Raw genomic sequence first — 144,179 nt, forward strand, 5'->3', positions numbered from 1 at the left:
GATCTATAGAAAACTTGTATGGTTTAGGGAGAGCCCTAACAGGGCCTCTGGTCTGGGGCTTACATGGACTCACCATGGCCAAGAGCTGCCTAAATCTCTGTGAGGGGAGTGGCAGAGACAGATGAAGTGAGTGGTGTTAATTTTTTCCCATGCGCTAGTTCCTGGCACCACCCAGTGGCCTATTTATCAAAGCAACTTGATGCATTTTCTGGAGGCTGGCTGCCCTGCCTGCATGCCCTGGTGGTCATTGCTGTCTTCGTGGCTGAGGCAGACAAACTTGCTTTGGGACAAGAACTCACAGTCCAAGTTCCCCACTCTGTTTTGACTCTCATGGAATATAAAGAAAATTATTGGTTAACCAACTCCTGAACGGTCACATATCAAAGCATGTTATTGGAAACCCATGTGTCCAGCTAGAGGTTGTTAAGATTCTAAAGCCAACCACACTATTACTGGTTGATTCAGGCCCCCTCAGAGCATGACTGTTTAGAGGTCATGGATGAGATGTTCTCCAGCCAGCCAGATTTGACCAGCCCGCCCATTAATCATCCAGTATTTCATGGATGGCACACATTTTGCTGGATATGCAGTAGTGACTCTGGATGCTGTCATTAAAATATGACCACTGCCATCTGGGACGTCTGCACAAAAGGCTGAGCTTATTGTTCTAACATGGGTGCTTCTTCAGCTCACTGCAGGAGTGCAAGTAAATATCTGTACAGACTCTAAATATGCCTTCAATACCCTTCATGTCCATGGAGCCCTATATAAAGAAAGGGGGCTCATTAATGTAGGAGGAAAAAGTGTTAAATATGGAGAAGAAATTCTGGAATTACTAGAAGCTGTATGGACCCCTAAGTGAGTAACAGTCATGCACTATAGAGGGTACCAGAAGGGGGAGAGAAAAACTGTTCAGGGAAACCAAAAAGCTGATAGTAAAGTCAAAAGAACAGCTCTCACAGGAGGATGAGCTTCACCCTCACTAACAGCTGCCTTGTTCCTGTGCTCCTTATCTGAACAGTATACTTCACAGAACAGGCTTGGTTTGAGAATGAAGGAGGAAATTTTCTACCAGATGGATGGTGGAAGTTTACTGATGGCCACATTGCCATACTTGAGTCACTGGCTCCCACACTTGTCAAGCAGTTCCATGAAGGAACTCACTCAGGGTGGACAGCTCTCAAGACCACCTTGGCCCAGCATTTTTATATCCCCAAACTCTGCAACATAAATAAGACAGTATGTGAAAGGTACAGTCTATGTGTCAGAAACAATACCCAACAAGGGCCAAGATGTAAATATATTCTGGTATTTGTCTGCATCTTCTCAGGATTGGTAGAAGCCTTCCCCACTCAGACTGAAAAAGCCTGAAAAGTGGCCAGGTGTCTGTTAAAGGAAATCATCCCTTGATTTGGAATACCTGTGTATTGGGTCAGACAATGGGCCGTCTTTGTGGCTGAGGTAGTGCAGTTGATGGCTAAGGGTTTAGGAATAACTTGGAAGCTACACACAGCCTACCACCCTCACAGTATGGGGAAAGTAGAATGTATAAGCAGGACTCTAAATCTGCAATTGGGAAAACTATGCCAGGAGACCCAGCCATAATGGAATTACTGCCCATAGCCTTGCTCATAGCCTTGCTCAGGATTAGATCAAGCCCCAACAAATGATGGGTCTCTCCCTTTTTGAAATTCCTTTTGAGCATCTACCTCCTTTAGTCAAGAGCTTGCAAGGGGACCTTAAGACAGCAGAAGTTGGCCCTTCGGTTGACTCCCTCAAAAATCAAAGGTAAGAGCGAGACTCCCCATTAGCCTTACAACTCCCAAGCACCATTATAAACCAGGGGATGCTGTTTGGGTAAAGGAATGGAATACTTAACCACTAAAGCCCCAATGGAGGGGACCTTTTGTTATTGTTTTGCTCACCCCCACTGCAGTTAAAGTAGCAGAGATCATTCACTGGATCCACCACAGCTGAGTAAAGCCAGCTTCCCTCAAATGGGAGTTCATCCCTGACTCAGCCTCACTGTATGAGATCACCCTTCAGAACATCTGCCCCCTTCCCCAGCAGGACCATGCTTCCCAGGAGACAAGAGACCATGAACAATGAGACATCAGCCCTGCTCTAATCACTCCAGAAGCTGACTAGTCTATACACAGTGGAAGCTTGAGGAGTTGGCCATCTCACCTTTGAGGATTAGTTCATTCTGTGTATTCCTCTTGCTAATCTTGGTCAGCTCTCTACCTTGGGACTCCCAGGCTTTGGACTGTGACTTATGTATGTGCACTACCCAAGCTAGGAGTGCTGTTACCAAAACTCTGGTTTTCCATACTTATTATTCCGCCATTGTTGGGTCATGCACCCACAACCATACCACCTACTCAGTGTACTTTTCTGGTGGTCAGTATACCTATTTTAACCCCGTCTATCACCCTTGGGAACAATGGCTAGAGGTCTGCAGCTTCACCAGCACTGGTAAACTTGTTAACCACATCTGGATTAATGACCTCAACAAACCTGTGTCCATATACTTTGATGTGTATTCTGCAATAGCTGAAAACACCAGACCTTGGGACAACTGTTGGGGAGCTAGCCTGGAAAAGGACCTATAAGTTAAATGACAAGTATATAAAGATGACAGTGTGTGTAATCTACTGTTCTTATTAGGGTTGTGAAAAGTGGGCAACTTGGCTAAAAGGGGAGGTCCATATCTCACATGGAATTGTTGCGCTTTTACAAAAAAAGGAAAGCAAACCCTGACTGTACTCTTGGTGCCCATAATCCTGTAAATTTCACTATTTGTAGCCTATGAAGCAGGCTGAGAAGTTGGAAACAAGTTTGACATTTTAATCTATGAAAATTGAACAAACCCCAGTACTTCGCTGCATTTTCAACTCATCATGATCTCTCATGAGAGCTCCTCATACAAGGTCTTTCACTCCTTTTATGAGGAGATACAAAGTGAGTTTCCCATTTCAGTTAAAACCAAAAACATGTTCCTTTCACTAGCTGAATCCATAACACAAACTCTAAATGTAACTTCATGTTATGTTTGTGGGGGAATGAGTATGGTAAACCACTGGCCATGGGAGGCAAAAGAGCTAAACCACAAGAGCTCCTTAATAAAAACCATTCTTCCTAGCCACAGGGAGAGCGTTTGACTCCTAAAAACCTCTATTATTGGGAATTACTGTATCTCCTGTCAAAAATGCCAATTCTCCACCCTGATAGGGGATTTGATCTGCTTGAGACAGAAGTTTTACAACGACGCTACTCAGGATACTCAATGGTGGAGTCTCCCAATCACACAGAGCCCCAACATTACCCACTGGCTAACTTCCCTAAGCTTGCAACAGCCTGGACGAATCTAACCACAGACATAAAGTGGCGAGTGCCTAAGGGGCTATATTGGTCTGTGGGCAATGAGTTTACACAATCTTCCCAACAACTGGTTTGTATCCTGTGTTCTGGGCACCATCTGGCCTTCTTTCTTCTTGCTCCCCTTCAGACAAGGCAAAAAATTAGGAGTTTCCATATATGAGAAAACAATAAACAGAAAGAAGTGAGATGCCTTACAAATGAGAACCTGAAAGGATGATGAATGGCCTCCAAAGCAGATCATTCGTGGTCCCACAAATGGGCAAAAGATGGCTCCTGGGGCTATCGCACCCCAATCTATATGCTCAACCGTGTCACTCGGCTTCAGACAGTAGTTAAAATTATAACTAATGAAACAGCTAAAGCCCTCAGCATATTAGCAAAACAACAAACAAATGCTCAATGCCATCACCAAAACCATTTGGCTTTGAACTATTTGCTAGCATTGGAGGGTGGAGTATGTGGGAAGTTCAATCTCAATAACTGCTGTTTGCAGATTGCTGATGAGGGAAAGGTTATTAAAGAGATTACTGACAAGATGTAAAAGCTTGCCTATGTCCCTGTGCAGACCTGGAAGGGATGGAACAGTGACCTGTTCTGGGGCTGGTTCTCAACCCTAGGTGCGTTCAAGACCTTAACAGGGGCAATGTTCCTTGCACAATCCCTCTCGTACCACTGTCCTTCAGGACCATTATGAAAGCCACTATAGAAAGAATGACAGCTCCTTACATAATGACACTGTGGAAACATAATCCCTTGGATCAAGATGATGCTCTTTGACCCAGAAGTGGTCTGAGCATCAAAGGAGGGAATGTGGCAGGAAGGCAGGGAGGGGGAAGGGAGATAGTTAATGCTACAGTGAAACAAAGAAAAACAGAAGTTAGGGGATGTTACCTGGAGACAAGAGAAGGGTCACCTTGCCCCATAGGTTACAGTGGCCAATGATGTATGGGACAAGTTGTACCCCCATTTCTCTAACCTGCTCTAAATGGTATATAAGGAAAGTCCCCTTTGTTCTCAGGGCTTAGCCTTTGGAATTGAGTCCACTGAGTTGCTGCCGGCTTCCTTAATATACTTGCTTCCTGAAAGCTTTGGTGCCCTCTCTGTCTCTGTCTGAGCCCTCCTGCAATAGTCTGACTCCTGCATTCATCCTCCATAGTCCACAGGAAAGCTTACAGGAAATTCCAATCTTTGATACAAACTTTGCAATAGGAAATCAATCTGTACCAATAAAGGAGTGCTTGGACATTGTGTTCAATTTATGTTATTGACAAATAAATCTTATTCACTACATTATTCGTTGATTAAACATCTAATGAGTTGTAAAAATAATGTTTGACTTGAGAACACACACATGAACAAAACAGAATCCTCATCTTCTTAAAGCTAAAATTGACAGTGGGGTTAAAATTATATTAGAAATATGCTATACTGTCTTTTGCTGATATCATATAGTTGTTAAATGTTATAATTTCTTGTTTCCTAAACCAAGTTGTTAATTCTAAATGCAATTCTTTTAAATGGTGTGTATGATGTGACACTTTTCAACCTTGCCAAACTACCTAGAGAATACAGTAAGAGCAGAAAAACCTTCGAGAGATTTTCTTGAAAAGCATCACGCCAATGAAAGTGGATAATATGATTTTCTAAATGCTCCACAAATCAAGACACATTTTCTGAATTTACCTAGTCTAATCGCAACTTTATGTAGCAATATTCACAATTAAGGATCTTTATTCAATTAATAATTGGTGTTCTATAATCAGTGATTTGTAACTGTTATTCTAAAGAGTTTTCCTATTTAAATTAATTTTAACATACCAACAGTATGAAAATATTATACATATTAGTGGGTATCATATGGTGTTTCTGTACATGTGTATATTACATAATTTTAAAATTAGGTTAAACATATCTGTCTCCTCAAACATTTATCAATTCTTTATGTGAAAACAGCTAAAATCCTTCTGGGTTTTTGAAATGTACAGTACTGTAGACTCTTGGTATCTGAGAGTAGTGTAATTCTTCCAGAGACTGCCATTGAGGAAAATCCATGAATGCTCAGGATACATAGAATTTAACCATGTCTCCATATCAACAGAGATATGAAACACGCTTTCGAATATTTTTTTTTGAATGCATGTGGCCAAAACCGTGTGGAATAAATCCATGGATAAGGTGTGTTACTGTACATTACTGTTATCTATAGCACCCCAGACTGGGCAAAAGCACATCAGAATTTCTTACTCCTGTCTAACTGTACCTTAGTACCCTCTGATCACACTTTCCCCATCCCCTGCCTCCCACTGCAACACTTGCTGGCTTCTGGTAACCACCATTCCACTCCCAACTTGTGTTAGACGAACTTTTTAGGTTCCACATATGATGCTTATTTTTTTGCACCTGGCTTATTCCACTTCACACAATGATCTTTATTTCCATCACTGTTGTTACAAATGACAGGATTTCATTCTTTTTATGACTGAGAAATCCATTGGGCATAGGTACCATACCTTTTTATCCTTTCATCAGTTGGTAGACATTTTTATTGTTTCCCTTTCTTGGTTATTGTGGACAACATTGCAATGAACATGGGAGTACACAGATGTTTCTTCAACATGTTGTCTTCAGTTCCCTTGGATATATACCCAAGAGTAGGATTATTGAATTATGTAGTAGTTCTATTTTTAATTTGTTCAAAGAACTTATCTAATGTTTTCTATAATGGCTACATTTGTTTACATTCCCACCACTGTGTTCAAGGGTTCTCTTTTCTCCATGTCCCGGCCAGAACTGGTTATCTTTTGTTTTTTGGGTAATAACCATTTTTACCAGTATTAGGTGATATCTCATTATGATTTAAATGGGAAAAAATCTGTTTTCTTTTGTACCTTATCTAATGACTTCTTGTAGAAACTATATACTTGGATCTTTCATAGACTTGACTATTCTTCTTCAACTTTAATTATTCAGTTGTCATGTTCTAATTATTACGTTCATAAAGTTATACTAGGTTGGTGAAGTATATCAACTAGGGTTTTTTCAGGAAAATTGAAATGGTTCTATGTATACTAGGTATTAAATATTTGAATATAAGAATATTGGTGCTTTCCCAGTCCTTGGAAGAGCAAGGAAAGAAATTAGTCACTACCAATCAGCTTGTAGCAACAAAGTTGGTGCTTCACCAGATCTTCTGAAAAACCTTTGCAAGTATGAAAAGTTTCAAAGAGAGCCAAGTGAGGTGGTTCACACCTGTAATCCTCACAGCAAGGGTGGCAGAGATAAGGAGGATTGTGGTTCAAAGCCAGCCTGGGCATAAATCCATGAGATCCCCATCTCAGTCAATAAAAAGGTAGACATAGTGGCATGTATTTTCATTCCAGCTACATGGGAAACATAAATAGGAGGATCACTGTTCAGGCTGACCTAGGCATAAAAGTGAGACCCTACTTGAATAATAACTAAAGTGACAAGAACTGGAAGCTAGCTCAAAAAAGAAAAGAAAATTCTGTAAGACACTCATGACAGTTGCTTTGGTGACATAAATTGGTTTCAAATCTTTAAGCTTATCCTTAAGCAAGCATAAGTTTGCAGCTGTCACTGGAGAAAACATGGATCTATTTTCAATACCATTCAAATCTCTGAGGATTTCCTTTAATTGAAAAACTCTAATCTCAACTCATATTGAAAAAGAGATTGCAGGAAATGTAGGTTCTTACTCTCTTCTGTAATTTAGTGAAGAACACAATGAGTTGTGACAGACCCTCCAGTATATGATATTCTTTTAGAATAGACTTACCAAAATAGTATTGAGATAAAATAGTTAATGTCAAATATTCCATTCTGTTTCTTTTTCATTACTATTCTCTTATATTTTCTTTGAGATGTCTGTCTCTTCCATTCTTATTGGATACAGTTTTTCCAATATATTATTCACTTCACAATAATATTACACTTCACTTTACTTTAGATATTTTTGCACTTTCCTTCAAAATTAGGATATATTTTTATTCATCCACTTATCACTTATGACCTGTGGATTTGGGGAATAATTTTGAATTTCTTCCAGTAGATGAGGTAAGTATATATGATATGGAAAAGGACATTATTTTGTTGTTTTGAAATATCCTTGGATTTGGTAGGTCACAAAATCTACAAATATTTGAAATTTTACACTGGCAATAAGCTTGCAATACAGAACATAAAGTACAAAGAATCTGCAAGAAGATAAAATTCATATTTCAGAGGAAGTGCATTACAGAACCCTAACAGCAATTCATGATGAAAAACTCAGAAAAAATCTAGAAAGAGGAATGAACTTTTTTGATATAATAAAAATTTTTTCAGCAATCTCCCCTAAAAATTAGTGCAAGCTAGGGATATCCTCTCATCAGTTTTCTGGGTATCTTAGTTACTGTAATCTTAATGCACAAGCCAATAAGTGGTCTACAGACCAGAAAGGAAGAAAAGAAACAGTTTTACTTGCATGTAGCATTTTTGTCTAAATGGAAAATTCCAAAGAATAAACAAAAACAGCAAAACAAAACAAATCACTAAACAAAACCTCCTGGATCCAAAAGTCAATAAAGCATAGACAAAAGTCAATAAATTTGTAGTTACTAGTCATAGCTAATTAGAATTTGAGATTAAAAATATGATACCATTTCTAGTGGCACCAAAAATTGAAAAAGATATAACAAAAAATGTATATTATCTGAAAAATACCTGTAAACTCCAATCAAGTAAAAATGTAAAGATCTAAATAAGTCAAGAACTATTCCACATTCCAAGATTGGAAGACTCAATATTTTTAAGCTGTCGATTTTTTTCAACTTGATTTATAGATTCAATGAAATATTCAAAGTCTCAGCAAGCTATAGATATCAACAAACTGTTCTTTTTTTTGTTTATTCATGTGTGCATACATTGTTTGAGCCATCTCTAACCCCATCCCCTGCCCCCTTTCTCTCCCTCCCACCTCCCTAACTTCCAGGTAGAATCTCTTTAAAAATGATGTTGGACTAACTATATACATGTATGCAAAAAAACTAATGTAAATTTTATATCTTTTGCAAACTTAAATCCATATTGATCAGAGATGTAAATGCAAAACAAAAACTGTAAAGCTTCTAGTATGAAGCACATGAGAAATTTGAGGTAACCATCAGTTTAGTGATGAGTTTTAGGTGCCATAACAAAAGCACAATCCACGAAAAAAAAAAAAAACGTAGCTGAACTTTACTGTAAACAAAAGTGTCTACTCTGTTAAGTCCACTGGTAAATTGAAAGACAAGCCACAGACTGAGAAAAAAAACATTTAAACAACACATATAATAAAGAACTTTTATCCAAACTATACAAAGAATTTTAACCCAATAAGAAACCAAACAATCCAATTTTAAAAATGGGCAAGAGATATGAATAGACATCATATCAAGGTGTTGCAGGAATCTCAAGCTGAGATATGAGACACTGAGGCTGTTTAGCAGGACACACATTTTATTGTGCTGGCACGACTCAGTGGACTCATGTCCAAAGGCCGAGGCCTGAGAACAAAGGGCTCTCACCTTATACACCCTTTCAAGCAGGTTATGGAAGCAAAAAGCAAAGCTCAACCCACATATGGATGCATGTGACTTCACTGGCTATTTCATTTTCCCAGTGTTATGTGACCTTCATTTTTTGATTCTTTAAGTTTTATCTCCTTGCTTTGCCATCCCTTCCCGCTGCTTCATTATCAGAACATAGCCTGTCTGTTTCTTTTCTGCTTCTCCTCTCTGCTACATCATTACCTCCTTTGATGCTTGAACCCACCTAGGGTCAAAAAGCATCATCTTGATCTAGGGGTTTGTATTTTTATAGCATCATGATATGGGCAGCTTTTTCTTTTTTAGTGCCCTCAGTACCAGGGTTACCAGGCAGGGTAATATAAAGCATGCTCTTAGGATAAGATCCATCACCCCACTTTTATGACAAATGTAGTCTGTTTTTTTTTTTTTTCCCCTCTGGAACTTTTAGTATCACTTATTAGTAACCTCATTAACCTGGGAGTATATGAGATGATTTAATGTCTGACCTGTTACTGGATGCATGATACAAAGTATGGCTATGTGGAGGTCCCAAAATGGTTCTCTTATAACATTTAGTACATGGGAAAAACCTCGCAAGGGCAACCCAAAAGGTAAGAGTCCAAGTGTGTAGAGGAGAGCGGGAATATGTCCCATGTTTGAGCTTCCTCCATGTGCAGACTAGTCAGCTTTTGGAGAGGCTAGAGCAGGGCTGTGGTCTCATTGTTTGTGGTTCCCTGTTGTCTCCTGGGAAGTGGACTCCTGCTGAGGAAGTGCACATGTGTTTTGATGAGTGATCTTGGATGGTGAGACTAAGTCAGGGATGCACTCCCACTCAGGAGAGAATGGCTTTATTCAGCTGTGGTGGATCCAGGGAGCAATTTTTGTTACTTTAACTGTAATGGGGATAGACAAGAAAACAACAAAAGGGTCCCTCTAATGGGTTTTTAATCTTTGGATATGTTATTTTTTTACACAGACAGTATCTTTTATTTTTTCAACTGAGTAGAATTACCATGGCAACAATATATTATCAGTATATATGTCCAAGAAAACTTGTTGTTTAAAAAAATTAAAACCACCATCTTTAAGTATCAAAGGACATGTCTGGAGCCAGTAAAAATAGCCATTTTATCTCTATGTAGAAGACCCTGTCTAAAAATATGAGTTTGTATCTGGAAGAGCTTTAATGTCAGATGGCCACACATGTATAAGAACCACTTCCTTAATCCTCTTGGCCTTGGTTATTTTTGAGAGGTCTGACATGAGTGACTCCATTTGAAATTTGATGATATTCCCCCCTTGTCTCCAAATTACTGGACTCTGAGTAGTCTCTTCTGAGTATTTTTCTCTCATCCGAGTACAAATCAGGCCCGATCCCACTTAGCTTCTGAGACCAGGTGAGATTGGACACATTCAGAGTGGTATGGCCATAGACTGAAGATCTTTCTTGATTGGTCATTTTTTTTTCTTCATTGTAAGGATTTGTTCTTTCCTGGATTTTTTTGGTTGGTTGGTTTTGGTCCCATGTTGTGGGAGAAATAATGAGCAGATCAGGTGGGAGTCAGTGCCAACTAGACCCTTTTGACCAAATTTAAGCAACAAAGAGGATTAGAAGGAGTGTCTCTTAAGCAATGGGCTTTTGGACAAGGAGAATACAAAATAAAATCCAACAAAAGCAGATGTCTAAAAAGTTAATCTGATTGACACATAAACAATAATTAGAGTCAATTTTTTATGGACTTGGTTGTAAATGCCCCAGAAGGATCAGAACTGTAATGACAAAAGCTTAAAAGAGCCATGGATAAAATTTTGATGGACAATTTAGCAACTAACAGAACAGTATATCAGTACCACTAACTTTTTGTTGCAGTGTTAAATTTTGTATTTTACAAGTTTTGATATACTTGAAAAGCATAAACATATTTAGTATAAGGAACCAGCAATAGCATCATAGCTCTATAGAGGTTATATATACATATTAGTTTAGCTGTTCTTGAAGTAAAACCTTAGATTTTTATCAGTTGTAGGGGGGGAAGAACAGTTGTAGTAAACCCAAATAGCCCAGTCATAGACATATAGGGTACTGCCTGTATTAGGATCACCCAAGACAACAGCTGTTTAACCATGAGGTCATCTAGACAATTTTACATAAACTGTTAGAAAATAAGAGGCATGGAAGAGTCAGAGAGATGGCTGAAATAGCAGTACAGGATTTATTGTTTAGGCAAGAGCCCTGTGGAGGGGGACCCCAGCAAGAGAGCTGGAGCCCATTGCCAAACACAGGCTTAGGCTAGATATAGGGGGCTAGTGGAAAAGTATCAGGAAGGTCACTAAGGGACATTGTTGGTGGGCAACCAAGAAAGATAAGTTGTAATTAGGTTACTGTTTGCCCAGTGTCCTTAGCATCCATCTGGGGAGATAAAGGTTAACAATTGTCTCTGTCAGTCTTTAGGGTTGAATGGTGAGTTTCTAGTAAGCCATCTGTAAGGGGAGATGGTGTCCAGTCCTACTGTAAGCCCAACATAAACCAACTGTTAAATGAACATGACTCAGTAATCTTGGTAGTTAAAACCCTGACAAAAATCACCAGAGAACACAGGTAAATATTTATGGGGACTAAGTGTAGCGTTAGGAAACTTAATGGCTAAGAACCATGGCTCAGATGTTGATAAGGGATTATATCCCAGATTGTTGACATTAGCAGATGGCTCATGTCATACAGCAGGATCCCATCAACCTGTAGTCAATGGAGCCCCCTTAAAATAACAGGCCCAATCTGGCCATCCCAGGCCAAAAATTCTCTCTGCCTGCCATGTGGAAGGAGTTGGACCTTTTGACCTCCAGTGTAGTGCTCCTTTTGAATTTTTATTTTTTTTATCCTATCTGGAGGGTGTACTTTGGCTTTGCTTTTTTTTTTTTTTTTTTACTTTGCTTTACATAAGTAAATTTGTCTCAACCCTCATATCAGCATAGCAGTACTCCCTGTGCTCAGCTGTCTCCTGCTTCTCTGTGTTTTAACAAACTTGTATTGTTTCAATGAATTTGTGGATTAACCTGTAGCACCAAAAATTTCTGACAGTTATCTTGACAAAACAAAAACCATTTTTAAGACAGACTTTATAAATTTTATTAAGAACAATATTTTTAAGATAGTCTTGTTGTTATGAGCTTAGAGAATTAAGGTTTAGTTTAACATTAGTACATTAAACTTTGACCTTACAAAATCTTTAATTAACTAGATTTTAGTCAACTCAATCACTTACATAAGCATTTATAAGCTTCATTTTTCAACCTTTTATTTTGAAAAACCGTATCCTTAATATGATATAGTAACAAACATATTTGTTACTTGTTGAAAATAACTCACAAACCTTTTAACTTGGAACCTTATATTTGCATGGAAAAAAAACAGAAAGAAAGCAACCTTAAAATTATTTTTTGTGTAAAAACAATTTATAGAAAGCCCATTTGTTAGTAGACCCATGTATTATATGAGAGAATTAAATCCCAGGTTTTATTTATGACAGAATGAAACCTGGTAAGGTCATTTTTAACTACTCAAAATGTAAGATTCCTGAGGCAGGGTGTGGCCCCCCATTTTTTTCTTTTTTTTTTTCCTCCTCTTGTCTAAGTCAGAGTGTTAACACCTCAATGCCTGCATCCTAGTGAGACTTGATTGAAATAAGTTTGAAAGCCTATTTTCTTAAAAGTAGCAGCACAACAGATTAATAATTTTTTACATTTACTTTATAAGAACCATCTTCAAGATGTTTACATATTCATATGTAAAAAGCTTAACCAGTTTATAACAAAGATCTTTAAAACAAACACTCTGTTTTTTTGTTACCTTGAATATCACATTAACCTTATAACAGCAGTTGAAGAACCATTTTGAAGATGCTTAGACATACACACATAAACACACATACATAAAAGTTTTAAAAATTAAGTAAGCCAGAAAAAATGTCAACTTAAGCATGCATAAGATGAACTGGAATTCCAGGAGCAAAGTAAATTTTGCCCAGTTCTTTAAAGAAATTGACATACATACACACACAAAACTAGAGTGCACTCTCAGAAAAAGAAAAACTTTAAAATTATACCCAGAGGGCTATCCAGTGGAATGGTGGGTGATGCAGCTGTTCTCTTGCGAGTCTCCCCCTTTGGAACTGAATTTTTTTGTTATCCATCCCTTAACTTCAGTTGTGACTATTTCCTGGGAAAAGCTCAAACTCCCATTAACTCTGAGAGGTGTCTTGCACACTTTTTCATAGCACAGTACTTTTGCCTCACTTCCTAAACCTAAGAGAAATGGCTTCACTGCTAAGATGGCTACTAGTGGTCTTGGGAAGTGATCAGTCTCCCCTTCTACCTCCTGAGGCAGGCCTGAATTTGCATCTGGGTTCTTACCAGTCTGATGAGCAGTGCTTGTAGGTTGGTTCCTGTGCTTCACCAGGTTCCATTGTGCACCTGACTCACTGGGAGGATGAATCCCCTGCTGGATCAAGCTGTCTGTTGCTGCCCGGTGGATCTTCTCTTGGTGGTTTGGGGGATGCATCCTGGTGATAAGGGAGGTGACAAATCATCATCTCCTCAATCTCAGACAAGTCCCCAATAAATGTGGGAATCTCAAGCTGAGATAAGGGACACTGAGGCAGTTTAGCAGGAAGCAACATTTTATTGTGCTGGCACAGACTCAGTGGACTCATGTCCAAAGTTTGAGCCCACTCAACAGATTACAGAAGCAAAAATCAAAGCTCAACAAACACTATGCCTGCACGTGACTTCATTGGCTATTTCATTTTCCCAGTGCTATGTGATCTTCTTCATGTTTCAGTTCTTTAGGTTTTATCTCTCTGCTTTGCCATCCCTTCCCCCTGACTCATTACCAGAACACAGCTTGCTGTTTCTCTTCTGGTCCTCCTCTCTGCAACAAAGGGAGATATGCCAATGTCAAATAAACATATGAAAAGATACTCAACATCATTATCAATTGGGAATGCAAATTAAAACAATAATTAAACATGACTACAGACATATCACAATGGCTAAAATCCAGAAATATGAATATTCAAATTTCTGGTGGGAATGCAGAATAATAGAAATTCTCATTTATCTTTAGTTGGAATGCAAAATGGTAAGTACACTTTGGAAAACAGATTAACAGTTTATTACCAAACTAATACTAATATTACCATCCAATAAGAAATAGTCCTATGTATTCATCCAACTGATTTGAAAATTATGCTTTCATAGTAACTGCACATAAATGCTCAAAGGAGCTTTGTTTGTAATTGGCAAAAACTGGAAGGAGCCAGGATTTTTTTAATAGGTTAATGGATAAGCAAAATGCACCACATCCACACAATGGATTATATCCAGGAATGAAAGAAATGATTTATGAAGACACAAAGCAGTGTGGATGAATCTTAATGCATATAGCTAAGAGGAAAAAGCAAGTCAATAAAGACTACACACTGTGTAATCCTAACTGTATGCCATTCAGAAAAGGTAAATCTATACAGATAAGGATATGGAGTAAGGAATGAAGGTTTAAATAGGTGAAATGATATGGATCATTTTAGGCTAACAGTAACCATTCTATGTGATATTGTAATGGTGGTTTTATGATAGCATGCTTCTGTTTATAATTATGGAAATTTATTGCATAAATAATTAACATCAATGTGTAAAAATCTAAAATAAAATGTTTTGGAGATTAGAGGATTCTAGAATGGAATGAAGAATATTGTTGGGAGTCGACAGGTGTATTGAATAAGCTGCATGTTTAAGTTTGGCACAGCCCCAAGTCGCAAAAGGGAGCAGGAATAATTATGCCCAGTAATTGCACACCTGATTGGCACAGCCTCAGCTGCAGAAGTGGGCAAGATGCAGTACAGCTGTTTTTTCTAAGATGTTTATGTTCAGAGAGAAACTGTCACAGGTTCCTCCTGTTCCTGAGGATCACAGTGTCATGACCCTCCCTCAAGAAATGCCTCTCTACCTTGTGTTGTCAATGCATATAATAAATGCACTGGAGGTGGGGGGTGCTGGTGAGTCTCCATCTGAGCACACAGCCTACCTGGCCCCAGCTTTATGCATGTTTTGTCTTCTGTCTGTTGTCCTTTCTGCATCTCCCATCACCCTCAGTTAAGTTTCTAGGACAAGCTCATGCAGGTCATGAGAGAATAGAAGAAATCAATCTCACTATTCTAGAAATTCATAGCAACAACTATGAAGTGGCTAAGGGAAGTGAATGCTACTGCAATATACGTGTGGTTAGGACACACACATATATTTCCTTATCACAGCTGAGGTCTGGAAGCAAAGAAGCCTTAGTGGCAACAAGCCCTCCTAGAATTGCAGTATTGCTTTCTATTTCTTTCCTCAACTGAAAAGAGGAAGGCTTCTTGGAGAAACAGCTGGGTCAAAACCTAGGATAGGATGTGTAGAACACAATCCTGGAGCAGCAATTAGGGCCAGAATGTGACAAAGTAACAAAACCAAATAGAAACCCACAATGATGGGACATTGTCAGAGGACTATACAGTGAATAGAAAGGCCACCCAGATGGCCAATAACATAATATTGATTATAGCCCAAAGTATAAAATAAATATCTATGAGTTCATATTGATATAAATAAAAAATAAATAAATGGAAAAGGAGCAAATCTAAAATGAATAATAATTCCACAGAATACATGCTGACTTCTGCTTTCAAGTGATGTGATATCTTGGATGAAATCCTGAAAAACATAAACAACAGCTGAAACTAAGAAAATTTGACTGAAGCCAGGACTTTAGATACCAATAACGCACTATGTCAATATTGGCTTATTGTTTGTAGTGTATTACCATGTGCACAGAAAATGTTAATGATACGGGTAGCTGGTATAGGGTATGTGGAATTCTATTGCTATCTTTGCAACTATTCTAAAAATATAAAACTCCTGAACTAAAATATTATTTACAAAAGACAAATATTAAACTGAAAAATTAAATTGAATTTCTTCAACAGTAGCATTTTCCTACTGCCCTTTTCCTAAGTTATTTAACTCAGAATAGCATGCAACTAAATTAGCATAGTCAGTCATCTATATAACCAATAATTTCAGTATACACAAAAATTTACCAGACAACTTGAGAATTATAAATTAGTGAGATTATCATAAAATTCAAGTGAAAATAAAAATCCAGTAGAGAATAATAAAAATACATTGAGATTAAACCACAAAAGCTTAAGTTTCAAATCCTTGACATCGAGTAACAATAGCTTTTATCATTATAAAATTATCTTAGTGCTTAGCTTACCTGTCATGTATCACACAAAATTTCCCAAAGTATTTCAGATGAAACAAACCTGACGTTAGGTTATGTGCTAAATAATTTATGAAAGTAAAATCAGTACACTCAATATTCTAGTTTTGAAGAATCACTATACACCTTATTAGTGTAAAAATGTTTTGATCAATGTGACAACTGACTATTGATCAACTGTGTCTTTATTTTACTCAGCATTTTTCAGAAATATTTGATCATGTGAATCCTATTTATTTATCTAAAGTCTAGATATTTCTTATTAAAGTGATAATATATCCACAAATACATTTTATTATTAAAATTATAGAAATTCTTGTGATTTTGTGCCTAAGTAAAAGTTATGAATAAACAAAATAAAAATTTATGCATAAAATTCTTTGACTCATATCTCTTGCATTTTCTTTCTTAATTTTTAATTTTTTATTATTATGCTGGATGGAGGTACATTGTGGCATTCACAAAAGTTCTTTTCAAATATATCATACTTCAATTCACCCCTCCACCATTCTGCTTCATCAGCCCGCATTCCTGGAATATTTTCGACAGGTAATATTTTTCCACTTACATGCATGTGTACACAGAATTTGCACTATATTCACCCTCCCACACCCTTTTCCTAACTCTTCCCTGCTCTCCCCATCTCCTAGCCCCCTCCCCCAAGGGAAGACCTGTTTCATTCTCCTGTTCTCCAATTTTGTAAAAGAAAAAAAATGACATTTTTGTTTGTTTAAGATAGCTACACAGGGATGTTCAGCTTAAAAAATATAATGGCACATAGTATTGACCAATATTTAAAAATCTTTAAGTAGTTTCAATTTGAATGAAAACAGCATATTATTCATAAAACTGTCTTTGCTAAACTAATTTCATACTTTGTTTCTATTTTAATGTATTATGAAATTACTTATTGCACAATTGAAAAGTATCTGTGATTGCTGAAATAAATGATACATGAGAAAATTTCAGGTCCCATAGTATTCCTATTGCATTAAAATAATGATGGATTTTCCACTCATAATCAATTAGCCTAAGGCAAAGAGGAAAAATTAAACTGGGCAGCAAATTGATGTGTTTTTATATGACCAAACATTTTACAATTCCTCAAATGAACTGTCTATCGAGTACTGGAAGAGCATAGAGAATAAAACCCCCCAAACTCTCAAACCAATATGTTAATACAAATTTGTGTATAGCAAAAATTGAATTTCCTTCATGCTAGACCTAAAAACTCTGTGAAGAAAAAATATGTGTATAAACTAAAAGACAGATGTATATTTCATAAAATATTTTCTCCATGATTTTTCTCCTGTGAGAGTCTGTTTTCTGGTTTTATATACTACTTTGAAGTTTCAATAAAATGTTTTCCAAAAGTTCTCTGAATTTTATATTTATAAGGCAAAACAATTTCTACTTAAGAAGTAGTTTCCTAAGATTGGCTGTTATTGAATACTTATTGATTTCCCATTGTATTTAAATCAAAAAGGAAACAAATGACATTTTCGTTTAAGATAGCTACACAGGAATTTTCCTGGTGGAACTTCCATGTAGTATGTATTATAATCCAATTTGTTTCATCTGTATTTTTTTCATTCTACATTAGTCCCTGGGGGAGTTGGTACCAGTGCGGGGAAGGTGGGAAAGCATGTAGGAAGGTGAAAATGGTACAAATACTGTGTACATATGAATGTAAATGAAAAAAAATAATACTTGTTGAAGCTATTCCAGGAATGAGGGGAGAAGGAAGAAAAAGGAGAATGGTGGAGGGGATGAATTCAAGTATGATATACTGTAAGAATCTTTGTAAATGCCACAATGTACCCTCATCCAGCACAACAATAAATAAATAAATAGAACAAGCTTGGAAGCCAGAAAGCCCAAGGTACCAAGATCTTTGGAATATCACATTAACTATATGTGAGATCAAATCTTTCTGCCACATACAAGTGCTATGACCTTCAATAAGGTGTTACAATACTATGTTCAGTAATATAGTCCCTCATTCTATCTCTTTGACAAAAGTTTAAGAGAGTAATTAATATTAACTTTTTAATATTAATTAAGAATAATATTAATTGCCAATTAGGTGGCAATTAATATTATTTGTAAAATTTTAGAAATATAATTCACTCCATGCTCCCCACTGGACTCATGTAATAATATGAACTCTCAAAGCCAGCTCAAGAAAGTGAATACTGATACACATTTATCACAAAAGTATTAACCCAATCATGTGTGAAGCTATATATGTATCTTTGGTACCCTTGCTGGTGGATTTAATCCCCCACTCACCAAGAATGAAACTGGTTGAGTTTGAAAAATCTTGTGATTAGTTTGAATGTTGCAAATGAAGAGTATATTAAACAATAATTTTAAACACATTTTATTGCATAAACTTTTGTTGGTAAAATTATGAATTTGGAAAATACCAGCTATTACCAAAATAAAAAGAATTATTACCATCTTCTTAAGATAATGATTGACATAGCCCGTATACCAGTACTTCCAATCATAATATATAACAGGTGAGTTCCTGCACATTTGCAGGAACCTGTCCAATAATTTAGAAGAAAATAATACAAAGGCCATTGCCATAATAATATTTTAAATTAAGCAAATCTCAGATTACACAAAAGTATACATTTTAATAATAATCAAATTTAAACAAATTCTCATCTGCAGGAAAAGAATTTTAAAGTAATATTAAGAGTATGTTATTTAAAAATCAATATTACAATTCATCTATTAAATATGAAGGGCATACTGATGAATGTGAAGAAAAGTGACAGTATAAGAAAAGAAAAAATCCATGAATACAAGATGCTGTCAACATTCTAGTTACTATAGCACAGTGAACAAAGAGGAAACAAAAAGTAAAAATGATGGGATCATTTATTTTATGTTTCAGTCTCTATTACATTCTGGAAAAGTCAAAACTATGGAAACAATAAACAGACCAGTGCTTTCCAACAAGGAAGTGAGACAGAGGACAAACAGGTAGAGCAGAGAGGTTATACAGAACAGAGAAACTATCCTGTATGATGCCATAATGCCAGATATTTGCCACTACACATTTATAAAAACCAGAAGAATGTATAACATCATGAATGAGCAGCACTAATGTAGACTATGGACTTGAGGGTCATTCCATTTCAGGGATGATAATGTACCTTGAATCATAGGTTAAGACAAATTCAATTATGAGTAACTAATTAAAATGTAGAAGTTCACCAGACTAATTTACAAATTAGAAATCAAAAAGAAAAATCAAATAATTATCTCAAAAGCATTTAAACTGATAAAAATTAAATTCTCATTTATGATTAAAGAACTATTTAGGGAGCTGGAGGCATATTTTAGTGATAGAGCACTTACCCAACATGTAAAGGTCTTGGCTTCCATCCCCAGCTACAGAAAAAAATAAACTAAATTAAAAGTAAAACAAAACTTAAATATTAAGAAACTAGGATTAAATGAGAATACTCTTTATATCATAACTAGCATAGTAACATACAGTTTAGTTCATGCTTAATTTTGAAACACTGATGCCATTCTCAAGCTCATAAATGAAATATTGTCATTATTACTATCTCTATTCAATAATTAATGTACAACCTAATAATTTATGTTAAGCAAAATAATTCAATATAAGCATAAGAAAGATATAAAGAGACCTGTCATCATTTGATTTTATTTATATAAGATAATTTATCACCAAAATATAAATATACATAGCAAAATCTTTTCCTTCACAAAACTGGGTTGAATAATTATGGAGACAGTGTATAAATGAAGCAACATCATGAAGGAGTAAAAGAAAAGTACCTACTGCACACTAATGACCATGGATCAATTCCAATTAGATTTAATGACCTGCATGTTAAAAGAAAAATTTTAACAGTTTTGGAAAAAAAATACAATATTATTACAGACAAGAGAAGGTGTTGCAAATAAAGTGAAAACAGGGAAAATCTGGAAATTAAAAAAGAATACATTTAATTGAAATATGAAAACTTTTCTGCATAAAATGTATTTTTTTAAAATATAGAAGTTGAAGACTTAGCAAAAATATTCAAATCAATGCAATAAAGTAAACAAATGTGTATACACACACACTCATATATATATATATATATATATATATATATATATATATATATATATCACTAATTTCAATAAAAGTTAAATGGCCCAAGAGAAAAGAAAAGAGCTAATAATATCAGAAATAATTCACAAAATTAAGAAAAGATTATAAAGTAGCTAAGGAAATGCAAATCTAACAACAGTCAAATACTATTTCACATCTAGCAAACTGACAAGAATAAAATGAAAGCTGACAATTCCTTCTGCTGCCAAGAATGTTGAGTAAGTGAAACTTTTCCACAGATCAAAGGAAAACACCATGGTAGAGAAGAATTCCTCAGGACCCAGTAAGTTTTAACAATGTTCATAAAGAATTTCTTGGAAGATGACAATGTGAAATAGTTTTTAATATCTTTGAATCACATCATTGAATGGGGAAGGCAAAGGAAAAATATATCCAGAGGGGACAAAAGGAAAATATAACTTAAAAACAAAGGTAACATAATGGGTAGAGAAATACATGCTATCATTAGAGGCAAGGAAAAGGTGTTTGCCAGAGCAGAAAAGAAAACAATGTGAAAAATAATTAAAAGTGCCCAACCAGAGAATACAGAAGGGTAAGAGTGTCTGTAGATTGTAGCTGAAGCTGGAAGAGTTTTGCACATTCACAGGTCTGGGAAAACAAACCTCAAGGCGCTTATATTTGTCTACTGCTGCATAAAAAACTACCAAATCTTAGTGACATAAAAAACACGTATTTGTCACCTCCCACTTTCTGTGTGTTGGGCGTCTAGGCCTAACTTACTTGAATTTTCTACTTGGTCTTAGAAGATGGCTATCAAGATTTCAAATCAGTCTACACTTCACTCCGGAGTTTCTTCTGGAGAAATATTGTTTTGGTACTTACTCAAATCTTGAACAGAATTAATTTCTTGAAAAGAAAAAGAAAAAAAAAAAAAAAACCACCAGATTAGGAACCACAAAAAGTTCAGTCTATTGGTAAAAGTTCCAGAGTTATTCCTTAGGTGTCCAATCCTGGTATTGGCATACAAGTGGAAGCTCTGATGTGGTCTCACCAGGTGACTGGCTTGTGAGTGGTATTTGGTCCTTTTGTCCACAAGATTAGTTGGAATTGTGAGGTGAGGTAAGACTGCCAGCTCATGAGGATGGTCTGAGCTGTTGTTTTTCACCAGGCATCAGCTGTGTTGCACTTCAGCTGCAGCCATGTTTGGTCAGTTCCTCTCCCAGCAAGGTGGGGCAATTCAGTTTTGAATGCTGCCCTCTGTTTCAGAGATCAGCTCTGAGATCCACATCCTGCCTACTGGAGGTAGCCTGTTGCCCCACCCTGCAATTAATTTCTTTTCAAGTGTAAAACTGAGTATCCTATCTCCATACTAGTGGCATCATGGAGGCCACCTAAATTCCTTATCACGTGTGCTCCTGGTGATAGCCTCCAACTTCTTCAAAGCCAGACAGGTACAAGGTCTCTAGAGAAAGTCTGCTAGCAAGATGGAGTTCTAAGAAATGCAACATAATTACAGGAATGGCATTTTGGCCTTTCTGCCAGAAGTTTTTGGTCAGAAGCAAATCAGTTACTGCTCATACTCAACAGGACAGGATTACAAAGTACAAGCAGCATGAACTGAGATGACCTATGCATATGAATATTTGCCCAAATCAACAATATTGTAAACAATTTTAAAAGACCCAGAAAAATTAAACTATTTTAATTTTCTCCAGAGTATGCTTTATTAGAAACTCAACTAAAAGGAAAGCTAGAGTATCCATAATTAATGTGAAATTAAAGGATATCTGCATATCATCTATTTCAAAGAACTAAAATAGAAAATTAGACAACTTTAATTGAAGAGAAATTAACTTGTAACATTACAGTTTCTGGAATGCAGGTATAGATATGTCTAGGGAGAATTTTATACCCTTAGTTACAGTGTAAATTAACATACAAAAGAGGTAGCTGCATACCCACATTTACTGCAACTCTCTTCATGATACACAAACTGTTGAAAGTGCTCAACAACAGGTGAATGGATGAAGAAATGATTACATATACACATATATATATATGTAGGCTGTGGATTATTACTCACCTATAAAGAAAAATGAAGTTATGTCATTTGAAGGGAAATGGATGGAACTGGATATCATCAAGCTGAATGAGATAAGCCAAGCTCAAAAAGCCAAATATCACATGTTCTCATTCATTTGTGGAACCTACACCTAAAATGCTAAAGATGATAGCAATAATAATAATGAATGTATATGGGGGAATGTCTATGGGGGAATCAGGAGTGGGGAGGAGAAAGGAAAGGAAAGGATACTGAGAGTGAAGAGGTTGGAAGTTAGCTACATATATACATATAAGACAGCATAATGAACCCACCAAACACTGTTTGAAAATGAGGGGATGAGAAAAAGTGGAATGGAAATGTGACGATGGAAGTGAACTTGCTTAAGGTACACTGTGTGCATGCATGGAATTATTACAATAAAATCTCCTTGTATTATCAATGTATGATAAACAAAATTAAAATTAAAAAAAACATCAAAAAGGCTGTTAGTGATTTAAAGTTTCCATGTTGGGATCAGAAATTTAAAACTACTCAATATACAAAGATAAAACTAGAAATAACAGACTAAAAACTAACAAAATAAGAAAAAGCATATAAATAACAAATCAAAAATTCAAATATCTCTAGCAGCAATTCTCTAAATAAAATAAGAAAATATATATTATGATGACAAAGATGATCTCACACTACAAAGCCTACAAACACCCACAAGTTAATTAGACATTAAAAATGGCTTTATACCAATACATTTCACTATTGAGTGAAATGGACAAGTCCTCCCCAAAATACAACACAGTCATGCTAGAAGATTTTGCTACTTGCATGTCTATTAAAGAAACTGAAACTGCTATTCCAATTCCTCCCACAGAGAAATCTCCAGACTCTATCACTTTCAACAGTGAGTTATTCCAAATATCTACAGAAGAAATGACATCAATATTGCATAAACCCTAGAGTACTTAGAAATGAAAATGTTCTCTTTTTTATTAGGAAAAATTATCTTGATTTTAAAATTTTCAAAGTATCTAATATGAAAATGAAATTAGAAATAATATGTACCATAAATATAGATGTAATCATCTTTAGGGAAACTCCCTGTGTAGCTATCCTAAACAAACAAAAATGTCTTTTTTTTTTGTTTTTACAAAATCAAAGAACAGGAGGGCATAACAGGTCCTGTGTGGGAGTGGTTGGTATCATTGGGAGGGAGGAGGATGTGGGGAAAGGGAGTAGGAGGGTGAACATTGTGCAAATACTGTGTACACATATATGTAAATGTAAAAATGAGAAAAATGAGAAAGGAGATACAGGAGAATGGTGGAGGGGGGTGAAGTCAAGTATAAAATGTTTGTTATATTGTAAGAAGTTTTGTAAATGCCACAATGTATACCAACACAACAAGAAAAAAAAGAAAAAAGGAAATGTATATTCATTAAATCCAGTTTTTGAAAGATAGATAATAAATACATAGAGAATATATCATACTACTTGGCTGAAAGTAGCTGCTATTCATAATATACAAGTGTCTTCCACAAAGAAACAAATGAATAAAAGAAAGTCAACAAAAATATATGTGGCAGGGCAAGGTAGAGTACATTTATAATCCTGTCTACTGTGGAGGTGAGATTGGTAGGTTTTTGATTCACAGTCAGCCCAGGGTAAAGTTACCAAGACCTCGTTTTAACAAACAAGATGGGGATGTTTGTATGTGCTTGAAATCCCACCTATGTGGGAGGAGTAAGTAGGAGGAAAACAGTCTGAGGCCAGCTCAAACAAAAAGCATGAGACCCTATCTGAAAAATAGCTAAAGCTAAAAATGGTTAGAAGTGTGGTTCAAGTGACCCCATGTGCAGCAAGTGTGAAGCCCTGAAATCAAACTCCAGGACTGCCAAAAATTTAATTTATGCAGAAGAGCAGAACAGGATATTTCACCAAAAGGGATACTCACTAAGTCAATAAAAACATGAGATACCAATACACATCAGACAGAATGGTTAAAATGGAAGGAAAAAATACAAAGTGTTAAAGCCTCAGAGATACAGGAATTCTCATCAACTGGATATATAATATTGGCAAAACTATTTTTAAAATTTTGTGCACTATTGACTAAAGCCTGATACAAATATATTGTGTTATCCAGTAATTACATTTCTTAGTGTTTGCGTAACAGAAATATGTGCATGTATTTATGCAAAGACATGGATTTTTAAAACAATACTATTTGTAGCTGGCACAAAATGCCTATTGACCAAGAAACAGATCAAATGCATGAGGAGTAGTCACACGACACAGTTCCATGTAACAGGAAAGAACAGACTACAATGTGCACACAACCACGTGGGTCACCAATGTGATATTGTACATAGGAGGAAAGGAATGAGTTTATGCATTCATAAAATAGTATTCATTTGTCAATACTTCAGTAACCCAAGCCACTACAAGCTAGGAGACTGGTTATCTTTTAGGGAGTTTGTGACTGATAGAAACATGAGAAGGAGGTCTGCATTCCTGGCAATGTTCTCTTCTCTTTTTAGATGCTACGCTGCACTGTCCATTTTGTGAATGCCAGTGTGCTATTCACCCATGTTAATGTCTGTGTTCTAGACTACACTTTAATAAGCAGCTAAATAAATGACCTATGTATGTGGAGTGAATTTAGCTCACTAGCCATCTGGGCAAACAAATAGGAGGAAAATACAAGTTAAAGTGTTTTTAAAATATCTGTTGATTTCAAAATTCTCTCACTAAGCTGATTCATATTATACTTCACCTGAATTAGGCTTGAACATCTTCCCTTTAAGTCTCCAGTATTAAACTCACTGTTCTCATTATTAAGATTGGATACTAATAGATGTGAGGAAAAAATGCATCCCTAATTCAGTGCCTGTAGCACACGAAATATAGTGTATCCCCACAGAATTTATTTCACTGTAACATAAAGAGGGTTGCAATCATTTGGGCAACCTGAAAATTCAAGAAATATAAACAATCTTAATACACAGGCAATTAATTAAACATCCTTGGATGACATTACAGAGCCTCTTTCAGCTCCCTGGATGTTCCCCAGTTACATCAGCTTGCTTGATTCATTTTGCCCTTTAGAAATTAATGAAAATTGGCTCAAAATTTCATCTTATATTTAGCCAGCATTTATGAATTCCTACTTTGGCTGAATTCTCCAGGCCCACTTTGCTCCTCTTTTAATTTTCCTCTGTATCATAACATAACACATATGGTGTTGTTTCCTTTCATCCCAATATACCACAGACTGAAGAACATCCCTGAAGGATGGGAATGACAGACACCAGGTTAGATATTTCTATATGTGGTGGGCAGAATGAATGGGAATGTGTTAAGTGATAATTAGAAAGTGAGTGATAATAACTATTTCTCATATCTGTATGTATATGTAGGTAAATATCAATTATAATACAATTGAAAAATAAAAGAAGTGCACCAGCAGGTTTTACTTTCAGTTTAACATTTTAAATATGTTCATTTTTTAAATCTTTGTTTACAATTTGATTAAACTCCACACCACTATTCTACTAGTGGTGTGCTTACAGAAATGGAAAGAAGCCAGATACACACCAGAGAGAGATATTCTTAGAGAATATTATTGGAAGGAGAGGATGTTTCTAAGAGGAGAAAAGGAAATAAATGTAATTGTAAAAGAGAATTAAGAAATTGTGGACTCAGATAAGACAAAATGACCTTTCAAATTTAGCACTACCATATGAGACTTAGGATTTACAGTACTACCTAGGTCCTTACACATTACATTCATAATACTAATTAGAATGATGTTAAGTACTTACCCAGCCATGGTGGTCATCTACTATAATACTATAATGTGAACCTCAAAGAATAAAAGCAAGGAGTCACAGATGTGATTCCATGTAAGCTGAGTTGAATATATCATAAAATATACCTCAAAGAGAAGATGAAGGCTTTGAGGTATGGGTGGTATATATATGAATGGAATTTTTCCAAAAGTAAAAGTCATGCTCAGTACATACATTTTTATATTTTTATACACAGGTAAGATTTTAAGAGTTTTTTTTAGTGGGCTTTAGTTATTCCCTCCAGTATGAGGAAGTAGGAAAGAATTGGGTGTATGAAGCTAAGTAGGGGGAATACTATGACACACAAAATATTGAACAATGTGGAGTAAGGAATTTTAAGAATAGTTTTAAAGTAATCATGCATTCTCAAACTAAAAAATTTAATTTAATGAAAAATATTCTGTGATCTTTAATATAGCAAGCTATATCTATGGAAAGTTGTCCCTAAGTCTTGAAGAAGTTATTTAAGTTCATATTATATTTTTGTATGAGCATTTTGTATGTGAGGAATGGTACATTAGGAGAAGAAAAGTTCCAAATTACCACCTTACTGCTTACCCCATTGGGCTCTCCACAGAATCTGTTCTTTCTGACTTTAGTAGTTTAATACTTGAAAATGCATTGACTCTGACCTAGAAACAATATTGCCTGGCCTCCCTTCCACCTAGGCCTGGACATGTGGCTAAGTTCTCATTAGTGATAAGTTCTCATTAATGAAATATGAACAAATAATGCAAACCACTTTCCTGATACTTGTGTATAAGGAATTTACTTGTGTTACACCTTTTTTCTATTGTAGTATGCTAAGACTTTAACAAAATGGTTAAGGCTAGCACCCCATTTGATGTGAGATAAGGAGAAAAAAGTGAAGTGCTGGTGAAGACGAAAGCAACTGGAACTCCATAAACTGTCTATGGGAGCTGAATACTGGGGAAATGCCTGGAAAACTGCAGATACTGTGGAACTCTGGCTCCTTGCATTCCAAAATCTTTGTCTTATGAAAAAGCATTCAAATCGCTACATTATTGGATTCTCCTTTCACAGCAAATCAGTCTGTACACTTTGTCATATATCACTTGTAAATTGGTTAAAAATAAAAATAAATACTATTTCATAGGAGAAAAAAGGGCTAATTATAGAGTAGAAACCAAACATGTATATGATATGTTAAACTACACTGTATTCTTTGAACAATTACTTCAGCCCTTATTCTTCTCTGATATTAGTGAAAAACTTGGTTAAAAAAAGTATGAGAAAATACAAAGGTTAAGGTAATAACATTACTGATCTATTAGAGAAGGAATAACTCCTCCAATGTGCTGAATATTGGAACATAAAACAATAATGTGATAACAAAACTTACATGTTTTAGTATTCTCGGTGCCTTTCAAAGATGGTTCTTAGATCCAAAGCTGAAATGTTTTAATTAGTATCATTATTGAAGCTAAAGTTACTACAAAGTGTCACTTTTGTTTTCCCAGTTGTCAGTACATAGTGTTTGAGTGTGTAGCTATCCTAGTTTATTCAGATAATCATAGAAAATATTTTAAAGATATTTGACATTTCTCACATGTCTTCACTTACTCAGTTAGTAGTCATATGGTCTCATGTCTAGAAGTAGCTACATTGCATTAAGTACTCATTAGTGATTCATTTAACATTAGCCATTGATTAAGTACCTAACAAATTTATATTAATAAGAAAAACTGTAGTAATGATGACAACCTCTTCTTCAAGTACTTTAAGCTATATTTCCAATATTTTCTTGTGTGTCATATAGTAGATTTGTAACCATTTCAAAAATAAAGACCGAGGCTGGTTGATTTCTGTGTTTACAGGGGATTATCATACCTGGAAATGTATTAAAACCTAGATTGTTTTTCTCTGCACAAGAAAACTAAGTATAGGTAAATTACTGCCTATTTCAAATGTATTTCCCCCATTTACTCATGTATTCTGAGTTGACTATCTATGGATGCCTTTGCTTGGATGGCATTATTTCAAATGATTTCTTTACGTGTTTCTTTATAGTCGACACATTCAAATGCCTTTGTGAAATCCAGCCATGACTATAAACAACAATTTTTCAAATCCACTATTTCAAAACTAGCCATTTTCTAGCTATTCCACAGCATGTTGCCCAACTAGAGTGTTATTATAATCATCTAATTAAATGATAACCAAAGCAAAGAGGAAAATTATTGTCAACTGGCAATAAAACAAGAGCACAAAAATAAGCTTAAATAAGTGAAAGGGACCAGCTGTGGAATATGTGTAAATACATTTATCTTTGGAAATACTTATGTAATTGTAAATCATAGAGCATCTAAATTTAGAAATAGTTGCTTATTTCTTCTCGAAATGCTGTTATTCTTTGACCTACCAGGACAGCAAATGCTCCCCATATCTCCTCTTTCTTATTGCCACTCTCTCTTTTACAGTCCTGTCTTCTCTTTTTTTTAGCTTCTAAATGTTGGAATGTTTCAGTTCTGATTTCTCAGACCTTTCCTCTTTTCTCTTTTTACTGGCTTTCTGTGTGAGCTCTACCTTGAAATGTGATATGTACACCAATATCTTTTAAGTTAACATATCTATCAGTGTCTTCTCTCTAAACTTCATAATCTAATATACAACAACCTAGTGTGAAAGTAGCTTGTTTGATTAATAAATAACTCAAATTTAATATTTTCCACACTAAATTACTGATTTTTGCCCTTCTTTTAACTTGTTTCTACTTATGTTTTCTCAGTCAGTGTAAGCATTTTCATGAAACCCATTTCCTTAAGCCTAAAGCTTAGTCATTGATTTCTCCATTACGCCCTGCATTGCCATGTTTGGATTTTATTCTGAGTTGGAAGCAAATTATGCAACAAGGTCTGATTTTCATTTTTAAAATATCAAATTGATTGTCTTTCTAACGTAACTGTAGGGTTAAAGAGGTCGAGATAAAACCCAAATAGATTATAGGGTCTCATGTTATATGGAATAGCCTAATACTGCCAACTTTCAAACTACTCTCTGCTTATTTGATGTCATGAAAACCTTACATTTCTCTGTTCATTTCTAAAGTATTAAACTGCTTTTTGCTTCATGCTCTTAGTACTTGGCATTCTTGTTTATAAATGTTCTTTTTCCAAGGTGTTTACACGATAATTCTGAGATTCAATAAAATTCTTGGTTTTAATTTTATTTCTTCTGAACCTGACCAATGTGGGAAAGAGTCTAACAAGAATCTCATACTACCAATCATTATGCTGGCCCCAACCCTCAACTTTAATTTTCCTTAATATTGACTACACACACGCGCATACACAAACATACATATCATCCTCATATACAGAATTTTATTGGATTACTTTTTATCTGTCTGTCTCTCTTTCACTAAAATTTAGGGTCTGTGGAGACAGAAGCATTTGTTTATCCACCACTCTATCCCCAATGCTTAGAACAAATCAATAGTGCAATAAAATATCTTTTATAACAATATAGTTATCTTCACTTTTAAGAGTTATTTTTTAAATCCTTGGGTACATGAAATTAAATTAGTTGAAATATTGCCTCAAAGCATAGCTTCATCATTGACTCATTTATAATTGTATTTTCTTACATTGAATAATGTGATAGGAATATACAAGCACATCAGATGCCAACATAAAATCTGAAATCTAGGCAATAGCATTCATTTATATATATTTTACTTTACCTGATATAAAAATCTATTTTGAATATCCTGCATATAAAACTTAATTTTCTTAAATTTATAGACTATTACAAAGTAATAGTCTATAAATTTTATGACTATTACAAAGTATTCAATCTATCCCCAAACTCCACGTAAAAACAGATAGAGCACAGCTAGATAAGGAGAAAATACAGAAACATCTCCAACAAAGTAGGTGGCACATTATCCAAGTGTGTTAGATAAAGGGTGTTTGAAGCAAAAACAAATTTTTAAACACAGATGAGATTAATAGCTACAAGGGTAGTAGGTAGGAAATAAACGACAGGCCACATGATCCTAAAAGATCAGGCTGATAGAAATCAACAACAAATACACTTAAAAGAATAGAGTTTGGCATTACTGAATAATAAAAGGGAGAGGAGAAGGAGAGAGAGAAGAGAACTCTCTAAGGGATCATGGAACAAAGACAACTTTAAAAGAAAGATTGTGATAAATAAATTTTGTAGGAGAGGTACAATGCAAAAGTTCAATTGTTTACTGGTATTGGGTTCCAGAGATGGCAGATCATAAGATCATAAAACTACAGAAATTATTCAGGCTAGCCATAGATTTTTAAATTGTATGGCACAAGGTTAATTGTTTTAGCTTTTACCTTAAGAACCAGGACTTATCTGACAATATTTATCTTGCTGCTGTGAAGTATGAGTCACAGTAGGTGTTTTTCAAAATAGATATCCAGTGGTCTGAGCAAAGTTTTTTTAGAAAATGTTCATTTACTCCATTGAATTGTGTGTCAACTTTGTCAAAAATTAAAGGATGCTGTGTTAAAATATTTCTGAACAAGCTCTGTCAAGCAGAAATTTTCAGCAATGATGGAGTTGATTTCTATCTAATACTGTAGTTATTAACCACATACGGCAAGCGAGCACTGAAATGTGTACAGTGGAAGTGAGCAAACTTTTAAAAAAATTTTATTGAATTGTAATTAATTTGGATATAAATTCAAATAAGCACAAATGGCTGGTGGTTACATATCAGAGAGCTGCTGCCATCATTTCCTTGGCCAATGGGTCTCCCCAATATGGATGATTACTTGATCAAAATGCACAAGTCAGGAGGGGGGAGATGAAGAAGAATGGTAGAGGGAGTGAATTCAAGTATGACGTATTTGATATATTGTAAAAACTTTTGTAAATCCCACAATGTACCCCTAACCAGCACAAAAAAAGATATTTCAAAAAAAACAAGCACAACAAAAAAGTTTCAAAATGTCCACTAGCAAGATTGAACACATTCTTTATAACTTGATAACAGAAGTGATTTCATTACATTTGTTGTGTTCAATAAGTGAGGTCCAGCCCATTCTAAAGGTAAGAGGCTAACACTAGGTCATATGCACCAAGAAGTGAAATCACCACTTTTTTGTTACCAACTCTCTGTCCCACAACATAGGAGTGGTTATTTGATGTCTGGAAACTATTTCTGCACATCTTTTTCCTAGTGTTATAGTTTTCTTCAGTAGTGGGAACATTTGGTGCTGATTAATTTGTAATCACCAGAGGGAGAATCTTTGCTGGTATTTTTATTAGGATTGCATTGAATCATTAGTTAATATGTCAACTTTCTCTCTCTGTGACAAATATTAGATAAACAATTTAAGAGAAGGACTTTGGTTTTTGGTTTCAGAGGTTTTTAATCTATAGTTGGTTGACTCCATTGAGTTTAGGCTGAAAAGTTTATGGAGGAAGGGTATGGTGGAGGAAAGCTGCTTGCTCACTTCCTGGCAACTAGGAAGCAGAAAAGCAGAGTAAGGAAAGGGCAGAGATAAGATAAAATATTTCAGGACACTCCCTCTGTTACATACTTTCTCTTTCTAGGCACCACCTCCTAAATCTCCACCTCATTCCAATCTACCATGAGATTTTGAATCCACGAATAGGTTAATCCATTGATGATCCAATCATTTCCCCAAAGCCCTAGCTTTGAGATTTGCTGCACTGGGAACCAAGCCTGCAACATATGAGTCTTTTGGGGGGATATTTATATCCAAATCTTAATAGCTCAAGCCAGGGATAACTGGTATCTTAATAATATTGAGTCATACAATTAATAAGCATATTTCTTTCCATTTATTGAGGTATCCTTTTTTCTCTGAAGTTGTCAATTTAAGTAATGTATAATTACCTTAAAATTAGTTCTACTACATACACAGACGTTGTGTTTCTATTCTATAACTTGCCAAATTCACTTATTACTTCTGTAATCTTTTCCAGATTCATTTGGATTTTCAAAGTGCACAGTTTCCCCCAATAAACCATGTATCAATATGGTGTTTTCTTTCTTCTTTTATACCTATTGTAGTGGTTAGGATCTCTAGAATGATAGTAAATAGATATAGAGTAAATATTGTTTCTCCTTCACTATTTTATGAACTCTATATTAATTCTTATGTAGCAGCAGACTTTTCATAGATTGATTCTATATCATTTGGAATTTACCTTCTGTGATTAGTTTGCCAAGGTTTTTATTATGAAATTCTGTTGAACTATATTAAATAAATTGTTTTGCCTCTTTTCAAATGGTCTTCTGATTTTTTTCTTCTTTTATTTATGCCTTAACTCATGTAAAAGAAAAGAGGAATTGTTATGATTAAAAGATTCTTAAATGACATTGCAAACAAATGTAATGTTATAATCAAATACAATTAATTTGATCATAATTAAAAAATGTAAGGGTAAAAATAGATTTTTAGCTAAGTGGGAAAATTTTTGATGATCTAGATAGTAATTCATTTGGAAGAATTACTATTAGTTTTGTAAAATATTATAATAAATTGTGATTGTATATGAAGCTGGAAATAGATGATAAATATGGTATGAATTATGAAGAAAAAATGATACAGTGACTAGAATTTGTTTTAAACTACCAAATGTAACAAATATATATATATATCAACATACATACATGTACAAATATATACATATATGTATATGTACACATATATATACATACACACACATGAATATACATGTGTAAAATCATCTACCTTAAGTCCTGAAATTGAAAAAGATGCTGATCAAAAACCAATGAGGGCTAGTGGAGTGCTCAAGAGGTAAAGTACCTGCCTATTAAGTAGGCCCTGAGTTCAAACCCATACTGCCAAAACCCCAAAATATAAATAAATACAGCTTTCAAGGAACACAGTAGACCCTTGGCATCCAGAGGTATGTGGTTCCAGGGAGACCACCATTGAAGAAAAATGATGGATTTCAGCATGAATAGAGGTCAGTGCTATACTGTGAATGCTGGATTCATTTTCCCAAAATGCTGCCCAGTTCCCACTAAGACATACCACCTTCCAACAAATCTAAAATTTTCACTGTATCACTTTAGTTAAGGCCATTCACTTTTACCCTTTTGGGCACCATGTCCTTTTTGCAAGGCATATTTTCACAAAATGAAGGGCAGGAAAACACACAGCAGATCACACAAAGATTTATCCACACACACAAAGACACACAATGACTGAGGATAATGCAGGACTAACCAAAAGCATCTCCTCATTAAGTGAGCTGTGTAATGTGTGCACAGGAATTTAAAAGTTTTGTTTTTGAAATGTCTTTGGATTTTTAAGAATTATTATTACTTTTTGACCATGCTAGGTCAAAACCATGTCTAATAAATTCATGAATAAGGCAGGCTTAGTATAATAATGAATTAAACTTATAATAATACATGAACACATAACATTATAAAATTATTCATAATGCTGATGAATATAATTTAGCCTAAAAGAGAAAATGAACACATCAGGATGTGTAATAGGACACTGAAGAAAGTCGCTAACTGAAAGTGTGGTAGATCCAGGAAGATCCTAACAATGGTAGTAAGAGGAGAAATTACCAGGAATCAGCTGAGAAGTGCTACCAGATGCTGTATATAATTGCATCGCAACCTAACTGCCTTGAAGAGAGAGGTATCTGCACTAGAGGACCAGGAAATCTTTGCCTAGAGTTAGAGCTATTTCTACCTGAAAAATGTTACAACCAGTTTCACTGGCAAATATTGAGTAAATATTTACATAGAAGTAAATTGATAGAAAGAAACTGTAGTTGCTACATTTAAAATTCTAATGGCAATAATAATGCCTACCTGCACCTGTCTAGCAAGTGCATAGCCGTGAATTCAAAGCCCACTGCATCCAGAGAGATAAAAATTATGGCTTGAGGCTGTGACCGCACATACCATCTGTAATCTCAGCTACATGAGAGGTGAAGATGGGAGATAATGATTGAAGACCTACCCAGTCAAAAAAGTTAGCAATGCCCTAGGCTCAACAAACAAACCAGGTATGATAGAATACTTCTTTAATTCCAGTTTCATGGGAGATTGGAGAATCTCAGACTGAGGCTGGCCCCAGGAAAAAGTAGGAAAACTTCTCTTAAAAATAACTAAAGTAAAAAGGGCTGGGGTCATGGCTGAAGAGGAAAATTACTTGGCTAGAATGTAAAGCCCTGAGTTCAAACCCCAATACTGCCAAGAAATAAAAAAAGATTTATGGCATGAATTTAAATAGTGCTTTAGGGTATACTGGCTGTTCAATTACAGTACTCCAAAGTATTCATTCTGTTTGTGTACTCTGTCTCTCTAATTGCTATTGAACCTGACATTTCACCTGGCTTGTTTTTGCAACCTATCTTCTCTGCTCACCTGCTGCCCTCCATCTGTGTCTTCAGGCTGACCCTGACATATATGTGAGTTTTGATGTGGTGGCTGACCAGAAGCCAAGCCTACTAACTCGAAATTTAGCCTTAAGTTTTAGAATCTCTGCAAAAACCAACCACTGGGTTCTCACTTTAAGGGTGGTGGCCAGAAAGAAATGGATAAAACACATTGATTAAGCTATTGCATTAAATTTTGTTCTTCTTATGGGACAGACTCAGTCTTTGATTTAGTACACAAGTAGGCTTATGATTTCTTAAAACACACAGCACTTAGTAGCTCATGAAAATTCAGACATTTAATCTTGACCATTTTACTCAGCACAGGAGCTATTTGTGCATTTGGTCAACAGTCAAACCTTTACTATTCCTGAATGTGCACATGAATGCTGGATTTCTCAATTGTATCTGAGTTTCACACAACTTTCTTGTCAAGATTGAGATTTTGCAAGCATGTACATGGTCTTTGACAAATACTAAGTACTTTTGTGAGTGTTTTAGATGCATTACTCATTCAAGTAATACTATGAAGAAGTTATACACAGAGTAAATATATTAGGATACAGTTAGAGTTAGAGCTGGGGTAAAAACCTAGATAAATCTGTCTCTATATTTAATGTTGTTGCCCTGGATAAAACAGTACTCCTACTCAACCAACGTTCTCCTACAACTTAAGCAAAGAGTTTAATACAAGTTAACAAAGAAGAATCAAAGTAGAAATGTTTAAAATAACATTTAAATAATTAAATTCTTGATTGTTTATGTATTTCTTGCAAGACTATTAGTCACAAAATGATTTCTTATCATTTGAAACCATTCATCATATTTATACTTAAAATGAATGTAATGTCAGGTGCCGATGGCTCATACCTGTAATCCTGGCTAGTCAAGAGGCACTAATCAGTAGGATCATGGCTTGAACCCAACAGGAGCAAATAGTGTGTGAGAAACTATCTTGAATAAATCTTTCACAAATAAGAAAAAGGGCTAGTGGAGTGGCTCAAGGTGTACTCCCTGAGTTCAAACTCCAGTATCACAACAACAAAAACAAGAAAACCTGCATATAATAACCTTCAAAAAAGCATAATGTATGATATATTTGATATTGCTATTAAGAAAAAGATACTTTTATAGTAGTTCTTTAAAAATATCTAAATCAGCAAGTCATAAATCTCTATCATACCCAGAAAATATATCTTAAAATTGTTTCCCTGTATTAAATGAGCATTTATTAATTTGCAAAGACTAAAAGTGTATTGTTCTATGGATTTAAACAATTAAAGGACTAATCATAGGCTGGCAGAGTGGTTCAAGTGTTAGAACACCTGCCTAGCAAGCATGAGGCCTTGAGTTCAAATACCAGAACCACAAAAAAAGGAAATTAAAGAACTAAGGAAATTAAACTAATCACTTAATATTTCCACAAATATAATTTCTAAAAAATATCTATGTCATTTAAGGAAAATTCATTCTACATCTCAGAAATTTCTAAATTCACTAAAACTATGGTTCATCCTAATGGACAAACACAATGCAAATAAATGTAGTTTTTTAAAAGATATTTTTCAACTTTTTTTTGGTGGAATTAGAGTTTAAACTCAGGTTTGTAATCCTAGCTACTTGGGAAGCTGAGATTGGGAAGATAGTGGTTCAAGGTCAGCCTGAATAAATAGTTCAGAGCAAAATGTATTGGAGGCATGGCTCAGATGGTAGAGTCCCTGCTTTGCAAGCATGAACCCTGAGTTCAAAATCTATTCTTACCAAAAAAAAAGGAAAAAAAAGTTAATAGGTTTCCTAGATCCTCTGCAAAAGGGGTTGTGGTTACCTTTAGTGCTTTTGTTTATATGATACATTAAGACATTAATGAAATATTCATCTGCCTATACCATGGGAATTTAAGATATGTTACCTTTTACTGATGTTCTTGCCTACTTTGTTGCTACTGATTACTGCCACCTTGAGATGCTATTATCTATATTGAACTCTAGAAGCACATTTCACCCTTTATTGTTACGATCTGAAGGGAATATCCATGGTATATTAATTATATGTGCAAGGATATAACAAGTGCAAGTATTTCCCTCCTATTGTATTTCTTAATGTGATAGAGAAAGTAATGTTTTCTGGGCTTTCTCAGGAGACAGATTTCAGGCTGTGTATGATAAATTTACCTAAACAGTCCTATTTTCATAAGTGAAGACATGAGAATTTATCTAGCTCCTTGCAGTGAACTTACCAGTTTAGTAATAATAAGCTTTTCTTCTCTTCTAAATAAGAGCAAATACATAATAAGAAGGAAATAAATATATACTGATAATTTCAGTAAAGGTTAACATTATATTGTTTTGTCTTTGGACAAAAGACAGCCTTAGAATTAGTTTTTAAAAATATATCTATGTTTTTTGCCAAAGTGACTGTAGTGGTAAGCAAAAATTCCCCAAATCTCAAAGTGTTGCAACAAAAACATTCTTCATGTTCCTCATGGACTGTTGGTCAGAAGTGTCTCAATTGCATGTGTGATCACATTCTGGTACAATGCTGAAGGAATCATTATTTGGGACATTCAGCTTATGACAGGAGTACAAAGGGCAAAGCTCAGTTGCACATTTTACATTTTACACTTACATGTATACACATTGTTTAGGTCACCACCCCCCATACCTGCTTCCAGGCAGAACCTGTTCTACCCTCTTGTTCTCCGATGAGATAAAGATAATTATAAAAAGAGATTCTTAGTGTTGCTTCCATGCACATGTATATTACAACCCACATTGGTTCATCTCTAGCAGACCTCTTCACTGCTTCTTAGTTCCCTTCCCATAGTGGCCTCTGGTAGTTTAAGATTGCTATATTTGTTCTCCTACATGGGCACATCAGCCACATTCATATTTTAGGTTTCCTTCCCTTTCCTTATTCCTGCTATATGAGTTCTCCCATTAGTAACCCATGTTCAATAATATTACTGCATTTGTTTTACGTCTATAATCTTCATATGAGGGAGAACATGCAAGGTTTTGGCCTTCTGAGCCTGGCTAACTTTGCTTAAGATGATGTTCTCCAGTTCAATCCATTTACTTGAGAATGACAAAATTCCATTCTTCTTTGTGGCTGAGTAAAATTCCATTGTGTATAAATACATCATTTTCTTAATCCATTCATAGGTAATGGGGCTTCTTGGATGTTTCCATAGTTTAGCTATTGTGAATAGCACTGCAATAAACATATGTGTGCAGGTGCCTTGGAATAACCTGAGTCACATTCCTTTGGGTATATCTCTAGGAGTGGTATTGCTGGATCATGTGGCAGATCTATGTTTAATTTTTCAAGAAACATCCATATTGTTTTCCAAAGTGGTTGTACTAGCTTACATTCACACTAGCAGTGTATGAAGTTTCTTTTTCCCTGCATCCTTGCTAACATTTGTTGTTGGGGGTGTTCTTGATATTCTAAAAGGGGTGAGGTAGAATCTTAGTATGGTTTTGATTTGTATTTCCTTTATGGCCAGGATGGTGAGCATTTGTTCAACACAATTCCCAGCAAAATCCCAATGACATTCATCACAGAGACTGAGAAATCTATGCTAAAGTTCATTTGGAAACACAAAAGACTACAAATAGCCAAGGCAACACTTAGCAAAAAGACCAATGCTGGAGATATCACAATACCTGACCTCAAACTATACAATAGAGCCATAGCAGTAAAAACAGCATGGGACTGGTACAAAAACAGATATGAAGACCAGTGGAGCAGAAAAGAGGATGTGTATATGAATCCAAACAACTATGCCTACCTTATTTTTTACAAAGGTGCCAAAAACATACGATGGAGAAAAGACAGCCTCTTCAACAAATGTTGCTGGGAAAAGTGGTTATCTGCCTGCACAAACTGAAACTAGATCCAAGCCTATCATTCTGAACTAGTATGAACCCAAAGTTAATTAAAGACCTTAATATCAGACACCAAATATTGAGGTTGGTACAGGAAAGAGCACAGAATACACTTGGAAGCAACAGGCATAGACAAGGACTTCCTCAGTAGAACTCAAGCGGCTTAGCAACTAAGAGAAAGAATTGACAAATGGATGTCATGAAATTAAAAATCTTCAACACAAAAAAAAATGTCTGTAAATTGAAGAGACCACCCACAGAATGGGAGAAAAATCTCTGCTAGCTATACATCAAACAAAAGACAGATAATGAGAATACACAGGGAGCTCAAAAACCTAAACTCTCCCCAAGTCAGTGAACCATAAAGAGGTGGGCAATGGAACTAAACTGAACTTTTTCAAAGGAAGAAGTCCAAATGGCCAAACAACATGTCTATAAGTTATTGATATGCTCAAAAACCATAAGGGCAAAGCAGCAAATATTGTCTGTCTTAGAGATCATTTTAATGTTCATTACATTCTTAGTACATTTTAAATTCTTGTGCAAAAAAATGTACATACATTTCTCCTGCAGAAAATTATTATTTCACAATTGAATTAAAAAGGATCCAAAATGGCGACTGGGACACAGATGCAGACTGTGTGAGCTCTGGAAACAGGGACCTTGCTGAGACACTGGAGACACACTTGGCTGAGGTAAAGCACCAGGGAGAGCTGAAGCATTGGCACCCTAAACCCCTAGCTCATGGAAGTCTTCTCCACTTCACGATACACTGAAAGAACAGATGGGCTGCAGCCCACCAGGCCTCCATACCACAGGCCTGCCAGAGCGCCGCCTGCCAGATGGCAAGGCTGCCACTCCCCTGAGCCTCCACCCTGCAGGCCCACCAGGACACCACCCCACAGGCCTATAGGATCACCAGGCCTCCATCCCGCAGCCCCACCATCTGCTGGCCCACTAGGATGCCTCCCACCCACTGGCCAGCCAGCACACCAGCCACCACCTGCCACAGGAGGGCTCCAGTACCACCAGATGCTGGCTCCAAACCTGCCTAGGAGACACAGACAAACAGTATTGGATGCTAAAGGAGTAACACCAGAACTACTAAGACTGAAATTCTACTCTTCCTGAAATGGGGATTTTTATTTATTTATTTATTTATTTATTTATTTTATTTTCTTTAAGTGTTTGTTTGTCTTGTTCACTGTTTGATTGTCCACCATCTCTCCCTGTTGATTTGTTTGGGTCTCCATTTTTTTTATCTTTCTTTTTCTTCTTTTTTCTCCTTCTTTCTTGGTTTTGTTAATTTTACTATTGTAATTTAGCTAATACTAAATTACACATAGACCAGGGACAGAAGCAGTACCAAGTGGAATGATGGGAAGACAAAAAAGGGATGGAAAGCATACGCCACCTAAAAAAAGTTAGTACAGAATTCAGAGGGAAATGAAGGAAGCGGATATCCATATCCAGACTCCAACAAAACAAAGGTAAATTATACCAAGGAACCCAACAAAGCTCACAAGAACAACCTCAAAGAAGAAATCCTGCAAGTAATCGATGAGAATTTCATAAAGCTGTTACTAGACATGGTCAACCAAAATGTACAGGAGGCACTCAAGAAATTCCAAGACAACAAAAAGAAAGAATATGATAAAACACAAAAACAAATAAATGAAATCATGGGAGCCCTAAATTAAAACCAAAGTGAAACAGAAAACATCATAAATAGAGAGATAAGTGAATTAAAGATGAAAATTGACAATATTAAAGAGGAAGTGACCCATAATATGGAAAACCTCAGAAGAAAGAATGAAACAGAAATTCAAAACAAAATGGAAGGCCAATCCAGCAGACTAGAACAAGCAGAAAACAGAATCTCAGAACTTGAAGGTGAAATAGTAACTAAAGGAAAAACTGAAGAACTATTAGTCAGATAACTCAAGACCTGTGAAAGGAATATGCAAGAATTCACCAACTCCATCAAAAGAACAAACTTGAAGATCATGGACATTGAAGAAGGAGAAGAGGTGCAAGCAAAAGGAATGCATAATATATTCAAAAAAATAATAACAGAAAATTTCCCAAATCTAGAGAAAACTATGCCCATCCAGGTACAGGAAGCCTCCAGGACATTACACAAACTTGATCAAAATAGAACTACCCCAAGACATATTATGATTAAAACAACAAGCACAGAGACTAGAGAAAGAACATTGAAGGCTGTAAGAGAGAATAAATAACATACGAAGGTAAACCCATCAAAATCACAGCAGATTTCTCTCAACAGAAACCTTAAAAGCAAGAAGAGCATGGAGTGAGGTATTCTTGACACTGAATGCAAATAACTTCAACCCTAGGATACTCTATCCAGGAAAACTATCATTCAAAATAGATGGAGAAATAAAAGTCTTCCATGATAAGCAGAAACTAAAACAATATATGACCACCGAGCCACCACTACAAAAGATTCTCCAAGGAATTCTGCACACAGAAAATGAAACAAAATAAAACTTGAAAGGGCAGGCAACATCAAACAACAGGAGAAGAAAAGGCAAGAAAGTCTAGAGTAACATTGATTCAGCTGCACACAATCAAACCCTTAAACAACAAAGACAACTAAATGACAGGAATCAATACTAACACTGAATGTTAACAGACTTAATTACCTCATCAAAAGACACTCATTGGCAAACTGGATTAAAAAGGAAGATCCAACAATCTGCTGCTGACAGGAGACCCATATCATTGATAGAAACAAGCACTGGCAGAGAGTGAAAGGATGGAAAAGACTTACCAAGCCAATGGACCCGAAACATGCAGGGGTAGCAATACTTACCTCAGACAAAGGAAACTTCAAACTTACATTGATCAAACAAGATAAAGAAGGAGACTCCATACTAATAAAAGGGGAAATACACCAAAAGAAAGTAACAATTATCATCCAATATGCACCCAACATCAATGCACCCAATTTCATCAATCATGCTCTGAAGGACCTAAAAACATATACACACTCCAGCACAGTGGTAGTGGAAGACCTTAATAACCCCCTATCACCAATAGATAGGTCATCAAAACAAAAAAGTCAATAAAGAAATTCTAGAATTCAAATGGCCAAAACACATGTAAAAATGCTCACCATCTCTAGCAATAAAGGAAATGCAAATTAAAATCACACTAAGATTCTACCTCACCCCTGTTAGAATAGCCATCATCAGAAACACCACTAACAACAGGTGTTGGAGAGGATGCAGGGAAAAAGGAACCCTCTTACACTGCTGGTAGGAATGTAAACTAGTACAACCACTCTGGAAAAAAATTTGGAGGCTACTTAAAAAGTTAAACATTGATCTACCATATGATCCAGCAATATCACTCTTGGGGATATACCCAAAAAACTGTGACACAGGTTACTCCAGAGGCACCTGCACAGCCATGTTTATTGCAGCACTATTCACAATAGCCAAGTTATGGAAACAGCCAAGATGCCCCACCACTGATGAATGGATTAAGAAAATGTGGTATTTACTCAAAGGAATTTTATGCAGCCATGAAGAAGAACAAAATGTTATCATTTGCTGGTAAATGGATGGAATTGGAGAACATCATTCTGAGTGAGGTTAGCCTGGCCCAAAAGACCAAAAATCATATGTTCTCACTCATACCCAGACATTAGATCAAGGGCAAACACAACAAGGTGATTGGACTTTGATCACAAGATAAAAGTGAGAGCACACAAGAGAGATATGAGGATAGGTAAGACATCTAAAAAACTAGATAATATTTGTTGCCCTCAATGCAGAGAAACTAAGGCAGATACCTTAAAAGCAACTGAGGCCAATAGAAGAAGGGGACCAGGAACTAGAGAAAAGTTTAGATCAAGAAGAATTAACCTAGAAGGTAACACACATGCACAGGAAATCAATGTGAGTCAACTCCCTATATAGCTATCCTTATCTTAACTAGCAAAAACTCTTGGTCCTTCCTATTATTGCTTATACTCTCTCTACAACAAAATTAGAGATAAGGGCAAAATAGTTTCTGCTGGGTATCAAGGGGGTGGGGGAGAGAGGGAGGGAGTGGGGTGGGGGGTAAGGGACAGGGTGGGGGAGGGGAGAGAAATGACCCAAACATTGTATGCATATATGAACAAAAAAATGAAATTCTAGAACTAAATCACAGCTTAGATCAGATGGACCTAGCTGATGTCTACAGAATATTTCATTCAACTTCTGCACAATAAATATTCTTCTCAGCAGCTCATGGAACCTTCTCCAAAATCGATCATATCTTAGGGCACAAAGCAAGCCTCAGCAAATGTAAGAAAACAGAAATAATTCCATGTACTCTATCTGATTATAATGCATTAAAACTAGAAATGAACAACAAAAACAACAGTAAAAAACATGCAAACAATTAGAAGCTGAACAACACATTGCTCAATGATCAATGGGTCATTGATGAAATAAAAGAGGAAATTAAAAGTTTCCAGAGAGATAATGAAATTGAAAAAACCACCTACTGGAACCTATGGGACACAGCAAAGGCAGTCCTAGGAGGAAAGTTTGTAGCCAAGAGTGCATATACTAAAGGACAGAAAGATCTCAAGTCAATGACCTAATGTTACATCTCAAACTCCTTGGAAAACAAGAACAAGAAAATCCTGAAACAAGCAGAAGGAGAGAAATAATAAAAATAGGACTGAAATCAATGACATAGAAAATTTAAAAAAATATACAAAGAGCCAATGGAACAAAAAACTAGTTCTTTGAAAAAAATAAATAAGATTGACAGACCACTAGCAAACCTGACTAAAATAAGGAGAGAAAAAACTCAAATCAGTAAAATCAGAACTGTAAAAGGGGAGATAACAACAAACACCAGGGGAATCCAGGAAATCATCAGAGACTACTTTGAGAACCTATATTCTAATAAATTTGAAAATCTTGAAGAAATGGACAAATTTCTAGATACTTATGACCATCCAAAACTGAACCAAGAGGATATTAATCACCTGAATAGATCTGTAACACAAAATGAAATTAAAGCACGAATAGAGTCTCCCAAAAAAGAAGACTCCAGGACCTGATGGATTCTCAGCTGAATTCTATCAGATGTTTAAAAAAGAACTAACACCAACCCTCCTTAAACTGTTCCATGAAATAGAAAAGGCAGGAACACTACCTAACTCATTTTATGAAGCCAATATTACTCCCATCCTAAAACCAGACAAAGACACCTCCAAAAAGGAAAACTGTAGGCCTATTTCTTTATTGAACATCGATCCAAAAGTCCTCAATAAAATAATGGCAAATTGAATCCAATAACACATTAGGAAGATCATTCACCACAACCAAGTCGACTTCATCCCACGGATGCAGGAGTGGTTCAACATTCGCAAATATAAATGAAATACAGCACATTAATTAAAGCAAAGACAAAAACCACCTGATCATTCTAAAAGGTGCCAAAAAAGTCTTTGACAAGATCCAACACCACTTCATAACAAAAACCCTAAGAAAACTAGGAATAGAAGGAATGTACGTCAACATTGTAAAGGCTATATATGACAAATGTACAGTCAACATCATACTTAACAGTGAAAAAGTGAAACTATTTCCCCCCAAATCAGGAATGAGACAAGGGTGCCCACTATCCCCACTCTTATTCCACATAATACTGGAATTCCTAGCCAGAGCAATTAAGCAAGAAGAAGAAATAAAAGGAATACAAGTAGATAAAGACACTCAAAATAACCCTATTTGCAGACAATATGATCCTACACCTTAAAGACCCAAAAAAACTCTACCCAAAAACTGCTAGACACCATAAACAGCTATAGCAAGGTAGCAGGATATTAAATCAACTTACAGAAATCATTAGCTTTTGTATACACCAACAACGAACAAACTGAGAAAGAATACATGGAAACAATTACATTTACAATAGCTTCAAATAAAATCAAATACCTAGGAGTAAACTTAACAAAGGATGTGAATGGCTCTACAAGGAGAACTACAAATCCCTGAAGAAAGAGATTGAGAAAGACTACAAAGCATGCAAAGATCTTCCATGCTCATGGATTGGTAGAATCAACATAATAAAAATGGCTATACTACTGAAAGCAATCTACATGTTTAATGCAATTCCCATCAAAATCCCAATGACTTTCATTACAGAGATTGAAAAATCTACTGTAAAGTTCATTGGGAAGCACAAGAGACTGCGAATAGCAAAGGCAATACTCAGCAAAAAGAGGAATGCTGGAGGTATCACAATAGCTGACTTCAAACTATATTACAAAGCAATAGTAATAAAAGCAGCATGGTACCGGCACAAAAACAGATATGAAGACCAGTGGAACAAAATAGAGGACCTAGATATGAAATCATACAACTATACCCACCTTATTTTTGACAAAGTTTCCAAAAATATATGATGGAGAAAAGATAGCCTCTTCAACCAATGTTGCTGCAGAAAAGTGGTTATCTGTCTGCAAGAAACTGAAACTAGATCTGTGTTTATATCCTGTACTAGTATCAACTCAAAATGGATCAAGGACCTTAATATCAGACCCAAAACTCTGTAGTTATTACAGAAAGGAGCAGAAAACACTCCGGAAGTAACAGGTATCGGCAAGGACTTCCTCAATAGAACCCCAGCAGCCCAGAAACTAAGAGAAAGAATAGACAAATGGGACTTCATAAAATTAAAAAGCTTCTGCACAAAAAAAGAAATGGTCTCTAAACTGAAGAGGCCACCCACAGAATGGGAGAAAATATTTGCCAGCTATACCTCAGACAAAGGACTGATAACTAGAATATACAGGGAACTTAAGAAACTAAACTCTCCTCAAATCAATGAACCAATAGAGAAATGGGCAACTGACCTAAACAGAACTTTCCTAAAAGAAGAAATTCAAATGGCCAAAAAAACACACGAAAAAATGCTCACCATCTCTAGCCATAAAGGAAATGCAAATCAAAATCCCACTAAGATTCCATCTCACCCCTGTTAGAATAGCCATCATCAAAAACTCCACCAACAGGTGTTGGAGAGGATGCGGAGAAAAAGGAACACTTGTACACTGCTGATGGGTATGCAAGCTGTTGCAACCACTCTGGAAAAAAATTTGGAGGCTTCTTAAATATCTAAAGATAGATCTGCCTATGATCCAGCAATCTCACTCCTGGGGATATACCCAAAGGAATGCAACATAGGTTACTTCAAAGGCACATGCACAGCCATATTTATTGCAGTGCTATTCACAACAGCCAAGTTATGGAAACAACCAAGATGCGCCATACTGATGAATGGATCAATAAAATGTGGTATTTATACACAATGGAATTTTACTCAGCCATGAAGAAGAATGAAATCTTACCATTTGCAAGTAAATGAATGGAACTGGAGAGCATCATTCCAAGTGAGGTTAGCCAGGCTTAGAAGACCAAAAATTGTATGTTCTCTCTCACATGCAGACTTTTGATCTAGGGAAAATACAGCAATGCTGTTGGACTTGGGTCACATGACAAGGGGAGAACACATACAGGACATATGGGGACAGGTAGTATGCCCAAAGCATGAAAGTGTTTGATGTTCCCACTCCAGAGGAACTAATATAGAAACCGTAAAGTGACAGAGGTAAACACGAGAAAGGGGATCAGGAACCAGTGTACAGATCAGTTAGAGATGAATTAACTTGGGTTATAACACATTTGTACATGGAAGCAATGTTAGGAATCTCTCTGTATAGCTATCCTTAACTCAACTAGCAAAAACCCTTTGTCTTTCTTATTATGCTTATGCCTTCTCTTCAACAAAATTAGAGATAAGGGCAGAATAGGTTCTGTCTGGAAGTGAGGGGGGAAGCAGGGGAGAGGGTGGGGATGCGAGTCAAGGAAGAGAAATGACCCAAACAATGTATTAAATGAATAAATGAATTAAAAAACTGAATTAAATAACAAAGAGATTATTTACAAAAATAAAACATTGCTAATGAACTCTCTATTAAAAATATCAGAGAATATACAAAGGTAAAAAAACCAATAAAATGAAAGCTGAGAATGAGTCCTTTAGAAAATTGAATTTGTTTTTTAAATCCATGGAGAGTTTGAGCTCTCAATAACTTGAGATGTTACACATTTAGATGAAGAGGTTCTGGAGACTGCTTATTGAACTATGATATTTCGTAGACATAAAATATGTTGTCATTATCTTTGCATAAATATCTTTTATTTGTAAAGGTTTTCTTCTTTAGAAACCTGTTATTTTTCCACATTGCTTTTCTCTTTATGCATTAATATTGCATATTTCCTCCACATTTTTGAATTTATCAATTTGAGATAAACATAATTTCATATTTACTAAGTGCTAATTCTGCTTCACAAAAGAGAAAGCAACCCAAATGCATTTGTTTCCATAATTAAGTGACAGCGTTTTGTCCTGAGCTATGAGCTACAAAATGATATAGAAAAAAGCAGAGACTATAAAATTAAGGCGGCTGCAATTTTTAAGCAGTTACCACAATAACTAGCTTAGATGTTTGCTTTGTTTCCTGACTAACCACCAGTGTCTGCATAGAGATTATGTCTCTTTACTGCTATATTTGCTGGAATTAAATAGGTTTTATTTTTGCAGGAAGTGTTTTTCTTTTGTTTTATTTCTCTTGAGTGGTTTTCAGCACTACTGTGTGGCAGGAGTTAGTTAGCAAATGATACACTAATCCAAATTGTATATTTTGGAGAAAATGACTAATAGAAATTTATGAATGTTTTTATAAAGCATCTATTAAACCCACAGATCTACATAACCCAACCTCTGTAGTGTCATTTTTCAATGGCTCTGTTAAAACAATAATAATTGAACAATATTCAACCGTCCCTGATGGTTCATTTTAAGGAAGAAACAAAAAGGCATAAATAATATAACTCATCATTCTAGTGAAAATAACATCCTAACAAGTGATGTGTTCAGCAAATGTTGTGTAACAAAATTTCCTATTATATACAAGAAAATATTTTTGTAATCAATCTTACTTCCTCTAGTATATCAATTTAACCCTGTTAATACTAACACAAATATTGCTTTAAATGTATTTTTAAAACTAAAGAAGAAATCAAATCTCTTATTTGGAGAGAAGCAAATGATATTTATACTAATCAAAAAAATAGGAAAGACCTCAGCATAGCTGAAATTTAGAGGCGTAAACCAAATTATAGGTGTAAATTACATGGAATTGAATAATTTGTTATGTAATTTAACAATAAATAATCTTTAGCTTTTCCTAAGCTACTATGTTGATACTTTATAAGCACTTACATAATTCTTTTTAGTGGTATACCCCCATTTTACTGATTAATCTTTTTTTTATAGAGATTGAATAGTTTGCCCATGACTACTCATTTTTATGCATCAGAGTAAAATGTTTGAGCATAGAAACATTTCTCGAAGTTCAAAGAATCACTAAGTTGACTGCCTTTTTAAAGAGGAACCCTTGGAAAAGAGGAACCCTAAATCTGCCTTCTCTTTATTACCTAGAATCTTCTTATGTCTTTAGGCAACCCAATATATACATGATTTGCTTTGACTTAACTTCCATAAATGGACCTGTGTAGTTTACATTTTCAGGTTGTTTCTTTGATTCCAAGTGTTCTTTACCTTATGTCTTTCTTCTCTTCTCCCATTTCCCTATCCATAGGCACAAGTGGGTTTTATGTTGCAGTTTCCTACTTCCTGGGACCCCATCTATTAAAACCCATGTTGCTGGGAAAACTTTGGCACCTGAAAGAAAATTCTTGTACATGTACAAAATAATAAAAATGTAAAAATAAAGACGATTTCATCATCGTTAGAGAAAATGAGGACTGAGATATTTGTAATGCCATAATCAGAAATTAACATTGTTCACAAGGTTTCCCTCAGCTTTTAGTAAAGTTACTGAAAATAACACTCATAAACTCATGGAAATCTTCTTTCCTGAGATTCAGAACCACTTATTTTGTGATATTTAAGCTTAAAATACATGTGAGTGTGCTTTTTATTTCTTTTTTCAGTTCCCTAACTCCCCTTCCCAGAAAGTTCCACCCCTCTACTTGCTCTTCTGCTAAAGCAAAGAAAATATGATTGTTACTATGTATATATGTTTCTCTTACTAATTATAATTACATGTTTATAAAGAGGATCACTATAGTAACCTCAAAGGGATTTATGCAGCATATCAGGAAAATACTATGTTCTCAATGAGTGTTAGTTCTCTTAATTTCTAGAAACTAAGAAAAAATCATACAACTGATAACTGATATCATGCTGATTATCTGGTTTTCAACATATTCTCACATTATTTAGTATTTTCCCATCTATTCCATATTGATACATGAGAACCATTTGTTAAAAGTAGATAACTTTCCTCTCCAATGGAGAAAATTTCTTTTTATAGTATGATTACTTAATAATGTCCTTTATTGCAATGATTCTGCTATTTAACTATTTCATTTATTTTAACCTTTTCTAATAATCTGTAATTCTTCCTGATAAGGGTTTTGTAAATGTATTTCTGCTTCAACTCTCATCATGAAATGAAGTATAGATCTTGTCAGCATTTAAAGCTGAAACCCTATTCAATTGTTTCTATTGAAGGTAATTGCTACATTTTATCAAAATTGAGCTTAGGAAAAAATACCAATTCTCTTTAAGTATCTTGAAAGTGAATTTGGATTTAGTAGGAGAATCAAATGAACTCCAAATTACAAAAAGGAAACAAGCATTATCACTGAAAAATCTAAAACTTGCTTTCATTTAATTGACTTTAAATTATTTCTGTTACTCTATTTGCTATTGGAATTTATGTTCCTAATTCTAAATTAAAAAGTAATTAAAACTGTTATCTACCATTAGTACATTATATTCTGTGATAAGGGATGCAAACTATATAAGGTAAAATTTCAAACTAGTAAAAGAAAGACAAGAAGTTAGGTATTAATTCAAAATTTAAAAATTACAAAGAGGCTATGGAAGGGCCAATTCCAAGAGACAAAATACTGAAAGATGCACAGATTTTGGTATCATGGTAAACTCCAATTATTTCCTGTAATAGTTTTTATCATACAATTAATCAAAGATATTCTTTTAGAAGTATAAATAACTGAAGCTATTTCTAGGAATTAAATACTTAGCTAGCTATCAAGACAATAGATGATATAAAGACAAAAAGAAATATAGGCAAATATATATCTATGTATTTATATATTATGTAAATGTATAATTATATTTAAAAATTATGTAACCATATATGTATAACAATGTTCTGATATATTTCTGGTATATATATATGTATATGTATGTATGTATATATATATATGCTTGACAGTCATGCTTGGTAAAGAATAAAATTGCTAATAAAATCTTCTATAAGTTAATTGTTCTTTTACAGTTTTGTAGCTTCAAATTAGTGTTTTATTCCATTGTGGTTACTGCAACACAATACATTAGATTGGGGAACTTACAAACAACAGAAATTTATTTTTTCATTCTGAAAGCTGGAAAGTTCAAGATCAAACTTCCAGTAGTGTAAACGTCATAAATGTTATTTTTATGCCACTGATAGTTGTGTCCTCACATGGTGGAAGGACAAATAAACTCCCTCAGGTCTCTTTTACAAATGCACTAGTCACATTCCTTCCAAGACCTCCACCTCTTAATACTTATCACCTTGCAGGGCAGAATTTGACATAAGAATTTGGGGTCAGACACTTTCAGACCATTGCAGATAAATATTGAACATTAAATATACAAATACACATATAGTTTAATTTCTAAAATACTTTAATCTTTTTGCATTATTTTCTCTCCCCATATCCAAATATTTACTCTTCTTATGGCAATAAAATGTCCTTTTCACCAATGACAACTCTACTGTCAGTCCTATTTGGCTATACTGAAGAAATACAGTAACATCGTCTATAGTCATTAGCTAAAGTACATTAGTTATTTCTCAGTTTATTAATGTAAATGCTTTGATATTCATTTACAAATGCCCAAGGAACAACATGAATTTCCTAAGATGACTAACCAATGAAGAAATTCATGCTTTATATGTAAAATAGAATCAGTGTTAATGTAGAAAATGTAATAATTTTGTTTTAATGACCTATGACCCAAGAGACTAAGATCAGTCTATGCAGTCTGATTGTGAACACCTCAGGACTGTTTAAAACCTTTCTATAAGATGTATTTCTCATAAGAAATCTAATGTGATGTGCCTTAAGATTATCATAGCTGAGGATAATAGATAGTTTTACTTTTCAACCCTTTTCCATCCCGGTCAGAAACCATGCCTAATTATGTTCGCTACAGCATTTAGATCTTGGTAAATGTTAACTGACTACAGCAACAAGAGGCATTTGTGATTCTCAGTTTTATTCTGAGACCATGGCAACACTCCTTCTATGCATGTTGTTAGTACGCCAGCTCTTTTCCACCCAATCAAAAGGGAAAATACTCCAAAAAACAATTCAGCTGCCTTTCGTGTGAGGCATCCATATGCTCAGAGTAGAGCAGGTGATTCTAATGATTATTTTCCTTTAAAAGTCTGATTAGAATTTTGTTTGTTTTTAATATTCAATTTCTTATGAACAGTTCGCTGCAGTTCTAACTAAAAACCATTGGAATGAAAGCTCTCTAATTATCTTTGAACTCTCTTTATTGTAGTGGCAGAAATTATTTTAAGCCCACATTTTATATTGCATGTTATAATGATGTTAAGTACAAAAGTTAATTTCTAATGTGATTTTATACTTAATATAAGAAATATAACTACTTATGAAATTTGAATTTATGTGAAAATGTCATATTTGCTCTCTTTGTAATTAATGAAAGTTCACTGTAAACATATATCTGTACATATATGTATCTACAAAGAAAATGATAAAACTTAGATTTTTTTATATTCAATGAATCTAAAAAATGCTATGTAAATATTTATAGGTGTTTTAATTTGTATCATAAATTCATTCTAGATGCCCATGTATTAAAGACTTTGTTCCCAGGGTGGCACTGCTAGGTAGGTGGTGGTGGAACCTTTAGGATGTGGAGCCTCGTAGGAGGTCCTAGGTCACTGTGGGCATCTAACAGAGGAGACTATAGGACTGTGCCACTTTCCCTCCTTTCTTTTTTTACCTAGCCATGAGACTGTACACAATTGTCAACTAGCAGGCCCACCAGAGACCTAAAAGCAACTGTTATTTGCAGTCATGAACTGGAACCTCTAAAACTATGAGCCAAAATAAATGTTTTTCTTAGAAATTATCTCTTGTATCTTGCTATAGTGATGGAAACCTGATTAATCTGATAGGGCTAAATGAACATGTCGACATTCATAATGGTTTACAGTAAAATATAATCAAGTTGTAAGAGCAATAAGATAGAATCCAGCAAGTAGTTTTCAGTGAAATAGGTATGATAAAAAGCTAGAATTTTAAGGTAAAATGCTGAAAAATCATAACTCACTATGCAAGTAAGTATATTCTTTTGGGCACTGAAAGATTATGCCAGGGTAATGACACCTCTTTAGAATAGCATGCTCTTCATAATTGATGAGGGTAACTGGAGAGCTGCAAACTATAACAATTGGCTTCTATTGTACCTATGCATATAAATTACAATTTGTTGGCTAAATAATAATGATAGTATAAAACAATCCACAAATAAATCAGTCTAAAATTTGGTTTTCTGAAAATATGATCATCCCTGAATGTTATTACTCAGAACTTCGTTTATGTTTAAGTATCTGAGTCAATGGTATTTGTACAATTTTCCTAGAACTCTTAGAAAAAGACAGAGCTAATTCCTAGAAGAAATTAAATGATGCTGTATTTATCCATGCATTCATCTATCAATAAATACTTGATTGACACTGTGTGTAAAATATTATCCAAAGGATTGAAAATGTTGCAGTTTATGAAATGCACCATAATTCCTGTCTCCCTGGAGCATATAATTGCATATATATATTTTTGGATCTAAAGCTTTCAGATATTTATTTACATATCTTCATGATAGCTGTGAGATATATTTGACAAGATTTTCATTTACAAATATGACTACTAAGACCAAGAAATCTAATGAACAGCAAACTTCTAACACAGAGTTCTTAACTGCAGGTCAATGCTCTATTTGTTCCATTATACAAGCTTTTTTTTCATGAGATATAAATTTCCAATTACTCTAGAAATCCTTCCATGGATATACTTCCTTAATTTCACATTTAATTGAAGTGGTATCAATCAAATTGGAATTAGCAGGAGAAAAGGACTTAATTAGAAACTTATTCTGATTAGTAAGAAGATTTGCTAAAAGAATCTGTATTTATTGTCTTTCTTTTTCAGAAAGGATGAGAATCTAGACATAAGTTAGAGAGATCACAGGATAAACACTAGCATTTTCCCCTCTGTAATGTGTATAATCAGGTATATGCCTACTCATAATAAGAGTTTAAAATATAAAAACATGTTCCTGACATACTTGTTCCTGGTAACTATAAAAGGTAAGCCTAGGAATTCTCACTTAACACATGATATTAACTCAGCAGATACATTCCCAGATTTCTTTAGCCTTTCTCTGAGGAAGCCTTAAATTGGGTAAATGTCTGTAGTGTGTGTGTATGTGTGTTTGTGTGCGCATGTGTGTGTATTCCTTAGATGAAAGAAATCAGATTTCAGGAAAAAGTTCAAAAAATCCACATTAGGCCTAAAAATAAAATAAGCATGGGACAAGCAGTTATTTGTTTCTATCGACAAAGATTTTTTGACCAAACTCTAGGCCAGCTACTATGAGTCCATTCTTAACAAAGCCTCAACCTTGGCCTCTGAAGACCTGGACAAAATGCAAGCTAATTTCTAACAGCTCAATGCCCCATTTCTATAATGACTCTAGTATCTCTTAAAATACTTGCTTGAGGAAACTCAAGGCTACCAAAAGAACTTGGGGTTTAATCCAGTAACATGAATTTAGGACCCCTGTCTCCAACCTCTGAAGAGGGTAGGAACTTAATTTTAATAAGCACCAGCCAGAAAACACAAATGGGTTACATTTCCTTGTCTCTCCTAAACCCCATTCATGCCCTTCCTAGTCCCTTATTTTTCCTTTAAAACCCCCAGTCAGCTCTGAACAAGCGGGAATTGAATTCCTTTCTTACTAGACCCTTTTCACTGCTACAGTTGTGCATTATCATTGCAATCTGGAATCTCCACTTTAGGGTCTCACTTTATTTTGAAAAATGTACCTATGCTGCACACAGTAAGCATTTTTGTAGTGCTTTCATATGGGATTGAAAGTAATTGTGTGACTGTATCGCCAGTTGGATATTAAGCTATTTCAGAATAGAAACTATGTCTCATATTTCTAAACCTTAGGGTCTGATATGGTTCCAAAACATGGTAGCTGTTATGGTTTGAATGTGTTCCCCAACAGTTCATGTGTTAGAGACTTACCTTTCAAATCAATGGTAATCAGAGGTGGAACCTTTGGGAAGTAAGGAGGATCAGGTGAGGCAGTGAGAATGGCTTCCCATGATGGCATTCCTAGCTATTTGTGAAGAAGAAAGGAAACCTGGCACAGTTTGTCTTCTTATGTGATTCTGATTATGACACTGAAAATTTTATTTAGGTAGAGTATGTTTGTTAGCCCCTTTTTGACAAATAGTCCTATAGAATGTGGGGGAGTTGTGAGCTAGATTTTAAACAGCTGTTTTACTAAAATCTCTATAAATTATGCCAAAAGAAGCAGCATAGTTTGACTAATCTCTAACACAACACACTTTCCCCATCACAAAGAAGTGCTTTTCCTCACATGACATGTCTGTGGCCCCTGACATTTGCCACATTACAAATATCTATTCTCAATGGTAATGAATAATTGATGAACACAAGATTACCTCAGCTAAATCCCAAGTATGTGAATAATAAACACAAAATTCTAGCCAAATATGATTCCTTGTAAAAACCATTAGTTCCAATGGACTAGTCCCATGGAAACATGAATTACAAACCCTAAAATGAAACATTACACCTTAAACTACTGAAAAAGAAAAAAAAAAGAGGGAAACAAGTTAAAATGTATCATATGTATTTTAGATGGCTTTCAAGGGTTTAAAAAAACAGTCTTATAAAAATCTTTTCAAATTTGTTTTTATTTGAAAAACATTAATATAAGCACATACAAATTCATAAAGAGTTAAAAATAAAGTGTCACAAAATGAACTTATCAACACCAAGCACATGTGTGACTGAGATGCATAGGAGCAGGCAACATAATTTCTTTAAAAAAGGAAGAGCAATATCAGTACAAATTATTCTTCATGTTATCTAAAATGACAGGTTTAAGTTCATGAGACTTATTTGGGGAGGGATGGTGTGCTTTCCCATATTTATTTTGTTCAATTATAAATCTGCAGGAGCTTTAGATTGTGTGAAGCTAACATTGAGAGGAGATATATAAAGAGCTACAGAAGCTCATAATATTCTTTGAAATTATATTCTGAACTTTCAAGAGTAACAAATTCAATGCAAAATCCAGTTGAAAAAGTTTTAAGGGAAGATTTCCTGACGTTTCAGTTATTTATTATCTATAGGAAAAATTGCTTTCATTTCTTCTTGCAAGGACTTGACTCTTGATGTGTGTTGTTGTATATTCCTACCTGGCCCAGAGTTTGGAGTCACAATGTGAAACTAAGTCTTCTAAGAAAAGCATTTCAAAGTTTAATATTTTTGTCTGTGGATTTAAATTACAGTAGTTTCCTAAAAGCTTCATAAATTTATTTCCATATTCTTTTAAGTATATCATGTATTTCAATGCTTGAACGAGGGAAGGTATGATATAAAAAAAAAGACAAGGATCGGCAAATTTAGTTACGATCATCCTCGCACAAAATAGTTCCCCTTTTTCATGGCTTGTCTTCCCTGCAATGTGAATTACCCCAAAAGGTGTAAAATGAAGTCACCAAAATGTAGACAAATGTGACATTTGTCCTGTCACTTGGGGTACTGCTATCTTCCTTCAGCAAAAGTGTTACTTTCTTAAGCAATCCTTTCCTACTCTCTGTGACTATACCTTACCCTTCCATGTTACCATCTTATAGTACCATGTTCCTCTCTTTAGCACTTCTCACAGTGGTCAAAACAAAACACTAAATATATGATCCTTTGATTGCCTCCACCACTAATAACATTTAACTTTAGGAAGACAGACTTGTCTATACATTTACTTAAATTGAATCTATGTTTACTGGTACAATGCAAGGGTATAGTTGAATAAATGAAACAATGATTAATTCAGTGTGTTTCAAATTGTCTATTCAGTACACATATTCATAAACCCTTGGAAAAGAAAAATAGACATCAGGCCATGTACAATTGCATGAAGATAGCTCTCTCTCTCACTTTCTTACTCTCTTTTGTTCTCTCTCACACACACATACACACACACACACCACATTTATCAGTTCATTTATGAAAGACTGACCATGCTTATATTTATATGTCAGCCCTAAGCCAAATATCCTGTTTAACATGTGATCACTTTGCAATTAAGAAGAAAGATAAATTGGGTTTATGCTTTTTAAGGTACTCTTCACATAGCACTTAATCATGAGCCTGATCAATATCTTTATTTTCTTCAGAGAGAAGAAAAGAGCAGCACATTTTTGCATTTAATACTGTGCCTTTAGTGTACAGTTCATTGAAACCCCATTAAAGTGATGTGTCTTTATAATAAATTAGAGAGGGACTCAAGTTCTATCCTTGATATAATTAAACCACAAGCCTCCTGATCCTTTTTGGTGTCTAAGCCAGCTGCATTTGCAGGCATGCTGTTAGGGAAGAGTAATCTTGTGAGTACTCACTGCAGTGAACCAGCCAACCCTAAGCTCTGTGAATTTGGCTGTGACTTCATTGCCTCATTGCAGTATCAAGCAGAAGTTTGTCTGATATAGAGGACAAAATGTTAAACATAAATGGGACCTTTGTGGACTTTTTGGATTGTTCAAAACATAAGAAAATATAGCTATTTACTTCAACCCTGAAGGAAAAAAATAAATATAACTCCATGTATAAGTATTTTTATAAGTATTTAAAAGTATAGATTGTTAAAAAAAGACATTGTAAAACTCTTATGAACTTTATTGAAATGAATAAGGAAATTTTAATACCTAAGCAACCACCCTTAAAGAATAAAATCACATTTATTCTTTCCAAAACCACTAATATTGAAATTTTTGGTGAGGAAGACTAAGAGTTCTCTACAGGAGTTTCTCCCTCTCCTATGGGTTTGCACCAAGTGAAAAAAAGGCCAGTAAATTCTACTTGCTTCAACTATAAAAAAAGAAAGTATTGACTTTTTTTTCTTTAATAACTTCACATTTGGTTGTCATCAGAGTGCTAAGACATCAACATCGGTGAACAATTATGATGGGATTCAATTACAGCATGTTTACTATATGAAAGAAATTTTCATACAATAGTCATATTTCCCAATATAATATTCTCATTATAATGGTGAAAAGGGTTTGGATTTATAGACATTCATTTATGTGTACAATGTTACACAGAGGACTTTTTATTCAAATGAAGATCTGGCTTATTTCAAACTACCCAATCTTTTGATATTTACCAAGCAAATATTCAGACAACTAACTTTACTAAGTGTCAAAAATACTGAAAAACTAGGTGGAGCTTTAACTCTGGAATTCCATCTAAATTATATTATGCAATTCCTTTCATTCTTGAACAGTTGCTATCAAAATCTAGTCTACTTTTTCATTTTTTGGAGGCACTGGGGTTTGAACTCAGAGCTTCACTCTTGCTAGGCAGGTGCTTTTACCCCTGAAGCCACTACACCAGCTCTTCTTTGTGATGTTTTTTTTCAAGATAGAGTCTCATGAACTATTTGCCGAGGGCTGGCTTCAAACCATAATCCTCCTGATCTCTGCCTCCTGAGAAGCTGGGATTACAGGTCTCCACCAGACCTATTCTACTATTAATTTATACTAAATGATCCTTATGAAGAAACAAAGACTCTATGTTGCACATTACCATGTGGTCGTGCACTAATGGGCTATTTGGGACTGGAGATAGCTTTGTTTACATGCTTTAGAGTTCTGATGTCCAATTTGCTAAGTTGTTCTTCATTTTTCTTCCTTGGTATCAAGCTCCTTGCTGTTAGCTTTGGATATTTTGTATATATCATACCGTTTGTCATCCTCTGAACAGTCTCTTCAGAGCTGTTTTAATACATGACAGTAAGTATTAAGTGGAATTCTGTTGGGTGTACCCACAGAAATAAAGAGTGTGGTAAAATAAACTTCATGGAATGTGTTCATATGTGTGTACATGTACATGTGAGAACATGTGTATTTATATGTGTGTGTTTGTGTACACACGTGCATATGTTTGCTCTTTGTGTTCATGTGTGTACGTGTGTGTGCATGTGTGTGCATGTGTGTGTTTGGTTGGCCTTTGCTCTGTAGGCTCACTTTCTCAGCTCTAGTCTCAAGAATTAAATTTTTCAGACCAGTAATCCACAGATAAGAGAGAATTTATTAGAAAGAAATGTGAATTACCAATATTAGGTTATTATTTAAATAAATTATGAAACATTTGTATACTGGACTACTATGTAGTAATTAAAATAACAACCAGAATGTCACTTATTGATATGGAAAACATTAAAACATTTTATACTAAAAATTCAGCTGTACAATATTATGAAGTCAATCACATAAATATCATATGAGAATATGATAAGATACAATCATGTGCCATATGAAACAAATGATTATTTGTTAGTAGGACTTAGAATCAGAAGTCAGCAGTTATTCAAAATGGATAAACCAGTAAATAAGTGCAAAACTATTACAGAAACACAAAGGCAAATGCCATACAAAACACATATAAATACTAAAAAATATTTATTGTCCCTAGGAATGTAACTGAGGAGAAGAGAGGGGAAAGCTTTGTGTTGTTTTTATTGTCCTACATTTTATGTACTCAGCTTTAAAACAATATGAAGTTATAGTATTACACTGATGAAATAAAACCAAATAAACTAAGATAAAATAGACCTCATCTTAATAGATAGCCCCACACTTCAGTTTTATCAAAGGACATCAAACTAACACATCAATCCTTGCTTAGAATGACTTGGGAAGAAAAGGAATAATTCCTATACATAAAACTAAGGCATGGCATCAAAATGAAAATTAACATTTCACAAAGCTCTAAAAACAAATGCACTTTTGGGCTGTATTACAAACCTGAAACCAATCATATATTTAACTAAATGGTGCACTTTATTATACTGGTATAAGTGAATCAGTAATTTCTAAAACTATTACATGATATACAGAAATAGAACTCTTCTTTTTTTCCAAAAGGATGTAAAAGGTTCTCTAATATTAGTGAAATATTTCTTCTATCAACATTTTTCAAAGATTTTCATTAAGGTACAATTTCTATATCAATAGATCATCAACATTTTCCAAGAGATTTTTTTCATCCAGACAGATGTTCTAGTTCAGAAAGAGTCCAACAATGTTTTATTATATAATTTTTGGCAGACCTTTTGTGAGAACTAACAAATGAACATCTATATGCCTATAGTTCAATGACAAATAGATGAGAATGTGAGAAAGGAAAAAATATACTGAAATGTTGAACTTATGAAGAACAATAGTAATTTATAGTCTTAAGTGGGTTTGGGTTGTATAGACAAGATGGCTTATAAAAACCAGAAAATGATTTCTCCAGTTCTAGAGGATGAAATCTGAGGTCAACGTGCCAATGTTTGGGTTCTTGTAGGGGCCTCTTCCAGGTTGCAGAGAGCTGTCTTGTATTGTACCCTCCCATGGCAGAAAGAGGGCTACACAGCTTCCAGTGGTCTCTATTATAAGGACATTAACTGCATGAGGGCTCTTCCTTCATGACCTAAGTTACCACAAGTTACAAGTCTTCAGTCATAACATCTATAAGATATGGCATCTTTATTAAACTTTTACATCAGCACACACAGACATAATCCATTCAATAAATGTAGACTGTTTTATGCCATTGTGTTTCCATTTTTCTGACATAAATCTGTTTTTTTAAAAAAAGTAAGAATGAACATGAGAAATTAGGTGCAGACCTTGGTCAAGATATGAAGTCATTCTTCATTTTAGGTATAGGAGCATGTTCATAAAAACTGTAATGTTCTATTATATTATATAACAACAGTGAAATTGTTTGCCAGCATTTGAAAATTATAAGAGCTTTTTAATGAGCTATTTGGAAATATTGTCAAAATATAAAAAATATAAATGAGCAAGACATGAAAACTTTTGTATTATTTATTAATGAAAGTATGTGATTTTAAATGATGCTTTTAGATTGATAACTTATGCAGGAGTACATGGAATTTTAATAGGTTTAAAGAAATGGAAGATTTATATTACAAAATATAAGTTATCAAAGCTGATGCACACTTAAAAAAAATAACAGACCAGTTACCATGAGGTGGACTAGAAAGGTAAGTAAACAGATCTACAATCACTTTTTAACTGAAGTATAGCCAAACTATAACTGAAATAACTCACATGCAAATTAATTGTTTTAGGAAATGTATAAGTCACTGAGATTCTGGGACTATCACAATAAAAAAAAAACAAGGATCTCCCCTTAATAAAATTTCCATTTGACATTATTCTAAGATGAGTATAGAGGAGCAATCACATTTAATTTAGTGAAACACAGATTATTTTTAATGCAATGAAAATAAAGTCTAAAGTTATATAGTAATGAACCAAAGAAAGAACATTCCCTAAGGAGAAGTTATTTGTGAAAACAAATTTAAAAAGTGTATTACAAAAAATTGTTAAACATCAGAAAGATTATATTTCTAATTAATTCAATAAGATTATGCTAATTGAAACTTAAAAGGTATTCCAAGTTTGGCAGATATATTTAAGGTCAACTATAAATTGAAAGCAATTTAAGTATGTGATATTATCTTCAAATTAATTTGTAAATCAGCAATGATTCCCTTTTTGTGCAATGGACATCAACATTTTTCTGGCAAAAAATAAAATGAATCAAGAAACACTGAAAATCAAGCACTTAAAACATGATTGTAGACCTGGAGAAAAGACTCCAGTGAAAAGTAAACAAACAGAACTATTAGAATTATAAAGAAAATTTGAATAAGTGAATGTATATTGAATAATTATATGAGCCAAAATTTTCTCTCCACATATTATCTATGAACAGTGAGAAATAAAAGTAAAAAAATTCCATTCAAATAGAATCAAATGCATTATATAGTCTGCAATCACTAAAACTTATTGACTTTCATGTCTGATTTTGTGCCAAAACAATGATGTTTTTGTTACTATGTCTCTGTAGTATAATTTGAAGTCACATATTGTGATATTTCCAGCATTGCATTTTTGCTCAGGATTGTTCCTGACATTCAAGGTCTTTTATGTTTACATTTGAATTTTAGGATTGATTTTTTTTATTTCTGTAAAGAATGATGGGTATTGCAGTGAATCTGTAGATTGCTTTGGGTAGTATAGACATTTTCACAATATTACTGCTGTCAATCTGTGAATATTGGAGGTCTTTACATCTTTTGGACTCTTCTTCAATATCTTCTTCCATTACTCTGGTGAAAGAGAGTGGAACAGTGGATCCTCTTGTTTCATGCCTGATTTCAGAGGAAATTATTTTATTTCCAACCATTTATTATGATGTTGGCTGTAGGTTTGTCACATATAGTCTTAATTTTGTTCTTGTATGTGCATTCCTTCTGGTCCTACTTTCTTCAATGTTTTCATCATGAAAAAATACAGAATTTTTCAAAGAATTTTTTTGCAGTGATTGAGATGAACATGTGATTTTTGTCCTTGGTTCGGTTTCTGTGTAGTATTACATTTGTTGAGCCATCCTTGCATTCCTGGAATGAAACCAACTTGATCATGGTATATGATCTTTTTTGGTGTTGGTAAAAACCAATAGAAAACTCAGACATAAAACTACATGACTATAGCTATCTGGTAGTTGAAAAAGTACTCAAAAACATACAATGAAGAAAAGACAGCTGGTTCAACAAAAGATGCTGGGAAAACTGGCTATCTGTATGCAGAAGGCTGAAACTAGATCCTTATCTTGCACTTGTACAATAGTCAACTTTAAATGGATCAAAGATCTTAATATAAGGCCTAAAGTATTGAAACTACTACAGGAAAAAACCCTGAAAAATATAGGCATAAGTAATTATTTTCTGAATAGGATTCCAGCAAATAAGAAATAAGAGCAAGAATGACAGTTGGCACTGCATCAAATTAAAAAGTTTATGCATATCAAAAGAAGCACCAAAATAAAGAGAAAACCCACAGAATTGGAGAAAATCTTCACCAGCCATTTAACAAGTAACAGATTAAGATCCAGAACATAGAAAGACTTCAAAAAGACTAGCCAGAAGGAGAACAAATAATCCAATTAACAAATGGGCAAAAAAAACTGAGTAAACATTTTTTAGAAGAAGAAATAAAACTGGCTACTAACATCCTTAGCCATAAAGGAAATACAAATCAAAACTACACTAAGATTCCATCTCATCCTAGTCAGATTGGCAATCATCAAGAAAATGAACAACAACAAATCCTCGTGACAATGCAGAGAAATGGACCCCTAATACATTGTTGGAGGGAAAGTAAACTAGTACAACCACTTATAGCAATCAGTGTGGAAGTTCCTCAGAAACCTAAGAATAGACATACCTTATGATCATGCCATACTACTCTTGGACATATATCTGAAAGAGTGTAAATCAATATATATATGAGACATATATGCATGCCCATGTTTACTGCAGCTCTCTTAGCAATAGACAAATACACATGCACATACAAGATTTTATCTATATACATATATGTCCAACATACACAAAAACAGACACCTTGGAATGTTACTCATTATGCTGAGTGAGATAAACCAAGGTCAAAGGCCAAATATCACATGCTCTTGCTCATTTATAGAACCTAGACCTGAAATAATAATAACAATAATAATAGTGGGACATGAAAATATATGGGGGACATTTGGGGGGAGTTCAATGGGAGAGAAGAGGGGAAGGAAAGGATACTGAGGTTTGAGGAGGAAGGAAGTGTGCTACATATATACATACAAATGTAGCACAAGGAAACTTACCACACATTTTGAAACAGTGGAAGAGAAGAAGAGGGAGAATGGAAATATAATGGAGGGGTGAACTCATTCAGAGTACAGTGTATGCATGTATGGAATTATCTCAATGAAATCCCCTCATATTTTAATATATGGTAATTCAAAATTAAAATAATTTAAAAAAAAGAGAAGGAGAAAATATGATCAAGTATTATATGCTGGGATACACATTACCCTTAATAAATTATATTATCCACATATTTGCACTATTTATTCTTTTCTGTAAATCTACTTATCAGATTGTGACAAACAAGTATTATAGACGTTAAATAATATGTCCAAGGTCAGACAGTTAATTGCATAGCTAAAATTCCAGATCTCTCCAGTCATAATTACTAGATTTTCTAGTGGTTCACCTTATCATTGGGTCTAAACTGAACAATAAATGCACAAAATATTTACAGTTCTTGTCTCACTGTTGAATGTTAACATTTGTTCAAAATTTAATAATATATTCTTAGTTTCATGTTAGAATTATCACAAACTTCCCATTAAAGGTAAACCATAGCAATTAATAAGTAAAGGTATAATTTTATACCACATATTAGAATTTATGGTGAAACATTATACTCATAAAAATAGTGTTAAAATATTTATAAATTTATAGATCAATTACAAAATTTATATTTGAAAGATTTTTATATTTTCTCCATTTGTAGCAAAAGCAAAGTATCTCTTTTTTTCCCAATTTATTTATTATATTCTGCTTTCCCATCTTTTTATCTCTAGCAAGATTCAAGAATTTTTTTCTATAGATACAATTATAATTTTTATAAAGCCCACATTCCCTTTTTTCCTTCTGAAGAAGGGGTTTCTCATATGAGAAGTTAACAGACATTTCAATGGTTACTGCAATCAGAAAGCAAATTACTTCCATATTTCAGGTGGATTTAAATTGAAACTCTGATTAAGGTATGATTATGTTTATTTTATGAGGAAGAGCGTTGGTAGTGTTGCATAGGTCACACAGCAAGTAACAGTTCTAGAGTTTTACCTGAGGTCTGCCTGGCACAAAAAACATTCTATTCACTATGATGGATGAATACAAAGATTTTATAAGAATCAAATTGCTATGCAATTATCTCAATTATCTCATTTGATTTCTTGTAAAAGTAAGACATTTAAAATTTCAAATTAAACCAAATAATTACTTCAAACAAAGGGCAATGGTGACTTTTAAATATTCCTATAGTGGTAGTGTATTTAACTATTGAAGGCATTGATGATTTATAAAACTGAATAATTTCCTATATAACTTAATTATTCATAGTCCAGACATTAAAAAGCCCTCTTACTGCTTTTTATAATAACAAAATTATAAGATTATGCCATGATGGTATTTACATGAAATTTTGAGAAAACTTCAATCAGGTGCAGTGGCATGTGCCTATAGGCTCTACTCTGTTAAGCTTGGATAGATTGAACCAATGAGTTAAAGCCTAGCCTGGTCAACACAGTGGGACACCCACTCCCAGTCTCAACAGCAAACACAAAACCAACAGTAAGTCTACTATTCAATGGTGACCACACATAAAAGGTTTGTGTACTCTTGAACCTTCCTACTTTTATTCATTGATTTATCATCACACTGCAAGTAAAGTGTGTTTTGATTAAGTTTTATTGAATATGACCATATGAAAATGTGACTTTGAAATAAGATAATTTTATGTATAAAGTTTTTCCTTAATTATTTGTTTTTAATTGAATGACTTATATTTGTTTGAGTCATTTTACATAGCCTTATGAAAGGGCTTTTAAAGTGGCCTTATAATACTAGATACAATCTTTTATTTTTTAAATTTCTATACATTCGGTATTCAATTTTGAATTAGTATAGAAATAAAAGGACCATTTATTTAGATAAGTCTTTTCCATTCTCCATTTTTTAGAGTAGATGTCTTAAAAACACATGAAGCTGGATTAGTGTGTATGGTATTTTTGAAGATTGTTGATACCCACTACCAAACTACCATCCTCAAAATTTGAGGTAACTTATAATGTGAGTAAAATGTATTATAAAAGTATAATTTTCATCATGCAAGATATAACATTTGGAATTACTGTTTAAAATATTAATTAGGCAAGTTGTTTCACTTAGAAATAAGATCACTTGTATTAGAGTTTCCAAGAGAAACAGAAATGATTGAATATACATAAATAAATCTGTATGACAGGAAATTTGATATGAAATTGATTCATATGACTATGGGGGCCAAGAAGTTCCATGGTATGCTGTGTGTAAACCAGAGAACCAGGAAAGTCAGTGTTGCAATTAACTAAGTTCAAGTCCAAATGCATGAAAATTGAAGGAGTAGAGGCACTGGTGTCAGTGTCAGAATACAAGGCTTCAGAATCAGGAGCTCTGATGTTGAAGAGAAGGACAAAATGATACTCTGTCTTAAGTACAGAGAGATAATCACTCCTTCCTCCACCCTTTTGTTTTATTTAGACTTTCAGAAGATTGGCTGATGCCCTCCCACTTGGTGAAGGTGGATTTTCTTTACTCAGTCTACAATACAAATGCTATTCTCTTCACAAACGCCCTCACAGACAAACCAGGAGACAGTGTTTCACCAACTACCTGGTATCCCTTCAGCTTCTCAAGTTTATACTTGAGAAGTATAAAATATAAAATTTTATATAAATAAAATGAACCATCACAAGGTCCTTTAGATTTTTCATACAAACACTGCGTATTTTCATTTCTATATTTTTGAGGTCTTTTTCCCTCTCCTTTTCTAGTAAGATTTTTTAAAATGTGTTTTTATATGATAAGTTGTATTGAATGATTCCTGCTGTATATTTCAAAATGTTCATCAATTCGTCCTTAGGTTTGATGTGTGTGTATAATATATGTTTAAATTCTATTTTATTAATCATTATCCTTATCACTATATATATAAAGCCCTGCAATATCTGAAATCAGCTTCACACTTATTTGTGTCTTCTGTGTCTTGTAGAGCCTGATATAAAGTCAGAACACAACTGGAAATAAAAGAAAGTGTTACTCTTTCACTTCAGTGAGTACTCAGAAGATTCATCCTTACCTCATTTAAGTCATGACATTTTGAATTTTGGGTTTTGAGATACTGTGATTTAGATTAAAAGACTTTGGACTTTGAAGTGATATCATAATGAAATGTAACTCAGGAATTTTAAGAGACCAGATGTATTTTGCATTTGAGAAGAAGGTGAGAAGCTGAACACCCAGGGTCAAAGTCTGGTAAGTAGAATTCTAAAATGTTTCCCAAGATTTCCACACCACTGTTCATGTACTCTGTATTATATCCTTCCCTGAAGAGAGAACAAGACTTGTAAAAATAATGGTAGATCAATCCTGCGATTATGTTATACTATAAAGTAAAGGGATTTTGTAGATTAATTGAAATCCATAATTAATGGAATTTAAGTGAAATTATTAGAGAAATAATATGGATCTTTTTAAGGAAATTTTTAAAAGACAAGAAGCATAAGCAGCAACAGAGAGATGTTTTTACTGTAGAACTTGAAGTTGAACGTAATTCAATTAAAACCTTCTGTTCTGCCGGACACACTGTTAAGAGTATTTTATACAAGCCTCGGGCTGAGAGAAAATATTTCTCAAATGCATATCAGTTAGAGGATTTTATTCTAAATATATAAGAACTTCTAAAAGTGAACAAAGTAAAATAAATCCCCCTCAAAAAGAAAAGAATTGGGCCAAATTTGTAAAAAGACACTATACAAAGATTTGTAAATGGCAAACAGGCATACGAAAAAATGTGATGCCCACCTATTTGACACCAAATTAAAACATAATAAAATGACAATACCATTTTAGTATGGCAATAATGATTCTTATTTATTTCTAAACAGAATATAAAATGATATAGCCATTTTGGAAGACAGTAGCCTCCTACAAATTAAGCATATTTTTACTGTACAAGCCAGCTTAGTTATTACCTAACTAATTTCAAAATGTATTTCCACACAAAATATTACACACACATATTTGTGACAGTGTTATTCATAACCAATATAAATCATGAACAAACACAGTATCTTCAATATGTGAATGAATCAATAAGCTGTGATATAATCATACAATGGGGGATATTACTCAAAAATATAAAAATTTCAGTTATCAAGCCAAAGACATTAATGAATTTCAAATCTAGATTGTTAAGTTAAAGGCTGTATATTATATGACTTTAATTTGCATGACTTTCTGGAAAAGGCAACATTGTGGAGACAGTAAAAAAAAAATCAGTAGTTTCTAGACGTTCCAAGGAACAAGGAAGAATGAGTAGCTAGAGTGTCACAGATGAATGCTACTGTAATGGTAGACACATGCACTTTACATCTATCAAACCCGTATCACTGTACAAATGAACCTGAATGCAAACTACGGTCTATGGTTAATAAACCATGTTACCAACACTGGCTCAAGGTCTGTAACAAATTGACCACACTAATTCAAGGCATTAATAATAGGAAAATCTCTATGGTGAGAATTTTTTTGGAGGAGTGGGAATATAAGTAAACTTTCTGTATTTTCCATCATTTCTTGTGAAAACCTAATATTGCTTTTTAAAGAGTCTAAAATATAGATTTAAAAAAGAGGTTTGCTTCACATAGTATATCAAGTAGCTAACAAAATTTAACTAAACATTGAAAATGTTCCCTTTCATTCCTCCCAGAATTTTAGCTTAATTTGACCTTTAATAATGCCTCATTTCCTTACACAAATCGAAATGGTATGCCTTATTAAATTCTTCTCCAATCATGAAAAAATTTTCAACTAATTAATTACGAATGCAGGTTTCCTTCTAAAGGGTAAAGTTGGAAGATGTTGGCCAGAAGGAAGGCTTTGGTCTATTAACTGTCTGACTTTTACCAACAGTTGGAGAAAGATTATCATGCTTATGCATGAATGAAAAAAAAATCCAAAATTTCTTGGTATTCAAGTACTCTTGCACTCAAACAGGCAATTTTTTTATTGTTTTATTGTTCATATGTGCTTACAATGCTTGGGTCATTTCTGCCCCCTACACCCACCCCCTCCCTCTCCTTCCACCCCCTCCATACCCAGCAGAAACTATTTTGCCCTTATCTCTAATTTTGTTGAAGAGAGAGTATAAGCAATAATAGGAAGGAACGAGTGTTTTTGCTGGTTGAGATAAGGATAGCCATTCAGGGAGTTGACTAACATTAATTTCCTGTGCATGTGTGTTACCTTCTCAGTTAATTCTTTTTTATCTAACCTTTTCTCTAGTTCCTGGTCCTCTTTTCCTATTGGCCTCAGTTGCTTTTAAGGTATCTACTTTAGTTTCTCTGCATTAAGGGCAACAAATGCTAGCTAATTTTTTAGGTGTCTTACCTATCCTCACCCCTCCCTTGTGTACTCTTGCTTTTATCATGTGCTCAAAGTCCAATCCCCTTCTTGTGTTTGCCCTTGATCCAATGTCCGCATATGAGGGAGAACATACGATTTTTGGTCTTTGGGGCCAGGCTAACCTCACTCAGAATGATGTTCTCCAATTCCATCCATTTACCAGCAAATGATAACATTTCATTCTTCTTCAGGGCTGCATAAAATTCCATTGTGTATAGATACCACATTTTCTTGATCCATTCATCAGTAGTGGGGCATCTTGGATGTTTCCATAACTTGGCTATTGTGAATAGTGCTGCAATAAACATGGGTGTGCAGGTGCCTCTGGAGTAACCTGTGTCACAGTCTTTTGGGTATATCCCCAAGAGTGGTATTGCTGGATCAAATGGTAGATCAATGTCAAGCTTTTTAGGTAGCCTCCAAATTTTTTTCCAGAGTGGTTGTACTAGTTTACATTCCCACCAGCAGTGTAAGAGGGTTCCTTTTTCCCCCGCATCCTCGCCAACACCTGTTGTTGGTGGTGTTGTTATGATGGCTATTCTAACAGGGGTGAGGTGGAATCTTAGTGTGGTTTTAATTTGCATTTCCTTTATTGCTAGAGATGGTGAGCATTTTTTCATGTGTTTTTTGGCCATCAGAATTTCTTCTTTTGAGACAGTTCTGTTTAGTTCACTTGCCCCTTTCTTTATTGGTTCATTAGTTTTGGGAGAATTTACTTTTTGAAGTTCCCTATATATTCTGGTTATCAGTCCTTTGTCTGATGTATAGCTGGCAAATATTTTCTCCCACTCTGTGGGTGTTCTCTTCAGTTTAGAGACCATTTCTTTTGATGAACAGAAGCCTTTTAGTTTTATGAGGTCCCATTTATCTATGCTATCTCTTAGTTGTGCTGTGCTGCTGGGGTTCCACTGAGAAAGTTCTTACCTATACCTACTAACTCCAAAGTGTTTCCAACTCTTTCCTGTATCAACTTTAGAGTTTGGGGTCTGATATTAAGATCCTTGATCCATTTTGAGTTAATATTGGTATAGGGTGATATACATGGATCTAGTTTCAGTTTTTTGCAGACTGCTAACCAGTTTTCCCAGCAGTTTTTGTTGAAGAGGCTGCTATTTCTCCATCGTATATTTTTAGCTCCTTTGTCAAAGATAAGTTGCTCATAGTTGTGTGGCTTCATATCTGGATCCTCTATTCTGTTCCACTGGTCTTCACGTCTGTTTTTGTGCCAGTACCATGCTGTTTTTATTGTTATTGCTTTGTAATATAGTTTGAAGTCAGGTATTGTGATACCTCCTGCATTGTTCTTTTGACTGAGTATTGCCTTGGCTATTCGTGGCCTCTTGTGTTTCCATATAAATTTCACAGTAGATTTTTCAATCTCTTTAATGAATGTCATTGGAATTTTGATGGGAATTGCATTAAACATGTAGATTACTTTGGGGAGTATCGACATTTTTACTATGTTGATTCTACCAATCCATGAGCATGGGAGATCTCTCCACTTTCTATAGTCTTCCTCAATCTCTTTCTTCAGAAGTGTATAGTTTTCCTTGTAGCGGTCTTTCACATCTTTTGTTAGGTTTACACCTAGGTATTTGATTTTTTTTGAGGCTATTGTAAATGGAATTGTTTTCATACATTCTTTTTCCGTTTGCTCATTGTTAGTGTATAGAAATGCTAATGATTTTTCTATGTTGATTTTATATCCTGCTACCTTGCTATAGCTATTGATGATGTCTAGAAGCTTCTGAGTAGAGTTTTTTGGGTCTTTAAGGTATAGGATCATGTGGTCTGCAAATAGGGATATTTTGACAGTTTCTTTACCTATTTGTATTCCTTTTATTCTTTCTTCTTGCCTAATTGCTCTGGCTAGGAATTCCAGTACTATGTTGAATAGGAGTGGAGATAGTGGGCATCCTTGTCTGGTTCCTGATTTTAGAAGGAATGGTTTTAATTTTTCTCCGTTAAGTGTAATGCTGGCTGTAGGTTTGTCATATATAGCTTTTATAATGTTGAGGAACTTTCCTTCTATTCCTAGTTTTCTTAGAGCTTTTATCATGAAATGATGTTGGATCTTATCAAAGGCTTTTTCTGCATCTATTGAGATGATCAAGTGGTTTTGCCCAAACTCTTAAGTTGATACAAGAAAGAGTAGGAAATACTCTGGAGTTAGTAGGTATAGGTAAGAACTTTCTCAATGAAACCCCAGCAGCACAGCAACTAAGAGATAGCATAGATAAATGGGACCTCATAAAACTAAAAAGCTTCTGTTCATCAAAAGAAATGGTCTCTAAACTGAAGAGAACACCCACAGAGTGGGAGAAAATATTTGCCAATTATACATCAGACAAAGGACTGATAACCAGAATATACAGGGAACTTAAAAAACTAAATTCTCCCAAAACTAATGAACCAATAAAGAAATGGGCATGTGAACTAAACAGAACTTTCTCAAAAGAAGAAATTCAAATGGCCAGAAAACACATGAAAAAATGCTCACCATCTCTAGCAATAAAGGAAATGCAAATTAAAACCACACTAAGATTCCACCTCACCCCTGTTAGAATAGCCATCATCAGCAACACCACCAACAACAGGTGTTGGCGAGGATGTGGGGAAAAAGGAACCCTCTTACACTGTTGGTGGGAATGTAGACTAGTACAACCACTCTGGAAAAAAATTTGGAGGCTACTTAAAAAGCTGGACATCGATCTACCATTTGATCCAGCAATACCACTCTTGGGGATATACCCAAAAGACTGTTACTCCAGAGGCACCTGCACATCCATGTTTATTGCGGCACTATTCACAATAGCCAAGTTATGGAAACAGCCAAGATGCCCCACCACTGACGAATGGATTAAGAAAATGTGGTATCTATACACAATGGAATTTTATGCAGCCATGAAGAAGAACGAAATGTTATCATTTGCTGGTAAATGGATGGAATTGGAGAACATCATTCTGAGTGAGGTTAGCCTGGCTCAAAAGACCAAAAATCGTATGTTCTCCCTCATATGTGGACATTAGAGCAAGGGCAAACACAACAAGGGGATTGGACTATGAGCACAGGATAAAAGCGAGAGCACACAAGGGAGGGGTGAGGATAGGTAAGACACCTAAAAAACTAGGTAGCATTTGTTGCCCTTAATGCAGAGAAACTAAAGCAGATACCTTAAAGCAACTGAGGCCAATAGGAAAAGGGGACCAGGAACTAGAGAAAAGGTTAGATCAAAAAGAATTAACCTAGAAGGTAACACCCATGCACAGGAAATCAATGTGAGTCAATGCCCTGTATAGCTATCCTTATCTCAACCAGCAAAACCCCTTGTTCCTTCCTATTATAGCTTATACTCTCTCTACAACAAAATTAGAGATAAGGGCAAAATAGTTTCTACGGGGTATTGAGGGGGGAAGCGGGAGGGGGTGTAGTGGGTGGTAAGGGAGGGGGTGGGGGCAGGGGGGAGAAATGAACCAAGCCTTGTATGCACATATGAATAATAAAAGAAAAATGAAAAAAAAAAAAAAACAAAACCATGAAATGACAGGCGATGCCACACCACAGGAGAAGCAAAGACAAGAAAGTAGACAGTAACACTGATTCAGCTGCACACAATCAAACCCTTAAACAACAAAGACAATTAAATGACAGGAATCACCACATACCTATCAATATTAACACTGAATTTTAATGGACTTATCCACCATCTAAAGACACTGTTTGGCAAACTGGATTAAAAAGGAAGATCCAACAATCTGTTCCTTACAGGAAACCCAACTCATCAATAAATATAAGCATAGGCTTAGGGTGAAAGGCTGGAAGAAGGTTTATCAAGCCAATGGCCCCCCCAAAACAGGCAGGGGTAGCAACACTTACCTCAGACAAAGTAGACTTCAAACCTACATTGATCAAATGAGATAAAGAAGGTCATATCATACTAATAAAGAGGGAAATACACCAAAAGGAAATAACAATTATCAATCTATATCCACCCAACGTTGGTGCACCCAATTTCATCAGATGTACTCTGAAGGACCTAAAAGCATATATAGACTCCAACACAGTGGTAGCGGGAGACTTTAATACACCTCTATCACCCATAGATAGGTCATCCAAACAAAAATCAATAAAGAAATCCTAGATCTAAATCACACCATAGATCAAATGGACCTACCTGATGTCTACAGAACATTTCATCCAACTTCTTCACAATATACATTCTTCTCAGCAGCCATAAACCTTCTACAAAACTGATCATATCTTAGGGCACAAAGCAGCCCTCAGCAAATATAAGAAAATAGAAATAATCCCATGCATTCTATCTGATAACAATGCATTAAAACTAGAACTCAACAACAAAAACAACAGTAAAAAACAAGCAAACAGTTGGAAGCTGGACAACACATTGCTCAATGATCAATGGATCGTTGATGAAATAAAAGAAGAAATTAAAAGGTTGCTGTAAGTTAATGAAAATGAAAACATGACCTACCAGAACCTATGGGACATAGCAAAGGCAGTCCTGAGAGGAAAGTTTATAGCCATGAGTGCATATATTAAAAGGACAGAAAGATCTCAAATCAATGACCTAAGCTTCATCTCAAACTCCTAGAAAAACAAGAACAAACAAATCCCAAAACAAGCAGAAGGAGAGATATAAATAAATGCCTAAATCAATAAAATAGAAACAAACAAAAAAAACCATACAAAGAATCAATGAAACAAAAAGTTGGTTCTTTGAAAAAAATAAATAAGATTGACAGACCCCTGGCAAACCTGACTAAAATGAGGAGAGAAAAAACCCAAATCAGTAAAATCAGAAATGTAAAAGGGGAGATAACAACAAACACCACGGAAATCCAGGATATCATTAGAGATTACTTTGAGAACCTGTATTCTATTAAATTTGAAAATCTTGAAGAAATGGACAGATTTCTAGATACTTATGACCATCCAAAATTGAATCAAGAGGCTATTAATCACCTGAATAGATCTATAACACAAAATGAAATTAAAGCAGCAATAAAGAGTCTCCTAAAAAAGAAAAGTCCAGGACCTGATGGATTCTCTACTGAATTCTATCAGACCTTTAAAGAAGAACTAATACCAACTCTCCTTAAACTGTTCCAGGAAACAGAAAGGGAAGGAACACTGCCTAACTCATTTTATGAAGCCAATATTACTCTCATCCAAAAACCAGACAAAGACACCTCCAAAAATGAGAACTATAGGCCAATCTCCTTAACAAACATCGATGCAAAAATCCTCAATAAAACAATGGCAAACCGAATTCAACAACACATCAGAAAGATCATTCAACATGACCAAGTCGGCTTCATCCCAGGAATGAAGGGGTGGTTCAACATATAAAAAACAAAAAAACTGTCTGTATGAACTACATTTCTAGCCAGCTCCATCTGCTTTCATTTTCCAAACAGCCTGGTGAAGCAAACTGAGATAACCAGGTAATAAAATAGTTGAGTGAACCACTACCTTCAGAATACCACCAAAATATAAGGTTTTATAGTAATATGTAACACCAGAGATTAAAATCTAAAATTTTTTTTTCATAGGTTCAAGTTTCACGATTCTTTATCAAAATAAAGAGACTTAACTAACATGCCTTGCTAAGAGTTGTGTGTCTAGCATCACAATGTAGGTTACAGAAATCTTTATTTGAAACTGTAAACTGCAAGGCATAGTACAGGTATGGATAGTTCTGATGAATCAAATAAAAGAATGGACAAATATGACTAAGGCACTATAAAAATGCTTACATATGTTACAAAAATTAATATTCATCAAATTAAAGGAATCATGGAAGATAGGTTACCGGTAACTTTTTTTTTTTTTGAGGTACTGAAGTTTGAACTCAGGGTCCCAATGCTCCTTAGGCAGGAACTCTGTCACTTAAGCCACTCTACCAGACCCAATGACAACTGTTTTAAATAGGAAAACATCATGATCTCATATTTATTTCAGATACAGAGAATTCCTAATAAGCACTATCTTTCCTACAGTGAATTAAGCTTAACATATGAAATTCATAGTATGATAAGTCAGTTGCAAAAAAAAATGTCAATTTTTCTACTCTATGTATTGATGATTTTGCATTAGGACTCTGTAGCTTCTCCCTACAAGATGAAATCTAATAAACCTCAAGTTACATCTGGCATGGCTTTGTATCTTCTTTTAGTCAGAAGAATGTGGCTTCAAGACTTTCTTGCTCTTGCTCTCTTTCTGGGAATAGTGCCAAGCCTCCACATGAATATTCCTAGTTCAGCTTGTTGGATGATGACGGACACTTGGCCCAGTTACTAATCTTGAATCAGCCAAAAGCCAAACACCAAGTGTGAGAGTGAAGCCATAATAGACGTCTTAGTCAACCTGCTAGTTGACCTCAGACCGTAAGAGAGCCTACCTAAGATCTTCAGAATCACGAACCTGGCCTATAGACTCATGAATTATTTCTATTGTTGTTGTAAACTATGGAAAACTGGGTCCCATAGTTTGACTCCTTGTTTTTGTAAATGAAGTTTCAGAAACAGATGTCTACTAGTTATAATGGAGACCTTATGACTTGCAAAGACCAAAGTATTTCTATCTGGTCATTTGCAAAAGTAATTGCTTTCCCCCAGGCTAAGCCACTACATTTTGAGTATATTATTAACCGAGAATAGGAAAACACATCTAGTAAAATATATATTTCCAGTAATGTTTGTTGTCATTAAATATCACACTACAATTTTCCCCCTAATTTATAATAATCTCTAGACCCTCCAAGTTTTACAGTGATTTCTGAAAAAATATTTCATTGTTCATTATTTATAAGCCATCACAGCATTGTGTGCAAAAAATCTAGCATTGCACAATCTGATGAAAATCCTTATCTTTATGCAGCTTACATTGTAGGATACAGAGGCAGAGAGGACATACACATAGACACACATCCACAAACCCAGGTAAGTGCACCTAGTCTGAACCACGTGAAATCACCAGTTTTGTAGGAAAAATATTTAAATGTTAATAAATTCATATAGTGAAAAGTAGAATTATTCCAAATGGCAATGGGTGTAGTTGAGGTGCTTTGAAAGAAATAGGAATGTAACAGAATAAAATTGTAGAAGGATATAAAGTAGTAAAACTCCACATTTAGGAGAAGATAATCTCAAAGAGAAAGAGTGATAAGAGCAGTAGTCTGGAAATAGGAGGGGATCTGGTCAAATGATGGGAAAAAGACAAAGAAGGTCATAATAAGTAAGAAGGGTAGTATATTGGAGATCAGAGAGATAATGTGTGGGTGACAAACTCAGTAAGTTGTGCTGACCAAAGTGTTAGCCACTACTGGGCACTTAAAATGTAGTTATCTTAATAGATGTTATGTAAATGTTACTACACACCAGATTTTGAATATTTGGTATAAAAAGTGTTAAATTTCTTAATGATTTTTCTCATGGCCAAAGTGAGCTGGTCCCTTGACCTGACTGGAAGCTACTGGGATTGAGAAAAAAGACACAGACAGACATATAGAAAATCTTGGGGTTGGGTGGGTCCAGCACTCCTGATGAGAGATGCTGGTGACCCACTCCGCCTTCAAGCGCATTTATTTATACAGCAAGTGTGGGAAAGCCAAGTGAAGTGCAGGTTGAGTTCTCATGGGTTTAGTTGCATAGGTGACAGAAACCAGCTCTGGTGTGTTATTTACTACAGACTATCCTGACTACGTCAGTATGTTGTGTTTTTCTTACAAGGCAGCCTTGCTGAACCTTGCCTCCTCTTGGATGGGTCCCTGCCTATCAGCCAAGAGGTCCTTTGACAGAGCTGTGCTCATGGCAAGGTCTATCTCCACTGCCTCAGTCTCCCTACTTGCAAAGCAGCCTTGCTGAACCTTACTTACCTCCTTTGTGCCAGAACTTGCCTTCTCAACACAAAGGTCTTTGACACAGCTTTGCACATGTCAAAGTCTTCTCAGTCTATTTAGTTACTGGTCTCCCACAGATTTTTATAATGATTAAAAGTCAAATTAGTAATGTCTTGTATGAGTTAAATAAGATGTCAAAATTAATTATTGATCTTTTATTTTTACTATGTTAAATGTGTGGCTTCAAGAATATGTGAGTTTTAACATGCAGACTACTTATTTCTTTTGGGCTGTTCCTGTGTAGAGAGTTAGAGTCCAATGATATGGCTGTAACTTTTACTTTTGGTGATAAAAGTCATCACTGAGTTTAGTGTGTTATGAGGCAGTTGCAGAAAAAGAGGTAGACCAGTTTGGATGGCGTCTGATTAATCTGAGCAGGAAAAGATGATAGGGAGTAGGAACAGATGGAAGCAACAAATAGCAATGCTGAGGAGTGTTCAGATTTTGATATATTTTGAGGGTGGAATCAGTGATATTTGCTGATATATTTAATATAGTTTGTGGAAAAGGGGTGAGGGATGTCAAATATAGGTCTATGATTTAGATCTGAGTAACTGAAAGAATATAGATAAGGGAGACAAAGAAGATATAAGGAACACATTTAGAGTAAGAAAGATTCATTTTGAGATATGGTAAGGATGAAAATGTGTTCTAAAAATCTGGGTATTTATCTATTTATCTGTGTTACAGGAGTGAGATCAAGACTGGCAATTTTGAATTGTGATTCATCAGCCTTTAGAAAGAATCTAAAGTCATGGAATGAGTACCTGTGAGGAAACACCAACAGATGGGTATGAGACCAGCAAACTAGTGAGAAGAGAAGAAAAACAGTGGTTAGTGGGAGGCAAGTAAGGAGAATTTTTCAAGGAATTGGGAATGATTATCTGTGTCTGACTAGGTCTGAAGATTAATTATGAATTTTTGCAAAATATAGGGCATTTACATTCTTTTTTGTAAAAACAGCTTTGGTTGAGTGTTATGAATGGAATGGACTAAAGAGAGAAAAAATAGAGATAGCAAATATTGAAAACTTTACCCAATAATTTTGCTAATCAGAAAAGCAGGAACTTTTAACGATATATGAAATAGAATATGGAGAGCCAACAAAAAATTTGCCAATCCCTAAATAAATTACCAAAATCTAAAATAAAGTATCTAAGTTTCTTTTAGGTTTTTAAATTTTAGGCTTTACGAGACATTTTGTTTGTAGAAAAATGAGCAGAAAATACGAAGTTTTTATATACCTTCCCTTACTCCAATTATCCCCCCTCACAATTTTCCTGTTATGTTACATTAGTGTGGAATGTTTATTACCATTGATGAAGTAATATTTGTATATTGCTGTTAGCTAAAGTCCACAGTTTAGAGTTCAACTTTTGTGTTGAATATTCTGTGGATTTTGAAAAATTATATATATACATAATATGTATATATATACACATATATATGTGTATATACATATATATATATAACAATTACAATACAGGACAATTTCAGTTAAGTGCCTTATAATTCCCCAGTGCTTTATTTACCTTTCCATCCCTTCTGATGGGTCCTGGAAAACAGTGATCTGTTTATACTGTCCACAGTTTTGGTTTTTCCATAAATTACCCTTTAAAGTTCATCCACATCTTCTTATGGCTTTCTAGCTTATTTCTTTTTAATCACTGAATATTATTCCATTGAACAGATACAATACAGTTTATTCATTCATTTATTAAATGACATCTTGTTTGCTTCCAGGTTTTGGCAGTGATGAACAAAGATGCCAAAAGCATTTATGGTCAGGTTTTTGTGCAGACATAAGTTTTCATATCATTTGAGTTAGCAGCAAAGCATGCAATTTGTGGATCATATGAAAAGAATATGTTTCATTTTGCAGCAAATGACCAAATTTTCTTCCAACTTGCCTATGCCGTTTGGTGTGCCCATCAGCAATGAATGAAAGTTCCTGCTGCTTTATATTGTTACCAACATTTGCTATTGTCATATCTTGGTTTTATCTATTCTGTGTTCACTCATATTTCACTGATATTTTAATTTTCCATCACTTGATGCTGTGCATCATTTTATATGCACATTTTTCATCTATGCACTTGTAAATCTTTTGTTCATGCTATAATTTTGTTGATCGAATTCTTATTGTTGAGTTTTGAGGGTACTTGGAATACTTTTGCTTATAGCCCATTATCAGATGTCTTTTGGAATTATTTTCTCTTATTCTGTGACCTTCTTCTTTTCTCTTGATGTTTTTAACAGGGTAACTTTTACATTTTAATGAAATCTACCTGTTTTCTTTACATGTCATGATTTTGGTGTTGTATCTACACAGTCTTTACTTAACCCCAGATCCAGACCTATTTTCATGTCCTGGGATTAGATTTTCTCTTATATTATCTCTTACAGTTTTACATTGACATAATGGTTTATGATCCACTTTGAATCAATGTTCACAAAAACTGTGACATCCGTCTTTATTCATGTCACTGTATGTGGATACCCAGGTGATCCAGTATCATTTGTTTAAAAGACTATCCTTTCCATTACTAGAAGCATGTCTTTACAGGGTATATCTTACCCTAGACATTTTATCTCATCATTTTCTGTCTGCTTGTGTGAGGTTAGCCACTTTTCTCTAATATGTGCCATGCCGTGATGCTGTGTCTTACCTGCATGGGAGTAGAAGCAGTAGAGCCAAGTGATCACTTACTGAAACTGAAATGAAAATAAATTTTCCCTCTCTTAAATTGTTTCTCTCAGGTATTTGTCACAGCAATGAAAACCCAACACATATATTGACATTTTGCTCTTTACTTTCAACTTTGGTTAGAACCATCGTTATGTTACCTACAAACTGTACATTCTCACAATTCTTTCCTCTAGTTTTCCCATCTATCTTGGAAAAAATGAAGACTTTCTCCCTAAACAAACAACATACCTAATACGGCATAAATACTGAGATAAATATTGTTAGCATTTGAATGTCCCTTCCAAAATTCATTTTGAAATTTAATTGCCCTTGTTACAGTATTAAGAGGTGGCAAATTAAGAAATGAACAGATCTGTTCTCATGAATGAATTAATGTTTTTATCACAGGAGTGTGTTAGTTTTTAACGGTAATTCAGTCCCCATTTTTTCTCCATCTCTCCACATGTTTTCTCACCGTGATACCTTCTGCTGCGTTTTGATTCAGTGAGAAAGTCCACATCAGAGGTGACCTCTTGTTCTTGGACCCGGCCTCCAGAACCATGAGCCTAAGAAACTTCTATTTCTTATAATTTATTCAATCTGTTGCATTCTTTTATAATTTCAGAAAGGCACTAAGACACATCAACAAAGAAAAAACACAGAAGGAAAGCTAGTTGACAATCAACTCTGTGTGAGAGGAATTGATTTGATTTGTATTTTCTTCTTTATGTTTTTGATATTTTTTAAAATCTGCACTGCATATGAATCCATCTTATCAACAGAAAAATTTACCCTACTTACAATTTATTTGAACAGAATACTTAAGCCTTTAGAAATTCTTGTCATTTTTCTAAAATGATATCCATGGAGAATCAGAATGCATTGCTATTTAAAAATTAATGGTTTACTATTGAGTTAAAATTTTATAAACTCGCTTAACCCGTTTGAGGTAACAATAAAACATAGTTTTCCCTTCAGCAATGTGAAATAATTGTATTTTATGGATTTAAGTGGGTTGATAGAAGTTAATATTTTACTATATATAGATTTAATTTCTGATATAAAGCTTATAAAGCTTCTCATTCATGTAAAATCCTTCTGCCTAATAATCCATTTAAAGAATAAAAGGTGTTTTTTACATATGCCTTCTGTTGCAGGTGCTGTGTATCCCGTTCAAAGGACACCTTTGTTAAATAATATGGACTTAGAAACATGGAGCTATAAAACAGATTGTTGATACTCTAATGGTGTCTGTCTTTCTTGGCTATGATGGTCCTAATAGTGTCATCTGTCAGCAGTTCTTCCCTTCTCCTTTGCCACTGAATAAGCAGCATACAGAGTCAAGCCAAAAATGGAGATGCAATATTAGATACCATCTGTGTTGCTCATCTGATATCAATCCAAGTTATTCTCAAGCCAATCATGGAACCAAGTGAAGAATTTGATTGTGAAAGGGTGAGGAATGAAAAAGACATGAATCTAGAAGATTTGATCAAGTTTCCAGGTACAAAGGGATAGTTTGTACCTATTTGTAAACTCCATTATGGAAAAAAGATTTTAATCTTAGAATACTCTAACTGCACAGAGGTGGAAAAATGTAAATAAGTGCACAAGCATGTTCATATATATAAACACACATGGAAGTGTTCGCTTGTTTATAAAAAGAGATTTATTTAGCAAATTATCTTCTAATTTAAAATGCAGATAATGAGAAACTGGGTGTATATATGTAAGAATTTAATTCTAAAACACTTATTTCTCAAAATGGTTGAAGATCACAGGTAAATTATAGCTCTATGACCCAATGATTGACATCATTTTAGTAAGTAAGCCACTACTGATCTATCGCAAAGCACATGAATAAGCCAGTTGTTTGATTAAAAATAAGTTGTAAAGATGAAAAGCCACACCATCTTTATTTTGTTTTGTTTCTTTTTAAAATGTGGTTTTTATCATTGACCACTTTTATCTACTTTCACGGATTTCTTTTCTCTTTCCAACATATTTTGACCAGTGTTCTTGATTTATGTTGTGGGACTAGAGGCAATACATAGCACAGATCAAGATAAATGTCTATAATTTTAAATATTATGACATTTAAATGTTGATTTTTGGTCTTTAACAGGTTTTATTTCTATCATATTTAAATAAGCAGAAGACAGAGAAACCTCACTTTTTTTTAATTTTTTTTTTATTATTGATATGTGCATACAAGGCTTGGGTCATTTCTCCCCACTGCTCCCACCCCCTCCCTTACCACCCACCCCGTCCCCTCCCTCTCCCCCCTACTCCCTCGAGAGCCAGCAGAAACTATTTTGCCCTTATCTCTAATTTTGTTGAAGAGGGAGTATAAGCAATAATAGCAGGGAACAAGGGTTTTAGCTGGTTGAGATAAGGATAGCTATACAGGGAGTTGACTCACATTAATTTCCTGCGCATGTGTGTTACCTTCTAGGAAACCTCACTTTTTAACACAAGTGAGTCATATAGTTTTAGAGTTGAAAACTTATTTCTGTAGGATGCATTACTGAGCTCTATGTGATTACCGAAATGAATGTGTGTATACATGAATGTGTGAAGAGTACAAGCATAGAAATACTGGTATGAAATCCCTTCCCCCATAACTACCTTCTCTTACAGATATATAAACTTTTATGAACAAAATACATCTAATTTGAGTTACATAAGCAATTTATAATTCAAAATGAAATATTTTTCAATTCTATTACTTGAAAAGTATTTATTAGTTTAAAAATCTGATCAAAGTATGTTATGTGCATTATGGATATGTGACAATGAAATTGTGTATTTCATACAATTAGCATATGGTAATAAATAAATTATTTCTCCCCAAATAACCTGTACTTTCACACTGGAGAAAAGTAGAAATCATCAAGTATTATATAATTGATCCATTGTAAGAACTTTTGTAAATGCCACAATGTACACCCAGCACAATAACAAAAAAGAAAAGAAAAAGGAAACAAAAAAAATGACCATAAAGTGTTATCAAAGCATATATTATTCTTAAAGATTGTTAAACAGCATTTAAACCCCAGCAGCATAGCAACTAAGAGATAGCATAGATAAATGGGATTTCATAAAACTAAAAAGCTTCTGTTTATCAAAAGAAATGGTCTCTAAACTGAAGAGAACACCCATAGAGTGGAAGAAAATATTTGCCAGCTACACATCAGACAAAGAACTGATAACCAGAATATATAGGGAACTCAAAAAACTAAATTCTCCCAAAATTAATGAACCAATAAAGAAATTGGCAAGTGAACTAAACAGAACTTTCTCAAAAGAAGAAATTCAAATGGCCAAAAAACACATGAAAAAATGCTCACCATCTCTAGCAATGAAAGAAATGCAAATTAAAACCACACTAAGATTCCCCCTTACCCCTGTTATAATAGCCATCATTAGCAACACCACCACCAACAGGTGTTGGCGAGGGTGCGGGGGAAAAAGGAACCCTCTTACACTGTTGGTGGGAATGTAAACTAGTACAACCACTCTGGAAAAAATTTTAGAGGCTACTTAAAAAGCTAAACATCGATCTACCATTTGATCCAGCAATACCACTCTTGGATATATACCCAAAAGACTGTGACACAGGTTACTCCAGAGGCACCTGCACACCCATGTTTACTGTGGCACTATTCACAATAGCCAAGTTATGGAAACAGCCAAGATGCCCCACCACTGACAAATGGATTAAGAAAATGTGGTATCCATACACAATGGAATTTTATGCAGCCATGAAGAAGAATGAAATGTTATCATTTGCTGGTAAATGGATGAAATTGGAGAACATCATTCTGAGTGAGGTCAGCCTGGCCCTAAAGACCAAAAATCGTATGTTCTCCCTCATATGTGGACATTAGATTAAGAGCAAACACAACAGGGAATTGGACTTTGAGCACATGATAAAAGCAAGAGCACACAAGGGAGGGGTGAGGATAGGTAAGACACCTAAAAAATTAGCTAGCATTTGTTGCCCTTAATGCAGAGAAACTAAAGCAGATACCTTAAAAGCAACTGAGGCCAATAGAAAAAGGGGACCAAGAACTAGAGAAAAGGGTAGATCAAAAAGAATTAACCTAGAAGGTAACACCCACGCACAGGAAATTAATGTGAATCAACTCCCTGTATAGCTATCCTTATCTCAACCAGCAAAAACCCTTGTTCCTTCCTATTATTGCTTATACTCTCTCTTCAACAAAATTAGAAATAAGGGCAAAATAGTTTCTGCTGGGTATTGAGGGTGTGGGGGGGAGAGGGAGGGGGCGGAGTGGATGGTAAGGGAGGGAGTAGGGGCAGGGGGAAGAAATGACCCAAGCCTTGTATTCACATATGAATAATAAAACAATAAAAGAAACCAGCATTTAAGAAAGCACAATAATTTAGACAAAAAGTTTGAAAGCAAATATTCTAGAAGATATTTGGTTTTTGTTGGGTACTTAATTTTTATTTTTTCGTATGATGTTTTCAGGTAACTTATATGCTACTCTGAAAAGAAATGTATTATGTTTGAGGGCAAAGATAGATCCTTTTATTTATCTTCCAAGTGATACATTTGTCTTGCTAGGAAAATATTTTAGTAAGAACATAATATAATAGATATATTGCCATGAGCTAGATAACAAGGATTTTGTGTGCTACAATCTATGTTAAATGAAATTTCCTGGAACAAGCCTGACACTTTCAGAAAAAAATACATGCAGTTCTGAATATGAAAAGATTACTCACATATTAGTGAATCTAAAATTATGATTTTCATATTGAAATTACACAAGAATGTATTAAAAGCTTATGCACTCTGACATCAAGCATGTACTTTGAGATCGTATCTCTTCAGTGTTTCTGGATGCTATGTGTCCTTTTTCATGGTTTCAGTTCCCAATTGTGTTACACACAATAACAATGGATAGAAAATATTAAATGGAAAATTTCAGAAATAAGTAATTCACAAGTTTAAATTGTGGGTTGTTCTGTGCAGCATGAAATATTTGTAACAATATATTGTTCTAATTATTCTCTTTATTATTAGTTATTATTTTTAATCTCTTACTGTGACTAAATTATAAATTAACCTTGATCATAGGTATACAAATACAGAATATATATATATAGGTTCTGGTACTGTCCGTGCATGTTTTCAGGAATTCACTAGATGTCTTGGAATGTGCTCCCCACAGAAAAGGACAAAGTACTGTAACACAATACCCCATGGAAGCTCTACAGACCTGGCACAAAATAATACCCACTAAAATATATCTGCTCTCATTATTATAAAACTGATATATAAATATATATATATAATTCAAATTCTATTTTCCTAGATTATACATATCAACATTTAAGAAGGAATTAAAAGTGAATTCAGGGACATGTATTGATTCCCTAATATGAATTTTAACTTCTGCTGATTTTCTCAAGTTTTTCAAAAACAACTAAAATTTTCAAGTGATTTCTTTCTATCATACTTATGAGAACTTCAAAACTTCTACCAAAGTTTGCAGTCATGACAAAGCTTTTAAGCCATATGTTGCAGTACTCATTTAATTCCATTCTTTGTGATTTCAGATAGGATCTGAAAGTACATGCACAAATACTAATAAGAAAATTAAAAATATGTTCATTAGGAAAACTTGAAGCTGCAAAATGGGTGGCATAAATACACTTAAATTATGCATATGTGAAATTCTTTGTTATATATTTGATTGAGAAGCAATCACCAAAAAGTTTCTAAATTCTCGATAAACAGAGATGGGAACATGACTAGTCACACGGAGTAATGGATGACAGTAAAAGTTACATAGAAAAAAAATCTTTAAAATGAGTGCAGCCACAACATATGTGATGAAAATAACAGTCACATATTTAATAATAATAAATACTAGAGCCACATTGCTTTTCCAAACCTATGGCAACTTTTACTGTTAATATGAATATTCAATACTGCAAGTTGCAGAGGTGCAACTGCTCCAGTAAGAAACATTGTATGAACCACTCATTGATGATTTCATTTGTCTCCATGTTTTTCCCCCAAAAACCCAAATAATTACTAAATTAATTGTGATATAATTGCTGAAGCTACTGTTGAGAATACATATATATATATGTATATATATATATATATATATATATATACATATATATATATATATATAAAACATTCGAACTAGCACATTTTTTTACTTATGCTAGTTGTAAACTTTGTATTCTACCTGGAACAGTACCCAGACTCATGCAAGATGTAGTTCTCAGCAGTTCAGTCGTACAGATTTGCTCCTGGCACACTTTGTGTCTCCTGCTCCTATGGCACTTCATATTTCTGTGTTTAAATAACACATTAGACATTACATGGTGATTGTAACAATAAAAGAAAATGTGTCACTCTATTTTTATTCTGAGACCACTGAGAGTATTTACTTGAGTCTAAAATTTAAAGCAGTGAGTGGAAAATGTGAGTGTAATATTTTTCTTTGTTAAAGATATCTTAATGATATCTCTTTGGCAATCTTGAGGGGTCTCATGCTTGCTAGGCAGGCATTCTACTAATTGATCCATTCCACTAGCCTTTTTCTGTGTTGAGTATTTTTGAGATAGGTTGTCATGAAATATTTCCCCTGGCTGGTCTTGAACTGTGATCCTCCTGATCTCTGCCTCCTATATAGCTAGGATCACAGGTGTAAGCCACCAGTGCCCAGCATTAATGATATCTTTTATACTGCAATCTATTACTCTTTTTTTCTTTAATTGTTTTTGTTAAAACTAGAAAAAAGAAAACTACATCTGTTGTACAATTTGCTATTCTCCTGCATTATAACATTTATAGATCTTCCAGATTTATTAAAACTCATTTTTGAGTTATTATAAAATTATTGATGCTGACTATCATGGACCAATTCTAAGTACATACTTTCTTATATAAAAATAAACTGAATTTAGAAGAATTAAAGAGGTACTATTTTCTGTTTGTACTGTATTTCTTCATTTCTTACTTCGTGTTTCTATTGATATGTATATAAAAATGAAGTTGAGCAAAAGAATATATTCACTGACTTCAGGTCTTCTTCAGTCATTAATGTCAGCTCATTTCACAGTTATTGCCAAATATAATTTTGCCATATTAGGAAGAAACAAAACAGGACCCACATCAATTATTCAGTTAGTGGGTATGCTCCACAGTATTGGAGTGGCACACTTTTCCTGTAAAGGCTGACGATATTGAATATTTTAGATTTATAGGCTATTTTGTCTCTGTGATGACTCAATTCTGATGTTGTAGAATAAAACCAGCCACTGACAATAAGTGAGAGTGGCTACTTTCCAATAAAACTTCACTTAGAAAAACTGGTAGCAAACTGAATTTGACTCTTTGGTCATAGTTTGTCTGTGTCCTGTGACATGACCACATTTTCCTTAAGGCACTTTTTCTTAAGACAGACTTAAGTTTGTATGCTCTTCTTAAAGGAGAATATTTCTCAATTTGATTTTTCATCATAATGATATAAAATATATTGTACTGGATTAACCTATGTGAGATGACATAAAAATTCATTTGTATTAAATGAATATTTAAAATAAAATATTTGGTTGGTCAAAATCAATTCACTACATTATAACAAAAGCCGTATTTATACATCTATTTACTTGTACTCTATACTTACAAAAGAATAAAGAAAACTGGAATTGATATTGAATTTTTAAAGTAATTTAAAAAAATTAATTTTGAAATAATTTGTATCATATGGCTATGAAAATTATTAGATTATATGTTACAAAGTAAAAATTCAACAATAACATTTTTAGTAGGTTTTTCTCCCTGCCTTTGGAAAGATTATATTCACCAGAGAAATTGTATTCACTTGGAGAGCTGCTGGATTTCAAATCTAAACATGTTTCTTTTATCATTATCAGTTTTACTTAGCACAGTAAGCTTGCTATCTCCTTCGCTTACTTGTTGCTTACTCTGTTTCATTCTCTGAATGACCAATGTAAAATTATTATCTTTTATGTCTTCCCAGCACTAGACCACACAGTCTAGATTTCGCTATGTTTGTACAAGAGATAAGAAATCTGATTTTTTTTCTTTTTTTTAGTAAGTTCAGTGGTCAATGGTCAAATCTAAGAAGGACTTGACACATGAAGGACACTGTAAAAAAAGTGCAAAAACCAGTTTACTTCAGTAAATGAACACTTTTGTGGACAGTTTTTATCTTTGCTTAGAGAAAATTGGAAAATAATTATATAAGAAATAGATTTTCTTTTCCTTCTTTGTTTTAATAATTTTAAGTAATTTAGAAATAATGGACAAAATATCTCCTGAGTTGTTTATTTAGCATTATGAATTCACATGCCAAATGGATAATTTACCTTAAGTGGGCATAATGTATTTGAATTTCCTATGTTGACATTAAAATATTTTTAAAAATCGACCTTATTATGAGGAAGATGCTAATTTTTCTAATTTTTTCTTTATTCTGGTTTTAAACAAATTTATATATTTAAAGTTTGTGATGATTAACTTGACACAAATTCCTAAAAAAAAGCCGATTGTCGTTGTCCAGGGTGTTTTGCCTTTATCACTTTATCATTGAAGTTCATAGGACAGAGTAGGGAAAAAACGTAATAACTTTTTTATCTTGTTCACTTATAAATACCATAAAAGAAGATTAAAAGAGTATTAATAAATAGAAAGCATAGTCAATCATTTCTCATCTCACACCAAATAAAGTTTATTACTTTGATTTCACAGCACAGACTTACAGAATTGTATCATCTCAATGGTCTTCTTGATTGAGAATAAATGCTTCATTAAATTTAAACATAGCAACCTAATAACAAGAGTAAAACCACAGAGAATAATGACTGACATTAAAGAAGCACATATATTAGTCTTTGGAATACATTCAACTTTTAGATGAAATGCAAAGTATAATTCACAGTTGCATAAAAAATGCAAAGTGTTATGGAATGATGTGAGGACCTAAAAGACACAAACTTATTTTGAGAACAGTTTTCAATGTAAAACAGAAATCTTGCTGATTGCTTTAGAAATAGAAAGTGTAGAAGAAATAAATACTTATGAGCCTGGGCTGCTGTGTTAATTAAATGGATACCAAGGAACATTACTGAGCCCTTAAGGGAGAGAAGCAGAGTGCTCATTGGGAGAAGGGCCTATGAGTTCTGATTTTCAGCTCAGTGAGTTTGAGGAGCCTTGGAGGTCTCAACTGAGTAGGAAGTTGGCTGTACAGATCCCTTTTTTTCTTTTCATAATGCTTAACTCTTCTGGCAAGCACTGAACTACTAAGCTACAACCCAGCCCTGGTGGTATGGAATTGGAGCTCCATAAAGTCTGTGCCAGAGATGACTCAAAACTTTCTCAGTCCTTGCACACAAATTGCTGATGCCTACTTGATTTTTTTATATTACAAAAAGCATTAATTATTCACCAAATTTACTACTTATTCCAAAATATTTTCTTATCTGAATCTAACTATCATCCATTTTACATATTTCATGACTACTTGGCATTTCCAAACCTCCAATTTTGTAAGGGAGAAACTTAACTCACTCTTGAGAGCTTGTTTGGAGGTTCTAGCAGGGGAGCGCGGCTACTCATATACCCTTGACCGAAGAACGGTCCTCCACTATTGGGGATGGTCGTCCTCTTCAACCGAGTGCGCAGCTTCGGGAGGGACGCACATGGAGCGGTGAGGGAGGAAGGGGACACCCGCCTAGCCAGCCAGATCAGCCGAATCAACCCTGGCGATCAATGGGGTGACAAATGTCGCAGCCAGATCGCCCTCACATCCTTAACTCACTCTTAAAAGCCATCTTTGATATTTTAGGATTTCAAGAAACCCAAGGATCATTCTATATAAGCTCTTCTTTCTTCTTGCAATCAGAGACCCATCTGTCAGTTTTTGCATCTAAACTCTTTTGAAATCTATGTGCTTTCTCCATCTGAACTTTCACTTTCTTGCTTTAATTGCTTCCTAAATGGTCCCACATTAACTCTTTTGTATGGCATTGTGTTTTCTAACTGAATTCACAGCTATGTTTCAAGAATATGAATCCCATCATTAACTCTTTTGCTTAAACAACTTCTAATAAATACTCTTCTGTGATTGTATGATAAAGACTTAAAACTTAAAATAGAAAATTGGCATCAAACATCCTTTCTTTTGCCCTAATTGTATCCAGTTTCATTCCTCCTTTCTTCACTTTCATGCACAATGACTAATTTTTCATTTGAAAAGAAACTCCACACTCCTTTTCATATGTGTTTGTGTGCATGTTAAAAATTTTTCAATGTGAAGAGTTAAAACTGAATTAGACTGAAAAGAAAATCATCAGAAATTATATAGACAAGCAGGACAGACAAAAAAGCAGGCAATAAAACTTTTCTCTGGGTTGTAGATGGTAAGATCAGTTCAGTAGTTTCATATCAATATTTGTACAATAATCAGTGAGCTCCAATTTTGTTTCCATTTTTAAAGTTCTGGTTCAAGTTCCCATTTCAAGGAGAAATGTGACTGATATAAACTGGATGATGTACACATTCTTTGGCAAAAAAGACAGAGAATTTTAATTGAAACATTTTAATTTTAATTTTAATTGACATTCCAGTGGAGGAGAGACAATTCTACCAAAATATATTAAGGTACCATTGCAAAAATCTGCAATTTATGATAGGAAAAGTTATAAAAGCCCAATATACTGCCTCAAAATGTTATCCTACTGTTGCTAAGCCTGAAGTACTTTTAATAAATAAGTTAACTGAATTCCTGCTTCTCTATTTAATCTCAGATCAAATACAATACCCTAAGGAAACCTCTCTATATCATCTAATTTTCACACAATACATGAGTATTGTGTATTTTTCCTAAATAACTATCCCTAGAGATTGTACTTAACAATTTATGGTTATTTGACTAGAGGTTAATGGGCATGACTTTCACTGTGGTTTTATCCTCAGTAGAAGACACGGTCCTTATCATACAGTGTGTGTTTGACATACAATGCCTGAATAAATGGATGAGGATGCAGATGCTACTTTATGTCATGAAGGTAAATTAGTATGTTCAGTAAATTGTGAAAAATAATCACAGTATGGGAACATCTCAGGAATGAACAATGTTAGGGACCCAGAGGTACACTCAATCCAGGAGGAAGAAACCATTGAGCCACAGAAGCCATAGAAGAGTGTCTTAAGGAAAATGTGGTCATGTCACAGGGCACAGACAAAAGCAGACAAGGATTGTAAAAGTTACTGGATTTCCTAAAATTAAAAAAAAAAGTTTACTTACGATGTTGGGAGTAAGTTTCAGAGAATGATTGTGAGGAGGCAAGAATGTAGGAAAATAAATTGTCCAGTATATACTCAGGACTGGTAAAGCTGAATCATACAGTAGTTCTAATCTTGGGGGGGGGTTTGGGGGTGACTCCATATTGATTTCTGTAGCAGCTGCACTAAATTACATCCCCACTAATAATATATGAGTACCCTCATTCAAAACTAAAAATAAGCTAGAAAGAAAGAGAGAAGGTAAAAGAGAGAGAGAGAGAGAGAGACAGAGACAGAGAAAGAAAGAGGAAGGAAGTAAAGAAGGAAGGAAGGAAGGAAGGAATGAAAGAAAGATAGGAAGGAAGGAAGGAAGGAAGGAAGGAAAAAGACAAAAGAAAAAAGGAAAGGAAAAAGAAGACTAGAAAACAAAACAAAACAAAAAAGAAAAAGACAGGTCTAGAGGTTCCATACAGAATGGGTTGGAAATAAAGTGTGGAAATCAGGAATTTGTAAACAAGGTAAAAGAAAATAATAATGATAAGATTGAAACACATTAAAGACAGTTTACTTTTTAAATTAATAATAAGGTAATTCTTTAGAGTAAACTTAAGATCACAACAAAATTAGAAAAAGGTATAGATTTTCCTTGTACCACCTGCCTTACAATATCAGCCAAGGTCTATATTCAATATGAGGGTTCATTATGGGATATTCTTGCAACTTCATCTACTATCTTTGTAGTTTTGCCTTTTAGACAATATGTCATATAGCTAGAATCACACGATATGCAGCATTTTCAGATTGGTTTCTTTTCATTTAGTAATGTGTCTCTAAGATTTCTCCATGACTGTTACTAGCTTGATTTTGGTTTTTGGGTGGGTTTTTTTTTTTTTTGTCTTTTTTTCCTTTTTTAAACACCAAAAATAACATTCCATTATTGGATGCATTATTTACCCATTCTCCTACTGAAGGGCATGTAGCTAGCTTCTGAGTTTGGGCAAATATCAATAGATTTGCTCTAAACATCTATGTGCAGGTTTATGTGTACACACAAGCTTTTAGAGTAAATACCAGAAAAAATGCAGCACTGGATTAGAGTGTGTCTAATTTTAAAAGGAAAGTAAGTACCAAATTCCATTCCAAAGTGCCTTTAGCATTTCACATTGCTACCGGTAACAAATTTATTGTTGCTACACACTGTCACCAGAATTTGGTGTGATAGTGTTCTAGATTTTGAGTATTTTAATAAATGTGCAATGATATTTCCTTGTCACTTTAATTTGCATTCTTGATTGTGTATGCTGTGGAGCATCTTGTGTTTTAACTTATTTGCCATTTATATAACTTTTTTGGAGAGGTGACTGTCAAGGTTTTTGTCTCATATTTAATCAAGTTGCTGTTTTCTTATTATTGAGACTCTATTTATCTTCATCCTACAACATCAAACTTAATTAGTCACATAATGAATTCATAGGTTGCCAAAGGCAAATGAGGATTTTATTTTTTTTCAAGACATAATAAATAACAATCATGCCATATTTTAAATAGTCAAGGATTGCATATAAATATTTTATGATATTCATCTGCTTAGAGTCTCACAACAAACTGAATTAGCTTAATAAACTTTCTTAAGATGAACTTTGAAATGATGCAAAATGAATATGCAAGTAACATCAATTTTTTTCTTAATTGCATTCAGCAGAGACAAGATTGCTCAAAAGTAACATGAAAAGTTCTTTTAATTAAAATTCTTGTAAGAATAAATACAGGTTCACGTGTGATTTTTAAGACATTATACAGAAACATTCCTTGTATATTTTGTCCTATTTCTTCCAAGGGTAACATTTTGTAACACTATCGTATAGTAGTATGACAAAGATATTCATAGTGGTATGTACTCTGATCATATTCAGATTTAATCAGTTTTAGTTGTACTCATTTCTGTGTACCTTTGTGTGCAAGTTGGTTGAATTCTGTACAATTGTGTGACATGTTTGGATGTATGTATTTACCACAACAGTCAAGATTCTGAACAATTTAAACACCACTTGCATAAGACACTTTAAATGCCAGATTATGTGAGGTATTTTATTTTTCTACCTAAGAAAATAGATTTTAAAAAGACTCTTTTCCCTGTTGACACTATAAAACCATCCAGTCATAAACTGATGAATCAAATTTTTCCGAAATAAAACATTAGGACCATCGGATGAAGCATCACATCTTTATTTTATTCCATTCATTGAAATGTAACTATCAACTATTTGCATACAAATTGCAAGTTAGAACATCAGTTTCTAAGACATTCCCAGTATGATACTAGAATCAACTTAATAGGTTGGAGATTGAGACACAGGACAATAGACATTGTGCAGGAACTGATTCAGTTCATAATCACTTCCAAAGTTTCTCTCTGCCTGCCTACCTGAAAAACAAACAAAACCAAGCAAAAGCTCATGTATAATTTTATGAGCAAGGACATTACACTCACTTTATATGGGAAATGTATGTTTCCCCAATGTAAAACATTTATGTAAAATGAATGGTTACTGTGTAATTACTTAAGTTACAGTAATTGTAATATATCATGTATAAATATAAGCATAGTTACATCATGTTGAAGTAAAGAAATATGTATTTTACTGCTAGAGAATGCATTTATATAATGTGCATGTTTAAAATATAATTATTCATGTAACTATGCTGTACAAATATGTAGTTATATATTGTACTAGCTACATATTTTACTAGAATTTAAAAATTTTTAAAGAGAATTACTACTTGCATTTGCAATATTTTTGGCAGAGCTCAGAGAGAGCTAGTGAGTGAGAGAGAACAAAAATAGAGCACATTTACAGTAATCTTCCACATGAAATGTTTTCTATGACAAAAGTTGGACTCATATGATTAAATTTTCTTCCTTACTTCCCTTTTCTATGCCTAGGGCATTTCATTTATGTATTACTATAGGAAGTGAGTTCCTCCCTAATGCTACACATTCCATGTCCATGGAGACTAAGGCATCATTATTTCTGGCTAAAAGACAATTGGACTTAATTTCAGAGTCATGGATGGAGAAATCAGGGCCTCTACTTGTTAGAGTGGATTTTTTTGTGGAATTTATTAGGTTTCTTCTTGTCCCTATTTAGGGCCAGTGTGCTAGTCCATTTTCTGCCACTATAAGAAAATGCCTGAGACATAAACAGGTTTATTTACATAAAAGTTCTGGAGGTTTGAAGTCATAATGCCAGCATCAGCTTGGCTCTAGTGAAGGCTTAATGGAAGATAGTATCAGAGTGTCCAAACATTTGGGAAATTTGAATTCTCTAGACTCTTATTATAACTTTAATGGACAAAATAAAAAGTTGAACATGAAGGAAAACAAGTGGAAATCTACTTAAATTGTCTTTTTTCTTTTTTTTAAATGAAGACAAAGCATTTTTGCTAGTTAAGGATAGCTACACAGAGAGATTCCTACTATTGCTTTCATGTATACATGTGTTATGAGCCATGTTGAATCAACTCTAACTCAATGATCTTTACATTGGTTCCTGATCCCCTGCTCATGATAACCTCTGTCATTTTAAGGTTTCTATATTAGTTCCTCTGGAACGTTTTCATGTTTTGGGTTTTCTGCCTATTCCTATATCTCCCATGTGTACTCTCCCCTTGTGATGTGACCCAAGTCCAACAATATTGCTGCATTTGCCCTAGATCTAATGTCCGCATATGAGGGAGAACATACGATTTTTGGTCTTCTGAGCCTGGCTGGCCTTGCTCAGAATGATGTTCTCCAGTTCCATCCATTTACCTCCAAATGATTAGATTTCATTCTTTAAATTGTCTTTTCAGAGGAAGTATTTTTTTAATTGTTGTGCTGGGTGGGGGTACATTGCAGCACTTACTAAGGTTCTTACAATGTATCAAATATATCATACTTGAATTCACTCCCTCCACTACTCTCTTTCATCCCCTCTTCCCTGATTTCTGGAACAGTTTCAACAGGTATCTTTTTTGCATTCCCATACATGTATATACATCATTTGCACCATATTTTTCTTCATGTCTAGAGGATATTTTTGTTGCTATGTGGGCAGAGAAACATGGTAGAACATACATTCCTCTTAGGGAACAAAAAAATAAGAAACAAACAGGCATTAACTTTACACAAGTAAGGCAGATTTAGAATTTTCTAAAATGACCCTTCCTATAATCTATATTTATCATGATGCCACTAATCTAGCTTGAATACAGATATCTTCTCTTGATTACTATAGCAGTCATCTAATTGGTATTCCTGCTGCCAAATCCACTAGGTTCTCCATTAACTTTGCTAAGTAATTGCATTACAGCAATATTACTATGTCTTGTAACACTTGTACTAGATTTAAGTGTCTAAAAGTTAGGGACTGAATCATCCTAATTGCCATATACACCAGAACTGAGGCCCTCAGTAACTGGCAATGATTTTTTAAAACGATGATCATTTGGCTAGAAGTCACTCAAATCAAGCAATCATTATGTATAGCATTTTAATATGTTATTTTGTGTACAAGAACATCACAAAGAAATAGAAAAAGGTTGCATTCATGTTGTACTAAATTCACAGAAAAACTGAAGTTAAAATGGAGATTAATTCCATAGATAAATGTCATATTTTTCAAGTTGATTTTTGATGTTACTGTAAAATTAAAAATCCTGGAAAGTAATTTATAAGTTTGAACTTGTTCCTTTATTTTGTCCTTCCATAGAGCAGTGAATTGGCAAATGTCTGATGAGTTTTGTTTTGACAAAAAGTTCAGAATAGCTGAAAAATATCAAGGAGAATGGATGAGCACAGTTACATAAGTAGTGAATGATTTGAGCCTGAGTAGCCTCTAAAGTATAGTGAGAATAAAATAAAAGAATAGCATGAGAAATAATCAATCCTTAAGGGGTCCAGAAATGCATTCCTTTCTGAGCACACACTCATGCACACTCACACACTCTTGCACATATGCTCATACACACTCTCTCACATACACAAAAAAACAAACATACAATAAAAAAGCAAGATGTATTTGAAAGCTCATTCAATCAAAGTAAAGATATCTGGATTATAGTTATGACTCTCATCCTGGTTTATTGTGCTTCTTTCCATAGTCCTACAGCTTCACATTATCTTAATTATCCAAAAGTTAGAAAAATACATATAGACATGAAATCTCTAAAATGGGGATAGAATTTTTTAAGTGAATCACATCTTGAAATATGGATAATAGTTGTCTGAAAATTAAATGAAATAATATGCATACAATTTCAATTGAAATCACGAAATTCTGTGTTATCATAAATTTATCTATTTGTTTTTTCTTTTCTCTTTTTATTTTATCATTTTTACATTTGCTTATGTGAGTACTCATTGTGCAACCTCCCACTCCACCCCCGCTTCCCTGCTTCTAGGCAGAACCTGTTCTACACTCTTGTTCTCTGATTTTGTTGAAGAGAAAAACATAAGAGATAATAAGAAAGACACAGAGTTTTGCTAGTTTGAGATAAAGATAGTTATACAGAGATATTTCTAGTTACTTCCATGCAGTTGTCTATTGCAACCCACATTGGCTCATCTCTGCTAGACCTCTTCACTACTTCCTGGTCCGCTTCCCATAGTGGCCTCTGCCAGTTTGAGATTACTATATTGGTTCCTCTACAATGAACACATCAACCATATTCAAGTTTTAGGTTTCCTTCCCTTTCTCTTCCCTTAGCATGTGACCCATGTGCAATAATATGGCTGCATTTGTTTTGGGTCTATAATCCGCATATGAGGACGAACATGCAATTTTAGGCCTTCTGAGCCTGACTAGCTGAACTTAAGATGATGTTCTCCAGTTCCATCCATTTACTTGAAATTTAAAATAGAAAATACACTGGTGTGTTTGTAAATGAAAGTTGGAACATTGCATATAATCTATCTGAAAACAAAATGCTAGTGCCAATGCAGAACCATTTTCTGATTTTTAATGAATTCATTCCAAATGTTCAAAAACATAAGCTATTGACTTTACTAGATTCTGTAGGTTTAGAATCCAGTATATATTGCTCAAAATATGTTATATATATAATATATATATATTATAAAGAGTCTTTGTAAGGAAAGTATATTAACATAGATGGGAGAAATTAATTAAAACATATTTTTATCACCTAAGTTCTCTGTATATTGGAAATGCAACTCAGTATATCCAGTGCATTAGAGAAAAGTCTTCAATAACTCAAATAAGATTAATTCAGATTTACATTTTCAAATTCTTTTAGATTTTCATGTAATACCAGCACCCAATCCTGAAACTGGAATGTTATTAGTCAGAGGTATGGCTATTATAAAATTTATAGGAAATATTTTTTCTAATCTGCATCTTCTATTAGAACCAACATTATATTTAAACATAATTTTATCTCTCTCATGTCTTCCTGGAGGAAATTATGAAGATAATAATATCCAGCATCATCTGTGCAGTATGGTTGTGTTCTAGGCTGTGTGCTTAATATTTAATATGAATCCTCTTAGTTTTCACTGAAGTTCTGTTGAATTTAACACCGTCAGGAAACTGAACTTAAAGAGTTAAGGGACTTGTCCAATTTCACAAGGATAATAAATGGTAGAAACGTAATTAAAACCAGGGAGTTTAACTCCAAAGAACTTTTGCTTTTAACTACATCACTCTGCTTCTGCCCCTAGATAGATACATGCATTTTATGGGAGACCTGAAATCATTTTTATAATCACAAAATTCAGTAGTGAGTCAGATATTACACTTAAATTTAGTGTTCGATTCGCAACAACTTTGTATGTCTAAATGTTAGCTCAGATCTGATATCAGACTTAAATTTTAAATATTTTCATCTCAAATCTTGAAAAAAATTGTCTATGTTAATTAAAATACTGTTATGGGCTCAGGAGAATGCATTACATTTCCAAATGAAGCAATATTTTTAAATTCAAGTATGTCTTCTCTATATCACATGAAGTATTTTTATTGATAAACAAAGATGTTAATAAATCTGGACATACTATTTATAATCCTTGTGGTACTTTAAGAATAGGCCTAGTTCAAATGGATAAAAATGTTCCTTTTTATATAATATCACAGCCTATTCCTGAATCAGATCATAGCTCTTTCCTACTTACCCTACCAAATGCAATGTGTACTTTATTTTCCTCCAGCTTTCAGTGTTACTACGTCTACTTAGACTCAGTTTTTCACTCTTACCTCTGACCATGGAAATATTCCTGCTTTCATAATCATTCCCTTTGTATTACTGTATGGCAGTCAGTCCAAAGAATCACATAAAAATACTAGTAGCTTTCACTTTTTTCATGCTTACTAGTTCCTGAGCTCAGTTAAAACTTGAAAATCACTCTTCCAAAATGCCACAGTGCAGTTAGTTACTGTCTTGCTGGTACAGAATTTTTTACAATACTCAAGTTCTCAAGTTAATCATAGTTTTATTGTTTATAAAAAGTACATTACTAAAGGGTGTTTAATTGTTATCTACTAGCATTTTAAATGGCAGAGTGGTAATCAGCTCTCAAAGGACTGCTTCTACCTAAGGTTAGCTGGAAAACACAGCAGCCTAATTAGCATCCCAAATCACTACCCAGCCATCTGTTATCTCTAAGCAAAACAAAAGAAAATGTAAATGGCTGGAAATAAGAGCTTTGTGAGAAGTCCATATTTTTCATTTTTTTCCATAGCATCTGTAATGGTACTGATACTGTTGATGATGAAGCAAAGCATTCTTTTCTGTCATCCTTTTTTTGTTAAAAAGGTGTATGATGAAAGCTGTCAGAGATAGTGGAGACAGAATCATAGCACATACATATCATTTCAGCCTGCTTTTATAGATCAAAAACAGGATGCAAAGTAGGTGGACAAACAGAATTTCACACCCTACAGCTACTTGTCCAACACCTGTACTGATGTAAGCTCATTATAACAATGACACACTTTTCAAATACATATCATATTTTGTTGCCAGATTTTAAATTACACAGTTCCAATCTTACCAGTAGCAACTATATTTATTTTTCACACAATTCAGTTTGTATAAAACAATCTTTGTTTTGATGTAAAACAAGTGAATGGTGTTGTCTGTTTTTGACCTTTTGAAAAAATTAGTTTTTTTTAGCACAATATTCTTCCTTTCTTACAGAGTTTTCCTCAAACCAATATATATATATATATATATATATATACTAAATATATATATATAAACCAAATATATATATATACCAAACATATATATATATATATATCTTCATCATGCTATAATAATGATACAATGAAAATATAAGTAAGACAACTGTATGAAAAACAACTTAAAATGATAAGCAGATAAAAACAATCTTAAACTTCTCTTATCTTTTCTATTCTCTTATCCCCCTTGGGCAGTCATTTTGAGGACCAACGTCATTTATACACATTCTATGGTATATGTCAAAAGAGTCCTATGATTCCATGTAGAAAGAGAATTTTAATTATATTTCTTTTCAGGTACCCTACAATATAGACCAACAAAGAGATAATAGTTTAAGTACTTTAGGTATATAAAGGCTATATTGTCCAAGAAATTCTGTTCATATACCTTTGGAAATCACACTGTTATTATTATATAATTTAAAAGGGGTCTTGAAAATAGAATTGATAGCAATGATACTGCAGGTAAATGATAAGACTATGAAAGAATGAAAATGTGATATTTTATTCCAAATTTTAATATTGAGCTGATAAAATGTTTTGCTATATTATTACTTACTTTTATATTTTATCATTTTGGGTTGGACTCTGGCTTCAAACTTATGATCCTTCTGTTTAAGCCTCTGGAATTCAGGGATTACAGGTATATACCTACTATGGTATGTACCTACTATATCTGAAGTAACATCTCATTCATAGCCCCATTGTATACTGTCTGCAATGTGAGAAAGATATTAATCAAATAATGACATAAAGAAAGGAAAAATTCACCAGAAAACAAGCCCAAAAAATGATGTAGACACACAAGAAAATCTGACCTATCCTGAGAGAGGGGAGAGATTTAAATGAAAACTGACAAAGCAACTGAACTTGAAATCTGAAGGATGAGGAAAAGTTAATTAAGCAAAGAATGTGTACAAAAGGAGGGAAGCCTGAACAGACAAAACACAGATTCCCTGTTTTATAAGGATTATGCATATTAAAAAATAATGGAAAAGAGATGTGAGTTTTAAATATGAAACTCAGCAGATAAACAAAAAACAGTGCCAGTACCACTGGGAATTAATTTCAGTCCTAAAATATTGGTAAACTACTAAATGGTTCTAGGCCATGAAGTTATACATTCATACTATTATTTTGAAAATAACACTGTGATTACTTTGGAGGAAGTATAGAATGTTGCTAATAAATCTGGCTTAAAGGCTACTGTTCCTGACCATAAAAAGAGACTAGGTTAAGTGAGCTGGGAAGAGTGGATAATAAGCCAAGCGAATGGAGTTGATGTTACTTGATGGTACATAATAAATTTTCTTCTTCATTGTGACCTTTTCAATCATAGAAACTGGAAGAGAATTTATTTCTTTAAATGTAAAACAATGAGTATTAATTATTCATCTAAATATGATGGGTCAATCAATAAACAATGATGAATGGCCTTATAGGATGACCTCCCCTTTATCCCAACCTAGTGTTACTCATCAGTGCCTTTTGGCATGTGACAGATTGTGCTTCCCCATCTTATGGAAATTAAGCATGGGTGTGTGACTTGCATTGACTAATAACAAGACTAAGGAGAGGAGTCATGGTATTCTTTGAATATGTGATAATTAAGGTGAATTTTGCAAATGAATACCGATTACCTGGAGAAAATTCAGAGAAAGTTCTGATATAAATGACAAAATTTTCCAAAGTTATAGAAAAATTTATGCTATAGAATTTTTAAGTTGTTTCAAATTATATACAAAAGAGAACTTTTGTAAAAAGGTTAAGGTTACTTTGAGCAAAAATAACTGAAATAGCATACCAATCAAATAGAATTGAACATAAATCAATAGAACAAATTAAAATCTCAGGGACATTCAAACATTAGTTTGTTATAAAACTCACTACAAATGAGCAAGGAAAGTCTGAACCATTAAATAAATAGTACTGGGGAAATCTTAACCAAAAATTAAACATCCTTAGAAGACTTTCTTAAAAACATCCATATACCACACAACATGAAATGAAGAACTAACCTACAGTAAATTCAAATCACTTAATATTAAAAGCAAATCATAAAGTAATTGAAAACAGTCTCATAGAATGTGGTTATGTCCTTTGACAGGCAAGCTCTTCTAAATAATCAGCAAAAGACAAAAAAGTAATCTATGTAGAAAATTTGATAATATAAATAATACATATATGCTAAAAGACACAATTGAAGAGGGCTAAATAAAGAGAAAAATAAAAAATGCACGCAACTTTATATTTATAAAAGAAACAAAGAGATTACCAAAAAAGCCACTTAGCTCAGCATGAGAAAAGGAAAACCAGGCACACTTACCAGTGACCACAAGGTCCCTAATTCTAGCTCTAGCACAGTGGGTACACATAAACACACTGCCATGAGCAGAGCAAGCTGCCCAAAGATTCATATACTCAGAACTAGTACTGTGTCAGGCAAAGTCATTCAGTATTTCCCTGGAACTGAAAACTCCCTAAAAGAGTACCACCCAGACAAAAGGTTATACTTAAACAACTGCCCAGAAGAGACTTTCAGCAGAGCAGGACCTGACTCACCTCACTCCAGCATCTGCCTCTTTTCCAGAGCCTTAACCTACCACAGAAAACCACACCTAGGCTACGCCTAGGCAATGCTGGGACCAGAGTGGTCATATGAGTAAACAATGGAACTGCACACAGAAGTTGAGGACCAGAGATTGTAGGATAGCATCCACTCCACTAATACAGCAAAGTAGGCATATGAGGAAGAAATACTGACTCTTATTTTACCTTCATTTTTTCTTCTTTTAACTTCTACTTTTTTGATATTTTATTTTGTTGTTTTTATGTTTACTTACATGTGCATACATTATTTGGGTCACCTCCACCCCACCGCCCCAACCCTGCTTCTGGGTGGAACCTGTTCTGCCCTCTTGTTCTCTGATTTTTGTGAAGAGAAAACATAAGAGATAATAAGAAAGACATAGCATTTTTGCTAGTCTGAGCTAAAGATAGCTATACAGGGAAAATTCTAGCGTTGCTTCCATGCACATGTGTATTACAACCCACATCGGTTCATTTCTACCAGACCTCTTCACTATTTCCAGGTCCCCTTCCCATAGTGGCCTCTGCAAGTTTAAGATTACTATATTCACTCCTCTACAGTGAGCACAACAACCACATTCAAGTTTTAAGTTTCCTTCCCTTTCCCTGTTTCTCCTGTGAACATTCTCCCCTTAGTGTGTGACCCATGTCCAATAATATTACTGCATTTGTTTTAGGTCTATAATCCGCATATGAGGGAGAATACGTGATTTTTGGCCTTCTGAGCCTGGCTAACTTTGCTTAAAATGATGTTCTCCAGTTCCATCCATTAACTTGCAACTGACAAAATTTCATTCTTCTTTGTGGCCAAGTAAAATTCCTTTGTGTATAAATACCACATTTTCTTAATCCATTCATCAGTAGTGGAATATCTTGACTGTTTCCATAACTTGGCTATTGTGACTAGTGCTGTAATAAACATGGGTGTACAGGTGTTTTTATAATAACCTGAGTCACATTCCTTTAGGTATATCCCTAGGAGTAGGTATTGCTGGATCATATGGTAGAGTCGTGTTTAATTTTTTATGAAGCCTCCATATTGTTTTGCAGAGTGATTGTACTCATTTACATTCACACTAGCAGTGTATGAAGGTTCCTTTTTCCCTGCATTCTCACCAACATTTTTTGCAAATTATATTTTATTAATTTTATTTTTACAAGACAAGAAGAAGAAGGAGAAGTTGGAGGTAGAGGAGGAAGAAGAAAAGGAAGAAAGGAAAAAGAGAGGGAAGAAGAGGGGGGAAAAGGAGAAAGGGATGAAGGTGAAGAAGAAGAAAAAGCTGAGGAAAGGGAAAGGAACAATGGAAAAATGGTTGGTTTATCCTTCCTCCTGTGTTTATTATTTTTAACTTCTCTGACCCATTGCGATTCCTGTTTATAGCAACCTTTCCCACAATAATTAAACTATATTCCTGCATACCATTATTTGTTTACCTTTAGCCAACATACTCACCTTCCTTTCTTCCATCTTCCTTATTTCTTTCCTTGCTTCTACTTAATTTTATAGTCTAATTTTTAACTGCTACACAAATAATCTTTTTTCCTTACCCCCTACTGTACCATATAACAGTGCTAGTTCCTTTCATACATACTGTGATTGGTGACATTGTTAAGGGTTTTTTTCTTTATGTAAATATCTGGTTTGTTATTGAACTGATTAATCTGTTATTGCTGAATTATACTCCCAGGTCAGTGGTGAGAAAAGGCACATCAATACTGCCACTATCCAGGATTGCCAGAACATAGATAATGATTTAAACAGAAAGGTTAGGTCACTAAAACCTCCAACTAAGGACTTGACTTTAGATTAGAAAACTCAATATAAAGCACAGGAAATATGACAAAAACAAGGTGACATGTCACCTCTAGACTCCACCAGAAAATGCTTAGATCTGTTTCCAGCAAAGTAGCAATTATACAAAATCAAAATTCAAAAAATGAGTAGTTTTCAATAATGAAGAGACAAAGAAAAAAATCAGGAAAACAATCACATTCACAATATCTTCAAAAAAATTAAATACCTAGACATAAACCTAAGAATGTGAAAGATCCAATGAAAACTATAAAATACTGAAGAAAGAAATTGAAGAAAATGCTAGAAGATGGAAACTCATCCCATATTTGTGAATCAGAATTAATATTATAAAAATGACCATACTACCAAAAGCAAGCTACAAATTCAATGTAAACCTCCCATGAAAATTTCAATGACATTCTTTTTAGAAAGAGAAAAAACAATCTCAAATTCATTTGAAAACCCAAAAGACCCTGAATAGTCATAGACAACCTGAATAAAAAAGAGAAATATTCGACTTCAAATTATACTACAGAGCCATACAAAAACAGTGTGGTACTGGCACAAAAACAGATGAAATCTGTTCAATGAAATAGAATGGAAGATCCAGAAATAAGCTTACACAGTTATAGCCATCTGAAATTTGACAAAGGCACCAGAAACCTATGTTGGAGAAAAGATAGTCTGTTTAACAAATAGTGTTGGGAAAACTGGATGTTCACATGTGGAAGACTGAAACAAGAGCCCTATCTCTCACTTTATACAAAATTCAATTCCAAATGGATCAAAGGTATTAATGTAAGACCAGAAACTTGGAAACTGCTAGAAGAAAACAGCAAAAATTCTTAACAATATAGACATGGGTAATGCTTTCCTGAATAGGATCCAAATTGCTCAGAAAATTTGAGCACAATTTGAGAAATGCAATTGCATCAAATTAAAAATTTTCTGCACAGCAAAGAAAACAACTGATTCAAAATAAAATCTACAGAATGGAAGAAAACATTGCCAGTTATTTATTGGATAAAGGATTGGTATCCAGAATATATAAATAACTCAAAAACAAATAATCCAAAGAACAAATAATCCAATTAATAAATGGTCATACAGTTTTTTCAAAAGAATATAAATGACTCTAAATACATTAGAAATGTTTGACATCCTTAGCCATAAAGGAACTACAAAGCAAAATGTCATTGAGATTCCATCTTATTCTAGTTATATTGGCCATCATAAAGAAAACAAACAACAAATGCTGGTAATGACGAGGTAGAAAAAGAAATTGTTATATACTAGTGGTGGGCAGATAAATTAGTGCAGCCAGTATAGAAATCAGTATGAGTGTTCCTTAAAACATAAAGATAGAACTATTACATGATTCTGCTATTCTAGTCTTGGGCATTCATCCAAAGGAGTATAAATCAGCAGTCAAGATACTTCTGCATTCATGTTTATATCAGCCTTATTCACAATAACTAAGATATGGAATCAGCTTAGATTCCCATCAACAATGAATAGATAAAGAAAATGTGGCATATATACACAATAAAGTAACACTTACCCATAAAAATGAATGAAATTATGTCATTTGGTAGAAATGGGAAGGAACTAAAAGTTATCAGGGTAAGTGAAATTAACCAGACTAAGAAAGACAAATATCATATGTTCTCTCTCCTATACAGAATCTAGGTTATAAAAATGATTAACAGCAATATTAAACAGGTCTTGTTTGGGATGGAGATCTGTACCAGTAGTAGGTGGGAAGGTGAAAGGAAGAAGGTGAAGGGAGGAATGAATATGGTCAAAAAACTGTACCTATGCATGAATATTGAATTATGAAATTTGTTGAAATTGTTTTAAGAAGATGGAGGGAGAATGAAGGGATTGTTCAGAAAGGGTGAATTTGATACAGGTATATTTATGCATATGTCAGAAATATCACAATGAAACATCTTCATATAACTAATATGTACTAATAAAAAGAATTATTAAAAAATTTAAAGAGACACACTGGAGAAAATAGATACAGCATATATGAAAGAAAAACAATATTGGAATATATAATTTTACATAAGAAATAAATAACAGATAAATGATATAAATAAGAGGACCAATAAATACATATAGTCAATGAAAAAAACAAAAGATTTTCAAACTTAAGATAATTTAAAAAATTATAATAAAGACAAGATATGTTATTTTTATTCACACATCAGAAATCAAGCTTCAGAACAAATGAAAGAAATGTAATATTAATTATGATAAAATCATTATTTTATTTCTAAATCTATATATGTAAATATGTAGACTAAAAGTCTGAAGAATTTTCAACTAATGGTTCATGTTCTGGGTTTGGAAACAAGAAAGTTACAATAAAGGAGTAGTCAAAGTGCCAGATCTATGTTTAAATTTTTAAGAAGTCTCCAAATTTTTTTCCAAAGTAGTTGCACCAGCTTGCATTCCCACTAGCAGTGTACAAGGGTTCCTTTTTCCCCACATCCTCACCAACACATGTTGTTGGTGGTGTTTTTGATGATGGCTATTCTAACAAGGGTGAGGTGGAATCTTAGTGTGGTTTAATTTGCATTTCTTTTATGGCTAGATATGGTGAGCATTTTTTCATGTGTCTTTTGGCCATTTGAATTTCTTCTTTTGAGAAAATTCTGTTTAGTTCAGTTGCCCATTTCTTAATTAGTTCATTGATTTTAGGAGACTTTAGTTTTCTTAAGTTCCCTGTATATTCTGGTTATCAGTCCTTTGTCTGATATATAGCTGGAAAATATTGTCTTCCACTCTGTGGGTTGTCTCTTCAGTTTACAAACCATTTCTTTTGCTGTGCAGAGCTTTTTAATTTTATGAAGTCCCATTTGTCTATCCTTTCTCTTAGTTGCTGAGCTGCTGGGTTCTATTGAGGAAGTCCTTGTCTATACCTGTTAGTTCCAGAGTGTTTCCTGCTCCTTCCTGTACTAACTTCAGAGTTTCAGGTCTGATGTTGAGGTCCTTGATCCATTTTGAGTTGATACTAGTACAGGGTGATAGACATGGATCTAGTTTCAGTTTCTTGCAGACAGAAAACCACTTTTCCCAGCAACATTTGTTGAAGAGGCTGTCTTTTTTCCATCATATATTTTGGCACCTTTGTTAAGAATGAGATGGGTACTAGGAATATACCCAAAGGAATGTGACACAGGTTACTCTAGAGGCACCTACACACCCATGTTTATTGCAGCGTCATTCACAATAGCCAAGTTATGGAACAACCAAGATGCCCCACTACTGATGAATGGATCAAGAAAATGTGGTATTTATACACAATGGAATTTTACTCAGCCATGGAGAATGAAATCTTATCATTTGCAAGTAAATGGATGGAACTGGAGAACATGATTCTGAGCGAGGTTAGCCAAGCTCAGAAGACCAAAAATCGTATGTTCTCCCTCATATACAGACTTTAGATCTAGGGCAAATACAGCAATGCTGTTGGACTTGGGTCACATGACAAGGGGAGAGCACATATGGGAGTTATGGGGATAGGTAGGAAACCCAAAACATGAAAGTGTTTGGTGTCCCCACTCGAGGAACTAATACAGAAACCTTAAAGTGACAGAGGTTAACATGAGAAGGGGATCAGAAACCAGTTAGAGATGAATCAACTTGGGTTGTAACACATTTGTACATGAAAGCAATCCTTGGAGTCTCTTTATATAGCTGTCCTTAACTCAACTAGCAAAATGCTTTGTCTTCCTTATTATGCTTATGTCTTCTCTTCAACAAAATTAGAGATAAGGGCAGAACATGTTCTGCCTGGAAGTGAAGGGGGGGAAAGTGGGAGAGGGTAGGGGAAGGGGGTGGAGAGGGAAGAAATGACCCAAACAATGTATACACATGTGAATAAATGAATAATAAAAAGTTTTTAAAAAAACAGAATCTTAACCTAATCTCTATTCTCAAATTTTAATATGGTGATTCTTTTAGATAATATATGCACAACTATAAGTTAATTATAAGGAAATAGAAATCTTCATGATTTATGAGGCAAATGCTTTATTAGTATTGATAGAGAAACTCAGGGGTAAGATCTGAGGGTAAGTCCCCTCCCCCAGCAGGACGTTGGTTTCACAGATGTGCTCCTTTCTGCAGCTGGGCCTGGATTCACAGATGTGCTAGTGTGGTATGCTGTAACTTTGTGTTAGTGTGATGAGTTGTAACATTGTTCTAGTATGATATGTTGTAACCTCCCAGAGAGAGGCTAACTGCCACATCTGTTTTTGTCCTTCCCACTTGCTTGCTTCCGCATTCTGAGGCATAAAACCCCCACAGCCTTGAGCTACAGGGCTGGTGCCATATTTGGAAAGATCCAGGGTTCTGGCACACTTGTGTAATAAATCTTTCTTTCCTCCAACCACCTAGGTTTGAGTCTTGTTCTTGCTGGTCCAACATTCTTGCCACAACATTTCTGGAGGCCCCAGCAATATCAGACCACCTAGCCCTGTTTGGGTAATGAGTCCCTGCTCCCTGGATCTGCAGCCTGTGGGGGTCCCTAGAACTGGTAAGTGTGCACCCCAATGTGATTCTGAGGTCTCCTTCCAGACAACTGAAGGAGGCTGCGGAACCATGGACCAGGCCCTTGGACCTGCGGAGTGAAACAGAGATCCATGCTGGATGTCTGGACCAGGTAGGAAGCCCCGGGGTAGGCAGTGTAAGGAGTTGGCGTGGACTGATCCTCCACAGGGGACCTGCCAAACCCTGAAGAGTATCCAGGGTGACACATCCCCTTCCTCTATGACTGATGTGATTCCAGTCAACTGGGACTAGAGCAGGCCAGGACTAAAATCCTGGGGAAAATAAATAGGAACTGATTGTTTTAAACTCTAAGTAAATGGTGCATGAGTGAGCATCTTGACTCGCTTGCATTTCAAGCTTGAATTTGTAGCTCCAGGCTGGGCACCTCTAAGTTTCTGCGACTTCATAGTGATTGTCATAAGCTCTTTGATTGGATCAGACAAGCATCCAATCATAAGTCACCCGATTAGATGACTGTTGGGTTGAACCCACTACAACCAAACCACACTCAACCCCATTGCCTGGGGTTGCAGCCAGATGAGCACCTGTGTGGCCTCTCACTGAGAGGCACTCCCTTCCCTTTGTGTGTCCTGCAACACTGATAATCACCAGGGACATATAAAATGGGTTCTTCTGGGTCAAAATGCCTGATGGTGCTCCAGACCATGCTTACTAACTTTAGGGACAGCTTCTTGTGTGACTATGAAGTCCAGATGAAGCAGGCAAAGTTCCAAACCTTTTGTGAGGTAGAATGGCCCACCTTCCATGTAGGATGGCCCACAGAGGGCACACTGGACTTAGCCACTATTGCCTGTGTGAAAGACATAGTTGTTGAAGATCCAGGTCATCCAGACCAGACTCCTTACATTGACTCCTTGTACATCCTGGCCAACCACCCACTTGACTGGCTACGTTTTCATGCACCCCAGAGACACACAGCTGTTCTGGTTAATGGAAAAGTAAAAGAAAAGAAATTTGAGGTCCACCACACCTTGGAACCTGAGCTGCCAGACCTTCCACCATATGTTCCTCAGGTGCACCTCACTGCACCAGACTCCTTAAAAAATGGGTCTCGAGGATCCCAAATGAAAGAAGACATCAGAACTGAACCCCTGCCCATGTCATCCAATGGCTCCCTCCTTATAACCTCCTTTGCCTTTGATGGTCCCAGAGAAAGATATGAGCCATTGGGGAAGGTCTCTGAACCCTGGGAGGCTAACAAGCAAGGTGGCAGGACCCCCAGCTGCGGTGCCATGCCCCCTGCACAAGGCTCCAGGGCCACCATTACTCTAGGCAGATGGGTCATACGTGGCAAGACCCATGAAATACATGTACCAGCCCTTCGCTATCACTGACCTCCTGAACTGGTGGCAGCACACCCCAGCATACTCAGAGGGACCACAGGCTATAATAGAGCTCTTGATCAACATCATGCACAGCCACCAACCCAACTGGGATGATTGTCCTCAGCTCATGTCTACTCTCTTCACTTCTGATGAGCACCAGTGAGTATACCAAGCAGCCAGAGCATGGCTAGTTACTCAAGCTCCACCGCAGACTGCAAATTCGGAGCAATGGGCAGATGAGAGGATCCCAACAACAGAACAGACTGGGATCCAAGTACTCCCACTAGGCTTCAATTCATCCAGCATATGAGAGACATCTGGGAGTTTCTGGGTGCCACAGGCTTCTGCCACCTATGGATCCCTGGATTCTTGGTCACTACGGAGCCCTGACCAAGTGAACGCACTCTAAAAAGTTAAATGACACCTGGGTGAGGCACCTGTCCTGGCTCTCCCGGACGTCACTCATCCTTTCCACCTGTACGTCCATGAGAAGGGAGGTGTAGGATTAGGAATCCTGACCCAGCCACTGGGGCCCTGGAACCAGCCGGTATTCTAACTGTCCAAGAAATTAGACCCCATATCCTCAGGTTGGCCTCCATGCCTCCAGGCATTGGTAGCAGCAGTCCAGATAAACTGACTCTGGGACAATGCATCTCACTCCGGGTCCCTCACCAAGTAACTTCTCTGCTCAATGGCACTGCCAGTTGATGGATGACCAGGGAACAAGTGGCCAGATATCAGGCTCTAGTGGGCGAGAACCCCCGGGTGCAAGTCAAAGCAGTGAGGACTCTCAATCCCACCACATATTTGCCAGAAGAGGAGGGAGAACTTCTCCACTCCTGTGAGGAGATTCTAGATGAAGTCTTATCTTCCTGGCCCAACCTCACAGACACCACTGTTCTTAACGCTGACCTGGAGCTCTTCACTGATGGAATCCGGAGCCTACAAGAGGGAGGATACTGGACCAGGTATGCAGTGACTACCATCACACAAGTAGTAGAACACGGAGGCTGCCAGACTACTGGTCAGCCCAACGAGCAGAGTTATATGCCCTCACCAGGACCCTCACTCTAGCAGATGGAAAGAGAGCCAACATTTATACTGACTCATGTTACACCTTCGCAACCTGGCATATCCATGGGGCCATTTACAAAGAAAGAGGCCTATTGACATTAGGAGGTAGAGATCAAAAACAGTCAATAAATCTTACAATTGTTAGAGGCAGTCTGGAAGCCCCAGGCCATTGCCATCATCTACTGTCCAGCCCATACCAACTGACCAGACAAGATCAGCCAAGGAAACGGATTGGTGGACAGGATAAAAAAAGAAGCAGCTCTCTCAAAAGAAGTACAAAAGGAAGACACTACTCCAGCCAAAGTTTGCTTCACCCTTCCTGTCCTCCTGGAATGACCAAAGTACAGCCCACAAGAGAGAGAACAGGCCCATGAAACAAGGGCTAAAGAGAACTCAGAAGGCTGATTCATAACCCAGGAGAGAAGGACCCTAATACCAGAAAAGACAGCCCTGGGCCTGGTAAGGCTGGTGCATGACATCACCCATTTGGGCAAATCCTCCCTACAAAGACTATTACACAAATACCTGGTCATTCCCCGATTGGTGACTTTAACTCAGTTGGCCAACAAGGCTTGCCTGCACTGCACTCAATATAACCCAAGACAGAGACCCAAGACCCCACTCCTCTCTCAGAAAAGGAGGGTCTACCCATTCCAATGCTTAGAGATGGACTTCACTGAGATCCAACCAAATAAAACTTATTGGTACCTCCTGGTGGTGGTCTACACTTTCACAGGCTGGTTAGAGGCATATCCCACCCTCACGGAAAAGGCCACAGAAGTGTCAAGAGGGCTAGCCAAAGAAATTATTCCTCAATTTTGGGTACCTAGAAGCATTGGGTCAGACAACGGGCCTGCTTTCGTCAACCAGGGGTTCAAAGGCATATTTCATGAAATACGGCTGACCTGGTATTTACACACCCGGTATCATCTCCAATCATCAGGCCGAGTGGAAAGAATGAACAGGACTATCGAGACAGCACTAGCAGAACAATGTCAAGAGACAGGGCTACCTTGGCCAGATGTATTACCCTTGGCACTATTCAAAATTAGGTGTATACCTAAAAAAATGCAGTCTCTCTCCCTTTCAAGTCCTGTATGGACAGCCACCACCACTAATACCAGGACAGGCTGGAGAAGACCTTTGACAGTATGAACAGAACAGCCTCCACAAGCTCCTAAAAGGCTTAGTGCATGCTTCAAGGGAGATTGCCTGGCACCTAGGACACCCAGAGCCTGGCCTTGTGACTCTCGGGCCTTTGTACCCATGGAGTCCAGGGGACTGAAACTGTGGATTCACCACACACATGTCAAGCCAGCAGAGGATCCAGGCTAGATGTGGAAATCCCAAGCCAACCCTGACCAGCCATTGAAACTGACCTTGACCTGAGGGAGTGCCAATGAGGCCCCAGACAGACCTACTGATTCTACTAGCAGCTGTAATAATAATAAATGACTCACAAACAAACCCTCCAGACCCAGCTGTGGTCTCTCATAAACTGATATGGGGGTCAAACTCTCAAAAGGACAAGAGGGACCTATATTAATTAACCACACCATCTGTGCTTTGTCAGACCCTTGTTTTGTCTCCTTTAGGTATTGCCCAGGCCTGGTGGCCAGCAGATGGTCCCAAATGGGGCTGTCTACCCTGACTTGCTCTGGCCCATCCAGAGATCACCTATCCAATGTGTATGGCCTAGTACTGTGGAACTGGGATGAATGTGGGGGGCTTCATGGTCCTTTCTACAACACAGGTTATGTGTTGATTTTGCTTCTCCAGGGGCTTGGAAAGGGTCCCCCCCAAAGGCCAGGGTGTCAGTATTCAGAGGCTGTCTTCAAACCTCTTCAACATGAACAAGCAGTCTAAGGCACAGGGAGCAGGAAAGGGAGACCTCTTCCAATTAACAGTAGATGAACCACAATCATGGGGAACTAGGGTCTTTGGGCTGGGAGAATTCCTTAAAAACCACTGGGGAGACCCTGAAGTCTTAAAGATCCTTAGGCTTGAGATTAAAGCAGCAAACGTCTCTCTCCCAGTTAGTAAAGTTAACTCCTTGGACTCCTGGGCACAGGGACAAATCCTCCCTCCCCTCTTGGATGGGACTGACTGGTCCCCATTACACCCTGACACCCCTCTCATTAAAATGATAGCTTTGGTAAACAGCAGCCACCAGCTAGTACAACGAACAGACCCCGAGCTAGGCAGAGTTGGATTTGCCTGAGGGCCGGCCAAGTGTCATATGCCAGGGTGGGCCTGACTAACATGTCTGAGATACGTGAGCTGTGCCTGGAAAACTCAACCTAAAATGACAATACCTGTCTCACAGCTCAGCTATCCAAATAATTTGAGAACCTAAATGCTTTGGCAACAAGAAGAATTGTACCAATCTGGTAAAAGGAGCCAAAACACCAAATGGGACTCACTTTGCCTGTCAGGGCAGGATTCACACCTGTTACCTGGGGGTGGGGGAGGGCTTGTGCCCTGGTTGTCTTAGTCCCAGACCTGGACATACTTCCCGGGACCAAAGGTGCTCGATACTTAAGTCAACAAGCTGACAGCCAGACCCATTTCCGACGGGACTCCATCTTGCTCCCAGTACTTCTGGGAATCACCCTGGCAGGAGCAATGGCCATGGGAGCTACCACTATTGGCCACCAACAAGTCTAACACAACCAGCTGTCTGAACAAATCCATGAGGATTTAGGATTAGTACAACAGACCATCATCACCCTACAGAATCAGTTGGCTCACTGGCAACCAAAGTCTTACAGAACCACAGAGACTTAGACCTCATTATTGCAGAAGAAGGAGGAATTTGCATGTTTTTAGGGGAAGAATGTTGCTTCTATGTAAACCAGTCAGGGATAGGGAGAGAAAATGTATGCCAATTACGAGAGAAGATCAAGGGAAGGGAAAGAAACAAGGAAACATTTTGGAATACAGGATGGAAGATTTGGGCCCCGTGTGTAGCCCCTCTGGTGGGCCCACTTACTGTGCTCCTTATGCTATTACTTTTAGGGCCTTGTGTGATAAACCTCTTCACCAGGTTCATTTGCAACCAGATGATGCCATTAGATTACAATTAGTGAGACAATGTCAAAGACTGCCTCTAGGTGACTCCCCCAAAATGGTCATAAGAGATTATGAAGAGTAAGAAGAGGGAATGATAAAGAAACCTAGGGGAAAGATCTGAAGGCAAGCTCCCTCCCAGGGCCAGGCCCTGATTTCACAGACATGCTAGTGTGGTATGCTGTAACCTAATGCTAGTGTGATAAGTTGTAACCTTGTGCTAGTATGATATGTTGTAACCTCCCAGAGAGAGCCTAACTGCCATGTCTGCATTTGTCCTTCCCGCTTGCTTGCATTCTGAGGAAAGCCTTGAGCTGCGGGGCTGGTTCCATTTTTGGAGAGATCAGGGTGCTGGCCAGCTAGTATAATAAATCTTCCTTTCTTCTAACTACCTGGGTTTGAGTCTTGTTCTCACTGGTCCAACATTCTTCCTGCAACAGAATTAATCCACTTTAATTATAACTTGTTTTCTTGGATAAAATTTTTAACATTTTTAATGTAAAGATCTTCTTATTAATAACAGGGAAATAGTATTATATATTTACTTATTTATAATTATAGTATTTATGATAAGTATAAATATTACTCAATTTTTTCTTTTTAGAATTGATTTTTAATAATTTTAAACATTATAACTTTTGCAGGAAATGTAAGGTAAAATTATGGTCTTTAATTCTAAAAAGAAATGAAGATATATTGTTCTTTTAAAATCAATGCAAATAATTATACATGTATTAAGACATACAGATCTTATGTTGATGTATAGTATTGTTAATGTTTTCAAAGGTTTGTGAGAGACAGGGAATTTATAGTCTTCAATAGATTTTTTGAAATACATCTTACTTGACTGCACAATACCAGGGTAATAATCTCTACCACCTCCAAGAATAAAAAAAAAATAAGTAAAAGAGCAAAGTAAACTGATGGAAAAGCAGATAACCATGTAAATACGATGAGATAGCTATTAAAATTCCTTCTTAATATTCCAAGCAGTTCAAGGGGGATGGTTTTAGCTTCCTGCAGCAAACTGGGTCTGTCTTTAGCCAGTTAGATGAGGCAGCTATTACCCAGCTCCAGTTAATTGTTTTACAAGTATGCTGGCCTTGTTTCCAGGCCTTAAGGCTATCTAAATGATTCTGGACATCTGTTTTGGTTTTGTTTTTAAATTTGCAAATTAGACTTTGTTAATGTTGTCTTAAAGAGCCCTTCTCCATCCATATATTTACTTTTACTTCTTGTTATGCTTTTATTTAGCATTTGGGGTCTGTGAGAGTGCTGACAAACCTTTTGAGTTTCTTTGTTATTGTTGGTACATTGATATGTAATTTAATGCACTCATATATTTGCTTCCATTTTTTTTTCAGTGTAGACTTTCCTGCTCTTAAGTTTTCAGAAAACTCTCTAACAAGCACAACAGTTACAAAATTCTTTTCACTGTCTCATTTTGTAGTGATATATTGATTTCCCCATGATTTTCTTTTTATACTCTCTCACTTTCTCTATATGTTACCTTCTTTCTCTGGATACTCAACTTCATATTTTTAATAAGCATATTCCTATATTACCTTTAAATTTGAAAATTCTTCAATGTAGATACATAAATTGTTCACTTTTAATCCCTGGCCTGAGATCTAAGGCAATTTCATGAGCAGATATTTTTTAAATATTTACTAAATTTAAGAGCTGGTATGGTGGTACACACATGTAACCCCAAAATTCAGGAGGATAAGGCAGAAGGATTGTGAGCTTGAGATCACCTTGTGCTCCTCAGTGAGACCCTAGCTCAAAAGATCAAAAGAAATTTTAATTAAACTGATTTGAATTATAATAAAATGGTGCTATAGTTTGAATGCTGAATGTTCTCCAAAGGTTTTGGTTAAATGGACATGATGTCAAAGGCGCCTGTGTTAAACAAAGGCTTAGTCCCTGGTGTGTCATTACTGGGAAGTACTCTGAACTTTTATGAGGTTTGGGCTTGTGTGGTTCCTGGAGATGTACCTTTAAAGGAATTTTAAGGTACTGTTTCATCCTTTCCCTCCTTAAAGCTTATTGATTCATGACATAGATGACTTTGCTCCATCCTGAATTCCTGCCATGATGTGCTGCCTTGCCACAGGCACAAAGAAATAGGGTGAATGGATCATGAATTGGAACCCCCAACTGTGAGCCCAAATAAACCTTTCCTCTTTACAGATGTATTATCTTATATATTTTGTAAGAGTGACAGAGACAGAAAGCTTATTAATTCAGCTACTAACACTGATGGAAAATTATGACATTTGGATTTGAGATATTCATTATATCCATAAATTTGTCCTGAACCTCTGTATCAATAACTATATTTGGTGTAGACAATACCAAAACATAACAAGTTCTCTGGCACTCAAGGTGATTAAGATTTATGGACATAGATGCTGAGAAACATCAGTAATAAATTTCAAAACACTAAAATGTAGAAATTACAATAAAGTGTGCACAACATATTATGGGGATTTTTAAGTAAAAAAAATTGTCAAGCACTTATTCTGTTCAACTCACTGCTCTAAATACTTAAGGCCAACAACTCTTTGCAGCAGTACAAGAAAGCTACTTCTGTGATAAACTCCCATTAAAACACAGCAGAAACTGAGGCATACAGATGTTAAACAATTAGTCCAAGGGTCACATAGGTCTCATTTAACAAAACTAGAGTCCACATTTCAGATACTACAAATTCCAAATTTTACTTGAAAATATAGTGTAGGAACCACCAGCTTCCGGGCTCCGCTGCAGTTTCCTAACTGTAGCCTTTCCTTTCTCTCTAATAAATCCTACTTAAAAAAAAAAAAGAAAAGAAAATATAGTGTAATAGAGTGGGAAGACTCAAGAAAGATGCCAAGGCAGCCAGGAATTTTGAGTTGCTTTGTGAAACATGAGATGACATTTACTACATCAAAGAAACAATGTACATTAATGGTCCTGAGTGAATGTTAGGGAAATTTCCAGGTGGGAGAAACTGTAAGTAAAAAAGTATCTCTGATAACACATACTATGAGTATAAAAATGAGAAAGATCATGGGAATATAAAGCATGAAACATACCATTAAAAAAATGAATGAAATCATTGTAAACTAAGACTTTCAAATGCATTAAAATATGTTATTATATAAACAAATACTTCTGCATAAAAGTTTTTAAATGGGCAAGCTCAGTAACAGCACCTGCCAGCGTATGTGAGGCTTGGGGCTCAATCCCTAGCACTGGAAGAAAAAGCAAAGACATAAAAAAGAATGAAGAAATTTAATCCTGAGTTTTGAAAAAATACAGAATATAAAAGAAAGAAAAACCTTGATTCTGGGCAATAGACCAAATTGCAAGCCTTTTCGTTATTGTTGGTGGTGGGATGGCTGTTGTTAAGAAACATCTATTCTTGTAAAGGAAATGATTTTGCAACAACCCAAATAGAAGAAATACAAAAGAAAAAAAATTTACAAAACCCTGAGAAAGTACTGACTCATTTAACTTTGTTTACATTGATGGAGTAAGGCAAAAAGATGAAAGGCCTCATCAAGAGCTCAAGAAAAAGTTGTGATAAATTGCAGAGTTGGGAAAACCTAGTGAATAATTTTGATCTAAAACTGTTTTCAAAACATCTTAAGATAGCAAAAATTCTCTTTGTAACCACCATACTGAACTTGTCTTTGGCCTTCATCATTATGTCACTTAGAAATCATTTCAAATTCGTTAACAGTTTTTTATTGATGTATGGGAGCACACTAAGCACTAAGTTCTAAACAAATCCATACATAAGAAAATAGAGAAGAAATAAAAATATAGCCTGATTAACATTTGAAAAAATGTTCCCACATATTAGAAAACAACTGATAATTCTGTAGCCAAGGTCACAAATAATTATCAAGATGGTTTCATTGGTCAATAAAAATTCACTTTAAGGAGATTTTATAGTAAGTCAGTGTTAGATAATCCCTTTTGAAAGTTAGTCAATCAGAAAAGGACTCATAACCCCTTTTATTTTTTTTTATTGTTTTATTATTTATATGTGCATACAAGGCTTGGGTCATTTCTCCCCCCTGCCCCCACCCCCTTCCTTACCACCCACTCCACTCCCTCCCTCTCCCCCCAACCCCCTCAATACCCAGCAGAAACTATTTTGCCCTTATCTCTAATTTTGTTGAAGAGAGTATAAGCAATAATAGGAAGGAACAAGTGTTTTTTCTAGTAAAGATGGCACCAAGCCCTTTAGCTTTTCAAAATTCACTAATCCCAAAGCAAAATGATGTCCCAAAGGGCCAAATGCCTATAAGATTATCAGTTCTTTCTCTCTCTTTTCCTCTAGGGCTGTGCCTGACCAACATATTTCCCTCTCATTTCTACAGAAATAGATTCAGCTTTTTTTTTTAATTTCAGATAATTATTGATCTACTTTGATAATTGAAAAAGGCTATATTAGGCACTCAAAGATGATGTTAGAGTCAATGCCTTAGTCAGTGAACCCCATAAGCAGTCGGACAACCTCAATTTAAACATCAATAGATTTGGGAAAGTCTTACCTCATGCTACTTCATGTAGCACAGGTGTATCTGGACAGATATGAATGACAGGTCCCAAGGCAGGTTGCTCCTAAATAGAAAAAGGCAGAAGTTGAGCTAAGCATCCTGAGTTCCTTTTTTTTTAATTTTCAAATCAAAGAAATCACTGCACTTTGTTTGGGACAGAATGCTTAAACAAGGACAGAAAAAGGGCAAAAATGAGTAATGAAACCAGAAGAACAAATGCTTAGAAGGTTTAGGTAAAACATTTTGGCAATTACCAATCCAATATCAAATACAAGTAAAATTGCAGCCCAAAAATGTGTTAAGGTATGAATATGTGTCTATTAAGTGGTGTTGTAATATAATAAATCAGATAAGTCAAAGTACCATAAACTAGGTTGCCTTAAACAACAGAAATCTATTTTCTTACACTCATGGAGGCTGGATCAATGTTCTAGCTTAGTAGGTGTCACTCTAAGGCCTACTCTCTTGGCTTATAAGTAGCTATCATTTTCACTTATGTACATACAATGTTTTCTATGAGCTTAGCTCTCTCACTATCACTCTCTCTCTTTTTAGAACATGTCAAATTCCATGTAATTAGTTTCCTCCATTCATAATCTCACTTAATCTTAATTATTTCAGGAAGGCCTTACCTTAAATATGGTCACATTCGGAGTCAAAGCATGAATGTATGAGTTTCAGTGTTCTATGGTTTGAATGAATGCCTCCCAATCTCCATATGTTGCAGATAGTACTCCTAGGATAGTACTATTGGATGTGATGGAACCTTAGGAAGTATGATCTAGTGGGAGATTCTTTGGTCATTTGGGAACATGTCCTTGGAGGGGATTGTGGGATATCATTATTTTTGTCTTGGCTTCCTGGCTCTTGATGATTTGTTCCAGCATGAATTCCTTGTCATTGCCATCTGGCACATTTACCCAAGGTCAGATGGGGCCAATCTCGGACTGGAACTTCCAGAGTCATGAGATAAACAATGCTTTTCATAAATCTTCTCTGATATTTCATTATAGTAATGTAAAGCTGATTAATACAAAGGGGACAAAATTCAATCCACAACATTCCATCCTTGATCCCCCCTCAATAAATTTCCTTCTTACATGCAAAAATATTCATTCTATCTCAATTGCCCCAAAAGTTTTACCTCAATAGAACATCAACTCTAAAGTGCAAAGTTTCATATAAATATTAATTAGATATTGGTGAAATTCAAGGCATAATTCATTCAATGACAAAATTCTTCTCCAGCTGTGTGTTAGACAAACTTTGCGCTTACATTGGTTGTGTGCAGCTGAATCAATGCTACTCTCTGATTCCTTATCTTTTCTTCTCCTGTGGTTTGACACTGCCTGTCCTCTTGTGGTTTTGTTTACTTTCATCTTCTGTGTGCAGAATTCCTTGGAGAATCTTCTGTAGTGGTGGGTTGGTGGTCATATATTGTTTTAGATTCTGCTTATTGGGGAAGATTTTTAATGTTCCATCTATTTTGAATGATAGTTTTTCTGGGTAGCATTGATTCAGCTGCACACAATCAAGCCCTTAAACAACAAAAACAACTAAATTGCAGGAATCACCACATACCTATCAATATTAACACTGAATCTCAACTGACTCAACTTCCCCATCAAAAGACACCACTTGGTAAACTGGATTAGAAAAGAAGATCCAACAATCTGTTGTTTACAGGAAACCCATTCATTGACAGAAACAAACACTGGCTTATGGTGAAAGGCTGGAAGAAGATTTACCAAATCAATGGCCCTTGAAAACAGGCATGAGTAGCAATACTTACATCTAACAAAGTAGATTTCAAACTTACATTGATGAAATGAGATAAAGAAGGACATTTCATACTGAATAAAAGAGAAAATACACCAACGGGAAATAAAAATTATCAACCTATATGCACCTAATGTCAGTGCACCCGATTTCATCAAACATACTCTGAAGGACTTAAAAGCATATGTAGATTCCAACATAGTGGTAGTGAGAGATTTTACTACCCCCTTATCAGCAATAGACAGATCATTCAAACAAAAAACAATAAAGAAATTCTAGAACTAAATTACACCATAGATCTACAGAATTTTTCATCCAATTTCCCCACAATATACATTCTTCTCAGTAGCCCGTGGGACTTTCTCCAAAGCTGACCATATCTTCTGACACAAAACAAGTTTCAGCAAATATAAGAAAATGGAAATAATCCCCTGCATTCTATATGATCACAATGCATTAAAACTAGAACTCAACTACAAAACCAACAGCAGAAAATACACAAATAATTGGAAGCTGAATAACACATTGCTCAAGGACCAGAAGGTCATAGATGAAATAAAAAAGGAAATTAAAAGTTTCCAGGAAATTAATGAGAATGAAAACATGACCTACCAGAACCTATGTTTCACAGAAAAAGGTGGTCCTAAGAGGAAAGTTTATAGCAATGAGTGCATATATTAAAAGAGCAGAAAGATCTCAAATAAATGACTTAATGCTCCATCTCAAACTACCAGAAAGACAAGAACAAGCAGAATCCAAATCAAGCAGAAGGAGAGAAATAATAAAAATAGGGGCCAAAATTAATGAAATAGAGACCAAAAAACCATATAAAGAATCAACAAAACAAAAAACTGGTTTTTTGAAAAAATAAATAAAATTGGCAAACCCCTGAGAAATCTGACTAAAATGAGGAGGGAAAAGACCCAAATTAGTAAAATCTGAAACAAAAAAGGGGATATAACAACAAACACCAAGGAAATTCAGGGAATCATCAGAGACTACTTTGAGAATCTATATTCTAATAAATTTGAAAATCTTGAAGAAATGGAGAGATTTCTAGATACTTATGACCATCCAAAACTGAACCAAGAGGATATAAATCACCTGAATGGATCTACAACACAAAATGAAATTGAAGCATGAGTAGAAAAGAAAAGTCTAGGACCTGATGGATTCTCAGCTGAATTCTATCAGATGTTTAAAAAAAGAACTAACCAACCTGCCTTAAACTGTTCCATGAAATAGAGAAGGAAAGAACACTACCTAACTAATTTTATGAAGCCAATGTTACTCTCATCCAAAACCAGACAAAGACACCCCCAAAAAGGAAAACTGTAAGCCTATTTCCTTAATGAGCATCAATCCAAAAATCCTCAATAAAATAAAGGCAAACCGAATCCAACAACACATCAGAAAGATCATTCACCACAACCAAGTCGGCTTCATCCCAGGGATGCAGGGGTGGTTCGACATTTGCAAATCTATAAATGTAATACAGCACATTAATTGAAGCAAAGACAAAAACCACTTGATCACCTCAAAAGGTGCCATAAAAGCCTTCGACAAGATCCAACACCACCTCATGACAAAAGCTTTAAGAAAACTAGGAATAGAAGGAATGTACCTCAACATTAGAAAGGCTATATGACAAACCTATAGCCAACATCATATTTAATGTAGAAAAACTGAAACTATTTCCCCTAAAATCAGGAACAAGACAAGGGTACCCACTCTCCCTACCCCTACTTAACATAGCCAGAGAAATAAGGCAAGAAGAATAAATAAAAGGATATAAACAGGTAAAGAAACTGTCAAGGAAATCCCTATTTGCAGATGACATGATCCTATACCTCAAAGACCCAAAAAACTCTACCTAAAAACTCCTAGAAACCATAAACAGCTTCACCAATGTAGCAGGATACAAAATCAACTTAAAAAATCATTAGCCTTTTTGTACAACAACAATGAACAAATTGAGAAAGAATATATGAAAACAATTCCATTTAAAATAACCTCAAAAAAGAATCAAATACCTAGGAGTAAACTTAACAAAGGATGTGAATGACCTCTAGAAAGAGAACTATAAACTTCTGAAGAAAGAGACCAAGGAAGACTACAGAAGGCCAATCCCATGCTCATGGATTGGCAGAATCAACATAGTAAAAATGTCTATACTACCAAAAGTAATCTACATGTTCAACGCAATTCTCATCAAAATCCCAATGACCTTCATCACAGAAATTGAAAAATCTACCCTAAAGTTTAGTTGGAAACACAAGAGTCCAATAATAGTCAATTGAATACTCAGCAAAAAGACCAATGCTGGAGATATCACAATACCTGACTTCAAACTATACCACAGAGCCATAGCAATAAAAACAATATGGTGCTGGCACAAAAACAGACATGAGGACCCAGATATGAATCCACACAGCTATGCCCACCTTACTTTTGACAAAACACTAAAAACATACAATGGGGAATAGATAGCTTCTTCAGCAAATGTTGCTGGAAAAAGTGGTTATCTGCCTGCAGAAAACTAAAACTAGATCTATGTCTACCACCCTATACTAGTATCAACTCAAAGTAGACTAAGGACCTTAATATCAGACCCTAAACTCTGAAGTTAGTACAGGCAAGAACAGGGAATATTCTTGAAGCAATAGGTATAGGCAAAGAATTCTTCATTAGAACTCCAGCAGCCCAGCAACTAAAAGAAAGAATGGACAAATGGGAATACATGAAATTAAAAAGCTTCTGTACAATAACAGAAATTGTCTCTAAACTGGAGACCACTCATAGAGTGGGAGAAAATGAAAGGAATAGGAGGTCTCAGCGGGCCCCAACCCCCTTGTTGGAGAAACCAGTCCCAAACACCCCGTGTAGATAAGATAAGCAATGCGGCAGGGCTCGGTTAGGGCATATAGAATGTGGGGAATGTGAGCGGGAGGTACGTGCAAGATGTGAGGTACGCGCAAGATGTGCTCTGCCTGCTTGCCCAATGTTGATAATGAAAATATGCACGCCACCGCAGTCTATATAAGATTTCCCCTAAAGAGGCTCAGGGTCGTGTTTTTCCTAACCGGTCCAGCGTGTCCGTGTGGGAGCTCGACCCTGGCTAGCCAGCCCAATAAACTCTGCTTTGTAGATTGCATTCACGCCTGGCTCTCTGTCTCTCGGGGGAATAGGATTCTGGGTCCTAACATTTGGAGGTCCCACCGAGATTCCATTTTCTCGAGAGACAGAACCTGCCTGCGAGAAAGCAGGGGCGATCCCAAGTCCTAGGCGTTGGGAGGGGATCCCAGACCCTCATTTGGAGGAACTTGAGTGTTCCATTTGGGCCGCGGCGGGGATTCGGCCAATCCCCAGGGAGATTCATTCTGGGAATCTCGCAAGGAGGACCACAGGGTCCTATTGGGAGAGGCTTTCCTCTCATTTGGGCTCGAGCATTTTAGGAACCCTGGCGCCAGGTGAAGAACTAATTGAACTAGTCGACCGACCACCCGTCAAGTGGACGCCTTTCGGCCTGATATCCCAGTTGGACAGTGAGGAGGTTGAATGGGGTGCGCACCAGTGTGAGAGAAGGACCGGTCCGAGCGAGTGCTGGAGAGTGTTTTGTGTGTGTGGAATTATTGTTGTCTTCACCCTTTTTGTTCTCTCTCTCCTGGTGTTTGATTCTCCTTCCACAATGGGACAGGGGCAGACAACCCCAAAGTCTTTGATCCTTTCTCACTTTTCAGAAGTTAAAGAAAGGGCCTTAAATGCGGGTCTGGTCATCAAGAAAGGTAAGTTTGACACCTTTTGTTCCACAGAGTGGCCCACCTTTGGAGTCGGGTGGCCCATTCAAGGTTCCCTCTCCCTAGACATGATCACTAAGGTTAAAGCAGTCATTTTTCAGCCAGACAATCGAGGCCATCCAGACCAAGTTCCTTACATTTTGGTTTGGGAGCATCTGGTGAGGAACCCTCCCCCTTGGTTAACAGTTTTTCTGACCCACCCCTCCAGTTCGGCCCCCGGGGCTAAAACCACAGTCACGCGTGCCTTGGTCATAAAGGAGGAGGAAAAACTTCCTCTTCCCACCCTGACCGGTCCTCAAATTAGGGCATCTCCTTCACCATCTCCGGTCTTACCAGAGAGTTCCCCCCTTTACCCATCCCTCGCAGGGGCAGAGGAAGATCGGCCGCCTCCATATATGACTCCCCCTGGCCAAGCCAGTGCCCCAGAGGAGGAAATTTCCTCATCCACCTCAATAGGACTGGCAGCTGGAGGAGGAATGAGTCGAAGACTTCGCCCCCGAGGGATCCGGGAAAGGGAGGGGGAAGACGGGCCCTCCTCATCAACACAGGGGGAGGAAACTGTCCCTATACTTCCAGTCCGGATGGTAGGCCAAGGAGGACCGGGAGGAGGGCAACAGTTTCAGTACTGGCCCTTCTCCTCCAGTGATCTATATAACTGGAGGACACAGAACCCGCCCTTTTCTGAAGACCCCAAGTGTCTCATAGATCTCTTGGAGTCCATCATGCATACACACTGTCCCACTTGGGATGACTGTCATCAGCTGCTCAATACTCTTTTTACGATGGAGGAATGAGAGCACATCCTCAACGAAGCGAGGAAGAACGTCTTGGGGGATAATGGGAGACCCACAACTCTCCAACCGGCCATAGACGAGGCTTTTCCCCTACGCTGCCCTGATTGGGATTTCGGGACCACAGAAGGTAGGGAGCGTCTTCGGATCTACCGCCAGACTCTTATGGCCGGTCTCCGAGCGGCCACTAGAAGGCCCACCAATTTTGCAAAAGTGAAAGCAGTCGTTCAAAGGGAAAACGAAAGCCCGGCCGGTTTCTTAGAGCGCCTCTATGAGGCATACCGTCAATATACCCCTATTGACCCTGAGGCGGACCTCCACCGGTCTGCTGTGGTACTCTCATTCATTAATCAGGCAGCTCCAGACATTAGGAGAAAACTCAATAAACAGGAAAACTTAGGGGAGATGACTATAAGGGAAATGCTACAGGTAGTGGAAAAGGTCTTTACCGCTAGGGAAACTCCAGAAGAAAGGGAGGAAAGACGGAAAAAGAAAGACAGGGAGGCCCAGGAGAAATTGAGAAAGGAGGACCGGGAGTTCCAGGCTAAGGAAAACCAAAAGCAACAGAGAGAAATGGCCCGTATTTTCCTAGCGGGTGTCCGGGACCAACCCAGGGGAGGGGGCCACGCCAGGACCCCGGATAAGGAACACTGTTTTTACTGTAAGGAAACTGGGCATTGGAAGAGAGAATGTCCTAAGTTAAAGGGAAGAAGAGGGTTTGGAAGGAGACCGGGGGAAAACAGGGAAAGGGAACGAGCAGTAAAGCAAGCCAGAGTCCTCCTAGCCGGAGAAGAGGACTGAAGGAGACGGGGCTCGGACCCCCTCCCCGAGTCCTGGGTAACAATACATGTGGAGGGGAAGCCAATGGGGTTCATGGTGGATACCGGCGCCCAGTATTTGGTTTTAAACAAGGCACATGGACCTTTGAACAAGGCACGAACAAGTGTTGTTCAGGGGGCCACCGGTATGCAGTTATGTACATGGACTACCAAAAGAAAGGTGAACTTAGGAAAACACCAGGTCACACACTCCTTCCTGGTTGTCCCTGAGAGCCCCGCTCCCCTGCTCGGACGGGACCTACTCACCAAAATAGGGGCCCATATCCATTTTGAACCAGATGGAATAATTGTGACTGATCGAGAAGGGAGCCTGATTCATGTCTTGTCCCTATCATTGGCTGACGAGCATCGTCTGTTTGAGAGTCAACAGGAACCAGGAGGGGACATGACTCATTGGGTAAAAAGATTTCCCACGGCCTGGGCGGAGACTGCGGGAACCGGCCTCGCCAAACACCTCCCGCCCGTAGTTATACAATTGAAGGCTTCTGCTCTCCCCATTTGGGTGAAACAGTATCCTATGCCTGAGGAGGCCTGAAGAGGCATAGTCCCTCATATCCACAGGCTAATAAAGGAAGGAGTACTGCGGCCTTGTCAGTCTGCCTGGAATACTCCTCTGCTCCCCGTCCGAAAGCCGGGAAGCGGGGACTATAGGCCTGTGCAAGACCTACGAAAGGTAAATGAGCGGAAGGAGGACATTCATCCCACCGTTCCGAATCCCTATACCTTGCTCAGCCACCTACCCCCCTCGCAAGTATGGTATACAACCCTTGATTTGAAAGATGCTTTCTTCAGCATTCCATTGTCAGAAATTAGTCAGCCGCTATTTGCTTTCGAATGGCAAGAAGATGGGGGCCAATCCAGACAGCTCACTTGGACCAGACTGCCGCAAGGATTTAAAAACTCTCCCACCCTGTTTAATGAGGCCCTGAGCCAGGACCTGGAACCTTTTCACGGGAGTCACCCACGAGTCACTCTATTACAGTATGTTGATGACTTACTGTTAGCGGCAGAAACCCGAGAGGAGTGCATCAAGGCTACTGAACACCTGCTAATGGAATTAGGTGAGCTGGGGTATCGGGCAAGTGCCAAGAAAACTCACATCTGTAAAAGGTCAGTGACATATTTGGGTTATCGGATTGCAGATGGGGCAAGATGGCTGACTGATGCAATGAAACAGACTATTCTGGCTATCCCATCCCCGACATCCACTAGGGGGGTGAGAGAATTCCTGGGCTCCGTGGGGTTCTGTAGACTCTGGATTCCAGGATTTGCAGAAATAGCCAGACCCCTATATGAGGCCACCAAAGAAGCTCCAGATTGGAGTTGGGGAGAGAGAGAACAATAGGCCTTTGATCAGCTAAAAGACGCTCTTTTGCAGGCCCCTGCCTTAGCCTTGCCAGATCCTACAAGACCATTCACTCTGTTTGTAGATGAGAAAAAGGGGGTAGCCAAAGGAGTCTTGACCCAACAGCTAGGTCCCTGGAAGAGACCAGTGGCATACTTTTCCAAGAAATTAGACGCAGTAGCGGCAGGATGGCCCCCCTGCCTCCGCATCATAGCGGCCATTGCCGTGCTGGTGAGAGAAGCCGATAAACTAACCTTTGGACAGGCCCTCTGGGTAACGGCCCCTCACCCGGTGGAGGGAATCCTTAAACAACCCCCTGGGAAATGGATGACAAATGCCAGGCTCACCCACTACCAGGGGCTCTTGTTGGATTCCCCTCGGATCACATTCACTGATCCCGTAATCCTGAACCCTGCCACCTTGTTGCCTAACCCGGAACTGCAGACACCTGTCCATAACTGCAAAGAATTCCTCTCCGAAGTTACACAGGTATGGGCTGACCTAAAGGATACCCCCCTGTCCGGCTGCAAATTAAACTGGTACACGGATGGAAGCAGTTTTTTCCAAGATGGAGCCCGAAGGGCAGGGGCAGCTGTAGTCGACCAAGAAGGAAATACGGTATGGAGCAGCGCCCTCCCACCCGGAACATCAGCCCAAAAAGCGGAATTAATTGCCTTGGCAGAGGCCCTCTAGAGGGCAAAAGGAAAGCGAGTCAATATCTACACCGATAGCCGCTATGCTTTCGGTACCATCCATGTCCACGGGGCCATCTATCGCGAAAGAGGATTCCGCACAGCAGAAGGAAAACATCTAAAGAACCTAGCCGAAGTCCAGCGTCTATTAATGGCAGTGGAAAAACCGAAGGCAGTGGCAGTGATGTATGTCCCAGGCCACCAGTCTGCCAAGACGCCGGAAGCTGTTGGTAACAACAGAGCAGATCAAGAAGCAAAGAGAGTAGCAATGGTGAGTCCTCCCATGGAGACAGGGCAACCTTCCACGGTTGCGGCGATAGACGTGCCGGTCCCAGAGCTCCCTCCGCTACCCCCCCGACCAGAATACTCCACAGAGGATTTCACTTGGATGAGAGCCCACTCCCCCTTTAGAGAAGGGGAAGACGGATGGAAAAGCGACTTGGAAGGCAAGTTAATTCTGCCTGAAAAACTCGGACGATTCCTGTTGGCTAACTTACATAAGTCCACCCATTTGGGGCGGAGAAAATTACTAGACTTGTTGACATCTGCACAGCTCCGATTTCCGAACCAGACCATAGCAGTCCGCCAAATTGTGGAAGATTGTGCCAGCTGCACAATCATGAAACCAGGACGAAGGGAGGGGCACCATACAGGTACTCGGGAATGGGGGAGGGCTCCGGGAAGAAGTTGGGAAGTGGATTTTACTGAGGTAAAACCGGGAAAGTTTGGGTACAAATATTTGCTGGTATTCATAGATACCTTTTCAGGCTGGGTGGAGGCTTTTCCTACAAAGAAGGAGACGAGTCAGGTAGTGGCAAAGGCTTTGCTAGAGGAAATCATACCCAGATATGGGGTGCCCGAGGCAATTGGGTCAGATAACGGTCCGGCTTTTGTTAGTAAAGTCCTGCAGGGACTAGCCCAGACTATGGGGGCCAATTGGAAGCTACATTGTGAATATAACCCCCAGAGCTCAGGGCAAGTAGAAAGGATGAATAGGACACTAAAGGAGACCTTAGCCAAATTGGCCCTGGAGACTGGCGGTGATTGGGTGACGCTCCTTCCCTTGGCCATCTTCCGGGTCCGGAACTCTCCATATGTCCACGGGCTAACTCCCTTTGAGATCCTGTATGGGGCTCCACCCCCCATCATTCAGAGGACCTTAAGCCCGGGACTAGGTGATCTGGCCCCAAATTATCGTGTTACTCTACAGGCTTTAGCTAAAGTACAACAACAAATATGGCCCCTAATTCAAGCGTACCTGCAGAGAGGACCCCGAACACGGAGCATGGCATAGTCCTGGGGGATATGGTATGGGTTAAAAGACATCAGTCCAAAACCCTAGAGCCTAGATGGAAAGGACCTTATGTTGTACTGTTTACTACCCCTACCGCCCTCAAGGTCGACGGGATTGCAGCATGGGTACACCATTCCCATGTAAGACGGGCTCACCCTCCAGAGAAAAAACAGGAAAATTGGTCCGCACGAAAGCATCCAACAAACCCACTCAAGCTCCGGCTGATACGGGATGCTCCAAAAAACGAGAACACTCCAGATGCTCCGCAGCCCTCCTAGAATGGGATTATCACCTGGGTCCACTACACCCACATCAGACCGGCAGATCCGGTAGCTATGAAGAAAGGCTTCCTGCCAACAAGAAGGGTGTCCCACCACAAGGACAATTCTTTCAAACTCAAACTTCATACTGGACCTCGGTAACTTTATTCCTTTTTCTAACCCTGTCCACCACTTGCTGGGGGCATACAAATCCACATCAACCTTTTAACCTGACCTGGATGATTGTAGATGTATCCACAGGAGACATTCTTAACCAGACCTCCAAGGTGACCCCTCCCAGCACCTCGTTCCCAGAATTATACTTTGACTTAAGGGCCTTATTCACTGGCAGGGGACAATGGGATTTGCGCCAAAGTTACTTCTATGTCTGTCCCGCTCCCCAACCCAACCACAGAAAAAAATGTGGAGGAATCGCAGACTATTATTGTAAGTCATGGGGTTGTGAGAGCTCAGGGGATATATGGTGGACACCCCCCAAACAGGGGGACCTTATTCAATTAAGTAGAGTCTCTCAATCTGGCATTACATACCACCAACCTAGACCTATAAATAAGGGATGCCCAACTCCCCCCAATTGTAATCCCATTATGATAAATTTCACTGATTTAGGAAAAAAGGCAACGAATTGGGAATTGGGTAAATCCTGGGGAGTCAGACTCTACAAAACAAATCATCCAGGAGCCCTTTTTACCTTGCGGCGTGTGCGACAACCAGTCTCTACTCTAACAATAGGCCCTAATAAGGTACTTAGGCCACCCTATGTAAGGCCACCTCCCCAACCTTCCACAGCTCATCACCTTCCCTCAACCATAGCCCGGGCTAATGTTACAACTCCAAGACCATCAGAAACCAGCCTTCCCCTGGTGAGGCCCAGTCTCATGACCGGATCTAAAGACCCCCTCTGGGAATTAGTGGGTGCTGCCCTCCTGACGTTAAACCACACCAACCCTAACATGACTAGCTCCTGTTGGTTATGTTATGATGTGAGGCCCCCATTCTATGAGGCAATAGGGCTAAACACCACTCATGATACCTCATCTGAGGAAAACCCTACTCAATGTTCCTGGGGAGACCGTAAGAGAGGTCTGACCATACAGCAGGTAAGCGGCCAAGGAACCTGCTTAGGAAAAGTGCCAAAGAACAGATGGGACTTATGTACTGTTATTAACACCAGTTCTACCTGGGAAAATGCTATTAAATGGGTAATTCCAAAGGACAATGGGTGGTGGCTATGCTCACGGTCTGGACTCACCCCATGCCTATCAACTAAGGTGTTTAACAGCTCTAAAGAATTCTGTGTTATAGTGACTGTGCTGCCCTGCATCCTCTATCATTTGGAAGAGAGTCTATATTCATACTGGAATACAAAAATGGTTGAAAAAAGGAAAAAGAGAGAACCTATATCTGCAGTAACTATTGCTACACTACTCAGCCTAGGGTTAGCGGGAGCAGGAACCGGCATAGCTTCTTTGGCCACCCAGCAGAAAGGGATGTCTTCGCTGCACGCAGCCATAGACGAAGATATAGAGAGAATAGAAACCTCCATTAGCCACCTAGAAAAATCCCTCACTTCTCTGTCTGAGGTAGTACTTCAAAACCAATGAGGTCTGGACTTGTTGTTCCTCCAAAAGGGGGGACTATGTGTTGCTCTAGGGGAAGAATGTTGTTTTTACGCTGACCATACCGGAGTTGTTCGTGACTCCATGTCTAAACCTCGAAAGAGCCTGGAACAAAGAAAATGAGAAAAAGAGGCCGGGGAAAGCTGGTTTGAGTCTTGGTTTAACCAGTCCCCATGGTTGGCTACCCTTTTATCTGCACTGGCAGGGCCAATAATAATCATCCTATTACTTGTTACCATAGGACCCTGGATTCTAAACCGACTTATGACTTTTGTCAAAAGTTGAATTAATACTATCCAACTTCTGGTCCTCCGCCAACAATATCAGGCTCTTCATTCCCTTGAGAATGATTCCTCAATTTAGGCCGTAAGAAAAGGGGGGAATGAAAGGAATAGGAGGTCTCAGGGGGCCCCAACCCCCTTGTTGGAGAAACCAGTCCCAAACACCCCGTGTAGATAAGATAAGCAATGCGGCAGGGCTCGGTTAGGGCATATAGAATGTGGGGAATGTGAGCGGGAGGTACGTGCAAGATGTGAGGTACGCGCAAGATGTGCTCTGCCTGCTTGCCCAATGTTGATAACGAAAATATGCACGCCACCGCGGTCTATATAAGATTTCCCCTAAAGAGGCTCAGGGTCGTGTTTTTCCTAACCGGTCCAGCGTGTCCGTGTGGGAGCTCGACCCTGGCTAGCCAGCCCAATAAACTCTGCTTTGTAGATTGCATTCACGCCTGGCTCTCTGTCTCTCGGGGGAATAGGATTCCGGGTCCTAACAAAAATATTTTCTGGCTATACATCAGACAAAGGACTGATAACCAGAATATACAGGGAGCTCAAAAAACTAAACTCCCTCCAAATCCATGAACCAGTAAAGAAGTGAGCAACTGAACTAAATAGAATGTATTCAAAGAAATAAATCCAAATAGCCAAAAAACACATGAAAAAATGCTCACCATCCCTGGTAATAAAGGAAATGCAAATCAAAATCACACTAAGATTCCACCTCACACCTGTTAGAATAGCTATCATCAAAAATACCACCAACAACAAATGCTGGTGTGGATGCTGGTAAAAGGAACCCTCATACACTGCTGGTGGGAATGTAAGCTAATACAACTACTTTGGAAAACAATATGGAGGCTTCTTAAAAAACTAAACATAGATCTGCCATATGATCCAGCAATATCACTCCTAGCAATATACCCAAAGTAATGCGACTCAGATCATTCCAAAGGCAACTGCACACTGATGTTTATTGAAGCACTATTCACAATAGCCAAGTTATGGAAATAGCTAAGATGCCCCACTATAGTCAAATAGATTAAGAAAATGTGGTATTTATACACAATGGTATTTTACTCAGCCTCAAAGAAGAATGAAATTTTGTCATTCACATGTAAATGTATGGAACTGGAGAACATCATCTTAATCGAAGTTAGCCAGACTCAGAAGGTCAAAAATTGTATGTTCTCCCTCATATGTGGATTATAGACCTAAAGCAAATGCAGTAATATTATTAGACATGGGTCACATGCTAAGGGGAGAATGCATACAGGAGGAATAGGGAAAGAGAAGGAAACCTAAAACTTGAAAGTGTTTGGTGTGCCAATTGTACAGGAGCGAAAAAAAGTAATCATAAATTGGCAGAGGCCACTATGAGAAGGTGACTAGGAAGTAGTGAAGAGGTCTGGTAGAGATGAACCAGTTTGGGTTGCAATACACATGTGCATGGAAGCAATGCTAGGAATCTCTCTGTATAACTATCTTTATCTCAAGCTAGCAAAAGTGTTATGTCTTTCTTATTACCTCTTACATTTTCTCCTCAACAAAATTGGAGAAGAGGACAGAACAGGTTCTGCCTGGAAGCAAAGGGAGTGGTAGGGGCTGGGCAGGGAGAGGGGGCAGGGAGGAGAGATGGCCCAAACAATGTATATACATATGAATAAATGAATAAACAATTAATAATAATAATACAATGGTGAGCTGTTCATGGTATAGACATTTCCATCCGAATAGGAAGAAGTTCCAAGGAGGAAAAGAGAGATGGATCTCAGGAAGTCTAAAACCCAAACAAAGCAAATTCCATTAATCTTAATGCTAAAGAATAATCCTCTTTAGACTGATTCTCTACCTTTCCAACCCCAACTAGAGTGGCAATGTGACCTTCACTTTCTTGGAATTGGCCCAGTGACTCTGCCCTTCTCCCACCTTAAAATGAGGAATAAATCTCACACTATGAACCTGAGAATTACAGCCTTTCCCACTAAGACTGTGATGGGAGCCACAAGTCTGTTCATCTCTGAATTGATTCCAGGCTCACTGTTCCCTTCTCTTAAAGAACAAAGCAGGTTCATAGACAAATAGTTCTATGATTCCATTTTATAGATTCTCAGAGGTCTAAAATCTTTCCTTTATCCATCCTGCTTTCTCTGTACCATTTAGTTCAAACTGGCAGTGTCTCTGCTTGCCTAATCCTTTCTCTATTTCTATATCCACAATCTCATATCAAATGATTGCTCAGCCATACACAGAGAGGTTTTTCTTTTTTTAACAACATGCCTACTCATTTTTTTTTTTGTAATGTGAATAGGCTGAAAAATTTCCAAATAGAGCTTTGATTCCTTTTTGCGTAAAAGTTCCTCCAATTTATCTCTCCCTTTTCACATTTTTTATAAGCTATAAGGAGGAACTAAGTCATTCCTTCAACACTTTGCTTCAAAAATTTCCTCAGATAAATACCCAGTTGTAACACTTACAAGGATTTCTACCTGTCACAAAGCACTAAAAAACAATTCAGCCAAATTCTTTGCTGCTTTATAACAAGGATTACCTTTCTTCAATTCTTCAATAACCTACTCCTCATTTCCATTTGAGATCTCACCAGAAGTTTCAAGTCCATATTTCCACCAACATTCTGCTCATGACAATACATATATTATTTAGGATGAAAACAGGCTTTCTCCATACCTTTCCTCTTTCCTTCCTGCACCCTTGCCAGAGCTATCTTTCACATCCATATTTCTACTAATAGCCCCCTCATGGAAATATAGGCTTTTTCTAACAATTCACTTCCACAATTTCAGTTAACTGCTACAGCAGTACCACTTTCAAAACACTCAAACACATATTAGCTTAGGCTGCCATAACAACCTGCAGACTAGGTAGCTTAAAAAAACAAAAAAGTTATTTGCTTACAATTCTGAAGGCTAGAAATAAGATTATAGTTTTGGTCAATTCACTGTCAGGTGAGGGTTCTCTTCCTGTCTATGCATACAGTTGCCTTCTTTCATGGTATTTCTTCAGTGTACACATGTACAAGGAAAAAAGAAGTTCTTTACTGTCTCCTCTTATAGAGTTAGGGCACTACCTAATGATTACATCATTTAATCTTAATTACTTCCTAATAAGTCTCATTTGTAAATACTGCTACAATGGGGGTTAGGGGGTCCACTATATGAATTTTGAGGGTATCTAAATAGTCAGTCCATAAACATTTGGGTTTCTTCTACATCTTGTTTGTTGGGAATAGTGCTGCTATCAACACTACTGCAGTAATATCTATTTAAGTCGCTGTTTTCATTTCTTTTGATTACATAGACATGGATTGTTTATTTGGAAGATTAATCCATGTTTAAAATAATATATATATACACATAGTATACAATAAACATTGCGCTCTGCACTAAGAACAAGGCAATGAACATGATAACTCTTTAGATTCTTCTTAACTTTCCATACTTTTTCAATTTCCAAACACTATGACTCACACTCCTCATCACTTTATGATATATCCTTAAGTGACTGCATTGAACTGATTGGCTCTCCTCAGCTTGTAATGTCAAGGTCATCCCCTAAAGCAGGAGTAAACAAATATTTCAGTTTCCTCAGTAGGATCTGCCCGGTTTTAAAATTAGAGTGCCATTCACTCTCAGTAATTTCCCTCTAGTTGATAGATTTCACAGTCACATTACCTAAAGGCATTTCTAGAACTTGGGTCCTTAAACAGAGTCACCTAATACATGTTCATAACTCTTTTATTTGAATCAAGTATTCCACCAACAGTCATGCTTTTAATGACTTTCCTGTTTTATCCTTTTTAGAATTCACAGTATCTTCCTATTGATTAAAGATCAATACTGCTAAAATATGAGTGAATAGGAATCTACAACCTACAAATCTGAAACATACAGTCACATGCAAGAAAAAAGACAACGACTTGTGTGATTAAAGCAACTACAATTTTAGCATTTTCCTTTATCTGCCAAGTTTTTATACTTATTTTATTTTACTGCAAAAAGACTCATGAGGAATGGGTCAGAAAACTATTTTGGAATTGTAACATCATCCTTTCATACTGTATTGGTTATGAAAAAGAAATGAGAACTTCACTTTAGTCCTTCAACAAAATAAATTCTCAATGTAGTAAAGAATTAATATACAAAAATGAAGGAAATAAAATTAATGTTATAATATTGATAGAGAAATATCTCTATAAACTTAAAACCAGTTAGAGAGTAACAATAAAGAAGATATTATCTGGAGAGGTAAAATTATTTAAGAAGGAACAAACTCATATTTGTTCATGAAATCAGGAATTATTGGACTCTATTCTGTGTGTAGATGTCATTTCAAACTGCCAAAAAAGCAAATATATAGTCCTGATCTCACATAAACTAAAAGATAAAAAACATGGGAACAGTTCTGTCTGATATTATGGGATAAGGGGAAAAAAATCTATAAATCTCTGTATGTATACATAATTTCAGAATTGTTACTCTTCATAGCTGAAAAACCACTCAATTGTTAAATATCATATTTGGCCTAATTTTTTTATAGCTCACATTCAAACTACTACTTGTCAGGCAGAAAGTCATGCTTAAACTTCCCCTGGAGGGCCCCAGGCAACAGCCCCTCTCCTATTTTTATTCTTGCCTCACCTGCTCAACAGCAGGTGAGCAGAAGCCTCCATCCACAAACATAAGAAGCGGTGGTAAGGTGGAGGGTGCGAGAGGCACTGAGGCAAAAGGCACACAGTGCGGAAAGAAGGAGATCTGTGCGTGCGCCCTCCCAGATAACCTCGATGTCTGTGCCCTGTTCTGTGAAAGACCTTGCCTCACCTCAGGGAGAAAGCATTTTTAGAGCACAAGCTCACCCTTCTCCGTTATTTGATCAAATAACGTCAAAGAATAAAGTTTCTGCTCTACTTTGAGAAGTATGAGCTCATTCTATTGGTGTTAGCAACATGGAGATGGAGAACTCTCCAGAAGGGCTGATAACAAAAGGACATTTCAATTCTTTAAAATCACTAATTCCTTCTACCCACCATTTAGGAATTGGGTTCATGGTTCATATATGCTCATTTCTTTATACAATAAGCTTATGTTTCTATTAGCAGCAACCTAATGGTTTAATAAAATTTTCTTACTCTTCATTATTTATGTTAATTGCTTATACTTAAATCATATTTACTTTTGTTTGTGATGGATTTTCGTAATAAATATTCTTATTCTACATAGTAAGAGTGAATTGACAAGGTAAACCCTAAGTAAGGTACAAGTTGAACTCCTTTTATTATTGGATTACATCCTTATCCTGTATTATACACAAACAAAAGGTGATCCTGTCATTTTGCTGTTATTAACACTTACTCTGTTTCCATTTTGTCTTTATTGTGTGGAGACATTTGCCAATTTGTCATGGTTGAGAATTTAATGCAGTGAAGAGAGCTTTGCTAGCACTTCGATACCACATTTTTCACTTTATAACTCAGCGTTCCTATTTACCAATAAAGACCACTTTTTCTTATAATAAGGATAAAAAAGACAATATGGATGATTATTGCTCTATTATGTCCCTAGAAGACCTTTATATTAGGTCATATAAATTCAAATACATGATATTCCTATTTTTTAAGCTAGTATTGCTTGCCTATTTCAATAAAACTCACTCACATCTTTTCCTTCTGTGATATGATTTCACCTGCTATTCCTCCAACTAATGTCTGTTTCTGGCATAATATTATAATATGTTGTGTACAGAAGATCCTATTACATACCATCCTTGAGGGAAATTTTTCTGACATTACTGTTTGCTAAACAATTCTCTTTCATGTAATCAATTCCATATGATAATGCCCAAGACATATTAACCTGTATTTCTAGAAGCCAATCTAATTTTATTCAGTCTGCCTGTATTTCCCAACTTCTTAGCAAGAACTCCCAATGAAATAGCATTGGCAACATTTTGAACAATAATAAAAAATTCAAAAAATTAACTAGCATCAAGCTCAAGCACTTCGTCTAGAATACTTTCATCAAGTGGAGTTAAGAAATAATTGTAAATTCATTTAAACTTATCTCCTATGATGCTTTTATTCCCATATGACTTAATTATAGTCAAAACAATATTAAATATTTATAAATATTAAGATACTTTTTCCTTGGGCCAGTTGAGTTTATTTTATGTTTAAACATTCTTCAAATGGAGATTTATATAAAATTTTACATAAAGATTTTCTAATTTCTTTTTTCATAGAACATTCTCATTTGAAACCAACACACCTCTGCCAATATAACTTCTAGGAAAAATACAATTTTATTGGAATATATTTACATAGAAAAACTTCAAAAATAAAATCAACCATCATTAAATTAACAACAGAATGTCATCTTCCTTAACTTTGAAGTTTTATTATTAATTTAACTCAGATTCTAGCTCCATATTTCTGTCACTGTAAATTATCAATAGAGAAAGAAATTGCTTAGTTTACCCTTATTACATACCCTCATTTAAACAAATATGGCCAAGATGAAAGTGCCATTTATAAAAACAACAGTTTTCTCCTCTGAATAAGTACATGAAGCTCTTGAAGAAGAGGGCCTGGCAACACATTACTATCAGGCACCTTCAGCTTGCTTTATCCCATAACAAAAAATGAAAGACAGGACTATAAAACAGATACAGTGTTGGAGATACTTGTGGGAGTGGGAGGGTGAATGGAGGAGATGCAGGTGAGGGAATATGGTTGATGAGCTTCATTTACATATACAAAATAGAACAATAAAACCTCTTGCAATTGCTTAAATGGGGGCAGAGGGGGTTTTGAGTTCAAATGGTGGGGTGATCAAACCAATGTACAATGTAAGGCTATTCATAATTATCATCATGAATCCCTCTTACAATGAATATATTCTAATAAAAATGGGAAGAAATAAATATCATGTATGCATTTTTTCAGTAAAAATAAGTGTAATATTTTCTGTGGACCAACATCTGAGCAAACAGAAACAAACTCTGATCATTTTTTAATTCTATTGGAATGAACAGACCCAAAATAAATGCCCTTATAACTAAATAAGATAAGAGATAAAGAACCTGGTTTGAGGGCTTGCATACCCTTTAAGTGGAGTTGGAAGAAGAAAGCCCCTCCAAGGAATCCGTGCCTATTCTGAGACAGGAAGGATGACAGTGAGCTAATCATTAAAGGGAAGAGCCTTGCAGCTAAAGGCCATAGTAAGTGAGAAGGCAGGAAGGAGCAACAGTACCTGTATTTGAGCATGCACTGGCTATTACACAGGGAATGCTGAGGCCAGTGGAATTGGTTTGGGAAAGGAAAGTGAGGGAGAAAATTGTGCAAGACTTATAAGTTTATATTAAAAGAATTGCCATGAATCTAGTGAAATAGTAATCCAGGGAAGAGACTAAGGTATACTTCAGTAGGAAAAATATGATTGTGATAATTCAGTCATCCTAAAGCATAGAGTATGTACTGATGTACAAAGGAAGGAGAATAAAATGCATGTGTCTATTGAGATTAGATAAGAAAATGACAATGGCTTATCTTGGTAACTGAAAATAAAGAGAAACCAGAAGACTTGAAATTTATTTTGGAAGACATACAGCTAAAAATTGAGACTGGATGAAAATGGAAAAAATAGGAAGAAAGGCAAAAAAAGTCACAAGTGACTCCCAGATTATTGGCGAATTTTACTCTGTGCTGACATGAGAAACTTCTTAGTAGCTGAATCATTAGGATGTGTTTATTATAAAAGAAAAGCAAACAAATGATCATGTCCCAAGAGTACACTTTCTTCAGAAGTAGTCTTACACTTTAGAGAAGGGGACCATTATCAGTGCTCTCTGTTTTCAAATATAAGTTCCATTACACTTAATATTGATTACATTTTCAGAAAGGTTATCCCTTATACAGCAGTCAACATATATACCTATGATGGATTATTCCAAGATAGCAGCCAAGAGTTCATAAGGATTTTTATCCCTTTATTCTGTGGGAAAAGTGACAAACATCACTTTTCTGGAATTGAATCAATAGTTTATTCTTTTTGTTCATTTGAGTTTAGTTATGTGTCCATTTCTAACCAATTACTATGGCTAGTATTATTGACAGTAAATGATTCAGCTTTCCTATTGTCAAGGTAGCAATTAGTTCTGTCTGTAAATATTATTAATGTCCACCATATCATAATAGAAATACACAGTGGGAAAACCAACTAAAGAAACAATAAAAGCAAACTCAATATTGTAGTGAATTCTCTTAGTGTAAATATGTGAAATTCGAGGTATTAGGTAGAAAACATAATTATGGAATGGTTGTTACATTTTTACATTTTATTGAACTAATCTAGAGAAAAATTTCAGTGGCAATCTTACCCAAATTATCAAATCCATTCACTTTTAATTTATCAATGAAACTAAAACATACAGTAAAAAGTGAGTCTTTTGAGAAAAGCGTTTCCCCAGAATTTCATATAAAATATTATACTGTAATTTTTCAATATTAAACAATTATTTTTAAATTGGTGATGTTTTATATTTATATGTATTTTTAGCATGTGAATTTTTAAAATTTATAATCAAAATTTTAAATTTACCATCCATTTTTACCAATTTTATACATTTTATGCATTGTTTCCTAACAATGCTATCATCTCTTTTGTGGTTAATTACACCTTTTAAAATATTTCCTTCTTTTTTAAAACAATTATTAGCAATATCATGAAACAACCTTCTAAAAATTAAGAAGCAAGCTCAGAAAAAAAACAAAGGAATTTGCTTTTTTCTTCTTATTATGTGCCTTATGCCCTTATTAAAACCCCATTTAACAAGAGCCAAAGAATGTCTTCATGAAGTTATTTTATTTTTATATATTATAGTTAAATCAAGCTAATTAGCTATCAGTAACCTCACTAGTTTGTATTGAGAAATTTAAAATCTAGTCTCTTAGAAGTGTATCCGGTATGCAATATTTAGCCACTGTATTTTACAAAAGATCACCTGAACTTACACTTGCTATCAAACTGAAATAGAACTTATTTTCTTTAAAAAAGGAGTTCATTGAAGTTGTGGAACTATCTTCATATATTATGCATATGATGGTATGGTGGTAGCATATGTGAATAAACTAATGAAACTTCAGGCAATATTTTGGCATGAAGTTAGATGCATACACTCATCATCCCAAACAAACCCCATACCTAGGGATACAACACAGAGAAATTCTTGCACATGTCTCATATCAATGATAACAAAAAAGAATTTTCTGAGATATCACTCAAAAGTGTGAGACACACAAGTGTTTTTCAAGTGACATAGTTATGCAGCAAATGACAAATCATGAGTATCAATGTGGTTAAAGTCTAATGTTAAGGAAAGGAGAAAGTCACACAAAAATTCACATAGTATTACACCATCATGTGGAAGTAGAGATAAGAAATAAGCAACATATTTGCAGAATATATTTTGATAATGTAATAAAAAAGCAAAAGAAATGTTTAACAGGAAATTCAGAGTAATGATTAATTACTACATAGTAAAAGAAGAGGGGAACATAGAACATTTCTTAGTAATTGACAAGATGCTGCTTTATAATTACTTGCTTTCTTTTTATGAAATCCACATTACTATTACTAAGACAGTAATACTATTATTATTAAAGCACACAAATGGAGATCAAAGATAAGTCTTATGTTCCCACCAACATTTGGATTTAATGCCAGCCATCTGCAAGCTTCCTTTTTTATATCTGCAGTCATCCCTCCAGCACTCTGATGAAGTACCTGCTCCTGCCAACCACACCTGCACTCCAACTTTATGTTCTGTCACAATTCTTGTTAAGTTTGGTGCTTAGCAAAAGCTTCTACCAAATCTCTTAGTGGCAACATTTTTCTCCATTATAGCAGACTACACAATTCAGGTTTTCTTACTCTTTCCTGACTTCTTCCCAGGAAGCTCAGTCTCCAACCCCTAATGCAGCCATTTGCTGTCCACCGGAGTAAGTAAAAAGTCATTCTTTGCTTATTTCAAAGGATAATTGTCATGGGTTATGACATGCAAATATAACTTTAAGAGGAATATTTTCCACATTGTGTGGATATAAATTCTATCTATCGTCTATCTATCTATCTATCTATCTATCTATCTATCTATCTATCATCTACCCAACTTAACATCATTTGCTTTCCACTACAACACATTTTTTTTCTAAAATCCCACAATACTCATGGAACAAAATTTTCCCAATAAGTCAAAAATATCCTACCTTACTTAGGTGATTTGCCTTTAATACTTTCAGTACTTTATAAAACCAATAACATGCAGATCTAATAATTTTAGATAAAACAGAAATGAGCTTTTAAGTTTATGCTCTATAAATTTCTGTTTAACAAACCTAAAAGTATCCATTTTAAGGGTCCAGACTCTTTGAAGGGTATTTAGAATACCTTAACCATTATAAAGTTGGAAACAATTGCAGATTTGTAAATAAAAATTCTCCTCATGCTTCAATAAATTTTAATAACTATAATTCATAATAAGCACAATACAGCATGAGATTCTAATGATATAGATTCATGCTGTCTTGACTGGGAACATTAAAAGGTCATAAAGCAGTCAGAAGGCATTTATTAAAATTGAGCATGAGATGAGAAATAAGAATCTGTTTATATGTATATGTATTGCAGTGTCACATGTTAGAAAACATTTCTACCAATAGTGTTTTCTCTACAATTATGAGCAAGAATGCAACATGTGAGGAAGTTTTCCATACAGGAAAGAAAAAGACTGAGTCTCAAATTGAAGTAACAATAGCTACATTCAAGTCCCAGTCTTGTTACTTACTTTTTCCCTATCTTTTTGAATTACAGGCCCTTGGTGAAATATCTGCCTCACCCATGGCGTAGTGTTACATTCCACATCAAATAAAGTAAATGCCTTTGGTACCATCATCACATAAATATATTGTAACTACTATCTGTTGTGATATCAGAAACAATAAACTTCAAATTCAAATAGATAGAAAATTGCATCTACATTGGCGATCTATAAAAATAACCAATCAAACCACTTCATGGAAGAAAATCAGAGCTAATCAGAGAAATTATGAACTGTTTGGAACTCAGAGATACAAAAGCAATTCTTTTCAAATCTTGTGAAATGCAATTAAGCGGTATTTAGAAGCAAATAAACAGCTTTTGGTGAAAGTATTTCAAGATCAGAAAAAAATGAAAATTATAGAGCCAATTCTTGAAATCAACTAAAATTCTAAGTGTAGAAAAATTCAAAAAACAAAGACAAAACAAGTAAGTAATAAACTAGATAGCAATGCAAAAGTAGGATAAAGAAATGTGGAAAAGTAGAGTCCACAATAACAGTTTATAAACCAGAAAAAAAACAAACGTTGATTCTCTAAAAAAATCTAAAAATGACAAACCTTAAATCATACCATAATGGTAATATATAGGAAAATCACTGATAAACATATACGCAAACACCTTAAGCAAAATACTAACAAAGTTATTTAAGAATGTTTGACAAAAATAATTCCTTACTGGAAATTATTTCATATATAGAGGTTTACTTTAGGGTTAGGGTTTTTATTGCTAAAATTTAAAAAATAAATGCCATTACCAGATTATAATAGAAAATTTCTATTCCTAAGAACCCTGGACTCACAAAATATAAAGCTCATTATCTATGAAAACTTTAGAAAACTGTAATTTGCTATGTTTGGCACACTTGAACTTCATAAAGGGCATCCATGCTAAACTTTTAAAAAACGTCATCTACTTCTAACATAAACATCTTTTATTATGAACCAACTCTGTTTAATGTTGAAGAAAAGGTTCTACTCAGCCTAGGAAAGTAAGAAATATAAAAGATTTTAATCAACTCGGGTTGTAACACATTTGTAAATGGAAGCAATGCTAGGAACCTTTCTGTATAGCTATCCTTAACTCAACTAGCAAAAGCGCTTTGTCTTTCTTATTATGTTTATGTCTTCCCTTCAACAAAATTAGAGATAAGGGCAGAACAGTTTCTGCCTGGAAGCAAGGGGGAAGGTGGGGAGAGGGTGGGAGAGGTGGACTGGGGGGAGAAATGACCCAAACAATGTATGCACATGTGAATAAATGAATAAAATAAATAAATTAAATAAAATTATAACTTGCAAAAAAAAATTGAAATAGGGCATCCACTTCAGGTCAAGATGTAATAATAACAAACAAACTTATCCTTCTACTCAAGAAATGAAAAACTATTCCAGGAATCTGGGGACTAGTTGATAAAGGAGATTGGTGGAGGAAGTGAATTCAAGTATGAAATATTTGATACATTGTAAAAACCTTTGTAAATGTACTCCCACCCAGCATAACAATAAAGGGGGAAAAAAAGAAGTGAAAAACCAAACAATATACCTGAAATGGTATTTTATTCAAATGTTGGACAAGAAAATTTAAGATAGGGGGCACTGGTAGTTCAAACCTATAATCCTAGCTACTCAGGAGGCAGAGATTAAGAGGGTCGCCCTTCAAAGCCGGCTGAGGCAAATAATACTCTATACCTTATTTCATAAAAACCCAATACAAAAGAGGGCTGGCAGAGTGGCTCAAGAGATAAGACTGCCTGTCTAGCAACTGTGAGGCACTGAGTTCAAGCCCCAGTACTGCGAGAAAAAAAAAAAGGATCCAAGGGAATCCTAGCAAATATACTATATTTGATTATATTTTTAGTATATGTACAATATATCAACTTGAGAAATGAGACAGATAATAGCTGTGACGCTTTCCCAAAACATTCAGGGAGTTAGGCTTAGCAGCTAAATACCATTTCAGTGTAATGGCTTTACTTACATCAAAAACAGAGAGTGAACAATGGAAGAACCAGACTGTGTCCTGTTCATCTCTGAACAGCATCTATCAATTCTGGTACTTATCAGAGGGTCAATATAACTTGGTTCATGGAACAATTAATTTAATATACAAGCAAAAAGCATTTTAACATTTGAGTTGAACTACAATTATTTATCAATTGTCTGACACCCACAAACACATCAAGCACAGTCTGTGTGTGAATGTGTGTTTGTGGTTATATCTATAATGTTATATATAATATAATATCATGTGTTATGTGATTCTGCATATATGGAATTTGTCAATATATATACACATACATATACAATGAATTATTATTAAATGCCTAAATAGTGTAAAGAAGAACTAAAATAATTCTGTTCTAGAGAAACATATTGAAAAAGAAAATATGCAATTAATAAAATATTTTCCCTAATTCTATTTTTTCAAAGAACATTGGTTACTTATCAGTTTTTTCCAGTCCTGCAAATTAAAAAAAATAGAATATATTTTCATTGTATCATATTTTTTGTGTCTGTGTTCATTTAACCAAGCTCAAGATTGTCTTTGGCTATGAACAAACACTGTATTTTTGCTCTTCATTTTCCAGAAAACATTTTAGAAAAATGAGAAAGAAGTAATTGGTTTTATCTATTTTTATGTGTTTTTTTAGATGGGTTGAGGTCATCTAAATCTAACTTCTTAGGATCTCTTAAGAGAATTATTTCCAATCTTATGAGAAACAATAAAAGAAAGAAGTTTAATGGCAGTAGAAATATGCAGAGGACAAATACCACTGGTGAAAATAATCACCATTTCTGCATAAAGTTATAAGCATTCCTGCTGAGCACTCTTAATCAAACCTCATTTTATTTGACATACATAAACTGATGGGTTACCATACTATTTAAGTAATAAATTTATGAAATTAGATAAATTAGCAATCAATTGCTCTATTGGTATAGCCCACAATTCCCATGTTAATTTTACATGTTGTATGCTGCATTATTAAACTTCACCTACTAACTAGGCTGTAATGTCTTTTGGGAGACTATCTTACCTTTGTGCATGAAGAACACAAGTGCCTATGTTAGGTGTTTTATGAAAGATTGTTATCTGGATGTTCCACTGCACAATGAATGGAATTTTAAAGTGTAGCTTAACACAAACTGTATACAACTTATGAAAACTTATGAAACTTATGAAAATTTTACTTTCAGAGCATTC

The 144,179-nt window shown here is 35.8% G+C and overlaps 1 long non-coding RNA gene across 2 annotated transcripts; it reads right to left on the reverse strand.

Annotated features, from left to right (window-relative positions):
• Nucleotides 1–13,606: 13,606 nt before the first annotated feature.
• Nucleotides 13,607–118,161, reverse strand: LOC141425555 (uncharacterized). 2 transcript variants are annotated; one of them, XR_012450527.1, is made up of 3 exons: nt 118,004–118,161; nt 117,366–117,435; nt 13,607–13,875 (listed from the first exon to the last, which is right to left on the reverse strand). It is a non-coding gene; the product is annotated as an uncharacterized lncRNA (long non-coding RNA). The 2 variants fall into 2 exon arrangements; XR_012450528.1 differs by lacking the exon at nt 13,607–13,875 and adding an exon at nt 92,429–92,564.
• Nucleotides 118,162–144,179: the final 26,018 nt, after the last annotated feature.

Source organism: Castor canadensis, chromosome 8, assembly GCF_047511655.1.
Source record: "Castor canadensis chromosome 8, mCasCan1.hap1v2, whole genome shotgun sequence".
In the NCBI taxonomy this organism is placed as follows: Eukaryota; Metazoa; Chordata; class Mammalia; order Rodentia; family Castoridae; genus Castor; species Castor canadensis.